Below are 143,075 nucleotides of genomic sequence, written 5' to 3'. Positions count from 1 at the left end.
TTGTCCATATTTCAGTGAGCACTGAAAACTACCACTGGTCACTGGTCAGATGACCAGTTTCAGCACAACAACCCCCTCCAACTCTACTTGGTACATGGCTGGCAGGTCTAGAAGCTGTGCTGCTGATTAAACTCCTTTGATTGAAGACTCAACCTGCTCAGTAGGAAGTGCTGAGATCTCCGTGCTGTGAAACTAGCCACCTTCCTCGAACATCTGGGAATTTTCATTTGAAATTGTGTTTGAAGACTGGCATGATCAATCAGCAGACTGGAGTCTTGAGGAAAAGTGAGGGACTAGATAGGAAATGGTGGAGGAATTGGTGTAGCTTACACTTGGGTTTTCCTTCCTAAACCCTCTCTCTGCAACCAAACTCCATCTACCAAAATGTAAATTAATTCTTCTGGATGCAGCAGTATTTGTCTTTGAGCTACTGCATGAGGTACACAAGCTTTAACTTACTGCTGATGGTCTTCTTGTAGCTGTTCAGGAATATGCTGAATAACTTCATAAACTGTATTAAGCATATCCTGCCCTGAGACAAAGTCCGAGCCAGGAACAGATTGACTTGAGACCTAGAAGCAGCAAAGTGTATTCCTAGTGTTAGTACAAATGGGAAAAGATTCCACAGAAAATAATTTGGTAATGTAACTTCTCACTGTTTTTAAACTTTTCCCTCTCAATGGATTTAACAGTTCACATCTGTTCATTTACATTTCATTTCGAGTAACTTTTCATCACATTTATAGTAAGGCAGGCAATGAAGATTTAGAATGCAGCTCTTGCATTTAACATAGCAAGTATTTTGTATTAGCATACCACAAGTCAAGGAGGGAACATTTAATAAAGAGAGAAGCAGGAGGAAATAGTAAAAAAAGGAGAAAATATTCAGGGAAACTCCCACCAGCATGTCAAAGAGAGAGAACTACAAGGAGCTTCCATAAATGAAGAAATAATTAAATTGTTCAATATATTAAGTATACAAATCTGCTTTGATGTCAACACACCACCTAGACTCCCCACCTGTAAGGAATTCTCAGTCTTTCTGCCTATATCCAACCTCAAGTTCTTCATTACCTCAATTTCCTTATTTTTCTCTTTTTCTGCAAACTGAAGCGAATCAGTGGATCAAATGCTGACTTCATCTGCAATGCCATAAATCTGAGTAACAGAATCTAAACCAGCAGAGCTTCTCCTGTTTCTTGACATTTTACTGGCAATTACAATAGATTTCATTGCTGATACATCCATTCAGTTGTCCTTGTCATCTCCCTGTCCCTTCCTCACCTACTGAGGCCCCGATTCTGTAACATTGTGACTTTGTGATATGATCAGCCTAAGGGATATTGCAGTGTGCCTAAGGCTCTGATGATTTGGGGTCCCACCTCTGTACTTAATAAGCCTCCACAAACTTTCACAGATGCACTTCAGCTCCTCTGTTTTCTAAAAGCCTTTTATTTCTGCTGCTCTGAAAGTCAGTCCTCTCCACGAACCTCTACAATTGTACTCTAGCCCTGGAAATGTCTATTTCAATCACCTAACCCCAGCAAAGGTTTTGTTAATCTATGACCGTTTATTGCCAATGCATGGTGTATTATGAGAACTAATCATAATAACGAAACAGGTGTGACAGCTGATGTGACCCTGTGTGATGATGTTTTAAGAGCTCTCCCTTACCTGACTGTGTTCTCTGAAGGTATGAGACTGTGTTGCCAGAAATTTTCCCTAGCAAAGGGAAAGTGCTTCTACTACTTCCTCACAGTTTCAGTTTGTTGTCCCTAAATTTTGTGGCCCCATTTCTCATTTTTTCTGTGTCCTTCTACACCCCATCAGAATGATCTCCAACTGCTATACAGTAATATCAGCAAAGGCACAATGCAGAGAAGTGGCATAAGTAATAGGGCTTTTTTTCTGCTAGTAGAATTCCTGTGCTTAAGTCCTCCTCAGCAATTCATGAAGATAATGAAATAATTCATGTGAAATACAGCTGAGATTTAGTTTACATATTTTTAGAAGGAAAACTTCACATACCCCCTGAGGCTTTTATGCACTGGCCAAGCTGTATGTTTCCTGAGCAGCAATATTAGGATGAAGAGAGAAAATGGCATCATGATAGTTAATTTGCTTGTGTGGCACAAGTGGCCCAGTGTGACCCACCAGCCCAACACTACCACTGTTCTTTTAGAACGGGGTAACCAAGCTGAGATCGTTCCCTCTAGAGCTTGTTTAGGTCCTTACCATGCCATGTTGGTACAAGTACTGAGCTAGTAACACAGTAAAAGAGTAAGTGCTGGGTAAACAACTGCTGTGAATTATGGTGTCATACAGACATCTGTAAGAAAGTCACAGAAGCAAACTGACAGAAGCATTCTAGCACAAATATGTAGTACACCTTAAGAAGTAGAGCAGAAACCACCATTTTATGATGTAAAATCACATACCCTAGAGCCACTGGCAAGATCAGGAATAGCAACAAATTCATATATTCCAAAATCATCCAAAGCACTTTCATGTCCTAAGGTTAGAACAAACAAACATGAAAACAGATGTCGAGGTGTAACACGAACCTGGAAAATAAGGACTGGAGAAGGAATTTGGCCTAATTTTTAAAACACCTGAATATCAGTTGTTTGATCAGCTTTAATTCACTTCCTGGCCAAGCTCCTACGCTGGTGTGGAGTGAGGCCGGGCAGCTGCACAGCTGGTGTGCACACTCCTTGGCTACGTCCCACACCTCGGACCATGGGAGGAGCCTCTGCAACGGTTTTGGTAGAGCCCTTGGGACTCTGCTGAGAGGCTAAACAGACCGATTTACTTTCATTTCCCATAGAACAGAGATCCAGGCCGTATGCTCAGCACACCTACACTGGAGTGAGGCGGCACCGCCTGGATCGGTTATAATGCCGAGAACAAAATAAGGGGAAATTATACTAATAGGTGCCACATTATTTAACTGGTTGACAAACTGTATCTTGGGCTTCAGATAAAACTTGTAGTTAGGGTGGGAGCCCCTTTCTCTACTGTTCCACTGGTCAGATCTGAGACTCTTGGTTGTCTCTTGGGCTTCACTCCACAGCAAAGGCTGCAGCACTAAAGCTGGTGTTGACACTCTGTTCTCCAACAACACTTCCTAGGGTGAAGGACCCACTATGCTCAGGTGACTTTTCCTTTCCTTCCTAAGCTTCATAGACTTCCCTGTTCTCTCACAAGTAGCAGCTTATGGCCTGCTCTGATGCTTTGGTAGAAAGGGATGGGAATAACGGTACTACTCTAACAAAGGATAGGGGTATCCAGTCTTTCCTGCCTATGATGATGTGGGAAGGACTGTGGAAGGAGAGAGGCAGTAAAAAAAAACATGCTGGATCCTGATGACACAGAGAAAGGTCATACAGAATATGGTAGAGGCTAAAATATATATACCCTAATGTCATCTTCACTTCTCATGTATTTGGTAGTGGATTGGTGCCATGATCATTGAGCAGTGTGATCCTCCCATGGTGTATCACCTCTCGCTGCTATCCCATAACACCATTGATTTATTTTATGTTGGTGGAACAAAGTCTAGGTGATTCTAGATCTGGGAATTCAAGCCAGTGGGTGCACACTGCTGTGAACTCCAGGCATGAGCTAAATCCCTACTGACCTGCTATTATTTAAGTGATCTAACACAGAGATAGGTGTGCAACCCAAGTTAAAAACACACTTCCCTTCCTTTCCTTCTTTCTTTTTGTATGTGGAGATGCAGGAATGGATTTTGACCTTATGCTCACATTTCATTCATTAGCATTACCTGAAAACGTCTGTGCCTTCCTGTAATCAGCCTCTGGCCTAGAAAACACAAATGTGATTCAGGTTGATGTCATAAGCCAAGGAAAGAAAACTAATATGATAAAATGCAATTATCTTGACAGAAAGGACTTCAAGACCTAAGAATGACTGATTTTTGTACCTGCTCTGCAGCTTCTGTTGTAGCACTGAAAAGAAGAAAAAAAGAACAATCATTCTTTTTGCTCTGATGGTCCAAAAGAAGATCTGGAGTGTGCTTAAGTTTTACATACCTTTGTGTGGCTGGTATCTTTTCCATATGAATAAAAAAGCCATGGCTAGGATCAAAAATAATGAAATTCCTGTTATTACTGCAAGAGATGACAAAGATTTTCCTTTCTGGGCCAGCTTTTCCAATCCTGTGACAAAAAAGATGAGTACTATATTTAGTCTCTTGTTCTGTATAATGTGCTATATGACACTGAAAAATGCCTCTTTTGAAATTCGCCTGAAACTAATAAACCTACACAGAGATATAAAATAGATACAGAATTTGGCTTCTTGTAAATTGGTAACATTTTCTCCCTGCCGCTCCCTCCCTCCCACCAGCCCGGATTTCTTGAACTGGAAAAGCAATGATATGCATCTCACAAGTGAGTCCAGAACCTGCAGCTAAATGAAGGTCACTAAACATAATCCACGATCTACAGCATCACAAAAAGTACATGCATTGTCTATTTTTAAAGAGAAATGCTGAACTGCCAAGAAATGAGGGGACAAGTAGGTGGGCAGTTTGTGCTAGAGGGGAGGGAAATCCTCCTGGCTGTAGGACCTGTGGAGTAGGAGGAACAGCTAAACTATTGTATTTTTTCTAAAGATTTTCAGGTCACTGACAGTCTGGTTGTTTTTCATAGAATCATAGAATCATTAAATGGTTTGGGTTGGAAGTGATCTCAAAGATCATCTAGTTCCAAACCCCTGCAGGGACACCCTCCACTACATCAGGTTGCCCAAAGCCCCATCCAACCTGGCCTTAAACATTTCCAGGGACAGGGCTTCTGCAAGCTCTCTGGGCAGCCTGTGCCAGGTCCTCACCACCCCCGGAGTAAAGAATTTCTTCCTAACATCTAATCTAAACCTACCCTCTTTCAGCTTGAAGCCGTTTCCCCTTCTCCTGTCACTACACACCCTGGTAAACAGTCCCTCTCCCACTTTCCTGTAGGACCCCTTCAAGTATTTGTAGCCTGTAATTAGGTCTCCCCAGAGCCTTCTCTGCTCCAGGCTGAACAAGTCCAACTCTCTCAGCCTGTCTTCATAGAAGTGCTCCAGCCCCCTGGTCATCTTCGTGGCCCTCCTCTGGACTCACTCCAACAGCTCTGTGTCTTCCCTGTACTGGGGACCCCAGAGCTGTATGCAGAACTCCAGGTGGGGTCTCATGAGAGCAGAGCAGAGGGGCAAAATCACCTCCCTTGACCGGTTGGCCATGCTGTTCTTGATGCAGCCCAGGACATGGTTGGCCTTCTGAGCTGCTAGCATATGCTGCCAGCTCATGTTGAGCTTGTCATCGATCAGCACCCCCAAGTCCTTCTCCTGAGGGCTGCTCTCAATCCCTCCTCCACCCAGCCTGTAGTTATGCTTGGAATCTCATCAGAAGCCAACAAATGATGTTTGTTTGTATTCACATCTAAATACATCCAAATATTTCTTTCCTTTCTTCAGATCTTTTGCTGAGATATGCATTTGCAGCAGTTTTCCAGCAGGAGTTACTGATACAACACAAATGCAGTATGTATACAATTACATTCACTTTTTAAACCATGTTTGAAACACTTGCATAGAATTTGCAAAGACAGGAGTACATAAGTTAGGAAACGCCAGAGGCAGCTGCTTATGCACCCTTAATTTCCTCCTTTTGATCTGGATTGTGCAGAATTCATGCAATTAAAGGCTGTGTCACAATCCATGCAGGGAAATTAATGCTGCATATTTGTCAGTGCCAGCTTTATGAGTGCAAATCAAATGTGTAGCATTTAGCTGAATGTCTTTCCAGTATGTCTACAAACTCCTGTGTGAAGAATGTTACTTGCATCTACCTCCACGTAACTCACTGGCAGTCTGCTGGCTGTGTGTGCAGTGGCCATCACAAAGACTCAGTACATGGATTCAAATGAGATGAATCCCGAAGATGTGGGAAAACCAATCACTGCAATTTTCACCATATTTCTTTCATACTCCTTCAAGGTACTCCTGTCCTCAGAAAAGAAACCCCAAATGCTGGAGAATCAGCTGAGTTCTTAAAAACATGCTTTAAAACAAGTAATTTCAGATTTCGACTCAATAAATCTTGTCTCCAGAGACATACCAGTGCAGACAACAGACGTTTAACACATTCAAGATGACCCAACTCAAGAACAGAGCAATGACTTGTATATGTAGTGAGATACATCCTCTTATTTCATTATTGAGTCTTGGCTAAAATGGTCTAACAAACAGCTTAGTGGAATGATTGATATATTGGTTACTTATTGATATAATTGTTTTCTTGATAACTTTTCTAGCATTAATGAGGCAGTTATTTATAGCACTAGATAGGTGACTTTTGATCCCTTAGGTGGGCAAGTTGTGTAAGGCTTTCTAAAACACCAAAGCTCCTGTTGCTGCTGGAAATGGGGTTTCCAGTATTTTGAAAGGCACAACCCAGACTCTGCATGTAGGATTGGATTATGGGCACCTGGAGAAGGGACGTAGAATAATATTCATGGTCTTTGGTTAGCATGTTGAATCAGTTCCAACCAGAATTTCGCCCAAGCAGGGTCTCCAAGGCTTAGCCTCCTGGGTGAGTTCATACTTCCCAGAGTCAGTCAGTGCTGCCTTGCAAAATGCAGGCTTGACATATGGATTTAGTGCTGTCTGACTAAATATCCACCCAGAAGAAAATGGCTACAGAGGGGGAAACTAATCTTTTAAAATTTTTAAATAAGCAGGATAAAACGTTTTTACAAGGTTTATTTGGTCAAAATATCAAATATGTTTTCTTCACACCGTGAGTAAAACCTGGATCCCACTGAGTGGCCAAAATCCCTTTTACTACATGTTTAGCAAGACCTCACTTCTGATATACGTCCTTTCACTAAGAATGACTTCCTTTTGCTGGGGCTGACACTCTTCTCAGATGTTATGGTTACAGCAGTGAATTCAGGTTCTTACCTACAGAAGTAATGACGACAGTGAAGTGAGTTTCATCTCGTCTGCCAGTCACGTTGTTGACAGCAAGGCACATGTAATCTATTGTCTTCTGGGCCACTTTATCAGATACAACTTCCAGATGGGGTCCGTATTTGATTACCTGAGTGGTATTGTCAGCCCTCTGAATCCACGAATACGTATTTGGTGGATTTGAATCCGCTGAGCAGTCGAACAGTATAACTTCCCCTACATCGACTGTAAACACTGCCCCTACATTCAGACCTTTATCTGATTTTACTCTAACTCCATAAGGTCCATCTGCATTGGGAAAAAAAAGAAAAAGAAAAAGAAAACAACCATGGAAAAATGGAAATCTAAGTGTATAATAAAACTTTAAATAGAAGCATAGCTCTAAACTTAGAATTTTTAAATTAGACTAGCCTGTAGAATGGCTGGCATTACATTCAATCGTTTGAATTAAAAGGCTTTCAGTTCAATAACTTGATCTGTACTATGTTTAGCTCAGACTACAGTCACTTAATGCTGATCTAATTGCTGTTTAGGGAAACAGCAGAGGTCTGTGCATTGTTCAGTATGATAAAAATAACCCTGAAAACTGCAAAAACCTGGAGAAGTTAAGAAGTAAAGGAGCAGGTCTTCTTCAGCAGCATATTTGACCCTTTTTAGTTACATGCCAAACTCACTGACAGAAATAATGTCTCTGCACATTTAAATGCAAAAAATTAGCCTTGAAATATATATAAACATTTGACAGGATGCTTTGCAATATGATAATTATTTTGGGAACGATCCTACAGGTAAAAAATATAGAGTGCCTTAGGCAACTTCAGAAAAACTCTTCCACAAACGACTGCTAAGAAACATCCCCTTCACCGGCGCTTGCCTGTTATTGGTATTTACTTCCCTTTTTTCATCTGGTAAAGGATGGGAATATACTGAACTTGGGCTATTTCATAAAAGAAAGCAAACCCCCTCATTGACTGTTTACAGGCAGCAACACAATTGTTTAACTCAGTTCTGCTTATCAAAGTCTTCCTTCTTTAAAAGCATTAGCTCTTACTTTCATTGGTAATAAAACCTTTGATATATGTAAATAAAAATTAATGGCAAAAACAGCTGGTTGGTCTCTGTGCCCCTCACTGTAGTGGGAGATTTGGCACAGTCTGCAAAGGGAATCAGAACTGGGGTCTGCTTTTTCATCAGTACCGTAAGACTGCAGCACTAACAGCAGCACTACACTTCTGTAAGAAAGCTGCAAATCAAGAGAAATCATCATAAAATCACCAATGGGCAGTAGGTGGGGAAATATATTTGAAAAAAAACAAAGAGCAGTTTTCCTAAGAAATATTCAAACCTTGGCCAGCTCTGAAGAGTGGCATTCCTTGATGAAATTGACACAAGGAAACCCTGCCACTTCATTCGGACAGTCATTCACCTCTCCATCATTGTGTTCCCTAGGCATTGGGCAGCTAAGCGATATAGACAGTTTCAAGGGTGCTTCCAAAAACCAAGTAATTAACCAGGACTACATACATTCTAGCTTCAGGAAATTCAAGCAAGGGAAAGAAATCCCACGTAATTTGTCAAATTCAACTCCTTTGCCATAGAACGGCAGTTTCTGCTCCAGCTCCATGGCAGCAGCTTCTTCCAGTCTTGAAATAATTGATTTTTGGGTCTTGCCACTGCAATAGCCATATTCTGGGGTGCATTATCATCGAAGGTAATGGCGAATTGGAATAATATTAATGAGAAATGAAGAAGAAAGCAAATGACTTTTGATTCTCAGTAACAAAGCACAATGACAGCCTTCATTGATCTCACAGCAATACTTCTCCTTTCCAGTATTGTTCTCAACAGAAACCTGCCTCTTGTCTCCATGAAGCCAGTTAACTAAATGACTTGTAAAATAATAAATCACCTGCTCTGAGTAACAATTTACTGCTCTGTGGGAATATTTCCAATCGCTCCTATCACCACGAGACTGTTGCAGTTTCCAAGCAGATGGCAGGTATTTACTGTGAGTGACCTTTTTTTTATCACCGCCGGTTAACTCCCCCGCAGCAATGACATATGGCGCGTAGGGATCCCGGGGCCTGTTCTGGATTGTTATTGACAACTGGGAGCTGGGAGACAGCCTAGCTCTGCGGGCTGGGGTTGGACCGAATGATGTGACTTTGTATAGCTCGGGGAGTAAGACCCCCAACTCCCATGGAGTATGGGGTATGGATAGTAGCGGGACTATCGCAGTCTTTTGGCATCACATTGTTTTGTCTTAACATTTTTTCCAGATTTTAAATTATGCACAAAGCAAACACTCACCTCTGATGAAATAAAAACTACATTCTGAATGTGCAAATGCTTAGAACAATACTTCCTCAGGGGGAGAAAAACTGAATCTCAAAGTTTTTGATATACAGATCTTTTAAGCTGTTTATCAAAAATCACTCAAAGAACAAAAGGTGCCAGAAACGTGGACACTGAAGTAACTTTGCCATTTTAAAGTTCTACAAAACCAGGTTTTCAGTTTAGAACTTGGAAAGACTTTTCAAATTTGCCAGAAAATACGTGCAGCTGAGTGAGAGAGAAGGGAGGAAGCAGTACCAGACCTGAGACTGAAGGGCACACACCTTGTTGGTGCCAGTGTCCCAGACACCCATCAGTGCACTAAAAGCTCTGGAACCTGGGACAGGCTGCCTAGGGGGGTTGTGGAGTCTCCGTCTCTGGAGACAGTCAAGACTCTGTGTGACCTGTCCTAAGGAACCTGCTTTGGCAGGGGGGTTGGACTTGGTGATCTCTTGAGGTCCTTTCCAACCCCTACGATTGTGTGATTCTGCAAGCCAACCCTGCATGCAACGGGTCAGGAATGCGGGCACGGAATGGGCTGTGCCACAAACGAACAGAGCAGTCCAAAAGCTAGCCAGAGTGGCAAGTATTTTTCTAGCCTGACCTGATTTTATAGCATTTTATGAAGGCTGTCAGGTTGTGCTCCATACAGTGTTCCCAAGTTTTGTACAGGTGTTCTCCCAAGTTTTGTATAGGTGTTCTAGGTGTGTTAGTAGCTCATTAAAGTGAGAAAAGCCATAGAAACATTGCATTCATATGCATACAGCTCTCATCCTTATCACTTTAAGCACTCAAGTGAGCTGAACTTGTGATTGGACAAAAGCAGGTATTTTAAAATGTACCATCTTGAGGAAGGGATATGATTTTTTTTTTTTTTTAAATGGTAATTATTAAGTTGAAACTCCATCAGTGCTGGTTATTTTCTTGTAAAGCATTTTATCATGATTCCTCTGTCTAATGTAATGGAAGCTCAATTTGTACTTGCCCTGGTTAGGACTCTTTGCAGCAGCATCATGTTCATATCTGCATTGCTTTCAATTTTATAAGCTGCACCTAAGGGATCAGCTCTCATCTAACAACAGCCTTGTTAGTCCTTGCTAATTTAGACAGCCTTTTTCTCTTCTCCTGGTGCAGTGTAGAGACTCTCACACACCCTTTAGATGCAAGATACTCCCTTATCCAATTCTTCCAAGTTATAATTAAAAATAAATAAGTAGATATAATGATTGTGGATTAAAGGAGGAGGACGATAACATTACATAGTAAGAGATGTGGCTTCTGGATACACTGGTAGTACAGTTGTAATAAGTCTAGGGCATGGGCTGTCCAGCAGATGCCAGATGACACAACCAAGCAAAAAGCAAGAGTGAGCACCAGTGCCTCGCTGGACAGGAATCCAGTTCCAGTCTGTGCCATCCACACTGGGCCACTGGGTAAACTGGTTCTATCTGAATAGGGCTCTCATCTGCGAAGGACAGTTCGACCCCTGGGGACTGGAGGATTACAGCATTTCAAGGTCACATATGTAGCATGTGCTGCTTGCAAATCTTGGAGGCACCGGGAGCTGGCATTACAGGAGGGATAAGGAACAAAATGTGTCCTTTCTAAGATTTCAAGTATAATTGTTGAATACCAAGCCAGTCTTTTGTTTCTTCCAGTTCGCTTCATTCATGAACTCAATCTATCTTCACAGGAATCTCAGGTGCTTTCATTTCCAGTCCAAATATATTGCTAGTTTATGGTTTATTCATCTGCCAACATTGGTCTTTATGCAAGTCTTCTTGTTCCCTCATGTTTCCCATTCCATGTGGGAAGCAAACACTCCTTTCAGCTCTGATTTTGCTATGCTAGACTGAGTTCTCTGAGGTTCTTCTCCATTCCTTTCTGTTCCCTTTCTTTTCAGTTTGAGGTCAGCGTTCTCGGATGTGCAGGGACTGCACAGACACACAAGGTCTAATCTTGTGTGTGCTATTAGTATTCCCCGTATTTCCTTGTTGGAATTACTTTGCTGACACACCCTAGAATTTCATATATCTTTCTCATGCCTGAATCACACTGCCAGTTCACAGACATTTTGTGATAGCTCAGTCACCTGGGCTTGCTGCCTCAATCTCCATCTTGCAATCAGTCTCCATCTTATGTGCAGAATTTAATGGGTTTTATTCTCTAAAAGTGCATATCCATTTATTTTTCATTAGCAAATTTCATACCAGTTCTAATACTCTGTCATTCAGTCCTCACAGTTTAATGTCACAGATGATCTCCATCAAGATACTCCCAGTCTTTATGCCAATGTCATTAATGGAAGTATTAAACAGGACTGCACTCAAAATGATTTTGAGGAAAACCACTAATACCAGTATTTCAGCTTGGTACTTCCAGTATTTATCTTTTTTGATACAGATTTCTGTCTCCATTTTATGCAGTATTTTCATGTATACCCATCTGATTATTTTTTTTCCTTGGACTCACATCTACTCCAGATCTGAAGATGTCTGTACTGTGGAATTCTTGAAGTTCCTATCTGAATTCTGCAGTTCAGACTTACTTTCCCAGCTACAGAACACTGAGTAACTTGCTATTACACTGCAGTAAGTTAGAGCTGCTATAAAGAAGCTCACCTACAATGTTGCCTCAACTGTTTTGTGCCTGTTTCCATAGTTAGAGGCACTTGTTCCAGCCAGATCATGTATACAAAGGTAATTATGAATATTTCATATACTCACAATATATGGTTGGTGCAATTATCTCACTTTCCATTGCACTGACAGGGTTAGATACCAGACAGCTGTAATTCCCAATATCTTCTTTTACAACAGGAACAATTAGAAGTGTAGCATTGTTTGATGAAAAGGTGTAATTAGGGCCAGGATGGAGAGGCTTCCCATTTTTCATCCACTGGTAAACTACCCTTGTACCTTTATTCACAGTACATTTTAAGGTAATGTTCCCTACATATTCCACTACTCCTGAAGATGGTTCAGTACGTACAATTGGCTTTGTGACAGGAACTGTAAAATAAAGAGATAAAAAGAGTTGTAAAAATGATGAGCCAGTATATTACAGTCTGTGTTGTCAAGCTGACACAAATAGCAGTCATAATCCTCTCTGGAAAGTACTCGGCTTTCAAATTTTATTTATTAAACGTGGTTAAAGATTGAAAAGAGAAGTCCATATTCTCAGCTGGTGACTGTAAGAATTGTTCTAATACTTGAATAAAACTAGACCACTCGCATTACTGGCAGTAGGACAAAGGTATACCATGGCTTCCAGCTCCAGCCTCACAAATACATCCCTGGGGCCATGGAAATGAAAAGAGTGCAAAGCATGGCATTGCCCCAGCCTGCCAGCTCCTCAGTATGGCTGCCCACAGCTCTGCTGACACTGGGCACCGCTGGAATATGCTGCTGATGTGGTCATGAGGATGGCTGCAAACTGGGATGGGTATGGGGGTTAAATGGCACTTACAAGTCTGTCATGTCACGATGTCATTTGTTTTGTTATTTCAGGCCCGGCAGTTGCAGGGCTCCCTCCATATAATCCACAAATTACAGTAGCCTCTTGTCATACTTTTACATTATTCTCTTCTGCTTCCTTTTAAAATTTTTCTAACCCCCTCTACCATCACAAAGAGGCAACTGCAGTACTCTAGGAATTCAGATCTGGGCTTCTTTTACAGGCACAGGGTCACTTGCAAAAGTCAGCAACTCTTCTTTGATAGTCACAGAAGTTGTGCAGGGAAAAAGACCATCTGAAAGTTTTTGCATCCTCATGATTGACAGCACAATGGAGCCTTATGAAAACTTTTTTTTTTTTAGCAATGTCTAATTTCACTTTAATTACTGGTTTCTATACCTCTTCCATTTTTTACTTATGATCTAGGTACATCAGTCAATAAATTAACTTTTTTTAAGATGACCTATTTTAGCATTCCCCCCATTAGCAGTAGAAAACAACATATTTGTTAGTATTTATTCATGTATCATTGCATTAAATGATACACTACTGTGTAATGAACTACTGCAATATTATATTCAAAATGAAGATACTGTATTTCACTAACTTACCATCAACAGCTACTTGAATCTTTTGACTGGCAGCTATTGTCCCATTTCCACGGACATTGACTTTCACAATGTAATTGCCCTCATCACTTGTATGCAATGGATTGATCATCAAAGATGCATTTGGTGGTATGAGGGTAAACTTGTGCTGGTATTCCAAGTCTGGAACTACTGTTTGATTTACAGAGCCAAGCAAGTATTTTGGATTACTCTGAGGCCTCTCAAAAAGCCAAATTATCTGGATTTCAGAAGCTGTTGCACTGAAATTGTAGTCAACAGTAAGATGGAGTGGTTGCCCCTCAATACCATGGATGGTATGAGATGGTACTGTCAACTTCAAGGCAGAACAAACACCTGCATAAAAATGAAAGAACAAACAAATAAACACAAATGGAAACCCTAGAAAACAACTGAGAAAACCTCACAGAGAAAAAATTCTCAAGGTTAAAGCTTACCCATTTTTGTATAGTTATAATTCAGATTTCAAGTAAGAAAGGGGCAAACACATACTGGCTTCAGTGAAATTGGGTCTAGCCACAGAGCTCCAGCTTTAAAATATATGAAAAGCCAAAGGAAAGGGATTTTCAGTTTCTGGCCAGAGGATCTTTCATTGTTTGACAAAATGAGAAAATGTTCATTTACCTTAACATTTTAAATATTTTCCTTTTAAAATATTCCCAATTTCTAACAGTCTGAGATTGCAAACTCAATTTTCAGGGGCTTTTTTTCTGGGTTGGTTTAGCTAGGGTGAAACTTCTTTGTCTGACTTTGCCAGTTATACTGAGAAACTGCAAATCTAAGGAGCAGCACTTCTATCTCTGATTAAAATTATATACAAGTTATTATGGCCAACTTCTCTGTACATGTGAGACTAAATCCAAGAAATATTACTAAGCCTGCAAAAGTCAAGCATTCTGATTTTAGGAGAGAGCAGAATTAAGGTTTGCTGTTGACATGCACAAAAGCAAAATTTTCAGTCATGATTCATCTGGTTCTCCAAGAATCCTGCCCATCTTGGGGTGCAAAAAGGGCACTCCTCAGCTAATCACCAGCTTTCCAGTATATTATTTTTGAAGCATTTTCCATTGTTTCAGCCTGAGACAGATTCATAGAACATCATTAAAACTTTACTTTTAGGACCAAGTGATCGATTTCCATGTGAGCTGTTCCACAGCACTTACAAGTACAGCAACGGTGTGAAGTGTTGACATTAATGGATTGATTTCACACCACCATTATAACCAATACAGCATTACAGATGAGGACTTTAAGCCCAGAGGGAATTAACAGACAAAACACCCACTTATTTTGGATGATCAGTTTGAAATATTAAGGACTGGATTTGTTAAAATACGTCTAAGCAGATTTTAGTGTATTCCAGATGTAACTCCTATTGATCTCAGTTGCAGGTTTGATGGCTCAGCTTTGAGTTCTCAGTGTTGCTGAAGAGCACAATTCAAGTGCTAAGTCAAAACCCTACAAAAAGTGCAACCTCATGTTAGTAAGAATATGGGGCAAAAAAAAGAGAAGTGTAGAAAAACTACGGAAAGGTTTAAGAGAAGGATAAACCAGACAGAGAAATTTACATGTTTAAGTTTTTCCAGGTGAAAAACCTGAAAGGCTGAAGCACATAAAATTGAAGTCTCCTCCCCACACCATTTTTAATAATATGTGGCCTGTTGTTCTTGCACTGTTTTCCAACAACTCCTAGGAACTTGCTAGACTCCGGTTGTTGGTTGTTGTGAACTCCCTCTGTGTGAACCTTACAATGAGTTTAACCGCTGTTGTCCATCCGAGTAAGAGAGTGTTAATTCCTCAGTAAAATCCTTCACAAAACATTTACTGTTGGAAATGTGTTTCATATGACCCATCAAATACATTTCAATTTTTAGATTTCCTTAAAAATATTTGTCAAACACTGGGAGATCTGAAAATGATAAATTCAAAGTTCCTCATTCTTTAGGCAAGACATAGCTCAGTTTTTGAGTCTGTGTAGCTGTCAGTAAGCAATTGTGCTGTAGGACAAGAAGCCAGTAACAGCTGCAGTCCAATGATAAAATATGTATAATGTCTCTCACAGATCTGTTTTGTGTGAAAATTAGCAAAATGCAAGCAAGCCTACTGAGCACCAGGATACCTGGAACCACCCTGTAGTACAACTATAATACAGTAGAGAGATAATTATACAGAGAACTGTGGCTGGAAAACCTAATTTCTTTTCCTTTAAAAATGTGGGAATAGAAGCTGTAAATTAACTTTGTTCCACATTATTCATGGGGAAAAGCAGCTTCATGTAACAGTCTGGAAAAACATTTTGATCTGCAGCTAAGGAAATTCTTTTAGCAAAGACCAGGTGAGGGCAGAACCCCCATTTTCTCCTGGAGCCCATTCAGGAGTGGCTTTGGGCTGCTGCCATTTTTGCTGCTCTCTCTGAGTCTGATGGGGTGATTTCATGGGGTGCCATCAGCATGGAGGAGCTCCTCCATGGCTGGCAGGGTGAGAGGCAAGGCAGGCTCAGGCTTGGAGATGTTAATAGATAGCAATGCTTTCAAAGGTGAGGGTTTTACAGGAGCAATGCTGGGAGACTTCTGGTTTTGAGAGAGATCGAATCTTTCACAGTCTGGAGTATGCTTCATCAAAAGGGTTGTCTTCTTAACCAGAAGGGTTGTCAACCACTGGACCAGGCTGCCCAGGGATGTGGCTGAGTCACCATCCCTGGAGGTATTAAGACGTCGTGTAGATGTGGTGCTTAGGGACACGGTTTACTCATGGACTTGGCAGTGTTAGGTTAATGGTTAAATTTGATGATCTTAAGGGTCTTTTACAAACAAAATGATTCTGTGACTCTATTCTATTAGACTAATGTTGATTTTTAGTTAAAACTGAAGACTGTTATGACTAATCCTTGAATTAATGTTAACACTGAAATCAGGCCCACGTAACAACTCTTACTTCATTCTCATCAGGCACAAATGCCATATATTTTAAGCCTACTTCTATATCTCTCTGAATATAATACATGTTTTTTCAGGGTGATGAAATTCCCCAAACTAGTTTTTGTATAATGTACCAAAATGACCTCCATTTGGAGCTCAGTGATCTGTGCTGTGCTTCCATCTCCCTTTCCTGTCACCAGTATTAGCAAGCACAACAGAATCTTTGTTGACATAAAACACGGGCTGCAGCTTTAGTTTAAATAAAAAACTATGACATAACTTTGAGTTTATGGCACAAACTGAAACCTGCTTAGCAAGGTTTTATCATTCTCTAAGTTTAACATGCACATCTCCTTGTCAAAATTAAGTTGGATCCATAACAACTTTTCACAAGTGTGTTCACTCAGCTGTTCCACTCTCAAAATCACTGAACTTGGGGTAAAATGTCATTAGATCAGTGGCAACAGTTTTTCCACATTTCACAAATACGTTAAATTATGAGAGGAAGAGATATAATGAACCCAGAAATCTGCAATTCCTATATCCTGCCTGCACTTACAGCAGGAGGGATTTAGGAATACTATTCTCCAGTCTGGGATTTTTGCTCAAGAACAAGTGTCTACTGGACACTTCCACTTAATGTTAGCTTCTGAGGCCAATGTTTTCAGTGGGCTTTGTGTCATGCCCCCAATACACCTGATTCTTGGCATTCTTTCCACAGTAGTAAGAGTAAGGGTATATGATGAGAATTCCTGGTGAACAAACCTGTACTTCAAAGCACTCTGCTTGCGCACCACTATCTCTTGTAGGATTTTAATTTAAAAATGTCCAACAAAGCAGTAATGTAGATAAAGCAGATATTCACTGTACTTTTCATCAAACAAGGTTTTCATTCTTTAAGAAATCTATTAAACTTCATAGAAAACTACACTGTTACGAAGCCAAAACTCCTGACAAAGTATTTAGCTCAAAATCAAGGAAACTAGATGACTGTAGATGAAGTTCCCAAAGTAAATACACGAAAAATTGTCCTTACACAAGTAAGGATGCATTACATTTGTAATATCATATATTTCCTCTGTTGATATTTACAAAAACAATTAAACATAGAATTATAAGAATTTGTAGAAGTATAAGTTTGTCTCACATTAGATCACCTGTCAAAGCACACAGAACATCGATTTTTTATCAACTGCATAAAAACTGTAGATCTCAAACAAACATACTATTAATGGGAAGACATTCTGAGAGCCTGATTTAGTTTTAATGCCAAGTGCATTTAAATATTATGTACAAATTTTCCGTGTTAAGTATAAGGCATCATAACAAACTGCAAAATAATGTATCACTAGCACTGCTTCAACATAATACATTTTAAAGACCTACACAATGGTTTCTGTATAAACCTTTGGTTCACAACCTGTCCAGCCTTACTTGTTAAAAAGAACATAAAATGAATATATACTATGCAATAAAAAGTCACAATATATATGTAATATACACATTATGTACAGCACTGTTTTTTGTCAGCTACTAAAAATCTATAGCTCCACTCCTAAAACAACGTCACTGATTAAGAGCTTTTAGGCTAATTTTTTGGAATAAAACATCCAACAATGCAACAGAACTATCTTCAATTTTATAAAGATTGATTCTGTAAGTTTTATAAAACCAAGTCACATTTCCACAATGACATCAAATACAATTCATATTGTTTCTTACCTACAAGCAGAACATATATTCTGCACTGCAAGTCCCAAAAGAAGTTTGCTAAAGGGCTCCATGAAAACATCCTGTCCCACACAAATGCCACCTTCTTCTCAGTGCTAAGCCAGGGCTTGGACCTGCAGCTGCTGGTTTATTTGCTAGGGAAATCAGCAATGAGTTAACAGGCCCTATCCTGTCCCCTGCCTTATGTGATTTGAATATGTGTATACAAAGAACAAAGGGAGTGGAGCACCTGTTAGATGAGCACTCATCTTCATTGCCTCTGACTTTATTGTAACCCTTCCCTGGCAGTCACAGCAAATACAACACAGAAAGTAATAAATGAGGCGCAGAATACAAAGTACATTCGATTAATAAAAATAAGTGAATGCACCCAATGTACATGTTATATAGCTATTAACATCCTTTAGTTGCCGTTTCATAAAAAATACGGTGCTGCTAGATGGTTCTCTTATTTCAAAAGTGGTGGTAATCAAAAGGTATTTTTTCACATCTTTTCCAGTGCCACACTCTCTTTCTCTCTTTTAAATATCGAGAGCAAGAACCTTGCTTAAATATTTTCCTAGAACTTTCTATCCCATAATTTTTATTTTTTTGTTAATATTAGTGTAATTTGGTGATGATTTAGCTCTCTTCCTCAGAACAACATCTAATATGATGTGTCTATCAGGCACCATCTAACACAGAATCCCATGGCTGGAGTGGACAGCTTACTACAGGTGTTGAGCTAGCTGCTGATTACTGTTTATTCTGCATTAACTTACATGGGTTTAATTAGTATTATCGTATGATTTGGATTTTGTCCAAGGCTGTCCCTCACTGCACAAAGCTAATCGGCAGTAAACCAGGTAACCCTCCCAACAGTTGCGTGTGCAGTAACAGTTTGTAACAGCAAATATTTGCATCTACTGGGATGGTTTATCCATATAGAAAAACACAGTATGTTTTCGCTATACAGCACTCAGGCAGACTATTATGGATTAACAAATATTAGGCTAGACTGTATCCTGCCTTGTGTGGGAGGGACTGGTGGCAAGGAATCACCTCCCCCTTACTGCAAGGGTCCTGCAAGGGGCCAAGCCCCCACCAGAAGGGCTGAACTGTCAATTGTTACTTACAGGAGGTGAAAATACCTAGAACCTTCCAGAATTCTTACCAGGTCTGTACAATCAAATGTAAGAAAAGTGAGGGTTATTTCAGGTTAACAAAAACATCAGCCCCTGGTATAAGCCAGGAGATGCAGAAGGTATTTTGCCCAAAGGCTCCACAGGCCCACTGTCCTGCCCTTCTTGAATACTGCTGTTTATAACCTCTTAATCCACTGTAGGCTAGATCAAATTGCAACCTTTTATAAAATCTGAGTTAGAAATTATGACGTACTTGGTTTCAACATGTAATAAAATATTGGTCACAGATTCCAATTAATTTCTATCCGAAATGATGGGAGCTTTCATATTAGGATAAAGCCCGTGTTGGCACTTTAAATGCCCTATGTGGGCAAATAAAATAATAATAATAATAATAATAATAATAATAATAATAATAATAATAATAATAATAATAATAATAATAATAATAATAATAATAGAACATATTAGCATAGTTAAGCTTTTCAAGTAAATGTGTCCCCTTATTCCCAAGCATTGGGATACAGTCCTGATGTCACTGATACTGTTAAGCTTTTACAGAGTTAGCTCACGCAAATGAAGTGGAGGCTAAAGATGTGCATTGTTTTTTCTGTAGAATTATAGCTTGTGCTGTTTGTTAAACAGCAATTAGACTTATTGCAAATCAAACCTCATTCCTTTCTAATAAAACCGAACTGCATAAAAGCAATTTTATTTGTGCAGTAACACTCTGAACTTTTCTGCCAGTTTTAGTTATTTTATTAACGAGAAGTGACTTTGTGTTTTGCTAAAGATAGAGGTTTTCCACAGAAATAACTACAGAAGATAACCCCAGTGGCAGGCAGAAGTAACGGATTCTTGCTGAAGAACAGAGGGGAGTGGCCCACCGGTCCTGACATTCACTTGGTCGCTGCTTTGGTCCAGGGAGCAGGATGCCCACTTCTACCTGACCTACCCTCCAACAACCTAGCAGCCAGCTGGGGGGCTAAATAATAACAGGCTTGGGAAAGGTGTGCTGTGCTGACCTACATGCAGACTCCAGTAAGCCCCGAAGGAAAGAGCACCTTTCCTTGCAGGCACTACTGTGCTGCAGTGGGTGTGTTGGTAGCCCTATTACAGAATGCCGTCCAGTTAAGTGAAGATTATGGGATACATTTTTCTTGTATTGGTATAAAATAGATTTTAAATGCTAACAGCTTTTAAGTTGAGTTACATACAACCAAATTACAGAGACACACCAGCTTCTTTTGGTAATGCAGAACTGCATCATCGGTGAACAGTCTGGACACCTTTGTGTGCAACACCTGAGACAACCCCAGGCAAACAGAATGGTGAGTGCTCAAGTGTATTTTCTAGTTAAGTCCATTTAGACAAAGTCTAGTTTTGTCTTCTCAGAGAACCGCTTTCAAAGTCTGAAGGAGCGAACCTCAGTGTTCAAGTACCCCAAATCCCAGAGAAACCCCAGGCCTGCCAGGGCGAGTTGAGGCATTGTGGATGCAAATGTGAGGAAGATGCCCAGGCAGAATCACAGAATCGCTAGGCTGGAAAAGGGATCATCGAGTCCAACCATACCCGTGCTCTACCAAACCATGTAACTGAGCTCTACCCGTCTTTTAAATACATCCGGGGCGGGGACCCAATCACCTCCCTGGGCAGCCTGTTCCAGTGCCTGACACATGGGACACGGGTCGAGCAGTGCTTTCGAACAGCACGCTGCCAAACTACGAGCTCCTCCATAGCTCCGGGTGGCTGCCAGAGCCGCACCGGAGCCACCGCCCTGCAGCAGACGCGCTCCTTCCTCCGCGGCGCAGTTCGGCGCCCTGGGCGGAACCGCTTCCGCAGCCACTGCGGCGGCTGGGTCTCCTCTTCCCGGGAACGGCCGGGGAGTCGCTTCGCGTCTCCTCACGGCGCCGGCACGCCTCGGGTCCGGGTCCCCCTCAGGGCTCCCCCTCGGTGCTTCCTCGGCCCGGCCACCCTTCCACCTCTCAGCCAAGCGCCGCCTGAGAGCTGCCGGCTTCAGCCCGGTGCGTTCTGACGGAAGGGACCGCCCCCGCACGCTCTCATGACAGGTCCCCGCCCTCCCCTTCGTGCTGACGGGAATTGTAGTTGGGCGCCGCCGCCCGAGGACTACCGGTCCCGGGGAGCAGCGGGCGGGCTCTGTCAGGTGGCGTCCAACATGGCTTCTCTGTCCCCGCCGGGTCCGGAGCCCGCAGCCGCGCAGAGCTGCTGAGCGCTTTCGGGGCGGCGGCGGTACCATCATGCAGAAGATCAAGTCGCTGATGACCCGCCAGGTGAGCGCCTCGGCCCGGGGGGGCATCGGGGGCCCGCCGTGGGGGGTCCCGGGCTCTCCTTCGGCGCGCCGGGCCTGGGCCGGGGAAGGCGTGTGCCGCCGTGCCCGGGCACCCTGATGGGCTTCCGGGCGCGGGCGTCTCCTTCAGCCCGGCTTGTGGGGATAGGGGAGGTTTAGCGTGTCTTAGCTCACGGTACGCGCGCATCCAGCTGTTTCTCTTCTCTCTACCAAGGAATGGAAACATGCTCAGGTGCCAGCACGTAGCTTGTGAGGTATCAGACAAAGTGACGCTCAGGTTGACATGACTGAGTCGGTTTTGGAGTGCTGGGCCGCGGTGCTGTACCATGGCTGTCTGGTGGCCAAGGCTTCTGATCAGAAGGCAGGCAGGGCTGTGGGGGTGCTGGGGGGGTGCCTGGGTGGGCACATATGGAATCTGTGTCTGTGAGCCTGCTGCCTTGTACCTGTTGTCTCCAAGATAATGCAGATCTAGGCTGTGTTTGGACCAGTATTACTAAGGTTGTGAGCCTTTCTAAAGGGGTGTATTAGAAGAGCATTCGAGTCATTCCTGTATACAAAATATCTATAAATTTGTTTGTCTGTTTGCCTGTGTGTCTAATTTTGAGGACTTGCAAAGATCACTTGAGTCACCCAGCACTTCAGACATCGTAGGTAGTTATAGGAAGTGATGGGAAAGGCAGAAGTTGAACTTTCTTGTTTTTCCAAACTATGTCCTCAGAGTTGTGATGCTTCAGGAGGCAGGGCTTAAAAATGGATACTGGCATGGGAGCTGAACTTGCAGAATAATGTTCTGCTCCCCTTCAATATAGTGCTAAATGGTTGATTTTCAGCTTGACTAAAAGGAGTCATGGGAAGCCTGCCCAGTGTTGAAATGTGGTCTGAAAATGATGCAACTTATGCAATTTTCAGCCTTTGGGAAGGATTACATTCCATATAGCATTTGATAAGTGAAACTTGTTACTGCTTTTGACAATAAGCTGCTAGTTCTGCAGGTATTTGAAAGGATGAGGAGAAGATTTCATGGGAAGTAGAAGCTGCAGCATTTGCTTTGGTTGTTTGTTACTCTGAATTTGCATTGCACTACGGTGAGTCACCTTTGGTGGTGGTAACTGGAAAGGGAGGATGTTTTGAAATGACGTGCAAGAAAATCTGGGAATCAAAACCATAATGAGGAGGTTTTGCATCCTAGGAAGGTGGAACAATAGTAAAATGTAGTAGTTATCACAAAAGTGATGAATTTGTAAAACACTTTACCAGTTTCAAAGGATAGGTATAAAATTTTTTCATCATAAAATCCCCCACCTTTTGTTTCGAAGGAAGTGTAGGTACCCAGGGCCTGAAAGGAGCTTGGAAACAGTACTGCTAGCATCAGCCACAAGAGTAGGAGGGAAATCTGCCTGAAAGTTGTGGCTCATGTGAACGCCCTGAAGTTTCAAGGGAAGCTGGTGTCAGAACCATGTCTGACACTTGAATGTTTACATTCACCTCTGACTAGGGAGTTGGCAGAAGATCAGCTAAGCATCACGTTCTGTGGTATTGCTTCATAACATTGTGAATATATTGGATATTGACAGGATAAGAGTCAATGGGTATAAACTTGAATATAGGACGTTCCACCTGAACATGAGGAGGAACTTCTCTACTGTGAGGGTGACAGAGCACTGGTACAGGCTGCCCAAAGAGGCTGTGGAGTCTCCATGTCTGGAGATACTAAAAACTGGCCTGGATGCTGTCTTGTGCAGCCTGCTCTAGGTGATCTTGCTTGGGCAGGGGGGTTGGACTGGATGGTCTCCAGAGGTCCTTTCCAACCCCTGTTATTCTGTGATTCTGCAAACAGTTTCACAGCTAGTTAATGGATTCTTCATGTACAAAGCTTCAGTCTACTACTACAGCATATTTGATTTATGTGGCGATATGTGTTTTAAAGAGTAATAATTACATAAAGCATCTTTTATGTGTTTTCTTTTCTTAGGTTAGTCGTGCATAAGGAAAATCTGAGCATTACATGGTAAATAGCCAAATGTGCCATCAAGCAAAACTAATATAATTTTGCTACAGAGTAGGTGGCACTTAGTCTGAATTTCATTATTTGATTCCATTAAGCCATTAAGTTAACTGAATAAAGTGTTATGTTTTTTGGACAAGGTAAGACTTGTGCAGCTTAATTGCAAGATAAATAATCAGTCTGAACTGACTATCCTAATTCTTTTAAAGGGTCTAAGGAGTCCTCAGGAGAGTGTTCATGACCTCAGTCCTATTGAAAGCTTTCGGATTCCTAGTAAGGTATGATACACAGTCCCCCCACTCCCATCATTTTTAGCTATTAATTTTTAATTTTAAATTCCAGGTTTGCTGTTGTTTTGCCTTTTTTTGACAGTTATTTCTTGCTGAAAATCTTTTAAAATATTTTTATGAAAGAATAAAGAGGTGTGAGGCAGAACAATTCACCAACTTAGAATGAACTTGCATTAAAATGTCTTTTCTGGAACTTTTGAGTTGTTACTGGACGCTGATCTTAGTATTATCTAGGTTTCCTGCTGGAATGAAGAAAAAAAACCCAGGAAAAAGAAAAGTGTCTTCCCCCCCTGCTTTTTCCTACCTTTTTTTCTTAACTATGTAAAGTAGATGCTGTATGGGTGATCTGTACAATTCTAGTCTTGATACTTAGTCCTTTCATGGTGCTGTAAGTTTATGTTGTAGCTTCATGGTTTTAATCTTCCGAATATATTATTAACTTAATGTTTTACTTTAAATGCTATACTTTTATAATAATAATGATAAGTTTTTTTAAAAATATTTTTTGGTCTTGCTACTTAAATGATGCCAGCCTACCCATGTCTCACAAAAATGCTGAATAATCTGGGTGTGAGGGAACAATTGTCACAGTATTTGATTGTTCCTTGTAGGTCGTGTTGATCTGAATGGATGATTCACAAGACTTGCTGTGGATGTTGTTTATTACTGTCTCCTAATTTAGACTTTTACCTTTAATCCACAAGATATTTAAGTTACTGACATGAATTTGGAAGCCTTATTTTACAATAGTTTAAAAAAAAATTCTGACAAAGAGCCCCTCATGTTTCTTTATCTCTATGCAAGTACTGTGCAATATGTTGCTTGTGCTGAGGCAGACCAGAAAATCAGCATGACTGCGTATTTACAAAAGTCAAGAAGCAGACTCTGAATTGATACATACAGAGGACAATACATTGATTTCAAACAGTGAAGGTATTCAGTTGCAGTGATGTTGAAAGAACTGTCTCTCTATGGCTTAGGTTTCAAAAGTGCAGATTCCTGCCACAAATTGAGCATCTGGTTTCAAAGTGGGGTTTTTTTTTGCCGTGTTGACTGTCCAGTGATCAGGAGATGTAAGGTATCTTGTCTGGATTTCCATTCTTTAATTGTTAGATGCTATGTGTCTGGTAAGCCTACACCTTATATCAATAGCAGTGGGAAAACAAATACCTGTCACTAATTTGTAATTTTTTCATACAATTATGTCAAACATTTGCAATGTGAAAACACTATCTGCAACTGACTGTTCTGCAGATAGTCTCATTGCAGTTATGATTTCTATGCCTGAAAAGAAAATACTACATCAACATTAGAGCATGTCACCTGATTATTTCTTTTAAAGCTGACAAAGTAGTATTCTCTTCTGTGCCACAGAATGAGAGTTTCATATTTTTCTGTTTTCTGATATGCTTTTTTTTCTCTCCCAAAATGTTTTAGGTGTGTAGTTCTCAAAATTCTGAGCTGCTGACATTAACTTTTTCCTTCTTGACAACTTGTATTGAGTGAAACTCTTAAAATTTCATGACTGTGATTAAAAGAAAGCATTTGATCACAAGAACCTTGAGTAAAAATTACTGTCTTCTGATCAGGTCAACTCCTGGCTGTGGTCCCAAGCCATTTGTCACGGTAACTTTACTTTCAGCCCTTTTCCTTTAGAGGAGGGATTTATACCGTCATGCCTCCTTAACTTCACTAAAACCTTGACTGTAGTAGTATTTTACTTTTTAAGTGATGAGGCATCAGATGAGGCATTGTAATGTGTCTCCTGTCACTGTGAGCAGAGATTCAGATACTTGAAAACAGGAGTTTTGTGGGATGGGAAGGGGGAGAGGTTGTGTTTGCGGTTTTAATACTTCACAGAAGTTGAATGTCGCTGAGGTTTTGCATATTGGCATTTGTTTGAACCAGGGCTATAGTCAGTGCAGCACCAGCATACTGACGTCAAAAATCAGAATGATGTTATTGGATCAAGCAGCTTTGCTGGATGTAAGCTAATGCCCCTCAGGAATTATTTTATAATAATGGACAAGTTTGGTAAAGGGAATTCACTTTTGAATGGAAAAGTAAAGACTAAAGATAAGGTGCAGATTTCTAAAGGCAGCGAGTAAAAGTGTGACTTCATACTGTTGCATAGTGCTGTTTGAAAGCTTATGTTGCTCTCTGCTGCCACGTTTTAATAACTGGTGTTTTTTATAGCACCAGCCAAATACTGTTTTGATGACAGAATGGTTATGATGTTGCACTTTCATCATCACACTGCCACATTCAAAGTGGTGTCTCTGGATTGATGTAGGTCAAGTTTTACTGAAAGTTCCAGAAGCTGAGATAAAGCTATTGAGGAGATACACAGAATGAAAGGCTAAAGCACAGCATGAATTATTGGAAAAGAGCACAAGCCATTGATAGATAATGCTATCTCTAGGGACAAAACCATGCTTTTGAAGTGGGGAAATTTCAAATGGGAAATATGGAGCATGGGAAGAAGAGTATGTTGGCATTGATGCAGTATTTTCCCTGAGGGGAAAAAGCAACATTCTTCTGGACCTTGGTACCTTCTTGTTGTTGATCTGTTGACTGGTGGCTTGCTGGCAAGCATGCTGAGGTGATGACTGTACTCAATTTTTTATTTTTAAGTGATGAAATAATTTGTTACCTGGATATTTTACAGAATACCTCAGAGTGTATGCATTCTCATTCACAAGTATTCCAGTAAGTTCTGCAGCTCAGCTCTCTTGAAAATTTTCAGTTTGCTTCTGTCATATGGAGACAAAACACCAGAAAACTAATTTTATAGAGACTCATACCACCAACTCGGTCACACAGCGGAATAAGTGTATAATAGTTTGTCTGTGATGTAGTCTGTAGATAAGGCAAATCAGAACTCCAAGGCAGGGATTCTAGAAGAGAAAATGTTCTGCAGAGAGTTCTCATATCTTTTTTTGATTGACATATTTTACTTTGTGTGCCCTGATCACCCTGGGGAACTGTAATTCTTCTTTTTAACCATCCTGTTATCATCAGCTTTGTTGTTTCCCAATCCAGCAACAGTTTTGTTTAGTAGATTCTGTCATGAAAGGTATTTTGTACACTGAATTCAAGTGTGTGGGGTTAATGAGTTGACTTTTAATTAGGTTAGGATTATCTTGATAATAATCAACTCATACAATATACAAATATTAGTTGACTTTGTGGCTTGTGGGTGTAAACAACACTGGAAGTTTATAGTTTGATGCTTTTCCTCTAGATACAGAAGTGTGGCTTTCTTAGTCTGTGTGGGTTTCTATTTCCCCAACAGCAGCTGAGTGCTTTTCAGGAGTGCATTAAGCGGTGGTGTGACTAATATCTGTTCTATGCATAAGGCTTTGTTGTTCTCTCCACCAGAATAGTTTTCACAGTGTCATGTTTGTTTTGGAAGAGTGAGAGCTTTTTAGTAAGTACTCTGTATGCATACTGAAAAAGGAAAGATCAAAAGAAGGTTCTGGGCATTTCATGTGAAAGATAAGGGACTACCTCAGACTTCGGCTGTGGTTTAGCTGGGGTGGGGGCAAGTAAAATAAAAAAAAATTGAGCTGAGCTTATAGATATAGTTGTACATACATAGTTAAGACATACATAATACAATGAATATCTTTTCATATAGATAAAATTAAAACGCGTGTGTGTATATATATATACATTACAGTACGATTTCATTGTGGTAGGATATTGCAATATAACTGCTGATTGAACCTGTTGAGCGGGGCCCTCCCCTCATCCTGGTATTTAGGATTAGCTTTTAACATAGGTTAAAACAGGAGCTTTAACATAGGTTAACAGGAGTTGGACTTGATCCTTAGGTGTCTCTTCCTAGTCAGTGCATTCTATGATTCTGTGGTGGGTGTTACCCAAGTTCAGAATGGAGGGATATAAATCAGCAGTGTGATCACTGGTGTGTTTCTGGCTCATGACAGAGAGAGGGAGGCAGTGTCCAAGTGAGTGCAGTGCAGACTTGGCCCCTGCCACTCCCTGTATACAGGAGTGCAGGCTATTGCTGACTTTCAGCTTCTGGTTAGATTAGGAAACTTTTTCAATTTTTTTTTTCTCCTCTGAGCAGTATCAGTTAACTCTTTTCAGTGTCTTCACCTCCCAAGTCTTTTGGCTGATATTGACTGGAATGCAGAAGCTGTTTGCTTCCACTCTGTACCAGTAATGCTTCATTCAGTGGAGCCATATTGGTTTTGGTGTTACAAGCACTGTAGAATAAAGGCAAGTGGGAGTATGATGCACTGGGAAAAGGCTGCATGGGTTATCTAAAACTTGCTGAACTGTGTTTCAGATGAGCCTGCAATGAAGTGACTCTTCTGAAGTATATTTCAAGGAATTGCCACCGGCTCCCAAAGCTGTAAACTTCTGTTTCGTAGAGCAGGAAGGCAAGTTGGTGTGAGAAGTAACCTGAAAGGAAGTATGTTTGACAGGATAAATTTTCTTTCCATGAAAGTAGGATACAAAGTACTGGTGAAAAACAACTGCACATTTATCACAACAAGTGATGCAAGTTTTATGCGGGAGGAGAAGTGTCATCCTGAGCAAAACTTTGGAAAAATGAGTAGCCTATGAAACAGCATCGTGGATGGCTCTGTTGGCCCATTATTCCTTGGAGAGTTCCTACTGCTGAATATGTTTATTAACCTGGGCAGGTGGCTTGAAATGAATACTGTGGTGTTCACCTTGCCAATGTGCTGCTTTTGCTAATATTTTCTGTATCTAATTGGTTCAGTTTACAATAGTGAAGTTCTCTGCATGATTATCATCGTATGATTCCATCTGTCCCAATTTTTTATAGTTTTTTCTGTTCCTAATAACACTTGAACTGCTGAATTTACACACTATTTACATAAATTTTACTGACAGGTGTGTTTTAGTGTTTACTTTTTTTTTCAAAGGCAGATATTTAGGTGGCATTAGTTGTAGAAGTGTCTTGAATGCTTTGAAAGAACTCTCTCTCCCTCAACAAAGTGTGTGGGTATGAGCTCCAGAGTACTGAATTTGGCCTTCCCTGAGGCCCCTGAAACTATGGGCTTCATATGTATATGGTAACTTTTTTCTAAATGAGGAAAATAATGAGGAATGAGGAGTATCAGCAAATAAACTTTAGGCAAGGACATTTGCTTCCTTCAGCAGTGAGTGAATAGATGGGCCTTGAGCATGTGATTTACTTGAGACTAGTGGAGCATGATGGACTGGAAGTTGCAGTTAATCATGGCATAAAGTCTGTTGATACAGAGTGTAATTTATATGGGAGCTTAAGTATATCCTGGAGAGGTTGTTCTTGCTAGACTGCTTTTCTTGAAAGAATGAACAAGATAAGGAAAAACCCTGTCCATTTAGTAAATGTTTTCCTAGGTAGCATTTTGGCAAGAAACACTGTGATTAATGATCTTTCTGAGACAGGATAAAATGGTTTCTTAGTAATTTTCCTAGACACATCACAGTCAGCTTTAATTTTTTGCTGAAAACCGTGGTTTTCTACAAAGACAAAAAGGTCATTGATTTCATTTCATTGTGTCATGGTTTGGCCCTGGCTGGAGGCCAGATGCCCACCGAAGTTGCTCTGTCACTCCCCTTTTCAGCTGGACAGGGGAGAAAATATATATTGAGAGGCCTAGGAGTTGAGATAACGACAGGGAGAGATCATTCTGCAATTAGCCTCACCCGTGAAAGAGACTCAACATGGAATAAAACCCACATCTATTACACTACACACACAGAGTGAAATTAGAACAACAACATTTCAATGGACAAATTAAACTGACCCTGATGCATGTCTTGGATAATTTTTAATTTTAGTTTCATATAGCTAAAACTCAATGTACTGTAAGATGGTATGCTAATTTATAGAGGGATGTACAGCATAAAGCTGACATTTGTTAGGGAGTCCAGGGGGAAGCAATTTTTTGTTTGTGTGTTTTAAAGAAATAAATTGAAATTCATATGGTTAGATAATAGATTTATTGCTTTATAAATTAAATAGTATGCCACTGAATATGAATATGTGTCCTCAGCCGATCCTTGTACCCTCATATGATGACAGTTCAAACCCATAGATGAAAAAGTAGGACACTCTAAAGGGGCTGTTTTTCAAGAATCTTTTCATTCTCATCTGTCATAACCTGCCCTCCTCTCATGTTCTTGAATTCTTAGTAAAGCTGAAGTGTGAAGTGGGTGCGTGTCATTGCTTGGTGAATTGTGTGGCTGGAGCTGCAGGGACAGGCCTGCTTGCAGGGGATCCTTCCTGCCTCTGGTGCAGGTGTGGTGCCACAGTCTCGGCCAGCTCCCTTCAAACTTGCGTTGGTGCCATGTCTGTCAGTGCCACAGAGCTAACCCAGCCTTTGCCCTTGTCTGAGCAAGGCGTTGTTGTGGCTTGTGGCCTTGTGAATGTGCGCTTCCTAAATACGGGGCCGTGCACAAATCCCATTTTTAGTAGTTTAGCAAAAGAATAGCATCATTTTGCTTTGTTATTGTTCATTCATTGTTGTAATACTGCTTTTTTGGTGTGGTACTTACTGCTTTTGCCCATGCCTCCCCTTGCACACAGCCTCTTGCAGGGTGGGTCTGTACTTGAGAAGTAGGTTGCTGCTTTCACCCCGCGGCGAGGCACGTTTCTCCACCTCGCTGCTGGGAAGCGCCGGTGGCAGTGACTGTGAATCAGGCGTTTGCAGACGCTCGGTCTGTGGAGCTCTGAGGGGAAGAAGGTGGCTCCTCGATGACTTTTCTCCGCGTTACCCTCTGCCCCATCTTGGCGCGAAGCCGCCTTCCAGCTGCAGCTTCGCCCGCGCTCCAGCGGGTGGCACCCGAGCACCGCCCGGCGGCAGCGGCCGGGCCCGGCCCGGCCCGGCCTGCGGCGGGGCGGGGGCCCGACCCCCTCTTCTTCCAACTCGCTTGTACCCGCTCGTGTCCCAGAGGGGACTCTGCTGCTTGGGGGCACGAAATCCGGTTGAAATCCGGTTTTCTCTGTATTGGAGCCATTGCTTTTTGCTCCGTGTTCGCCTTCACCGTCCCCCCCTCCTTGTTTTTTTTTTTAATGCAAGAGGTATTTCAAAGGGGCAGCGATTCCTTCTGGTGCTCTTCCTTTTGTGTAGAGAAACAGCACCTTGCCTTGTATTTAAAATGTCTCTTTGCCTCATAAAGAGTACGTGTTGACCTTATTTCAATTGTTTTACAAAATAAGCAGGTTAGTGGTTGTTTAGTCAATTAATCTATAATCTGATGCCTCTAAACTGGTGAAATAAGCCCTTGAACTCTTAGTGATGAAAATACCAGTACCTTGTTGCACTGTGACAAGTCTGTGTTATTGGGAGGCCTGGGGTCTTCAAGGGACACTTCAGTGTGTTGGGTTGCTTCACCAGGGTTAAACTTCTATGTCAAGCAATTTGATCCATTGAATCTTGACTTTTGGTGAAAGAATATCCTGGTACTTCTCTCCCTTTTGAATCTCTGATAGAGGATTTTAGTATTTTCATTGCTTTGATGGGAAGAGTCTCCAGGAGAGGGCTAATATTAGTTGAAATGTCCAGTACAGGAGGGGAAGAGAAGGTTCAGGCTCAGTCCTCTCCTTGTTGCAACCAGTGGAAGCAGCTGAGTTGTTGAGACTTTCCAGGGTCAGCAAAGAGAGGGATGCTCACCTCCCGAGTATTAACTTTCAGAAAGCTGACATCTCTGCTTGGACTACAGTGGTAGTTGGAGTAAAATCCAAAATCTGACAATTTTATTAAAGATAGCAGATCTGTTCTGGTAAAAAATATAAGGGTTTAATGGCATAGCTTTTATTACAGTGAATTCTAAGGGCTGTATTGAAAAGTTATACAATTGTAGTGACACTGTCTACCTTAAGCTTACAAAGATGATTGTTCTTGTTGAAAAAAATCAGGGTTTATTTGTTACATTTCTGTGAATATTTTTGCTTCTGGAGAAATAGCCTGCCAATTTATTTTTAGTTTATTATGAGAATTTCTGAAGTTCAGGAGGAAAAAACTGTGGACTTGACATCCATTTGTGCCATAAATGTATTGTCAAAGAAGTACCCAAGTGATCTGCAACACTGAAGTATGCACTATGTTCTTTGAAAAGTTTTTAATATCTTGCTGTTTGTAATGGGAAGAACAAGCTCCAGTGTACTGATCTTTCTGTTCTTTGTCATTGCTTCTTATACTAATGTTGTAAATGGCTTTTGAAAAGTATTTGTTTTGGTAAAACACTGTTCCAGCTAGCGTGTGATACTGTATCATGGAAATCCCTTTTTGTTTTGTGAAGGAGGAGCTTAGAGAACTACGCGAAGAACCAACTGATCCTCAAGCTCAGCAGGAAATAATTAACAGCATTGAAGAGGTTTATTTTTCCAATGATTCCTTTGATATTGTGAAGTATGAGTTAGAGGTAAGATGTCTTCTTAAAATACAAGACAGTCATATAACAAAAAATGTTGTATGTCAAAAGTATGCTTGTTCCAATGAACTATTTCTCATTTTGGTTTTTATAATCTGGCATTAGTACAAAACTCTACCCTCCTGCCTAATCTTGTGGTTGTGTGGAGGTTCTAGCATACAATATTGGTATGGAGTTTTTTCCTTTCATGTGGCAGAATTAATCTCAGTTGTGCTAGTGAAAAAGCCAAAATAGCTGGAGGGGGAAAAAATCCATTTTATATTGTGGGTAATGTTTTTAGCAAGTCGACTGAGGCATAATAATTTCAATTAATAGGGGAGTTGTATGTATACATATATGTCTAAAAATAAGGTAACTGTGAGGTAATTATGGTATTAGGGGATGTAATTATGATAATACTTTAACACTGATTTATTTCAGTATCCAACATTAAAAATAATAGATTAATTCTGCAAATTAGATTACAGAAGCAATGCAAATGTTTCTTTAATGGAATTGATTGATTAGTTAATCCTACACATGTATTTAAAATCCTTTAATTTCTCACAGAATTTAATTTGTTGTTTACATGCAGAGGCTTCCTCCAGTACTTAGTCTTCAAGAACTGGAAGAGTACAGAGACAAATTAAAACAACAGCAAGCTGCTGTAAGTAAAGTTGTTTCCTCTGTACCCTCAGGCAATTTGTTGCATTGTTTGTAAATCTAGCCAGAACTCTAACTGAAAAAGTTTTGGTTTCTTAAATGCATTGTATATTAAGCATTTTTTCTTTAATAGTATGTCGAGTGCTTTTATAATGGAAAATTATAGGAGTAAGTCATCAAATCCTATGAAATCATAAAAGTAAATGTTGGTGATAAGTAGAGTAACAGGGAGCAAATGTATGAACTGTTTCTTTAGAAACTTGATTTTCCGAATGTTCAGCATAATAGACAAAATATTTTAAAAACTATTTTCCTTTTCCTATTTTTCATTTGCCAATTTTTTAATTGCCTGCAAGGATTTCTAGTGAATACCGGTACAGAGTTATCACATAATTAAACAAAGAAAATATAACAATGAGTAATAACTATAAGTTATGGAGGGAAGTTGGAGTTGCAGCTTCTGAAAGGTACTTGTTACATTTCAGGCTTTTTATTTTCTATTCACACATTAATTATTGATTCGTTTGGTCTTCTAAAGATGAGTAATATGGTAGAGGAAATGGATGTTTCCATTGTGGCATTTGGAGAGTATTTGCAAGTAAGATCACAGTAATAATACTAACTCATGTCTTTAAATGAAGTAAATGTACAGAAAGAGAATATTTGATCGTTAACATGCACAGAGAACAAGTCCTTCTGCCTAAGATTGCTTTTCTCAGAATAAACCTGTGAGATTTTGTGAAGTATTACTGAGAAGTTGAGCAAATGAGTATTCTGTGTTTCTCACCAAGAGGTATAAGGAAAGAAGTTGGAAGTGGTTTTTGGTTTTGTGTTGTTTGGGTTTTTATAGAGCGTGGTTTTGGGTTTTTTCCCTTTTGTTTGGTTTTGTGGGTAGGTTTTTTTGTTGTTGTTGTTATTTGTTTTGTTTTTATAAGAGAACATCTAGTTTTGCAAGGAATACACTCAAGGCTTGGGCATAACTTCATTGAGATATGCTGCATAGACCTAATACATGTTATCAATGTCTTGGCCATTCTGTTGCAGTTAGGGGACGAGTTTCATTGCATGGTTGCTGCTGAACTATATGAACTGGAAAGTGCTTGCAGCTAATGGATAGTAGGGGTGAGAACTGAGCAGAAGTTTTCCAGTAAATATGGGCCATACATGTCTTTTTTTTAGAAAATAAACAAAACTTCTCAAAGCTAAAACTGACAAGAAACATGTGCCCAGTTCTTCCCCTGACATCCCTGTCCCTGTTAGTACTGGGCTTTTCTTGTGTCTTCCTTAATCTAGTCTCAGTGTGATTCTGCTATAGGAAGGAATTGTTGCTTGGGTTTGTTTTCCTCCCTGGGCATGTGCCAAGTTGCTAAAATTTATTGTATGCTGTATATCATGTGCCTTTGTGTCATATTTCCATGTGAAGCATCAGCCTGTTACATGTTTACTTCTGTCTCAGTTACTGTCCATTTATCTTTTAATATGGATTTAGGTTACTGTCTTAAAGAACATTAATGTTTTTCATGGAAGACAGTACTGCAGAATGTTGTATATTGTTAGTTCAGTCCTTAAAATATTTTAATGTCAATTATGAATTCTACTAGATAGAGGACTCAGTAAGTCTCTTACTTAACAGATCACACAATACCTCTGCTTTAGAAAAAATGCCAAGCGCCCCTTTCACTTCAGTGCGCATATCTATAGCTGACATAGGAATTTACAGTGCTGGTTTAGAGATAATTCCAACTTTCTGTAACACAAATGAGTATGAATTATAGGTAACAGCTCTGATCTTCCCCTTCCCACTGTCTGTTCCCATGTACTTTAGCTTAGCTGATCTTGGTCATGCATGTTTCCTTCAGGGTCACTACAGACTCCATCTTTCCTCTAGTTTTCCTGTTACAGTTTTCCATTCCACTGGATATATTCCAACTCATCCAAGACTTCTTTAATATGTGTATCATGACAGCTTTAATTTGTTTGATCATCTAGGTGCAAACAATTTGAATTACTAGAATGATATTCTCAGCTGTATCTTTTTCTATTTATATTTTTATTCCAGAAAATTGTTTCCAAAAACATAGTCTGGTCCCCTCAAAGAACACTGTAGTTTGTGTGCCTCGATAACTGCTGTCACATTCATTGCAGCAATTGCAATTCTGGACTCCAAAAGTTAAAGATTAAAAAAATAAATCAATACAATTGAATGGAAGATGCCAAAAGGTGTGGGGCAAATTGGAGATGAATGTAAATACCCTGGGATAGTATCACTCATCCAAAAGGAAGGAAAGAGAGTAGTTTGGAAGCTTGGAAAAGTAGTATCACTAATTGGGGCAAGAGAAATTAAATGGCTGTGACAGATACTTGACGTTGAGGTTGTTATTAGTCAAGGGTAAGTGAGAACCTGCAAAACAAGAAAAGGACTGTAAAAGCTGAAAATGAAACTCAGCTTTTATTATTACTTTATGTTGGAACTAGGTGATCTTTGAGGTCCCTTCCAGCCCAAAGCATCCTGTGGTTCTATGATTCATGTGCACTGCTTGACCAATCCCTTTAACAATGAAGAATCAAACCACAAAATTCATACTAGGGCAATGCATGGCTGGCAGGTATATCCCTGTTGTTAAGTTTTTACAGGTACAGGGATAGTGGGAAGAACAGGTGGGAAATGGGAAATGAAAATTTCACAGCGTGTAGACTGCAGCCAACAAAACTTGTGTAGAACCCCGAGGTCACATAGGCTTGTGTAGCTTTTGGACTAATAACATCCTTTCCTGTGTCCACCCTGTTCTGGAGTGGTTCTTCTGTCCTGCAGAAGAAAGCTGTATTATGTATAGAACAACTAAGAGGTTTCAAAATCATTTTGAGATTTTAGCCATTTTTTAATATGGAAGGAAAGAGTCCTTATGCATATTGCTAACTGATGATGTTGGAGTACTTCAAAGACCATTTGTATGCAGGTGCTCTTCCAGAGGATGGGAACTGGCCTAGTGGAGCCACAAGAATGCTCATTGAAGGTCTCAACTTTGTGCTATGTTTGACTAAGTGATCAAATACAAAAAAACCCCTCCTCTCTTTTTCCCAGTGGTGCATAGTGGGGTGGCTGACTGTCATAGCCAGTTTTATTTTGTTCCATTTCTGGAAGTATTGTTTCCCAAAAAGAATATAGAGCAATATTGAGAATTTCTGTTTCATGTTTGAACTGTTTCTTCTTAAATATTTTTAGTCCATGGTGAAAACCAAAACCAGACACACTGTTCTTGGGCTTGTGGTTATATGACTGCCACTGTGGATTTTTTTTAAGCTTGTGTGTTTGTGCACAAGAGTCTGATCAAGGTAGCAGTGCCCATTTTTAAATCCATTACAGACAGCATCTCTCAGTAGCAGTCTATTTACTGTTCGTTCAGAACAATGGAGAAAATTTTAAAATACTCATGTTCTGTGGGCTAAAGGGAGAGTATAATGTTCACAGGGTGGATGTTAATTTTTACAGGGATTTTATTTAATACAGCATTAGTCTGCAGAGTAGGTCTCCTTATGGCTTTCTTACATCTCCACGGTAAATGATTAATTTAAATTTGTAGTGTAATGGTAACCACAAGCAGAATGTAAGCAGTTAAGTCCTATATTATTTCTATTTCCTATTCTAGTGTGCACCTTAAAAAGCAGATAGGTAAGGGATTAATTTAAAAATGCTCACTAATTCCTAGATGGAACTTTGAATTGTTTTATTACCTTGCTCCTAAGGAAAACTGAGTTGACACTTTTAGAATTTTTTACCTTCTTGGGGCAAATTTGTTAGTAAATTGGAAAACTACAGAACTAAATGATACAGAATTGCAAGCTTGTAGAATGTTAGTGTTGGGATGGCCTACTTAATTGACACTGTTATACATCACATGTAATTTTTTTTTTAGGTATCAAAGAAAGTTGCAGACTTGATTCTTGAAAAACAGCCTGCATACGTTCAGGTAAGGCAACAGACAGTGACTTTTTAAGAGTAAACCATTCCATTTTGTGCTGTTACAATGCTGTACCTCCTTCTCTGGGGATTAAATCTAGCAGTTTATTAGTAGAGGTGGTAGTGTCTGGTTGGAACTGACTGTGTGTATCTGTAGAGTGGAAAGAGTCAAGCCTGTATTGAGCTAACGTCCCTTAGGATGATGATAAAGGCTTCAGCATGTAACCATTTTAAGAATGCTTTCTGGAAACATGATTTCACAGGCTTGACTTATACCTGTAATGGAGTTGAACAGGCACTTCTTTAGTGCCTGTGTTTAGGAATGGTTTCAGATCTTTTTCCATAAGAGAAAACAGCAATGCCCTGTCTCAAGAGCACTTAACCCAGAAACCTACCACAAGTCTCAGCCAGTCTTGAGAAGAAAGCATCTAAGAGGTGACCGAGCTGGGAAAAGCCCCTCAATATGTCAAAGATCTCCCAAGAGACAAACAAAGTAAAGCTGCTTTAGCTATTTGCAGTAGAATATTGCTGTGACTTCTCAGCTTGTCCCCAAAACATAGTTGGAACAGCTGTCATAATGATTCTTCAAAGAGAAAGTGGAGTTTTTACCCGTTTATTTTTAATACTGTCCCTATCTGTTGGGTCAGCTCTGCCTGATTTTATGCAGTCTTTCTAGGAAACAACAATGAGAATTCTGTGAAAGTGAAAACTTGGGGTTATTATAAAAGGAGTCTGAGAATTATCCCACTGTGGATAATTTTGTGTGTGTACAGGACCTTGCATAAGCCCCATCAGCCATAGTGGCAATTTGCATTTTTGTCAGGAAGCTGGGGAGAGCGTGGGAGGGCAATGATGTCTGCCTTTTATTTTTCCCTTTCTTTCTCTTGTTACTTCTTCTTCCTTGTTAACCTTCTTCCTTGCCTCCCGCTTCTCAGCTGATACACTTTTGCTGGAGGTTAGGGCTTGTGCCTCCTGGGTGTTAACCCATGGTAGATGTCATGGAGATGAAATTATTTTCCTCTTTGATACAGAGTACATGACTTCCTCTTCTGGTCACTTGCACTCATGACCCAAACAAGGAGACCTTTCAAGTCTCCTGTCTGTGCTCTGGCATTTACACAGTATAAGGAGGAGTATTGCTGTTTAAAGAGAAATGGTGGAGAGGGTGTGAGCATTGTCATCTCCTGCAATAGCTGTTGGAAGAAAAAGGCTGTAAGGATAATATTATTTCAGTTTTAGTTAAAGGAGTCATGTGGGAGGCTATTACAGAAGGAGGCTAAGTAAGTGTTATGGTGGTTGAGTTGAGGTGGGCAGAAAGGGTATAATGTACGGTTTTGCTGTTGTGTATGTTTGGAATTCATGTTGTTGAGCAAGTACTGCTCTTTCAGAATCCAGCAGCTTCACTTTGAAAACCCCCTTTCAGTGTATAGTATTACTGTGGACAATGTGCTTCTTGCACATTGCTGTGTAATGTTAATATTCTTATTCCAGCAGCATCTTAGGAAAGTGCACGTGTTTTATACCAAGAAGTTCTTTTAGACGTTCCAAAGAGACAGTTAAAAATTCATCATCCAGTAAGAATCTTTCAAAAAAAAAAAATTATCAAATGCCTAAGTCAGTAATCCTTCAGTGTTACTTATGGGCACAGGCTTGCACAGTGCTATTCTTGTCAGTAGACTTATCAGAGACTTCTGGTGGGAGTCACAGGACTCACCTTCCCACTGACTCATGAAGTGAATGTCCTGATGTGCTGTAGGTACTTTGTAATGTGCCAGTTCAGTGTCCAATTACAGTAAGACATCACCAGAAGAAGCAAAAATGCAGCTGCCTGTTTGCTTGGTTGTGTTGTTTCCACTGTGCAAAGGAAAGTGCAGTGAAGTCATGGTTTACACCCCATTCCTAGTATGAAGTACTGTTCTGTCGGGCACTACTATGGGCTGAGAGAGGCATGGCACAGGCACAAGGCAAGGGGTTTATAGTTTTCCCATCTCCTTGAAGGAAAGGCATGCTTTGAGAACCACCAACGGGTGGAAGATTGAGAAAAAAATGTATTCAGCCCTAAGTGCTGCAAGGAAGCCCCCACCTCTCTGGGGACTGTGAGGCTGCACCCTGTCCTTCTGCCTCTCATCCTGTCACATTAAAGGAGAGATTTTAAGGAATCTTTGCAAGAGGAAGGGCTAGAATGGAGTTACTCCTTATTGTATGTGCTTCCTCATGAAAAAGGGAACAACAGGCTTTTGAATAGCTCTAACATTTGTTAAGTATGCTTTTAGTAAGAAGTAGGGAACTGTGGACAGTAAGCTTTGGATTTGGTTTCTCAGGATAAGTACATCATCAACTAAGCAATCATCTTTGCAAAAGCTACATTGTTAATGTAAAGGTGATTTGTCACAATTACATGTGTCTTTGCAGACTGATCATAAATGGAACTAAACTTATTTTTGCTTGTCATATGTTTTGAAAGGATCAGTATTTTAAAAAAATATTTCTTTTTTTTAGCAAGTGAGAATGCTCACTTTTCTGCAGTGCAGTTCCTAACAAAAATCCTAATATGTCTATTAAAAAAAAAGTTGTGGGTTTTTGTGGGGTTTTTTTTGTTTGTTTTTTAGGATTTGAGATGTTGCTAGGAACTAAAGTCGAAATCCAGCTAAATTCAGGTCAGCTCTGCTGATGAGTTTTCAGCTGAAATTCAACAGGATACAGTCAATGTTCATTGTGAAGTGACATGTATCAAATTAATATAACACAAGTGCTTCTAAACAAGAAAATGCTCTGTGAAACAGTTTTTGATGTTGTTTTCTGCTCTGGCATATTAATGCAAATGAAACCCTGTGCTTCTGTCCCTGAAGCTTTGTTCATTCTGATATGGTGTGTTAATGGTGTAGAGGTTCTTAGATTAAATGTACAGTATATAAATGTAGAGGCCCATTGCAATGAAAATGGATTTTAAGTATCTTCAAAAGATAATTGCATTGTAAAAGGTATCTTATATTAATGCTACATTCCAGTGCTTAGCATATATACAATGTAAACCAATAATACATAATGTAACTGTAGGAACCTACTGATCAGTCTTTGCTGGCGTGTAGTATGACTTTAGCTTGTATATGTATTTAACCTGTTGTCTCTCTGCAGGAACTTGAACGTGTTACATCATTGCAGACTGGCCTTCAGTTAGCAGCTGTTATTTGCACAAATGGAAGAAGGTATCCTGCTTAAAAAATGGCAGAGATTGAAAGGGGGGGGGGGGAAGTACTTAAGAAATCTGTAAACCCAAGCAGTTTCCTTGCTGGTGATATTTCCTATTTATATGCTGAATAGAATCAGAATGCTTCCTCTCTTGCAGCTCTCACTTTTTTCAATGGGCAGTTCTCTTTAATACAGAAATTTTTTTGAGATACACTGTTGATCACAAAAATTCCACAGAAGAGAAAAGCATACCATTTAGTAGTCTGTTGGTATCATCTTAATTTCTGGGTTTCCCTAACAATGCCGACAGCCTTATTCTTTGGTACGTATTTTAAGGGATGTGATAGAATTTGTTAGAAATAAGTTTTACTTTACATACCATCAAAGATTATGTTCATTTTTAACTTTTGCAGACACCTGAATATAGCAAAGGAAGGATTCACACAAACTAGTTTGGGGCTTCTTGCAAATCAAAGGAAACGGCAGTTACTTATTGGGCTGCTGAAGTCTCTGAGAACAATAAAAACATTGGTATGTACAGTTGTTTTTGTTAAATGCCAAATATTTTCCTTTATTTCTGTGTACTTATCACTTTTCTTTTTTTAAATTATTTTTAGCAAAGAACTGATGTGCGTTTGAGTGAGATGTTGGAGGTAAGTCCCTGCCAGACTGCTGTAATTTGAAGCTATTCTAAGTTTGCATTTGCCAGTCATCTTAATTCTGTCCCTTCTTTCCTTCCTTTTGCAATCAGGTTGTGTGGGCAGGTGTGTGTGGTGAAATCATATTTTTGTTCTCTTTTTAGCTCTTGTGAGAAGTATTTCATGTCAGAGTATATGGCCTTTGTGCTTGGGGGAGAATATTTTCTGCCAGAGATTCAATCCTGCCTTAGATCTGGGTACTGAGGCTTGAGTTAGATCAGTAAGAGTGCTGTGGAGTCATCACCCCCCTCCCTACCCTCAACTTCTTTTCTGGCCTTACCTTGATATTTGGAAGCAAAAAGAAAGTGAGATTTAGCTCATTGTTGATATGCTGGATCTGGATAAAGTAGTTCAACTGATGTATTACTCTACAAATTTATAATGGGCTCCCTATTTGGTATTTGGAAATGCAGTAGCTTCTTTCCTTATTCATTGAGTTGGGATGCAGAGCATGCTACTGAAAATTCTACTGATACAGTGTAGGTACTTCCTAAAAATGCAGTAGACATTGCACAGAGCAAAATTAAGATCTTAAGATGATTAAATTGTATGAACAGCTTAAGGATTTTATTAACAACTATGTTTTAATCATCTAGTGTTAACATTTTTGTCTTGTTTAGTTTGCCAAATATTTAAAGCTAATAGAGGAAGGAAAGTCATTATTATATTCTGTAGTTACTAAATTTGGAAATCGAGTCATAATAATTGTAACCCTTAAGTTTCTTTGACTTTAATGCTCTTTTTGGTAATACACCTTGTCTCAGCACACTTCCTTATTTGGCAAGCAAGAATGTATTAATTTACAGGCTGCATAAATGTTGCCTTTTGCTCAGTGAGTCTTGCACCACAATTAGCTTTTCATTTCTGCGCTGTATTTTATTGCACAGAGAATCAGCTCTTCAGGGTCTACTGGTGACAGTTGTCTTGAGACAGAGGTGTGGATGTTGCATTCATACACAGACTCTAATGTCTTATTGTCATAGTTTTAAAATATTAAGGGTTGTAACTGCCCTTTCTGGCGAAGTGAAGTTTTAGAGCTCTGCTCAGCAACTGCTCCCAACATGGTATCCCAGATGTCAGCCAACTTACTGTCTTTACTTCAGGAAGTTATTGCCTTGGAATATGCGTGAGAGCTATTAGTAGCCATTCAAAGAAGAAGCATTTAGATAGGGTTCCCAGTTAAAAAAAAATCAGACACAAAACTATAGTAACTTACAGGGGTGAGCTGCATCTGGGATGTATTAGTAATATATGTTATGCAAGCAGGCTTTCTGATTTGAGCTTTGTGGCAGCAAGTAACAGGTTTCCAGCAAAGAGCTGTAAATGTAGGAATTGTTTTTGACCAATGTACTGTTCTGTTCTCATCTAATGGATAATGTGTGTGTGTGGGGTGTGTTTTTAGCTAAACTTGATCTGCATTAGAATGTTGCTGTTAAAACCAATTTCATTTCAGAAACTCCTTTATGAAATAGCTGAATATAAATTGCCCATGCATTTTTGCTCTTCAGTCAATGACTTTGAAATTCTAGTAGCAGCTTTGCATTTGAGCTCTCTGAAGCACATAATATAAGGCATGTAATTAGGATAAAAAAAGGGAAACTCTTAACTGTTAAAGAGGGTTTTCCTCCGTCCAAGAGCCTTCTGGGCTGATGTCTAATAGAATACAATAATAGTAGTTATACCCAAGGCACTGCCCACGTTGGTTAGCATGATCCTGGGGTTTTATGTTTTTCTGTGTATGTTTTTGTTTTAGTTTTGTGCTGGCATCTTATGTACTTCCTGACTGATCTATCTACCTATAGAATATTATTATTATAAATTAAGACAATATTTCCTTTAAAATATATTCCTTTTGTCCTGTGGCCTTGTGTGAGCTAGTCGTGTTTAAATTATTTTCTAATTAGCTATAGAATGTGTGAAATTAAGTAGTGTTTATTTGGGTATAATGTCGGAGTATCTCCCTTGTCTCTTTTTAGATTTTGTAAACTGTGGCAGCAACCTGCCAGTGATTGAGTTTACCTCTTTCCTTGCTCATGAATAGATCATATGGTATTAACAAAGGTTTGAAAGTTAACTGGGAAAACGTTAGTTGTTTTGCAATAAAAACTTTCCGATACATGTTGTATAAATGCATAAGTAAACAAACCAGCAAGTAATTTGCATAAGGTAATGTAATACAAAGTGCTTTCAGACGTTGCTAATGTTGTCAAATTCTAAACTCCATGCATATTAAGTTCTGCAAGAGACCCTCACACATTTCTTTCAATTTTATTGTACGGCCATAAAGGCAAAATATTTTGTTCTTATTGAGTATGCATAAGCATGCAGCCAAAAATGGTGTTGCAGAACTCACTTCAAAAGCCAAATTAGCTTTCCATTGTATTTTATCCTAAGGAAGAGGACTATCCAGGAGCTATTCAGCTGTGCTTGGAGTGCCAGAAGGCTGCAAGCACTTTCAAACACTACAGTTGCATAAGGTAAGTTGACATTGTGCAGATTTTAGCTTGTGTATGATTTATTTCTAAGTGATACAAACCAGTGATAACTAATTCTTATTTTCTAAAGCAGATTTGATTGAAATTTAGTTTTCTGCTTAGAAGAGTAAAATTGAGGCATTTGTTAAAGCATAAGCACCCTCAGTACTTTGTTCCCCCACCCCATGCCACTACTAACCAGTCTTCACAACCATAACGCTACATAATGTATGTTTGGACTATATTGTTGTTTCATAACTCTTGTAGAAGGTTGGCAGGTGAAGTTTCAACTACGACTGAATTATAACTGTGTGACAACCTGTAGCTTAGAGATACCAGAGCTAATTTTTTAGTAAGCAAGTTTATTTTCTGTGATTAATTTACATACAGCAAGATGGTTACCGGAGGGTAACTTGCCCTCATTCTTGGCAGCAAAATTAGCAAGTGCTCAGAGCTTCATGCTCTTGTGGAGAAACTGCTTTCAGAACCAGAACTAATTCATGCATTTGCTGTTCTTAGGTTGGAAAAACCTGGTATTTCCATTGCTTCTTAGAAAGAAATTAAAGAAAAATAAAAATTGGGTAAACATGAAGTTCAAAGTCATAATATGATAATAAAGGAGTAAAATTAAGTGAATTTTAATGTCTCATCTGCAAAGATCATTAGATTAAGTAGAATTTTTTTAAATTAGAACTTAAATTTTGTGGGTAGAATTCTGAGATTGTTTTATCTCTTGTCAGAATGCTCTCTGACTAAGAAGGACCAAAGTCTATAAAAATACATGCTTTGCCTTCCTTTGTCCTCTAAATGTATGCTTTTTTGCAAGATTAGAGTAATTACCCATAATCCTTGATTTCAAGTTAGGATCTGCTTTTGAGGTGTAATTGTTTCATTAGCTGAAGAGGAACCAAAGTTTGATTGGTATTAGAAAGTGTACCTGGAAATAAGCCCCTCTCTATTCTGAAGTCTCGTTTCAAAGCTGCTTCTTGCTTTCTTTTTAGTTTGGTAAAACTTATGTGTGGGTGTAAATTGACTGCACAGCCAACATTTACCTACCAGATACATTAACATTTTGAATCCCTTCCTTATATGGTAGTGAATGTAAATGATTTTTTATTTATTTTGAGGAAAAATTGCTGTGATTTCCCTTTGTCCTTGCAATTCAGTTGTTGAGAATCAAGTTGACTCCTGAACATCTTTTGCTCCGCTTGACTCTACCTTCTGTAGAGAGGAGATCTTCCAGCCTTCCTTACCTATGTCTCATCTATATTGTTCAGTAAGGTCCCCCTAGTATTTATTGCTCTTTCAGATTCTCTGTGGCTTCCAACATTAATCTGATGTCTCCTGCATGTTTTTTCTTTTTGAGAAGTTAGCAGCATCTCTTCAGCTTGAAAAGGCAGTTTCATTTCTTAGAATCTTAGAATGCTCACCTGGAAACCTTGCTCTTTCGAGATTTAGACAAAATTACATGGTTTCTTTGACTTAAATTCTGTTTTGTGTAAATGACACAAAAGTTTGTTTGATATTGCATCACATCAAACTTTTTATTGCAGCTTCAAAGTTTTATCTCCTCTACATAATGTCCAGTAATAGCAAAGTTTGCAACTTTGGAAGTTTGGAAATTCAAACTAGCAGTTCATGTTTTTGCCATTTGGAATCTTTAACTGCAAAAGTCATAGTGTAAATCTGATGGCCTACATGGCATATAGCTGTGAATTTCTTCATTGTTGCACTCAAAAGGACATCCTTACATCCAAGAAGTTTTTTGAAAGACAGCATGGTGACCAAAACCCTCATCACTGCTGCTTTATTCTGAGACAGTCATTTTTGTTAGCATTGTGAGACATTTTAGCTGTAAATCCCAGCCTAGTGCATACATTTCAGTCTCCACACACTGTTTACTTTCAGAAATCTGAGATTATGTATTGTATAGAATAATGTCTCACTAGTAGGGGATGGCAGTAAATGAATGAATAGATCTTTTGCATTTCTGTTTAGGACTGCAGCAAAAAACAGCTAGTCAAGAAAACAGATCTGTGCTAGCATTTATAATGTGCTATTTGGGGCATCACTTCTCTATCTTAACACGGAATTGTCACACTATCCCTTTGATTGTCTACTATCTGTATGACAAGAATTGGTGCCTTCCTTTGTACAGTGTCTACGTTTTTCTTGCTAGGTGGTGGTAGGAACCACCTGTAGCTCTTAAACAGTAGGGGATTTAAACCTTTCTATGAAGCATGTACTTTTTAAATTTTGGTGTGTGCATAAGCTGAAGAGTCCAGCAGTTCAGCTTCCTTGCTCACACTTCTTTGGTTTTAAGAGTGACGGCTCATCCGCCTTTGAAATGATAGGCTGGATGGTCCCTGAGCTGCCCAAGCCTCTGTTGTCACCAGGTGATAGCAAGCTGAGGCTTGCCAGGGGCTAAGAATAGTGGAAACAAGGCACTAGTTTTCATGATGGTATATGCTGGTATACAGATGAAATTAGTCAAACATGATCACCTGCAATAATGAAGAAATGCTTTCTGGAGCCCAAGAAGTTTTGTAGCCCTGCGTTTCAGTAGTTGAGCCAGTTCTTCATGTGTGTGGGCATGTGAGTTGCCTGGCTGAGGTGAAAAATCCATGTGTATTTTTAATTTAATTAGAAAAGGTAAAGAAATGGTAGGCAGCAGCAGCATGTTCATGACATTTGAAAGACCTCCTAGTCCTTTGTTTATATGGTACTTGCTCCCAGCAGGGGCTTTTCTGATTTTTGTAGGACTTAGATCAGTACAATGGTTTAATTTGCTCAGTCTGTGCAGAGACTGCTTATGCCTTGCACCATTAGCTAATGTCAGCAGCTTCTGTATTTTAGACTAATTTCAGTGTATAAGCCAACTATGTGTTTATACCCAGGGAGTGGTGGTCTCAGCTGTACCTGGTTCTAAAGATGGAAAGAAGGAATGATGCTCTGCACAGAACAAGGATCTTACTCTTATTCTAATGTCTTGCTGGCTAAAGAACCGACTAACAGGAAACTATCATAAACTCTAGCAGGAGATGTAGTAACATGAAATTGTTGTCAAGACTTCTCTGTTTGCAGGTGTTGCATGTGGAGAAACAACAAAGAAATACTGGGTACTTGATTTAATGTTTCATGACAGCTCTTTCTGATACAGTTTTTTTTTATTTAAACCTTTCTTTGGAGGATGTTGTACCCAGGTTATCCAACAGACCTACAAAAGGAGGGGTATTGGACATATTATTTAAGTGGAGAGAATTAGATAGGGAATGTAGAATCTCTCTTCTGATAATTAATGTAGGCCCCATAGAAGGTCCAGATTGCAGAAGTAATTTGTCTGAAACGAGGCATGGTGATTATCCCATGAAAATTCTGTGCTTTCCATGCTGAAGAGAATATCCCTTTGATTTCTTGGTTGCTTTGACCTTGCCAGACAAAACCAGAGTAATCATGTTTTGCACCTTAATTTTCTGGCTAGTGTTCTGACATTCTGAAAGCTGGTTGTTGGAAAGAAACAGTTGTGCCTATCTTTGTCCTCAACAGTTTCTATTATGGTAGCTTTTATTTTGTTAATCTTCCTATACCAGTTATAGATCAGAGGAGTGAAATTACGTTTTTTAAAAAAGATTTTCTGATAGTTGTGTAAGCTGAAGCTTCTTTCTTTCCTGTAGTGCTTCTATAACGGATTCCTGAGCAACAAGTAGAGGTTACGGTACTATAGTGTGCAAAGACTTGATAGCCCTGGCCTTTCTGGTCATGTTCTGCTGTAGACCAGAGTGCCAAATCAAAACATTTAGAACACAATTTTCTTGAGGGTTGGGAATGTCTTTGAATTCTTGGCTAAATTCTAGGAGGATGGGGTCTTGTCTAAAACTGTTGCGTTGTAAACCTAGGATAATGTGCTGCTGTAATAAATATTTTAATTTGAAGTGTTCAGAGATGTTAGCAAATGCCTGCAGTAAATGCCTTTCAGTAATAACAGTAGAGTGGTGATGTTGGTCTGATGCAGTAATGGTTAATAAATTATGGTAAATTACTATGTTGTGGCTCAGTGGCAAGCAAATAGTTTTTTTTGAAACATGAAACTTGGTGAAATGTTAATATGGTCAGTAGTTTGATATTAAACAGTTAATTTCTTTCTTTAATAGTGAGTTGAATTCAAAACTGCAAGACACCTTGGAACAAATAGAGGTAAGAATTTATATACTGGTGTTTAGTGTAAGTTAGTATTTAACCTCTACATACTAGAGATTTCTAATGCAGTCTTACAAGCATGCACATTTCTTTCAAATGCAGACTTTGAAATGCTCTAATCGTTGCCATTCACGCAGACTTTTGTGCTACAGTCAACTTAAATGCTCTGTAATATTTTATGAAACTTACGAGCCCAGCTCACTAATTGTGGCCACTTCAAGTGGTCAAGTGATCACATTAAATAGGCACATCACATTTCAAGTACTTGATCTAAGGTGTGCTCCCTGTATGCTGAAGATGCACAGTGTTTTTCAGTTAATGAACATCTGTGAATTCTTTAGGCTGCTCCTGAATAGTAAAAAAAAAAAAAAAAAAAAGTAAAAGCAGTATGCCAAAAGTTTTGTATAAGCTCCACAAGAGATCAGAGTTTCACTGGAGGTTTAAGAGGTCTACAAACTGAGGACAACTGGATAGGGCCAGTGCTAAGCCAGAGGAAGTAAGACTTAGAATATCTGGGAAAGATGTGACTAAGACAGAAGATGAGTTTAAGATGGTAGATACTATCACAGAAGCAGATTATTTTAAAGTGGCAAGGGTCTTGCTGGAAATTGGTGGGGGAAAAAGAAGTTCTTAAACAATAGGAATTCTTTTAACTCCATTACTGGGAAATTTCTAGCTGGACCTTGTCAAGCTTTGTGTAACAAGTCTAGTAGTGTAGGTGTGTATATGTAGTACATGCAATGCCTGCATGTGTAATGCATATAAGGAAAGGCAGGTAGTTGTCCTGGCAGCTCTCTACAACTCTGCCAAATTAGTGCATGTCTTATCATACCTCATTATTTAATTCCCTGTACAATTAGAACGTTCTTAAATTTCCTTCATTTATGCCTTTGCACTTCAGCTTTCTTGCAAAGCTTTCCTTTGTTCTTTTATGCTTTCACTGATCTATGCTCTATTCAGAGCATGACTGGTTCAAAAGAGCTGATGAAGAGTGAGTGTTTTCTTCTCACTCTCACATAGGCTAGTCATTAAACTCATCTTTTTTTCTTTCTTAAGATCACTCAGCTTTCATTCCTGTTGCCTTAATTTATGTGCCATTTATTCCTTCTGAGCAAACATTGAAGTTACTTAAAAGGAGACATGCATCTTTTCTTCCTTCCAGTAACAGCTTTGCAGAGAAAATTGTGCTGTTACTTACATCTGTTAATAATATGCCATGTTGGTTGGTGAAGTAGTTAGCTAGCTAAATAATCATACCCAAAGATTTTTATTTGCTGTGTATGAATTTATAGAAGTATTTTATTTCCCTCCTGTGAAAGTACCTTATTTTCTACTGGAATTATATCTATACATATGGGTGATTGTAAGTCATCCTGAGGTTTGAAAAGTGTGCCTGTAAAATACATGCTTTAAATAATAATCAAATGCTGATAATTAATATTTTATTAATTAGTCTTGATAGCTGAGTGCCTCTACTTGCATCTATTCATCTTTTTTGTTTTCTTGCAAATTAGATTTTAACACTGATATTACTTTTATGCTGTGTTGCAGATAAAATGCAAGGGGTCTGTAGTGGATGGAGTCATTGTCAAATGTAGCTGAAAAGATAAATGTGCTCTGTGTTTGAGAGGGCAGTCTGATATCCCTGTTTCTCTCTTTGTACAGCTATTCCTCATGATACAAGGGAAAAAAAAATCTGTATATGGCTGAAGTTGAAATTGCAGAGTAACCCTTCATAGAAGTTAAAGTTCTGAATCTTTAGGTTACTTGTCCTTTTACCGTTTTGCTTAAGAAAAAAATGCAGTATTTTGTTGTACTCTACACTCCTTTTTTGAGCTTAAAGAAAATCTTGATCTACTTAAAGAAACCCAACAGAATAAAACACACCCTTGCTCAAACCCAACAACAACAAAAAAGAAACAAACCACCAAATCGCTATGATTAAAATCCATAAATATTTTGTGGCAAATGAGTAATTAATGAAAATTTTCCAGTGGATCAAGTAAAAGTATATAGGGACTAAACAGTCTCCCGTGGTTTTTAATTGCAAGAGCAAGACTACATCCTTAAATAATAGGCATTGAAATGGCTTTAGTGATTAGCAAGGAGATAAAATACCTGCTAGCTGTGTATGTTTTAGTTTATTGATTCCTGTTTTCCTTTCTTGCATTGTTGGTTGAAAATAACTAGAGTTAGGCTGTCTGAGTATATTGCAGCATCTAAGTGAGAATTATGTTATTAAGCTACATGCTTGAATTCTTGGAAGCCTTATTACTCATTAAGTATGTGATCCTGTTTTAGTAGTTTTTTCATTCAGTGCACACAATAGATGAACTTCATTTATTGCAAAGCTGTTCTGTGTGCTCAGACACAGCCCTGATAGCAGAACTCATAATTGTGTGTGTGTGTGTTTTCTTCTCCTGTGGTACTGATCATACCACCACCCCTCCCCATGCTCCGCAGATAGAGGTTTTTCTTAGGGGTGAGGGTAAAACAAGTTAGAAATCCCAGCTCTCTTATATTGTGCTGCTAGACCTTCTCCACTCAAAGTAAACATCACTTTGAGTTTGACTTCAGTAAAATAGCATGCTTTGTACTGCACTAGTACTTGGAAATGGTGGGAACTGTTTGGTTGACAGAAATTTCATACCAAGCTGTTGCAGACTGCAAGAAGTAACACCTGAGCATCTCAAAATGGTCCAGTAGTGTTCAATCTTGGCTATTGTACAAGCATAATTATTGCATTGTTTAAATAAGCATCTTTTCTGCATTTGCTGTTAAGTAATATATTATCTTGCCTGGTTTTATTAAGTGTTTAACATGTTTTTTCCTTCATTCATATAGGAACAATTGGATGTAGCGCTCTCCAAAATATGCAAGAACTTTGATATGGGTCATTATACGAAGGTTCAGCAGGCTTACAGGCTGCTTGGAAAAACACAGGTTAGTACTCATCTTCTGAGTAAGTCACAAAGAACAGGAGTGGAACAATCTGAAGCTTTGAGTACTGCAAGGGGAATTTATTTTCCTAATGCTGATGAATCATGCTGAGTATAGAAATGCTCGTATAATTTAACAGTAATTGTTAAAAGAAAATTGTCTCTTACTGTGTGTAAGTTTTTGGACATGGTACAACTGTAACAGTTCCACATTTCAACCCTATTTATAGTGGTAGTAATTGCATTTGGGCTTGTGTATACTATTTTGCATTGCTAGGTCCCTGTTACTGCGCTGTATGCAGCCTGTACCATGTATGTGTGCTTCCCATTTTATATTGTAGTCAAAATGTGACAGGAGTGAAAACATGGGGAAGTATTTTCTTTGGGGCAACAAAACTACACAAACCGTGTCATACTTACACTGTGGTCATGTCCTCAGTGTTGAATCTCTGTGTGCCTAGATCCTTTTATATGTAAATAGGAGTAGGTCTGAATTCTCTGATTGGATATAGCTCTCTTCTGTTGGTGCATTGCCTTCAGGCTTAGGATGGTTTCTCTGGGAAGGCAGTGAACACGTTTCCTTCTGAAACAGATTCGATGTGTGGGATATGGTACCAAGCTCCTGGGAAGTAAAGGGGGGAAAGGAGTCATCCTGGAGGCATCTTTTGTCAGTGATCTGTGAGGCTAAATATGGTGCCAGTGCAGTGATGATTTTTGCTTAGATTTTTACCTGTAGTTGCTAAAAATCATATCAAAGTGTCTGCTTCTGTTAAGGAGGGGACGAGAGCCCCATTTGTTCTTTGTTATGCTTCGTGGGGGGCAGTGGTTTAATGTTGTTTCCCAGTATTCAGAAGCACAGCTGACATTGGAGTGCCTTTTTTGGAGTTTGTTTTTACAATTTTTGTTTGTTTTTTGTTTCTTTCTAATTAGAACTTTTCTGGCAAACTAGGGTGGTTCTTCTGTGGCTTGACTGTGGTGACAGTGTAGCTCTGCAATGGGGTAGAAACTCACTTCTCTTCCATACTTTGACAATGCAGAATTAAGAGTGGAGAAAGACTGCAACTAAAAATGAGGGGAGAAGATTAATTAGACTTGTATTATGACTTATGTTAGAAGTGTTATTTGCTGCAAGGTTTTCGCCTGCTTTATTCTAATGATAGACTTGGTTTTGACATTCTTTTTATTACTATTAAAGTATGTATTTTGAACTTGTTCTGGAAAGAACTTAGTTGCATCATTACTGAAATAACTCCGATTTTGACCTCTCCTCGTTAAACAAAATGACAGGAATATTAAGTATCTTTAGTACTTTTCATGTTTTCATTTGTCATTCTGTTTTCTTTGATTAATTCGAGTTGGGATGAGCTGCAGATTATTTGTGATGGGATTGGAGCAGAACTGTTGTTCATTTCTTAATTGTGTTCTCAGCTCTTGTCAGTAGCTGAGAATCTCAAGTAGCAAGTAGCAAAATGGACTATTTTCACATTTGCAGGAAATGATAACTTCATTCTGGCATATCAAATAATGTTTTAATAAATTATTATGTATCATATTTATCATGTATTAGCATATCTTGATACACTGAGAAAATTCATTGTGTCAAATAGACTAATGTTATGTACAGTTTATTAACAAAAGATTAGGGAAACAGCCTAACTTGAAATGATTACTTATATATGAATTTATATATTCATCACTGTTCAGTACATGTACTGATATCTTTTTTTCTGGAAAACGTAAGTGCCATATTTTGCTTTTATTGTGAAAGGGTTTTGTAAGAAATTTATTGATGTCATGTGCATGCCTTTCTGTAACACTTAATCCTGCTTTATATTCTTCAAGGAAGAACTCAGTTTGGGAAATTAATGGATTGAAGACTGTGGTTTAGTTTTACCAATTGCAAAGAAAAACATTTTATTTTTGTTGAAAGTGGGAAAAATAGGTCTGGTCTCAACTCGTCTAATTGCACATTCATCAGTAATTGGAAGGGTGAACGAATGATTAAAATTGTAATGAAATAGATACAGGTAAAATTCATATTTATGAGTAATAATGTCAAAAAACCCAGGTAAGCTATAGAAGGAGGATGGCAGGGGATTTTACCGGTAATGCCTGAACTCTTTTTTGTTACCATATTGCCAAGTCCGATATGCATTTTTGAAACAAAGATTGGAAGCCATGCTTACAGTCCTCTGTGTTCAGTACTAAAAAAGACTTACAGTGAGAGGCTCTGTTGTGTGACAAACTGAATTTTACAATTTGATGCTATGTTATTCCTTTTCTTTCAGACAGCAATGGACCAGTTACATATGCACTTTACTCAAGCCATTCATAACACTGTGTTTCAAGTGGTCCTTGGATACGTGGAGCTGTGCGCAGGAAACACAGACACCAAGTTTCAGAAGTTACAGTACAAAGACCTCTGCACGGTATGTAGTTCTTGCATATATGTATATTTTTTAATCTGAAATTTTCCACAGGTGTAAGTGTACCTTATGTAAATAGGGACTCATTATTAAGATAAGCCTGCAGCTACTAGAGTTTCTTAGTACAACTCAGAGGCTCGTTGAGAGATTGGTTATTCACAGCTTAATGCTGATTTTGATTGCGCTAAATCTTGGCACTTTGGAGTTAGTGCACACAGCACCTGAATAAATGTAAAGAATTGTAGGTTACAAACAGGAGGTGAAGACTTAAAAACTCCCATGTCTTCAGTGTAATGTGCTAGTTACTGGAATCACTGTTAGCTTTGAACTTTATTTCAGTGCATTTTGTCTGAGGTCACAATTTCTGTAATACTGCATTTTAGTAAGGATTCTTGCAAAGATGCTAACTTAATTGGAGTTTTCTCATTACCCTAATATTTTATCAGATTGATTGTACTTTTGGTATTAAGGTAATAAACAGCTGTAATACTGAGATGCAAAAGCCTGATGATGGGCAGATCGTGGACTGGGCATAAACCCATAAACTGGTATTTTCCTCCAGTACAGATTTTTATTGCAGTATCTTGCATGCATATGCTTTTTTTTTAACTATTAGGATTAATTCCTGTAATTTGAGTAGTATTTTTAGTTCACTCTTTAATTCTTTATCTTGTGATCTTACTGTTCCACCCTTCCCTGGCGGGGAGAAGGGAGTGTGAGATGTTTTAGGGGGTTGTAACCTTGATTTAAAACATGAAGTTATGTTTCCATCTTGACTTGTTCATTCGCTTGTTTCAGTCGAAGACTCATCATACCTCATCGACTCAGAGACCCATGCCACCAGTTGCAATTTATTAAATCAAAGTACAATCACAAGAAGATGAAAAGTCATACTGTGATCCACTCAGTGCTCTTTCGTTTCTCAGATCTCCTGAGATTGTGTAGCTTCAACTAGTAAACAACACATCTGTGTTGAAAACCATTTCATTGTGAAGAGTTGCCCCTTTGACTTAAAGGGCTTACATAATTTAGGAATCTTCATATGAATGAAAGTGGATTATGAAAACTCAATTTATTTTGAGTAATTTACATAACTATTAATGAAAGGAATGAGAGTGTATTTGCATTTCACTGAGATGAATTCTCATTGAGGACAGCCAGCATACCCTGATCTCTTTTCTAGACTGAAGCCTCCTCATACTTCTGCATTAAGCCTTCAATTTTGTGTCTTTGTATTCACTTTTTAGTTTCTAATGCACTTTTTTTCTGAGTGTTTTTCTTTAGATTTCTATATGCCCTTCAGTATTATTTCTCATTCTTTGATGATATTTGTGATACTAAGCTCCTTTATTTATGAACAGTACTGCTGAGGTCCTCCTGACATCTTCATTGTATGTGCTGTTACTCCTTACCCTTTACAGTGCAGAAGGCTCTTTCAAATCACTGGAAATACCATATTTTGTAATGCATGGAAAGAAAGTGGCTTTGACTCTGTGGTTACAAAATTACTGTCTCGTTACTTCTATTTGGTTTTCCTTCTGCAGAACCCTCCTGAGGTGCTTTAATTACGTGAGCTTGCAAATAGCTGGAATCTGTCAGTCTGTATGAAGGTGCCCAAACTCTAGGACTATAATGTACTATGAATACTGTAATAATTTCAGTGGATTTTTTTTTTTAATTTTTCTCTACTCTTTTGGTAAGAGGTATTTGGGGGACAGGCTGCAGATGGGAAATTTTGTTATCTGTTAAAAACTGTGCTGTTCAGTGTTGGTTGTTTCCATTTGTGAAAGTCAAAGTTGAATAAACTGGGCTGCTGTAGCAATTACATTTCTACCTTCCTCTAGAAAAAATACCAACAGATGATCATCTCTGGCATTCAGTTGTCAGAGAGTAAATTGTTTGAATACTAAAATATGTGTCTGGTTCCAATGAGAACCCTTTCAACCTGTCCACACTGTTAAGCCAGGATGCTCTTAACGTATTAAGTGGTTATGAAGTGCTTACTCTAATTAAACAATAGAAGTCATGCAAAAGTAGTCTTCCTTTTTGGGTAGATTTTCTGTTGTGTGTTTCCAAAAATCTTTCTAAATGAACTCATTTAGCTCATTTCCATTTTACATAGGTAGTGGGGGATTACAGTGGTTTTTTTCCTTTTTGTTTTAGTTTCTTTTGCTTCTTTCTTTTCTTGAAGTCAGATGCTGGATCTTATAATAACGTGGAGCTTTTTTAAAGGATAATGTTTTCAGTAATTCTTAGCCATGTATATAAGTTATGTGCCTGTGCACTCTGAGTCACTTTCCTTACTGAGAATTTCTTTTCCTAGTGATATGCCATCGTCCTCATCTTAGATCCCTTCTCCTATTGAATACTGCTGGAGCAGCGGACAGTTTGGCTGTTTCAGCTTCAAGTTTTGATTTTTCTTTATTCTAGCATAAATTCAGAGAAATTAAGCTCTTTATTTCCTTAGTAGGAAATGGAATTCTCTTGGTATATAGTAATCTGACCACTGGGAAGCCAGTGTGTCTTCAAATATAGTCATCTACACAAAGTTTAGATTTTATAGCTACTAAAGCCCTGAAATACAGTAACAGTTTCTGATGAGTTGGCAGAGGAAATTGCTGAAAGAGCTGTTGAAACAGTAGCACAACTTACTGTTTAAATGAGAAACTTCTTGTCCTATTCTGTTCCATCCTTAGCAAAGGTTAATAGTATCTGAGATTACTGACTGCACTATTGAGACACTTTAATATGTATCTACTCTCCAGTTAAAGGGCGTTTTAGAAAACAAGTAGTATTTTCGATTGTTGCATCCTTTATGCACCAAGAACTTGACATTTATTTGTTGATGTTTCCAGAATTTATATCCTTGAGCCATCCTGTTTTGATAGGGACCAGAACTAGAATAGTAATTGATTATAAAGACCTCCACAAACCCAAGAAATTGGCAAAGCATAATGATTAATGTGAGGCCTCCAGGTACTTTTACTAAGGTTTTTGTGAGTGCTTGATCATAAACAGAGCGTAGGAGAATGTCTTGGGTGGTGTGTGCTACTGCCAGGAGCGTCATCTAAACTTAGAAAGCAAGAGAACGTGATTAAATAGAAAGTAAGTAAAGACACGTAGTTTATAACTTAAAGCTGTAGCTTTTACTTTAAAGCTGAAAAATAGGAGGGGCATAAGTTACACATCTGCATTTGGAAGAAATTTGTCCAGTCCAGTGTTTACTGTCCAGAAAGTGTAATATTCAGGTATATCAAGGTTTTGTTGCAAGTCATTGCTCAGGAAGGACACTCAGTGTTTAGAAAGCCATGGTTACATCAGTGGGTGAGGATGCAATTCAGAGGGAACTGATTGCTTTGGTTAAGGGTTTGCTCTCTATAGAATCCGTGGTTGATTATTTTGGTGGTTATATTGACATCACTCTTGCAGAAGTTTTTACTAAAAGACTCCTCAAAAATCTGCATTGCTGTTCCATAAATACAAGAGCTGGTTAATATATGGGCCAATTGGAACAAAACCAAAAAAGTTGCTAACAAATAAACTTTACACTTTTAGACAGCATTTGATTAGTTGCCCAAAATCTGGCATTTGTCAGCTCTCAGATACTTTTGAAAATGAAACTTATCTACGTCAAGTACCTCAGCTGTATGACTATGGAGTTTCTGTATGGTTTGTTTTGCCTATGCAAAAAATGAACAAAAATTACAAGTTTCACAATGTTGTTTTGTTTTTTGTAGCATATTACATCAGACAGCTACATTCCATGCCTTGCTGATCTCTGCAAAGCCCTCTGGGAAGTCATGCTCAGTTACTACCGAACGATGCAGTGGCATGAGAATCATGACTCAGATGAGGCAGCAGCTGTGTCTTCTGGTAAGAAACTACTGGAAACTAAACTTCTGATAGCTGGAAATAACTTTGCTTTTGCTCAAGTTGTTAATTTGAGAGTTGGTACCTCTGTGGTCTTGAGTAAGTGCCTTCGGTTGCTTTTAGTGAGCAGTAAGGCCTTAAATGCTCACTGGATTTTTGTAGTCTTCTGTAGAAGTTTGGGTTTTTTTAAATTAATGGATATGTGTATGTGCCAGTATTACAGATATAAACAGTTTGATACTAAACAGTGCTGTTAAGTTGGAAGTCATCTGTGGTTGATGTCTAGAAAAGATTTTTCCCTAAAAATTTGAAATTTCAGATTTTTTGATCAATGTTGAAATTTTTCACTGCATGTTAAGCTTAGTAGATTGGATTGTGTACTATGAAATATGACTGGAACAATAGGGAATGAGTCTTTTGTAAATCTGTCATTAAAATTATCAGGAAATGCAATTTCCCTAATGTTCTGTGTCATCTGTACTAGTCAATCCATCATAAGACACGATTTCCTTGATGCCCTTAAAAGAAAAGGCAAAGAATTTAAAGTATAATTTTGGTTTTCTTTTATTGATGATCCAGTTTGGGTTTTTATGACAGAAGCACAAAACCTTTGCCTGTTGTCCATATAAGTCCCCTTAACTACATTTTCCTGGATGAACACTTAATGAATGTAAAGTGTCTGAAGACACTTTAATTTCCCACTAACTCAGGATATCTGTGTTTGGCAGTATTGGGGTTTATGCAAAACTTCTATTTATTTGCATCAGATAGGTTTGCTCTTTTCTTACTGAAAGTGAGGCTTCTGTTGAAGGACAAGGACTGTGGGTTATTCCTCCTTGGCTGATTTGCATAAAGCTTGTATCCTTTATGGTAGAGGATAAGAAGAAAGGGGAAAATTGAAATAGGAATAAGGAACAGATCTTGGAATACTATGCTTCTTAGAATGTGTCTGAAATCCTCTTACAATATATCAAAAATCCAACATTTTCTTCAAAAGACGGATTTATAACTGATTTTAAGTCTTAAAAAGAATGAAACATGCTAATTAGTCTTCCTCCTATAAATATGAAAAATTAATGAAATTCTGAGTGTCATTCCCATATTGTGTGAAATCTTAAAAAAAAAAAAAATTAAAATGTGGATTTGTTGAAACTGTTAATTTTGGCAGAAAGTGTTTATAAGTATATTAGAATTAAATTTCAGTGTTTCAATACTTAGTTTTGAGATGCACCATGGGAAGAAAAATTCTCAACTTTTGAGTTAATTGCCCATTTTCAATAATACTTACTTTAAATTATAAAATAACTTAAGATAATTACATTTCATCTATTGTTTTCATTTTGTTGTGAACACTGCATGTGTAAAATAAAGCAGGCATCATAATGAGTTTATTGCATGGAAGCATTATCACAGTAGACACTGTGCTCCACTCCAGATGTAATTTTAAAAATAGTTCTTGGTGTGGTTACTTGTGGTATCCTGAAGAAGGAAACTCATTTGCTCTGCAAAACCTTTTAAAGGTTTATACTAATAAAGTAGTATATTCAGTCACATGAGTAATTTTAAATACATTGCTTTTTAAATGCGTGCCAGAGTGTTTTGGTGTTTTGACTACTAATCCACTAAACCTTCTGTCACTCACTGTTCAGGTTTCTGGAGACGTTGTGGCTTAGCTGTAATGTACAGCTAGCATATATTTGAGCTACTGAATCACTTTTTCAAATACCACGGCAATGGTAAAGCACACACAAGGGAATTTTACAAGTATAATTTAATTTTAGAGGGACTATAAATATCTACCAAACAGCTGGGTTTTTTCTAGAAGTCGCTGCTCACACTATAGTAATTATTAAACCTGTACATGGAAGTCTCATTCTGTATTTATTGATTTAATGGCTGTGATATGTGCTGAAAGCAAAGAGTACAATTCCTGTAGGAAGCACAGGTATGTCAGAAGGGATCATTCGGATTGTGCTAAAATTGTTCCCTTGATTAAAGCCCACAGACTGGAGCAACAGAAGCAGTAGTCTTAACTGTTGTATGTGTGTCTGGCTGCTGTCATTTTGAGAACTCAATGCTGTCCAAGTATTTTTCTCTTGCTGTGCCTGTTTATGTCAGCAGTCTTGGAAAGCACCTTAAATCTGTTGAGGGACTCGTGATCTTAGGGCATGAGCCCAGCTGTAGAAGTGAGAAGCTGGACTTAGCAAACAAGAATTACATGAATAGCTCACTCTATTTTTGTTGTCACGTTTATCCAAAAGAAGTCCTGCATGGATTATGGAAAAGAGATTGCACTTCATCTAGATTGTGTGTCACACAAATGTGACTATTAACGCCCATTGCAGATGCTAAAATGTACTTTGCTTAATTTAACAGTAATTGTCCACCTGCATTTTTTGAGGAAGGAGTTGTGTCTACTTTATATAGTTAAATACTCTGTTTATTTGTTTTCAGAAAATTAATCTAGTTTGAGATAGAAAAGCAAAATAGAATACAAAATACTTTCACAATATGGTTTGTTTTTGTTTGGAACATGTGGAGTTTTTAATTTTTTTTACCTAGAATTGAGTTCAGAACTGAGCGTTGTTCTGTCAGTTACAGCGTGAACTGGTCTTTGATGGTTACTTTATTTAAGATGAATTAAAAAAAAAACCCATTACTTGGAATAAACTAAATGGAAGCTGATAACTATCTCTAGACATAAATGCTGTCCTAACAATTTTTAAAGCCTGAGACATTTTATTATTGTTCATGAAATAGGAAATACTAATGGGATTTAGTTTGCTGAAGTGTTATAACAGAGTAGTGGTAAATCATGGTGTGAGTTAGGGTTCTAGGAAAAGAATTAGCTGCCCTTGTCCATAGGGCTTTAAACTGGGTTCAAAGGGGGTTGGGGTTGTTGCTGGGTTCTCTCAGTGGGGGAGTGTTCTGGTAATAATGAGAACCAGAAGACCTCACACCCCTCCCAAAGGCAAAAATGGTGTACTTGGCTTGCTCCCTGAAATGCCTGTACACCAATGCACACAGTATGGGGAATAAACAGGAGGAGTTGGAAATCTGCATGCAGTCAAGGGGTCGTGATCTAGTTGCAATTACAGAGACTTGGTGGGACAACTCACATGACTGGAATGTGGCCATGGATGGCTATGTCCTTTTTAGGAGAGACAGGCCAACAAGGAAAGGAGGTGGAGTTGCTATTTATGTGAAAGTGCAACTAGAATGTATTGAGTTCTGTCCAGGGAACAGACAAAGAACAAGTTGAGAGTTTGTGGATGTGAATTGAAGGACAGGCTAGCATGGGTAATAATGTTGTGGGTGTCTAGTACAGGCCGCCTGATCAAGAGGAAGTTGATGAGGCCTTCTACAGGCAGCTGACAGTAACCTTGAAATTGCAGGCCCTGGTTCTTAGAGGGGATTTTAACTACCCAGATATTTGCTGGAAGGCTGGCACAGCCAGCTGCTCACAGGCCAGGAGGTTCCTCCAGTGCATTGATGATAACTTCCTGATGCAAATGGTGGATGAGCCTACTGGAGAGGAGTGCTGCTGGATCTTGTACTTACTAACAAGGAGGAACTGATTGAAAAGGTGAAGGTTGAGGGTAGACTGGGCTGCAGCAACCATGAGATACTGGAGTTCACGATCTTACGCAGTAGGAAGAGAATATCAAGTAGGACTGCAACCCTGGACTTCAGCAGGGCCAACTTTGGCCTCTTCAAGCAATTACTGGGGGAAATCCCATGGGACAGGGTACTGGAAGGAAAAGGGGCCTGAGACAGTTGGTCCATATTCAAGGACCACTTCTTCCAAGCTCAAGTCAGAGCATCCCAATGGGAAAGAAGTCAAGAAAGGGAGGTGGAGGACCTGTGTGGGTAAACAGGGGACTGCTGGGCAAACAAGTGGAAGAAGAAAGTCTACAGGTCATGGAAGGAGGGGATGGCCACTTGGGAGGAATATAAGACTGTTGTCAGGGCAGGTAGGGTAGAAACTAGGAAAGCTAAGGCCTCTGGAATTAAACGTTGCAAGGCACGCCAAGGACAATAAAAAAGGCTTCTTCAAATACACTGGAGACAAAACAAATGGTAGAGGCAATTTAGGCCCTCTGTTGAATGAGGTGGGTGCCGTGGTGACTGAGGATAGTAAGAAGACAGACTTACAGAATACTTTCTTCGCCTCTGTCTACACTGCTGGAGACTGTTTGCAAGAGCCCCAGACGGCTGAAGCCCTGGAGGAAGTCAGGATAAATGATGAGTCTGCCTTGATTGATGACGCTTGTGTCAGGGATGAATTAAGCTGTCTGGACATCCATAAATCCATGGGTCCAGACAGGCTGCACCTGAGGGTGCTGAGGGAGCTGGCAGAAGCCATTGCTAGGCCACTATCCATCATCTTTGCCAAATCCTGGGAAACAGAAGAGGTGCCTGAGGACTGGAGGGAAGCAAATGTTACTCCAGCCTTCAAAAAGGGCAGAAAGGAGGACCTGGGTAACTACAGACTGATCAGCCTCACTTCCATCCCTGGAAAGGTGATGGAAAGACTTACCCTGTGTCTCTAGGCACATTAAGGATAAGAGGGCTGTTAGGAGCAGTCAACATGGTTTTACCAAGGGGAAGTCATGTTTGACTAATCTAATAGCCTTTTATGAGGATGTAACCAGGTGGACAGATGATGGCAGAGCAGTAGATGTGGTCTATCTTGACCTCAGTAAAGCATTTGACACTGTCTCCCACAGCATCCTCATGGCTGAACTGTGGAAGTGTGGTCTGGAAGGTCAAGTAGTGGGGTGAATTGAGAGCTGATGGAAGGGAAGAAGCCAGTGAGTTTTGGTCAATGGGACAGAGTCTGGCTGGAGGCCTGTATGTAGTGGAGTCTCTCAGGGGTCAGCACAGGGACCTGTACTATTTAATGTATGCACTGATGACCTGGACGAAGGAATAGAATGTACAGTCAGCAGGTTTGCTGGTGACACAAAAATGGGAGGGGTGGCTGACACACCAGAGGGCTGTGCTGCCATTCAGCAAGGCTTTAGGCAGGCTGGAGCATTGGGTGGGGAGAACTTTAGTGAGATTTAACAAGAGCACGTGAAGGGACTTCCATGTAGGGAAGAACAACCCCAGGTACCAGTATAGGTCGGGGACTGGCCTGTTGGAGAGCAGCGTAAATGAGAGGGACCTGGGGGTCCTGGTGGACAGCAGGATGACCATGAGCCAGCAATGTGCCCTGGTGGGTAAGAAGGCCAATGGTATCCTGGGGTGTATTAGAAGGGGTGTGGTTAGTAGGTCAAGAGAAGCCCTTCTCCCCCTCTGCTCTGCCCTGATGAGATCACACCTGGAATATTGTGTCCAGCTCTGGGCTCCTCAGTTCAAGAAGGACATAGAACTCCTCAAAAGAGTCCAACGCAGGGCCACCAAGATGAAGAAGGGAGTGGAACACCTTCCTTATGAGGAGAGGCTGGGGGAGCTGGGCCTCTTTAGCTTGGAGATGAGGAGACTGAGAGGTCACCTTATTAATGTTTGTATTAATGTAAAGAGCAAGAATCAGGAGGATGGAGCCAGGCTCTTCTCAGTGATGGCCAGCGATAGGACAATGGGCATTGGGTGCAAGCTGGAGCATAGGAAGTTCTATGTGAATATAAGGAGAAACTTTTTCTGTGAGGGTGACAGAGCACTGGAACAGGCTGCCCAGAGAGGTTGTGGAATCTTTTTCTCTGGAGACATTCAAACCTACCTGAATGTGTTCCTGTGTGATTTTGTCTAGGTGATCCTGCTCTGGCAGGGCAGTTGGACTAGATGATCTTCTGAGATCCATTCTGACTCCTAACGTTCTTTGATTCTGTGAAATACATAGTATTGATAGTTCTATGAATCATCAATAACAACACATAAATCATTGCTCTATACGATACTGTTGGAAAGATAGAATTCAGTGTTCACATGTAGGCAGTTTAATCATACTGAATATAAATAGTGAACTATATAAACTCCACAGCATGAAATGAGTTGCATGTCATGTTTAATGAACTGCTACTTATTCTGTGATTTTGTTGTTCATGTAGTAAACAGCAAATTGCTGTGATAAAGGTTTTCATCCCTGAAAATAAACTCTTTACTGGCAAGTTTATCATTGCACTGTTGGTCAGGGTTAAACCATTGTTTGTGTTTATGATATAGAATCAAAGAAAAATGAGTTTTGAAGGGACCTGTATGGGTCATTTTGTGTCTTCCCTACTCAAAGCAAAGTGAACTTCAAAATTGTGTGGGTTTGTGCAGTCCCTGTCTGGTTCACCTGGATTTTCACAGACCATAAAAGTTACTGTGATGTTGATGCGATTCACATGTTTTCCTGAGGCACGAATTTGTCAGAAGAACGGAAACTGAGCAGCAAAATGGTGACTACAGCATTCAAACTTCTGATTTTGCACGTATAGTCCTAGTGGTAAGAGTTGGTAACAGCTGTAATAGCTGTAACAGATTCACTGTTCACTGAAAAGGAAGAAGAAAATGATGTGTGTGTATATATATATATATACACACACATACATATATGTACATATACATTTAATTTCAACCATTTTAATTTTTAAAGCACTCGGTTTATATTACTGTGTAAGTTCTGTTCAAGACCTGCTTGGCATTCAAAGAATGAAGCTAGAGGACACTGATTTGGTTATTTTTTCCTCTTTTCTCTTTTTCTCCCTGTCTGCCTAGCAAGGATTAAACAAAAACCTTTTGTTATGACTGAAGGCTGCCTTTATGAACTTTAAAGAAATCCTGAGAAACCTGAAAAATTACTGTATTTAAATCAGACAACTGGAAGAATAACTCCTGGCTGATTCTGATTCACATTTTTATGTGAAATTATGAATATTTATATATTTTGCTACCTGTTCCAAATTCTTTCAAGCAAAAATTGTAAATGCTTCTGAAGCTTTATCTAAACCTTGATTTTTCAGGGCAATCATTCTGAATTTAAACATATTTGCAGATATGAAATTAGCTGCACTATATTTCATTAAAAGACTGGAAACCAGACCACTTAGCATGCCTGGCCACAAAGCAGGAGATTGCAGAGAGAATATTCCATGGATTTTTATTGAACAATAGCATCCATGTGAACCTGTCCAACTATTCCCTCATAAATGGCAGTTTGTGAGCATGAGGGCGATGGTGTTAGTCTTGAGAATAGGTCAGAGATACTGATTCATTGTGGTTTTACCCCAGCCAGCAACCAAGCCCCATGCACCTGCTTGTTCACTACCCCCTGGCAGGATGGGGGAAAAGAATCAGAAGAGTCAAAATGAGAAAACTGGTGGGTTGATGTAAAGACAGTTTAACAGGGAAAGCAAAAGTTGTACATGGAAGCAAAGACAAGCAAGGAATTCATTCCCACCTTCCGTGGGCAGGCAGGTGTTCAGCCATCCCCAGGAAAGTAGAGCTCTGTCACGCATAATGGTGACTTGGAAGATAGGCACCATCACCCTGAATGTGTGTGTCTCCCCCATTCTTCTTCCCCCAGCTTTATAGGTTAGGCATGATGTCATATGGTATGTGATGGGATATCCCTTGGTCATTTGGGGTCAGCTGTCCTGTCTGTGTCCCCTCCCAACTCCTTGTGCGCCCCCAGCCCACTTGGTGGTGGGGTCATGTGAGAAGCAGAAAAGCCCTTGGCTCTGTGTAAGCACTGCTCAGCTACAAGAAACACATTTCTGTTATCATCACTGTTTCTAGGACCAGTCCAAAACAGAGACCTGTACGAATGGTGAAGAAAATTAACTCTATCTTAACCCAAACCAGCACACTTACTTGGGCTTGGCTTCACCCTGTGGAAGTGTAGAGGAGGTTGCAGAAGCTTCTGAAGAGTGTTCTGTGACTAAGATAGCTGGCTTTTTTTAATAATATAGTCAGATAAAGGATAAATCTGTTTAGTATTTCTCTAGCTGGGTTTTCTTTCTATTTATATTTTGTTTACTCTTCCATGATAAACCACTTTTGAAAATGCATTTGTCAGAATTATTGCTTTCGGGAGAAAGAGGAGCATACTTAGATACAGTTACTAAATTATAATTTATTTATGCAGTGCCTAATACTCGGTTTATGATTTTTCTTCCATAAGGAACATTTTCTTTGAGTGCCCTGCAACAGTATAGTATGAAATTGTGTCTGAGGTTTGTTTTCCCATCAAGCAGCCTTTTATCTCCTTATTTTGAAACTCTCGGTTCACCTGCAAAAGCAGTCTCAAGGACTTGAAACAGAAAGAAATTTTTGGAAGAAATGTATATAACCCCAAATTCCAGAATATATTTTATGTTTTTAGTTGTTAGGAGAAGTGCAATTGAAAGTACCAGAGCTTTTATATTTGGCTACATACAGTAGCCAGTAGTACTGGTTCTGTATCCTTGAGGTCCAGCCTCATGGGCAGACGAATTTGAAATTAATTGGCTTGAAAATTCCTTTTCATAGTGTTTATATGTTTGCCATTGTAATCCTGAGCTCACAGATGAAGCTCCCTCAGTGTTTGCTAAGGATTTTAGTTTAGTAATGTGCCCAGACACATCAAATAACTCCACTTGAAAGAAATTAAGCATGGCCAGCATCCTTCTCAGTAACTGTATTTCCCACATTTGCTTAATTTAAATGGAGCTACAGATGTGGAAGGTTTCGTATTATTTTTGTTGTTCCTATTATGCTTATATGAGTTCATATCATAGGTAATATATATTTAGAGTAAATTTTAATGTTTTATTGAGAGGGGAAATGCTAATACTTCTTTCTTGGAGAAGTGTACTCTGAAAAAGTCAAAGCAAAAACTAGGTCATTGATGGGGAGAATGAAAGTGCGCATCATGCTCTTTACTTAGAGAGATTCTGACCTAGGACTGGGAACATGAAACACTGCTAAGTGCTAATCATGATTAGTGATTGAGACAGAAGGAAACTGCTTGCTTGATGGGGAGCACCAGATGATCTAAAGAAAATATGGTCAGACATGGTCAGATTCTGCTGTGCTCTTTTGTATTTTGGTTTAATTGAATTGTCTGAAGTATCTGGTACCAGTCACAATGATTGTGTTCAGGGGATGACTCTTTCTTTCCTCCTCTTAAATGTGCAGTTGTCCAGACAATGCTGTGGAGGTATGTTCTGCACACCTCTGGAAAGGTTGATTTAAGCCTTGTATCTGACTTCCTATTCCTTACTGGGCTCATGAGTAAGGTGCTCATGGTATTTACCCAATATTAATCTAGACTCCATGGTCTGGATTCAGGGCATGGAATGACATGGTGAAGAGTGCTTTTGTTGTTGACAAAAAATTTCTTAGCACTGGCAAATGGAGGGTAGATATAGGTTCTTTATGGTTCTGGACTCTTCTTCAGTAGACAGCAAAATTAGACATGAGAAATTGCTACTGGCTCTAAGGAAGCTGAAATAAAGCCAGGAGGCTTTCTGGAGAAGAAACTATCAAGCCTACTGATGATGAACTGCAAAGGTCAGTCAGGATTAGCTCTCACTGTGGTCCTGTTAGCACCTTGCCATGTAAGGAATACTGTTGCAACAGGGATTCAGTATGCAGTTGGCATTTTTCTCATTACTAGATTTGAATGACCAGGTAAAATCCTGTCCCTGCCCTGATGAATTCAGCTCATGAATGAAAAGCTGCTGGAGCTGCACGTGGGCTGAGTGTGCTTCACAGGCTTAGCCCCGTCTACCAGAGTGGAAGCTGCATGTTATCCCAAGGAGACAGTTGGGTCCATGGCCTTGGATCTCTTCCAAATATCTTGCTGAAACTGGAAATTATTTCCTGCCTCTCCCAAAAAACGTGTTCTACAAGTTAGGGCTGCTGCTGCAAGTTGTTGATGAGCTGTTAATTGTTCTACTCTTTACCTTCCTTTTTACATTATCGCAGTGATGTATCTACTTGGTCTTGAAGTTCAACAGATTAAAAAGAAACCATTTTTCAAGAATGTAATCTAAGTCAAGGAAGTTAGGATGACCTAGTCTGTTAGACATGTCCTCTTACTCTCCAGGTAGGCCCAAAGACTGTCTTGCCCGTGATACTGTATGAAACTTTCATTTTATTTTTTACTTCCATTTCTGTCTCCAGGTTCCTGTAGGACTTGGGCTTTGCGCTGCCTGTTCCTGGGAAGCTTAGGCAGCAGGGATGAGACTGCCTGATGAACATGTGAAAGGGTAGCTTGGGGCTGGGTGGAGGTTTTTGAGAGGAAATGCTGGAATAAGTGAAAGAAATGGCTTTGAGTTTGGTGCCCATGTGTGGAGGTAGAGATGAGAGAGTCTGGGCCAGGAACAAGGGAGGGAGTAGTCTTCTCAGGTACTAAAAACTAGCTGGAGGTTGCAGAAAAGATGGAAAGACAGGTCTGAGGTGAATGGTGATGCTGGGGTACTACAGGCAATCTTAATTTTCTGTGTTCTCAACCTCTTGAATGATGGGCCAGAAGGAGGGCTGAACACTTCATAATGGTCCAGTGAATATTTAGGTGAATTTTTATTTTTCATGTCAAATCACTAACGGGTTTGGGCTAAAGGACGTGCAGAGTTTTCCTCCTTGTCAGGAACAGCAGAGTTTTCTTATCATGGGAAAAGTTTGTATGTATAGTCTGGCTAAAGGCGGAGCTTTCTGGGGTCAGTCATAGGCTGTGAAACAAACTGCATGACACTGTGCTATTACAGATTGCAACTGTAACCACAACTGTATGCTCAGAAACTACATACAAAATATTACCTACTATTTTTAAAAATGGAAATAAAATATGTTTCCTCCATGGGGAGAGAAGGGGCCACATACAAAGGAAGTATTTTGGAAAGTGATCCAGTGCTATGGGCATGAAGGTTTTAGTGATTTGAAAGAATTATTAGAATTTACATTATGTCATGCATAAGCTTAAATTAGTGGGCAGGGAGAAAGAAAAGCCCATGCTATGTTGTTTGCATAGTTTGTGGAGAAAGTTTCAGCTGCAGACAATTTACTCAGGCAGAAAGTTAAAATCTTGCTGTGAAATTAAGCTCATTATTCTTGTCTACGAAGGTAGAACATTTAGAGAATCTTTCAGAGGATAAGCAGTGCTCACTTCAGCATTAGACTTAATCTTTTATATTTGAAATATCAGTATCTGTTACTCTCATCTTTATTTTTATTGAATAGGGCATCGTGCTTACATCAAAGCAATTAGATGCTCTCCTAGTCTGCGTTAGCATATAATATTAATATGTGCTTTATTCATTTCTTTTCAAGAGTTTAGTGCAATGGAGCTCTCCTGGAGTTTGCATAATGGATAACATGATAATGACTAATACAGAAGTTTCATTATGGGTAGAAAAGTAGGATACATTTCAAAGCTTTTGGAAATGCCTACAATGCCTTTCACCTTCAGTTTCAGATGGCAGCAATGTGATTGGCACTGAGGAGAACAGTTTTGACCGCAGCTATGTAAAAAAGAAATTAGAACATGGGCTTTCACGAATATGGCAGGTATGGTTTTGGCTTTTTTCCTAAATATTTATCTCCTCCCTCTCCCAACCCCTCCCTGGTAATAATTGCAGTTATACTGAAGCCCTGGAGAGACTGAAGAGATTTGTTTTGAGCTAAAGATGTCAAAACCATGGAAATTTAATTTCTGTGACTCAGTGACTGTTTTGTCGCTATGCTGGCATAGTCAGGATACCAAAACACAGTAACATGACTTTCATCCTGATTCCACTTTTCCCAACCTGTGTGCTGCCACACAATCTATGTTTTTTTTATCTCTTATGCTTTTCTCTGATAGATTATGTTTCTGGAATAACGATAGCTATGGAAAACTTGAAGTGTTGTGAACCTGCCTGATTCTTGGTCTGACTGCAGGATTGGTTTGATGTGCAGTAAGACCCCAAATATGTGATGAAAAAGCTGTAAACTGTTTACATGACTGAATTCAGAGTTCTGTTTTTGCAGTGACAGTAAAGCATCTAGAATTGACCTTGTGTTAGAGCGTTTTAAAGAAACTGATTGTAATATTGTTTTAGAAAGTCAATGAGAAGTTATGTTACAGAAAATGGAGTTTTACTCTACATCTCAAAAAGAAGCTATAAGTGCAAACAAAGCAAGAAGTGTTAATGAATCAGGCACCTGAGCCTTCACCTTTTTGTATCCAGTGTATTAAGTATACAAAAACTTGTTTGTGTTTTGTAGGATGTTCAACTGAAAGTGAAAACATATCTTCTGGGAACAGATCTGTCTAATTTCAAATATGACGACTTCATATTTGTACTTGATGTTATCAGCAGGTATACTTATGTGGTCAGAGGAACGTGTAATGCATGTGCACAAACTTGAACTCTGATAAGATAGTGGAGTTAATTAAGGCTGTTATTCACATTCTGATGCCAACTTTGCTTATACCTACTGATAGTTTGAAGAGCACTTCTTTATGTGGGAGTTTATGAGGATGTACTTAGAATAGGTAGCATAGATTGCTGCTCAAGTATTGCTTAAGTGCAGTATGATTTCAGTGTTGTCCACTTCTAAGATTTCAGATTTGCAAATCTGATGATTTTCATGTTTCTTAAAGCTTTTAAAGGGACTCTTGATCAAGAGCAGTAAAATAGAGTGGTACTGCTAACCTGTACAGCATTATATCCTCCTGTTTTGTTAATAAAACAACAGATACAAACTCAGCTATACAGCTTGCCCTGCGTAATGGGATCTCAAAAGGACATTTATTTTGCTTGTGGCTCTTTGTGTATGGGATGTTATGATAGGATTTGGAGGGAAATGTGTTGTGGACTTGTGTGGAATGGGTGAAGTATTTGCCACTTAACATTGGTGCTCTGCTTTTATGGAGACACATGTATGCTCATGGTAATGACTTAGGCTTGTAATTGAAGTTGAAACAGCATTAACAAATAAATCCTTTAAAACTTTGTTTTATTATTATAGGTTGATGCAAGTTGGAGAAGAATTTTGTGGCAGTAAGTCTGAAGTTTTGCAAGAATCTATCAGAAGACAAAGTGTTAACTATTTCAAAACATACCACAGGTGAGACTATGAGCCAGCAGTGTGCCCTGGTGGTTAAGAGGGCCAATGGGATCCTGGGGTGCATCAAAAGGAGCGTGGCCAAGCCCCACCTGGAGTGTTGTATCCAGTTCTGGACTCCCTGGTATAAAAAAGTCAGGGGTCTCCTGGAGAGAGTCCAGCGAAGGGCCATGAAGATGATTAAAGGACTGGAGCAACTGCAAGTTGGAGCACAGGAAGTTCCGCACCAACATGCAGAAGAACTTTTTCACAGTGAGGGTGACAGAGCCCTGGGATAGGCTGCCCAGGGAGGTGGTGGAGTCTCCATCTCTGGAGATATTCAAGACCCATCTGGACGCCTATCTGTGCAGTATGAGCTGGGGAGCTGCTTTGGCAGGGGGGTTGGACCCGATGATCTCTCGAGGTCCCTTCCAACCCCTGCGATTCTGTGATTCCGTGAGACCACTGTATGTGAAGTGGATTAATCTGATGGCATGTATTTTAGTAAGGTTTAACTTTGATCATTTCCAAAAGAATTCCACTACATAATGTTCCTGCACTGACACTGACAGATAATGGAATATGTCTCATGATGAGAGTAGGTCTCTTTACCCTGGAGGAAGGGTGAGAGTGCAGAAGCCTTTGCTTCTGCTGTGGTTGTGGAAAACTGTAGTTCTGCAGCAGGCAAGCTGAGTAAAGATGAACTTTTTATTTAGAATTTCGTAAGCTGTCTCCTGGGATCCTGAGGTTGCATGCCTCCTGAAGTCCCTGCTTCCAAGAAAAAGTATTTCTTTTGCTATGCCATTAAATAAAAAGAGCTGATATGTGTGGCTATGAAATATTTTTTCAATGTGCAGTTTTGTCTTCTGTCAATTGAGATGTTTAGAACAGAGTCTGTCCTTTTGAGTCATATTTTTTTAGTATTTTCTTTTTATTGGCAGTATCTAATATTTTCAGTCAACTCTACAGCTAGTCACGTGGCTTACGCACAGGCAGTCTCTGGCCTCAGGTGCAATATATGGCTGTGACAGCTCCGGGACTTCTCTGTCTGTTTTAATTCTCTTGATTTCCCATATGTTTTGCTTTGGGTGATTGACAACTCTTCCATTCTAGTTACCTAGCATTTATCTTCTTTCTGGGTATGAAATGCTAGGAAGATAATGAGCAGAAATACAGCATTCTGTGTTATAAGAATCTCTTAACTTTACCAGTCTTGATCTGTTGTCCTCTGTTGCATGGGAGGTGTCATACAACTGATGCATCCAAACCTATTTTGTCTAAGGCTTTCTGCATAAGGTGTATCAAGTATGCAAATTATGACAGTAGAACATGAGACAGTGTCTAAATTCAGAAGCTGGAACTTGGTTTGTAATTTCTTCTACCTTTGGTAGTTTGTAGCTAGGGTCTCTTTCTGAACATTCAATGAAGACCTCAGTTCTAGTTGCCTGAAAAGCTTGAGCTTTCAGATGTATGTTATCTCTTGTCAGGAGATGAATGAAGATGCCAGGCCACCTGTCTTTATTTTTTGAAAGCATTCCTGAAGCCTGAACTGAATTTTGTGAACTGATGTGGAAACTGAACTTGCAACTCTGGGTTCAGAAGGGCTGCTTTGGTCTCCCTAGCCTCTTTTAGTACACCGATTTACCACATAATACCTTCTTTGTTTAAATAAATATCATTTTGACCATTGTGTTTTTGCTTATGCTTAAAGGAGCTATTTAACAGTTCAGGGAATCAGAGTGTAATTTTCTGAATTATCTTTTGTGTAAAACAAAGGTTAAGGGTCACTCATGGAATATGCGTAGGAATTTTTTTTTAAATAATGTGTGTGGTTTTTTAAGGTAATGCTTCTTGTAATTGTTGTGAAAATAAGAGGAAATGCTTGATAAGAGTCAAAATTTGGGACCTTTTTAATACTTTGTGTGTGTTTTATGCTGTGTGGCTATTGTGTAGATTATTTGGCCAATGCTTTCATCCTCAGAAGGAAAAAATACAAAAAAAGTCCCTTCTTTCCCAGCTATATCCCTCAGGTGGATTTATGTGAAAGTTTTAAGCATCTTGCCTTTTCAGATCAAGCTAATGTGGCTCTTGCTCCCCTTGTGTGTTTAATTGGAGGGGAGGGTGGGGAAGCAGCAGCTAGTGCTTTTAAGGATTCGTTAGAATATAAAAGCTCCATAGAGCTGAATTGCTCAGAGTCCAGGAGTAATGAGTTCTTTGATTGTGTAATTTGACAAATGTGGTCTCCTGGGCAGTGTGGTGTTGTAAAGAACTGCCAACATAAAGAAAGCATTCAAAGAAACGTCAAGTCATTCAAAAAGCATAGAAGAGCAGTGTAATACTACAGCATACATGAGGCCTTTTTTGGGTAAAGGTTGATTATCTTGAAAAATTAGAATGGGCTGTTGGCAGAGAGCATCAGTAAGGCAATTTTTGGGAATGCAGTTTCTTTTTTGTCCTGATAGCTTGTAAAAAGGTGTGTCTGATCACCAAAGCTTTTCAGAGAACAAATGCATCAGAACTTCTGCCTGTGCCACTTCCTAGACTTGTAAGTTGGCAAAAATGAAGAGCATTTGTTCAAGTTTGTTTGTTTGTCGGTGCCTTGATTTCACCTTTGAAATGATACAAAAACTGCTTCTGTGTGGCTTTTAGATATTTGCTTTTCTATCTCCTTAGTCTTCCTTTCAGAGAATTTTCGTCTGTAACACTGATTTTCACAGCATCTTTGTCTGTTGCCTCTGTCAGCTTCACTGCAAGGCAATGTGCAAGCTGTGGCTACTCGGTGCCTCAAAAATAGCACTTGAAGTCTGTTTGTATTTAGCTGGTGAATTTAAATAGAAACAGCAAACTGTAGTCATAATTCACACATTGCTCGTCTTACTGAGGCAAGAAAACTTTAATTGTAATGATTATAGTTCAGTGTTGAAATAGCAGTATTTCTGGAATATTTTACGGCATAATGAGTGCATAATTTACCAACTGCTACTTGTTAAACAAAACAATGTACTGTGAATTAAGAAGGAAAGATACAGCAATGTGACCTCACTAAGCACTCATGGTTGTCTTTTCCTCTGTGGGTTCCTGCTTCTGTGGCAAGAAGAGTTTCTTTATTAAAGATACTTCTGCTTATGGCTGAATAGAGGCTTTTTTATAATTAAAAGAGGCTTTTTTAATGATTAAAATCATAACAGAAGCAATATGGCTATGTAACAGCTTGGTACGTTTCCCTAGGAAGTTTTCTATGCTAGTGCCAAGGTGAAGTTAAACTATGAAGAAAAATATAACTGAGGAGATCAATGGCTGTTTAACTTTTTTCTCCTCTGAAAAGTTTAGATGTCTGTAGAGCATTATTTCTTTCCACTTGCTTTGATACCTGTTGGCTTCAGTGTGTTTGAAAGAAGCATCTGTCTTGTGTGAGCTCACAGAAGCTGTTGTACTGCTAGTAGAGTGTTTGTAGGTATTATACTGCTTCCTAGATTTTACATGGAGGAAAAAAGGTCTAATACTGCTGCCTATCATAGATGTTCCTTGAAGCTTTCTAATGGTTTTGACAAAAAAATGTTTCCAAATTTTGTAGGGTATCATTCTTTGAGAATTTTTCCAGAGGTGTCATAAAACATAAAATGTGTTAGTAGCTGCAGCTTTTAGTTTGTCTGTCAGCTGAAAGAATGAATTAAATACCCATTTTCAAGTGTGACTTTTTATACAGTTTTTGAAGGGGTTTTTCACTACATAAGTTAAATAATTGTCTGCTTCCTTATTTAGTCTTGCTGCCAACTAAGAGTGTTCATTCTTTGTATTTCAGAACCCGTCTTGAAGAATTAAGAATGTTTTTGGAGAATGAGACCTGGGAACTTTGTCCTGTTAAATCAAGCTTTAATATTCTGCAGCTCCATGTATGTTCTATGAATAACACATACAAACATGTTAATACTTGAATAGCTAAAAGGCCAGGTATATTGGGAATTAGTAAGATCCATCAACTGCTGTGCAGAAGTTTTCAGTGACTGCTAAGACACCCTAAATTTCACTTCATGATACTGGAAATTTAAGATTCAAATGCTTTTAAAACAGTAGTGTTCCTGCTTCAGGCAGGTAGAGGTTTACAGAGGATGCTTGAGTTGTAAGCATGATGTTAGCCTTTATTTTTAATGTTTTAATATGCTACTGCTATGTCATTAGTTAATTCTTCTGTGGTGATGTACAGCTGAAAGCAAGCAGTTGATGTCCTCACCTAAAGTGTTTTTTGTGAAGTTTAGCACATGGTGGGTGAATTTCACCTGTTTTGCCAATAGAATTGTGCGTGCAAAAATATCAGGCAAAAGACAATTTTGCAGCTTTGGTAGAGTTGAGAGTTTAAATAAGCAAGAGGCTATTAGGGCAGTAATAGAGAGGAAAAAGGAAGAAGGACCCTCAGTAGCATTCAGTAGCAATAGAAATAATAATTTCCATAGAGAAGTGGGAATATAAATCCATACATACTGCTCAAAGGAGTGGGGCAGCAGAAAAGGAAGAAAGAAACCTATTCATTTAAACAGAAATCTAACATTTCAGTTCTTCTCACTGCATACAGTTTGATCTTTAAACCTTTAGATAAATGCTAATGTATATTATGCCATTTATGAAGATCAATAGGTGGAGTTTAATAGATAAAAATGATGTGTCAACTGAGATAAGTTGAGGTTTTTAGAAAAAAAACTGTATAAAATCAGACCTTATGTGTTCTAATCGTTCCATATACTTGCAAAAGTCTGCGCTCGGGCAGTCCTTGGAAGATTCATATGCAACGTGTTTGAAAAGCAATCCCTTTTGAAATGAACTTTTAAAAAGAAAATATTACAAAATACCACCTTTAGTAAATTACTAGGTAACTTGCATTAAGAAACTAGAATTGTTAATAGAATTCAAGTCATGTTTTATCTCCTAATTTCTTTGAAATGAAAAATACATTTAGTTTTCACCTAGTTCTACATAGCAAATACTTTCAGGATGCGGGGGTTGTATTGCAAGTCACTGTAAACTGCTGCTGAATTTAGAAAGGTGAGCAGCGTAAGACTGCCAGCATGAAAAACATACTTAAATAAGCAGCAAGCTTTGTCTAAAAGTTTTCATATTGTGTTGATTGTTATTGTATTATGCTCTGTTTTTATGGAACTAGAATCATAATAATGCTGAAACTCTTTTATTCTCCAACTAAACTGTCCTTTATTTTTATTAATAGGAATTTAAGTTCATGGAGCAGTCACGTTCCCCATCTGTGTCACCTAGTAAGCAGCCTGCTTCAGCCATTTCAACAGCAGTGACATTATTTGAGCAGTACTGTAACGAAGGAAACCCCTTTGAAATTCAGGCCGACAGCAAAGATGATGAGACAGAAGATGTGTTAGCTTCCAATGGGGTATGGAGTGTTTTGGGGGGGTGGAGGGGAGCAAAGCAAATCTTGCTCTCAGTAAATGGTGATTTATTTTGCATATCAATGATGGCAAAATGTCTCAGTACAAGGGTCAGTTAGCTGCTGCACTGTGCAAAATCTCAAGGCACTCTACTGCTTTAATTAGGTTGGTTACTTTGCTTTTAACAGTGCCAAAAAGCCAGGCATCCTGTTGAAATTATAGTTTGTTTTGCAGGGGATCAGTACTTTTTCCACTGAAGTCAAGTGTTCTTGAAGGGCAAGCAAGTCATGTTCCACTTCAACCCCTGGAAAAATCCTAATATAAGTTAGCTTTCTTTGTGTAAGCAGTTTTGTCATTTTAGGACTTGATTTATGGCTTCTTAGGAAAGAATTATTCTGGGTTGCTCCTTCAGTAGTGTTTGTTCACACCCAAGTGATATGCCATGGATTATCTGGTGCTTGTTAGACAGTTTTTAATTGTAATTTAAATGCCCAGGAGACTTGCTTTGTCATGGGATCTACTGTAAACTGAACAATAACTTAATCTATTTTTTTCAGAATTTTGCCAAAATCTGGCAGTGATCAAATACATTTAACTTTAAAACTTTGCACCATTCTCTTAATTGCTATATTATGATATTTTTGCTAAGACCCTGACTTGTTTTTATCCCTTTGATTTCTTGGGCTGTATTTTTTTTTTTCTTTTTTTTTTGATAAGGTTAAATTTGTTGCCTTATTGCAACAGGGAGTCACTCAATCAACCATGCAATCATCTTAGGTAAAAATGTCTTTTTATTCTGAATTTGTACTGTTTTCATCATTGCTCCCTATTTTATGAAGATGTGTGAGGCTCAATTGCAGCCAGAGCTGAAGCTCCCTAGGACAGTAAGCATTAGTTCCTTACTGAAGGATCTCAGACTTTGCGTTTTGCTGTCTCTGCAAGTACTGTGGGAGAGATGGGGTTCTTGAACAATCTGCCAGGATACTGTGTGCCTTCTCTGGTGGGGCTGCTTTGGCAGCAGCAGGTTATGGTTTTGGTGAAACAGGCGAGAGGGAGTCGTTATCCTGCGTATTGCCAGTAGGCTGATGTGTTACATGTGTACTCCATGTTGGGGTTTCCCTATCTTTAAGTTTGAACAGTGCCCCATTTGTTTAGTGTACATGTTGTCAGGGATCTTAAAGGCTGGCTGCACTGTCCTCTTTTTTCCAACACTGTGTGCCAATTTAGCATTCTTTGTTAGTGAAAGCTTAATATGAAGTATATCTTTCATATTATAAAATAGTTGTTTCTAACCTTAGATTTATTTGATATTTGCAGAACTTAGGTATTGTGTATAGAACTAAATTTTTAAAATTAAAATGAATTAAATTAATTTTCATCTTGCTCAATGTAATTTAAAATTGGTTATGGAGGATGATGCTTTTGACTTTTCTTCCCTCTTCGTGGAAATCAGTTGTGATGAATATTTCCTTTGTTGGACATGTTTCTATCAGTGCTGGATATAAACAGTTTTATTTCATATGCTAACTTGAGTTTAGTGCATTTGAAAATGGGAATTAATTGCTTTTAATATTGATACTAAGTAAATCTGAAGAATAGTACTGAGGGTGCTAAGAAGGCACGGACTTGTTTTTTGTCAGTATATTTGGCTGCTAACTCAGTCACTGAAATTATAGAATCCTTTCAAAAATCTTTGAGCAAAAAAATTATTGTGCACATTTACATAGAGAGTTGAGGCACAGGATTGTTTAATTAACTTTGGTGGTTGTAGACATCTCATCTGGCTGGTAGGTATTAGAACCAAGGTTTCTTGTGACCCAACATACTCCATGTGACCATTGTACGTCCCTTTTTGCATTTTTTATTTCCTCTCTCCAATACCGTTTTTTCCAAAGTGCTGACACATAGCAAAAAACCTTATTTAAATTATATTTTGAAAAAAAAAAAGTGACACCTATTTGGTTATCTTTTATATTGAAACAGAACTAACTTCCTTAGGTAACATGGGATAAAATTTGTGCAGAGATCTTTCAGTTTCTTGGCTGACCAAGATGAGATGACTAAGGTGAGGCACATTTTAACACTTAAAATAGAAATTATTTCAGATGGAAGTTGCAAAACTTTGTTTCCAAAAAATGCAGACTTGTTTCTAGACATCTCGAGAAATGGCATGAGAAGGACATAAGCGATTGATTTACTTGTCAAATGATCTGTAGGTAAGAACAGGAAAGAACTGTCAGGATTTCGTTTGAGAATTTAACAGTCTTTTTTAACTGCTTAGTTGTTGCAGTTCTGGACAAATGGTCCTCTGGATCCAGTCACCTCAGCTCTGTATCTTGATCTTCAGTGGGATGCTTCATGTCCCCTTTCTGTGGCTCCCTAAAATACTGTGGTTGCAGTGTAGTCAACTTACAGTTTTGCAACAACTTTGAATCTTACCACTGTCCTACAGGTTTCTTTTGGCTGTTGCCTAAATAGTTGTGAACTGATGATTGCCACAGGATACCTGAACTCCTTTTAGGAGTTCAACATTTTAATTGCAGACTGTGCATATTCAAAAGGCATTTATAAAGTCTCTTCAGGTTGAGGTCACTGTTTAAAGGTTGTGATTTAATTCCTGCACACTTCAAACTGAAGATGTTTTTAGCTCATCAAATAACTTTTCCAGCTCATTAATATCATTAGCTTGAAGAGAGTAGATAAAGTATTTTTCCATGTTTAAAAAAATTTTCTTGTAATTTAGGGCAGTTAATGTGTCAACTGTCAGATACATCTATCAATAAGAATTGTAGTTAACAATTTTTAGGCAATTTATCATTTTACTATTCCTGGATTTTAATTGAATTGGCATGTCATTTATTATATATTAATGCATAATAAGTAGTTATAATTCTCCATGCTAATGTTCCAGCCAAGTTAGTTAAACTGTGAATTTCTTTGTCCTTAATGAAACCTGAACTCAGCTCATTTTTTAAATAAACCAAGCTGTTTTCATTATACTTTCCTTTGTCAGAAATGTTCATGAGGCAAAAATTTTGTCTGTGAATACTAATGATCAGAACATTTCTTTTTAGTCTCTGCCTCATACTACATCCTTTTTTTTTTTTTTTTAATTTTAGGTGGGTTTGCTTTGAATTTGTACTGTGGGCTTCTCTCTTCACTATACTGCTTTCATAGTGGTAGGCTTAAAAAACTTCCATGGCTTGGAGCCAGGGCCAGGGATTGACATGCATGATTGAAAAAAATGTATTTCTTAGTGTATTTTGGATGATTGAGAGATTGGCATTACCTTAGCTTATCTTCCTTGGGTTTTCTCCTCTGGAGAGCAGTTGCATCCCTCAAAGCCCTGCGGTTTCTTAAGGATCCTGGAATCAGAATGACTTGGATAAAACAGTTTTAGAGCAGTGTACATGTTAAGGAAAAGTTAAGAGGAAAAGTATTGTGGTCTCTTTTCAAGTGCAAGTGCATTCTGGAGCCAATGGCTAATGTGTAGGTGTTCAGGAAAAAGGGTTCTGCCATGGAGCATCAAGTCTTTGTTTTCCTCTAATCTGTTTGGGGTTAAGAAAGTCACCTTATGAAAAAATGATTTCATTATTTATGAAGAAGTGCCTAAAGCTCCTATAGTACAGAGCAACCTAGAACACTTGACAGACATTGACATTAAATAGTGATTTTGGGTGAAAAAAGATTGCAAATTTCAGGTGTTCTAAAAAAATAGTCAATTTTATTCAAAAGTCAAATTTTAATATATATGTGTAGCTTCATAATGGTAGAAAGTATTTATTATCTGTATTTGTGGCTAGTATTTCTCCACATTACTCATACTGTGGTGATAAAAACACATGCCTGCCATGGATATCCTGTTTTGCAGTATATATGCTGTACCCTGCATTGCTCATTTTTTCCCAGACATCACTTGTTAGGCTCAAACCTTCCATCCTTGAATTGAAAATAATTCTTTTGCGCTCTTTGAAATGCAGTTTAACATTTGAGATGCAATTCAACAATTGTACATACTGAAACAGATTCCAAAATTGAAAAATGCAGCGAAGCATTTGGAGGGAATAGTTGTCTGTAACTACTTAAGCTTCTTATTTTCTGAAAAATGCAATTAACATCAAATGTTCCTCAGGATAAGAAAGCACAGCATCTCAAGGCAGGAATACATGGTCAATTTAGCTATGCATTCACATTTTTCATAGGGTTATTCTGGAATAATTTTTTGCATTTGTGACAAATGAAGCAAATGGTTTGCGAGGCTTTCTTCCATCAAAGAAGAATTGTTTCATTGATAATTAGATAAATGCTCCAAATATAAGGATCTTGTGGCTATAACTAGATAAAGGATACTGTATGTTTTAAAGCAAAACCAAGAACGAGCACACAAAAATAAATTTGAGCGTGCCTCAGACACCTAATCAAGTTTTCTGAGAAAACAAGGGGGAAAAACAATGCTTTTAATCAAGCCCCCATTGATTTATTAGATATGGTTGAGTTATGTCATTAGAGTGTTTCTTTAGAATAATACATAGTGCTCTGTGGTTTTGGTTTTTGTTGTAGCTTTTATTTTCCTCTATGAGAAATTTAGTCAGTTTGGGTTGTTCCTTGCTTGCTCTGCAGTTTTTGGTTGTTCCACATACAGTGCAAGTTTTGTGTGTATAGAACCTACAGCTGTATACAAAGTAACTTTTCTTGCTGCTGATGTGGATAGAACAATGCACAGCTGAAGAAAATAAGTGCAGGAAAATTAGTGAGAACCCCACTCCCCACACATGGTAACAGTAACCATGAGAAATACCATGTTTATGTAGGAGCATTTGGCTGCTTATTGTTTGTTTGAAGTGTTTGTGCTTAGTCAAAATCACATCTGCCTCTAACAGGTTAAGTGGTTGAAAGACTCTAGTAGTAATGTCTTTCAGAATGTACTAAAACAACAATTTTAGAAATAACTGCAAATTGCTTTATGCTGTTTGTTTTTTAACATGTTCAATATAAATAAGTATTTTTGTGAAGCAATAGCTTATTCTTTCTTGCATTAATAACTAAGGGTTATGCAGTGCCAGGTTTTTCGGGGTTTTTGGTTTGTTGCAACCACACAGATAAATTTTGAGGTTGTATTACTGTCTTTTCAGATTGTAAAGCAAATAAAAGGCCAGATACTTGGGTATTTGATACAAGAAAGAAAAAGCTGGGAGAAACAGGGTGATGCACTTACAAATGCTTTGAATAATTTGTGTAATTTGGATGCTGCGTTTTTAGTCAACAGTGTCAGTGGCCTTTCAGCCTGCAAAGGTATTTGTATCCTGATTGAGGTAAAAACATAACAGTGACCAAAATAGGTTAAATGAGCGATGTTAGCATAAGGAAAATAATGCCAGTCAAATCCTTTTTCTTTTTTTTTAACAGTATGAATCGGATGAACAAGAAAAAAGTGGATATCAAGAGTATGATAGCGACAGTGATGTTCCTGAAGAGCTGAAAAGAGATTATGTGGATGAGCAGACAGGAGATGCCCCAGTGAAAAGGCAAGTAGATTGTGTGAGTCTTTGGTCTCATTTACATGCTTTTCATCTCAGTACTATAATTAGTTCATTTTCTGTTTAATCTTTACTCTATGACAATGGAATAATAATCAGATAATCTTTATGCTACCTGCACATTCAGAAAGGCTCAGCACTTAGATCTCCAAAATGGGGAGAAACATTAAACTACTCATCATTATTGCAGAAAGAAACTTTGGAAAACAAGGTTTTGAAGGAGGATAAAAGCTCTCTGAAGCAGGTAGTGGAAAACTGATTAGCAAACGTTAGATGTTAACTGAAGCTTTTCTCTACAACTGCTGTTGTGCATATGTGTAACTTGTGTTTGAAGCTTGGGCTTCTGCAGAAAAGAAGTGAATTTTTACAGGTGGAAATAATTTAATTCTTCTGCAGCTTGAAAGCAGTCATTTGGAATTTTAAAATACCCTCAATACACATACACACACAAATATATGAATACACATATAATATTTTTATCAATATGCATATAAATATGTCTATTCCTATTAACAAAGATCAACTCTGTAGCCTTTAAAAGGATCTGAAATACAAATCTCTGTCTATGACCACTGTACTACATAGATGGCCTTTCAGACTTTATTTGTATGTAGAAGGTTGCAGAAGAACTAGAAAGACTTCACTTGAGTCCAAGTAAAGGAATGTAGGTTTTTTTCCACAAAATAACTCTTTCAGATAAAATATTGGTAGTATGATTTGATAAGGTACATCATACAAGTGACCTCATTTCAAAGAAGTCGAGGAGATTTTGATAAAAATTACTTAATTGGAAGAAACTGCAGTCACTGTCCATGGCTTTGTTCTGTGAAATTGAAGCATTCTGAATTTTTTTGAAGAATATCATTTTGAGATATGGCAGCTGGCAGATGGTTTCTCTTACAGACTCATAGAATCTTGAGTTGGAAGGGGTCCATAAGGATCATCAAATACAACTCCTTGCTGCTTGCAGGAGTACAGTTTATGAAAAAAAAACTTGTGTGCCCTAGGATATAATAGTCACATTTGGTGTATTGTGTTTTGTTTTCTTTAAAGTGTTTCTCGAGAAACTCTGAGGACCAGGAAGAAATCAGATTATAACCTCAATAAAGTGAATGCACCGATCCTAACAAACACTACGTTGAATGTAATAAGGCTTGTTGGTACGTAGAACTGCTGTAGATTTTTATTAATTTTTTTTATTTTAATGCAAACCTATGGATTATAGCAAATACATCAAATGTATTTGATTTTTAAAAAATATACCTAGTTTGTCTCTACTTCCACTCTTTGAAAATGTTAATAATATAGAAATAAAGCACTAGACTGTAATATTTTTAATTAAATAGACAAATTTGGTTATATCTTATGAGCTGGTTTTACTTTTAGAATTAATCTTCATGCAAATATTGATTTTTAACCAATAATGGTTCATTATTTGTCTAAAATAGTGAATGTGTAAAAACAGTGGAGATAGAAAGGAAGTAGATTAACAGATTATGTTGTTACTGTGTCTTGGTGGATCAAATGCTTCATTTTAAAGTAGTAAAAGAACTTAAAGATTGGAGAGATTTTGCCCTTTCATTGCTCAAATTCTCACACCCACAATAACTATTTTTACTACTTGGTAGACAATGAGAAGTAAAGTGCCCTCCCATACTGGTAATTTCAGTAATTGAAATGCATCCTTGTAATCACCGAGGAGTTTAGGGAGCTCTGTCATTGGAGGTGATCAAAATGCAACTGTGCAAGCCACTGAGCAACCTCATCTCCTTAGGCAGCCTTGAGCAGGAGGTTGCACTAGACGACCTCTGCAGGTCCTTTCCCATTACTAACCAATTCTAGGTATAGTGGGATTGATTTTTCTCTGATCATGACCTGCATTTGATTATCTAGATAATTGTCTGGTAGCGATTTTCTGCCCCTGACTTTCATTTTATTTCTAAAGAATTTATAGATAAGTTTACCTGGTTAGGCAGGAAAGAGAATTCTTCATGTGTTATATTAATGAAGCTTGTCTTTGATTATGTGTTTGGAAATTATTGTGATACTTCAGAGTAACCTGTTTTTAAAAGAGACTACTCTGATGCCTGGTTAGTACCTGTTGCTGGCTTAGAGCAGAATATAAGTGAGAAAATAATTTTCTAAACCTCTTTTTGAATTTTTTTTTGTCCTCTGCAGTATAGACCTGAAAAAAGAATTGAGATCATCTGTCATAACTTTTCTGGTATTGAGCTGTGAGTTGGGCTAGAGAGACTGGCTTGCTGTCTTCTAGAATAAGGTTTTCTGTAAGAAAAGTTAGGGTTGAATCTACAAATCACACATGGCACTTTCATGCTGACCACTTCGTCTTCCCCCAGCCTCTGCCCTTGCCCCCGGCTCTCACACAGCGTAAGAGTAGGTGGAGCTGTAGTTCTTGTTTTCCAGTTTTACATAGATTGTATTTGTGGGTCCTGGCCATAATCCCAAATTTGAAACATAATTTGTAAATCTTATGTATGTTTCCTTGCCCCTTCTGGAATTATATTTAAATTCAATGTTTCTGTTATTGGGGATGTTTTATATTGTTTCTGTAATGACTGATAGTAGCATGTTTTGGAACATGAAACTGGAAAGCAACCTCTTGCAGCCCCTGCAACAGAGAGACATATCATTTAGTACTGCCTGCAAATATGATTTTTTTTAAGCTCTAGCTTAAGAATACTTCTGTTCCCACCATTCTAACATGAGTTCTATTCCAAAAGCCTCATCAACTTAATGATTAAAAAAAAGTTACCCACCTATTTTCTGCCCACTTGATCTTATGCCAAAGTAAAACTTTGGCTTTAAACAGATCATCTTGTTCTTTGATGCATATTGCCCTGATGTTTTTACAGAAAGCAGTCTTACTTATTCACAGCTTTGGATTTCCTAAACTAAATGTTCCAAGCTTTTTAGTGTCTTCTCTTTGTCTGCCAGAAGCTTAAATCCCCTACTTTCTTACCGGTTCTTTTTCTGCTCTTGTTATAGGCTTATCAAATTCACATGTAATCCTTGGATGAGATCTCACTGCATTGTGTTACTGTTTTATGGCAGCATCCTGGTTGCAAGTGGAGTTGCCTCCCTTCTGCACCTCTTTGGATTTTTCACAGCTTCCTTGTACTGGCAGCTCAGTCCATCTGTAATGAGCTTGTACTGCCAGCAGGTTCTTCACTTTTCCAGTTTTTTCCAAGGGATGAGCTGCTAGTTCATAGGAGAAAGATGCCTGGTTTTAATTAATTGGTCCCCAAGTGCGTGGCTTTACATTTTGTACTACTGAATTTCATCCAGTTTTTATTACAGCAGTCATCAAGGTCCTCTGGTTCCTCATGTACATTATGTCAATCCTTTTCTGTTTTGATGGTGCCTCCTTATTTTTTTCCATTATCACACTCGTATTTTTGTGCCAGAGGCATTCCTGAAAATATTAACAAAGACGCCAGTTGCTGGGAACTCCACTAGTAACTTTTCCAGATACCTCCCATTTGAACACACTTCATTCTGTCTTCTCTTTTATTAAACCCTTACTCATTTAAAACCTCTAGCTTTTCTTGTTTACTGTGCAATATTCTTAAATGGGTACTTTCACTAAATCCCAGACAGCTGAAAAGTACCGTGTCCTTTGTCTAGCAAATCATGTAGGTTCCCTAACAACAATATAGATCTTAGTCTGGTACAGTTTACTGCTGGTAGATCCAGGATTTATCTTAAATTTGCCTCCATTTCTGCTTCTGTCACTTCCATTCTTTTTTCAAAACTTTATCTGAAGTCTCACATCCTCCGAATTAAAGCAGTGGATCAGCTATTTTCCCTTCTTCTTGAATATGTTTTTATTTGCTGTTTTTCAGTCACAGCAGTACAGCCCTGCCTTGTCTGCTTATTGTATGCACAGGTAATTACAATGATTACCAGACTGGCGATTTCATAGACATTTTTCTATGATGTCCCAATTCCTTCGCTCCTGTAGCTCGACTGGTCTTTTCCTGTTCATTCTCAATGTGGCTGTTAGTCAACCTGTTCTTCTCACTTTTCTCACTGTCAGTGTAATTGTCCCTAATGAATATCAAGGCAAACTATTCATTCTCACTTTCCAGTGCTCTTGTTTGTCTACAGTTTTTGTCTTGCAACATCCCCCTGGTTTGGTTTTGTTATTGTTTTGTAACTGGAAAACTCCTTGTTTCTACCATCGTTGAAAACATTAGTTTTGGCAAGACTTCTGGTACTTCTAGTTCTTAATGTAACTTCTTGAGCAGATAGGTTTGTTTTTCCCCTTTGTCCTTGTCCTAGTCATTCTTTGCTTCTCGTTTTCTTTACAGTTTCTCCTGTCTCTAATATGCAACAACCCTGCCTCACTTATACCCTAATTTGTGTCTTCTTTGAGCAATGCCTACCATTTGATACCATAAATGAAACAGGGTTTTTTTGTGCCATGTTCCTGTTAGACATGAACTGCATATTACAGCTCCATCACGGAAGCTGAAAATGCCTTCATCATGTGTCAGAAATTTTGGTCTTGGCATACAGATATTTACTTCATTTCCTCCGTGCAGCATCCACAGGGACGTCAGATACCATTTTTTAACTAATGGTTAATGACCATGAAACCAAGAAACACATACTATAGCAAGCACTGTTTAGCCAGATTATTGGATTTATTGGTTTTTTCCTCCTTTTTTGTCTCCCCTCTTGTCTCTTGAATCATCCCTGTTGAACAGGAAGATAAGCATGTTGTGGCCTGGCAGATTTGGCTGGGTGTGGTGCTGCATTGTAGGAGATTTAGGTACGATCCAGTCCCTTGGATTTTCCCTCAGCAGACAGGAATGCTGTGGAACATGCCCATCTTTTAACAGTGGTCTCGGCTGATGCCATGGAAGGCTCCAGTTTGTCTCACACTGTCTCAGATTTTTGGCTAGGAAAATGCCTTACTACTTTAACATGAATTTCAAGGACTAGAACTAGCTGGTTGTCTAGGATCCCTTTGTTATCAGTGGACAACTGTAGGTAGCTCCAGAAGATGATAGAGGTTCTTGGCTCTCTTGGATGGCTTTCGCTGTATGGCATTGCATAGATACCTTAGTACTTGGCTTCTGGACCTGCTTGCCTTCTGCACAGGAGATCATGGCAGCCAGTGTGAGAAAGGTCTGGTTTCTAGATCAGGTTGGAGAAAGTGAATTGCATGTGCAAGACCAGCAATGTGGTGCTTCAGAAAATAAGCAGGGGCCTAATATGGTGCAGGGGACACTGTAGATGGGTTCTATGTTCCTTGAAAAGAAATGTGTCTTTTAACAGAAAATTGTTTTGGTGGCAGTGATGTGAGTACTTAAGCTTTTGTTTTGTCCCTGCTACATTTTGCCACTGATACTCCTGCCTCTTTTACGTTGCACTAGCATGATTTTTGGTAGATCTAGATCAGCTCCCTGCTTGTAGTCAAAAACAAATCATAAAGGAAACTAGGTTTAAAAAGGGAAGTCTGGAGTGAGATGAAGATGCAGATTTAATTTGCCCAATCAAGTAAAAGAAATTACTCCCTCATGTTTTAAGAGGGCTGTTATGCAAGTAGTAGTACTCACTGAATGAGTGTAATAGTGCTCATAACCCATTTTGAACTATTTTTGGGTTGTATGCTTTGTATGGAGGCTAGATAAATAAAACAATGTAGCTTAATATTATATAAACTGCATAAATGAGTTGCAGCATATAACAGAAGTGGAAACTGCTAGAACTTCATTTAATTTGGATTTCAAGTGAACAGTTCAGTTCTATTTTTTCCCTTCAAACTAATAAACCAGGTAACTGTTCCACTGTGTCCAGTATGAAGGAACTACTAGATTTATTTATAAGGTTAACTTTTTCCTGTCAAGTCATAGTGTGTTGACTTAAAATACAAGGAATGAATGAACCTTTGTTAAATTTGTATCAAATGTTTTGATCTAGGTTTTATACATCAACAAGAATCATTTATGACTATGCCATAGTATAGTCATGTTCATGTATATATGGTGATTAGGTGATTTCTTAATTTAATTAATAGCATTCTAATTTAAGAAGTACCTATTAAGCTATTTCTTAGGTTGAGGTTTTTTAATGCTCCTTTTTGCCTTATTTTTGCCTTTGTTGTGAATGGGTTTTTTGGGAGAAGAAAGTCTTTGATTTTGCTTGTTTTAAAACCCATTAACTTTTAAGAAAATAATAATAGCAATGACAGTTCTCATAGCAGAGATCATGTAGCTGAAGGATGTGGTAGGTCACATAGTAAAGAATTTCATGGGACTTAAAAACAACCCTAAATCACAGTCTTTCAAAATAAAACAATTAAAATGAGCTTTTTCACTCTTTCCTTCAAAGTGGCATCTTAGCTCCTATGTATATTGTAGGAATGTTTGGAATTGGGAGAGTCCCTAGGAAACTGTTTTGCTGATGACCCACAGATACACTAAAAGTCAAACATACGTTATTCAGGAGGTTGTTTTCCTTTCTGGTTTTAGTGATCAGCTTTGTATAGGTTAGTCGGGTAGGCAGTAAGCTCTGCAGTTACCGTCTTTAATGGAGAAAGTAGTGCTGCAAACAATACTTCAGAAGAAACTTGGAAAATGTTCAGCAGTTTTAGCTCTTAACAGAGAGCCTCCAGTAAGTTAAGCTACTTTGTGTTGCTGAACTCAAGTGGTGTTTCCAAGTGTTTCTGGAAGTTTCTGTCATGGCTTGGATTTGAACTGTTAATGGAAATGTTCTCCTGTACCTCCTTTTCACCCAAAATAGGAACTTCAGCGCAACTAGGTAACAATGCATAGAAGTTAAAAGTTGGCATCCTGCTAGAGGGAGCAACTAGGAGGAAATGTTCTTGGAACACTTGTTGTGTCAAGATGCAGAGTGATCTAGTAATAAAGAAATGTTCTTGGCACCAGAAGATTTCTTTTATAGGGACAATACTTGGGCAGTGTACAGTGCATAGGCCTTTGGAAAAGCCTAAGACACTGCCCGAGAGATTACCTTGAATATTCATGTTAGCTGCACAGATACTTGGAAATGTGATTGTGACAGAATGTGACACATCACCCTCAGATTGTGTGTGGGTTGCAGGTGAGTTTAAAAATGTGTTTTTCGGAGTACATGGGAGAAAATCAGCCTCTGTCAATACAGAAAGAATATTCAGATAGCACATATGAAGGTGACAGCTGTTTTGATTACAGTACTGTGTTTTCCCAAACATCCCAAAATTTTCACGTTGGGCTATGCTGGAATTGGCTGCATTTGGTGTTCCCTTTTGGAAGACAAATAGATTTTTTTAAGTCTGTTTTTCGGCTTGTTTGTAATGCTGTGGGTCTCAACATTAATAATTAAGCATAGAATTAACAATTGTGCTAAACTGCCAGATACTGAATATTGCAGCCTATGTCAAATCTCAGGAAAATAACCAAACATATGCTTGCATGTGTTAGCAAACTGGCACACAGGTGTGTGGTGCTCAAGAAGGGCGTCTACATGGAAACCTGTAAAGTAGCAGTGTCAGGGTATTGCTTGATTCTACTGTAGCCCTGTATCATCTTACTACATATGTAGCTGTATCATGTAGAAGTCAAATGAATGTTATCTTTAGTGACCTACACAAGTAATTGCTTAAAAAAATTTAAGTAAGTTGCTACACTGAAAGCTAATTTTGTATCTTTGTTACTCAGTTTCTCCACTTAAAACAATATTTTCTGTATCAATATGTAGTGAAATGCTTTGCTCGGCACATCATTAACTTGAAAAACAGTGTTGTTGACTACAGGTAAAAGAAATTATTTTAGAACCCACTCTCACGTACGTTTTTCCAACCTGTCATGTCAAAACATGTCTCATGTCTGGAATGTGACAATTTGTTAAATGCTCTGCTATATCCTACATGCTGGGTAGGCTGCACTTACTTTTTGGTTCAAAAATTGCTGTCTGTCATTACATTAACACCAAACTTCTATATTCTTTATGTTTTTAAGACTCTAATAGGGCAAGTAGTATTGTCATTTTTGAGCTAGCCAGCAGGAAATGCAGAGTCTCTGCAGTATCAGATTTTATACTAAATATGATTCTTGCATGACCCTGTCAAAGAGCAATGTCCTGTGCTGGAAAGCAAAAATCTGCAGGGCCTGTGAACTAGACCTGCAGGGAAAAATTTCTCTCAGCAAACCTATAGGTGAAGGTGCTGAGTTACTTGGCATTTATTTTGTTTCTGGGCTGTTTTTTTTTTTTTAATTTTGAAATTTTTATTTTCATGAGGCCATTGTGCAACACCATGGAACAGAAGGGAAGAGAAGGCAGGATTCTGCTCCCTGGATGTGCCATGGTCCTGGCATCCTCCTTTTCTGTCGCTCTGTCCCTCTAGAAGCATTTCAAACTTACATCTTAAACCTATTTGGGTTTCTTACCCCAGGATAAGAAGGAAGCAGAGCAGAAATGATCTGTTGCTGAGTATTCCTAGGGTTGTTGGGTGAAATCTAATCTTGGGCATATCATTTTTGTGCTGTGCTTTTCTGTTGCTTGAAAAATATCCGTATGTGCATATTTAAACACATTAATACATAAAATCTTGAGTTACTCTATATATCATAATTTACTAGAGATTTCTTTAGGCATTATTGGTTTTTTGCTAAAGGGAGCTGAAACTTACAGACGATCTAGAAGGTTGTGTATTTTGAATTTGGTACCAGAAATCCATGAATGGTTCAAGATATTTTGATATGGGTTAACATCCGCATTTGGAGAAGTCTTGAGGCATTTGTGGTGTCTTAGTTATGATACTTAGCTTTGTTTTTGAATTGCCCAAGTAGTTCCTAACCGTTATTCAGGGCTAAATAATGAACTTTGTAAAGCTGTTTTTGAATTTGTCAAACTCAGCGCTCTTTGTAGCACTTGTGCTGAGGAAACTGATCTTCTGTATTTAATTTTTTAAGGCAAGTACATGCAGATGATGAATATTCTGAAACCAATTGCATTTGATGTGATCCACTTCATGTCCCAGCTCTTCGATTACTATCTGTATGCTGTCTATACGTTTTTTGGCCGAAATGATGCGGTAGGTAGAAACATTATTCATTTCCAAGTATCACTGCACACACAGGATGAGAATACAGAGGAGATCTCTCTACTTAAAATGCTGCCTAATATGTAATCCCCAGGAAAATGTAGTGGCAACAGAATGGATTTGAATGTGGGAGTAAGGAAAGACTGATTAGATCAGCAATAAGGAGAATAAGTACTGGGAGCAGCATTATCACAGGAACATGAATCCTATTACATTTTGAATAGGTTCTGTACTCTTCTCTTTTCTTCCCCTCCCCCCACCGCCCTGCCATCCCCCACTGTTCCCCAGCAGTGTTTTGAAAGGGAAGAAAGACAACGTGAAATACCCAAAAGTGGTGGGAGAACATGGGGAGCAAAGGAGCAGTCTGCAGAAGGAGGGTGGTAGTTTGGAAACTAGGGAGTATAAGGTGATTTCATTTTCCTGTGTGTATTTCCCTAACTTAGATAAGAATAGCGAAAGGAAGAGGAGAAGGGGACCGTAAAAGTTAAGTAGCAGCTCATGTTTAAGAGGTTCAAAATAAACTTTTACAGAGCCAGTATTCTTCTGTCAAACTAATTGCATTAACAAAACCGAGGGGTTTGTTGAGTGATCTTGTAGCTGAAATAAATGCTTGCTGGCAATGCCTGCACATAACATTGATCAACTTTCATCAGAATTGTCTTTAAGCATTTATAAAAAGCTGCGTGTAAAAACAATCTTCTCCTCTTTTGGCCCCTAAATTACTCCACAAGTAATAATAACATGGGGTTCCAAATTAATCATCCTCTGTTGGCAAATTGTAATGGATTTTCAGACTTAACATATGGTTCTAAATGGTTTTGAGCTGTTCTCTTTGGCAGCACAAATGTATTTGCAATTTGCTTGTGTTTTGGAGATGGCTGGTTTTGGGGTGTGGGTTTTTGGTTTGTTTTTTTAAGATAATTGATTTCCATTGGCTTAGCTGCTCTGGTATTTGTATTGTGTTGCATTTATTTTTATGTTTTTTGCACCTCCTGTTTTGTGTTTTTAAAGCCCAAACCGAGTTCCTCACTCTCTAACAGAGAACAGCACAGTGCTAGGCAGGTAAACTTACAGCAGATGTGTGGTGTAATTGTGATGTTTTTATAGTGTGCCTAATTTTTGTTTTGACAGATGATTTTCCATGGGAAACATAATGTTTACAAAGGGTCTATGAATGTAATAAACCCTCTTGCAGTGCTTCTTAAATGTCCCTGCTCCCCATAGTGTTTATAAACCTTGAGAAATTTGAGATGGGTAATGGTATGTGATTTAGACCACTAGGAATGTTCCTGTTGCGTTTTTATTTATGAAATTGCATCAAATGAGATTCTTAAAAGTATGCTGGTAATACAGCTTCCATAAATGGTTGAAATGTTTTGTGGATATTGCACTTGTGTTGTATGTGTGAGTTAATACACATGTAAGGACACAGTGCTTAATTGTACAGAATTCATTGCCAGTTCAGTGAAAACCAAGGATTGAAAATAGTCATTTTGGCTTCTAAATCCAGTCGTGATGCTAAGGCATCTCTTTAGAATGATTATCCTATGCATTCAGTATTTGGTTTCCTTCATTGCCAAAGTTGCACATCATTGTAACCAGAACTGCTTTTTCAAAACCTTCTTAATTTCTGGGATGCTAGTTAAGGCTGTCTTTCCTTATCTCAAATTATGGAGCAACCTAAAATGAAATGAAAAGAAATTGCCTATATTTAATATCTACTCAGTAAAGTGTAAGACATTCATAAACATGCCACATGATAGCCTTCCTTAGCAGAATAAATTTGATGACATTATAATAGTTCATAAACTATTGGCCATTCTTATAGAAAACAATTTTTTTTAGTAATTATAAGGGGTTATGTAGACTTAGTGATGGGTAAAATTATTCTGTAAATTGTTTAATGCTCTGCTTACCGACCTTACCATGTCATAATTTGTGGAATGTAGATATCTACCATATTGTACATAACAATAGGAAAAACTTCCATGAAGCATGACAATTTTACTGGTGAGTGACATGTTCTGTGTGAAGCCACAAGGTTCTGTCCTTGTGGAAAAATGCTGAGCAACAATCTTCTTTGGTTTTGTTGTTTTTTTGTTTCCATTCCCCCCTCATACATGTGGATGCAGAATTCTGTCTTCGGGCTGTAACCGGTTGTCTCATAAATACGGAGTTACCACAGAACACTGCCGGGGAGGGGGCAGCTACAGCTTCTCTGGGCAGCCTGTGCCAGCGCCTCACCGCCCTCACAGGCAAAAATTCTATCCTAACGTCTAATCCAAATCTACCCTCTTTGAGTTTAAACCCATTATCCTGTCACTCCATGCCCTTGTAAACAGGCCCTCCCCAGCTTTCCTGTAAGCCCCTTCAGGTACTAGAAGGTTGCTCTAGGTCTCCCCAGAGCCTTCTCTACTCCAGGCTGAACAACCCCAAATTTCTCAGCCTGGCTTCTTAAGAGAGGTGCACCAGCCCTCTCATCATCTTTGTGGTCCTCCTCTGGACTCGCTCCAACAGGTCCACGTCTATCTTCTAGTGGGGACCCCAGAGCTGATCACAGTGCTCCACGTGGGGTCTCACAAGAACAGAGTAGAGAGGCAGAATCACCTCCCTCAACCTACTGGCCATGCTTCTTTTGATTCAGCCCAGGATACATTTGGCTTTTTGGGCTGCAAGCGTGCACTGCCGGATCATGCTGAGCTTTTCCTCAGCCAGCTACCCCAAATCCTTCTCAGGGCTGCTCTCAATCCGTTCTCCTCCCAGACTGTAGTTGTGCTTGGGATTGCCCTGGCTCATGTGCAGGACCTTGCACTTGGCCTTGTTGAACTTCCTGTGGTTTGCACAGCCCCATCTCTCAAACCTGTCAGCATCCCCTCTAGTATGTTGACACCTTGTTTTTGTTTGGAGGCTTACTTCTTGACATGTAATGTTTCATGCAAACTACATTCCTTTTCCTTCGTATGTGTTTCAAATGTGAAATTGCCATTTTTTTTTGGAAGAAATACATTGTTACAGAAAGAGTAAATGAAAATTACTTCATAGTAATTGAAAGGCAGAGGGATCAAGGATTAGTGGCAGATGGTGTTGTGTGCAGTTTTGATGGTTCAGGTGTAAATTTCTGAAAATTATTTTTAATGGCTGAAACTTGCAGATATATTTTAAAATGTATGTATTTTTGCTTTAAGCAGGATGTTCTTTCTGTTTGTTTTTACCTTAATGGGGAGAATAACCAGTTTAAATTTGCAGTCATAGAATCATAGAATGGTTAGGGTTGGAAGTGACCTTCCACCCCCTCTGCCATGGGCAGGGACACCTCTCATGAGACCAGGCTGCTCAAGGGCCCATCCAACCTGGCCTTGAACACTGCCAGGGAGGGGGAAACCACCACCTCCCTATGCAACCTGTTCCAGTGTCTCGCTACCCCCGTAGTGAAGGATTTCTTTCTAATATCCAATCTAAATATACCCCCTTCCAATTTAAAACCATTCCCCATTGTCCTGTCACTTCATGCCCTTCTAAAAAGTCCCTTATCTCCCTTGTAGGCCCCCTTCAGGTGCTGGAAAGCTTCTGTAAGGTCTCCCCGGAGCCTCCTCTAGCCTGAACAGCCCCAACTGTCTCAGCCTGTCTTCACAGGAGAGGTGCACCAGCCCTCCATGTCCTTCTTATGTTGGGGACTCCAGAACTGGACACAGGGCTCCAGGTTGGGTCTCATGAGGGTGGAGTAGAGGGCCATATCTAGAAAAACTGCTATATGATGTTCAGGAGGAAAATTTGGAGAGTTAATTTTCACTCATATACTTCCAAAATCAGTATCAAAACTGATACTTCTACAGTAAAAATGTGAAGAAAAATACAAATTATTTTTGTAGAAAAACTTCATTCACCTGCAACAACACAAAGGCATAAACACTTTTTATCAACCGTGGATAGTAGAATAGTGGTTTATGTCTCCTGGAGCAGGATCTAGATTTCAGCAGAATGTGCTTCCAGCAGGAATTCAGCTCAGATGTAAATTTTCACTGAATGTATAGGAGTGTAGAGGCAGATGGACATCTTAGTGAGAAATGTTAGATGCAGTAAATGGGGACTTAAACGACACATTTTTGTATTTAAAGGAGTGGATGGGATCACATGAATGTGAACACTTTCTTCCCTGATTTAGTACATTGAAAGGCATAGTAATATGGTGTACAGCAGTGCTCTAAATATTGTTCAGTAAATTGTCTTTTGGTGTGAATCACATACCAGCACTCTATTCAAATACTTCCAGATTCTTGACATAAATGTGTGTTTCTTAGCTGTCCCATTTCCACTTCCCTTGTTGTGTTAGTTTGTTCTTTGTTGGTTTTGGGTTTTTTTTTAATTGGAAGTAGAAGGTAAATAGCTACATTAGTTACACATGTTGGATCAGACCCTCAGCTGGTATAATTACGTTTAATCAGTGTAGCTATATTGATTTATGCTAGCTGATCATCTGCCCTGTAATACTTCAGAGCTGTGAACATGAAGATGGCACACTTCTTAGGTAGATCTTTATATGTGTTAAGTAATAATAAATGTTTTATAAAGGTCAATAAATATAATTTTACTTAGGTGAATTAGGTTTTTAATACGGAATTGCAAAAAATTCCTCGAGAGAGCAAGTCAAGACTATTTGACTTGGGCAGAATATGCATGCAAGTCTTGGTGGGGGCATTGTGGCACACCATTCTGGGCTTATCTTCCAAATGCGGAAGCCTAGAGTCCCACACCCATATTATATTAACACTATATTGTAATAATAGAGGATACTGGTTGTTTATCAGTACGAATGGTAAGCTGTCGTCTTCATAACAGGTACTGGGGTCATTCTTCACAGCAGTGCAGTCTCGAGTGCCACAACCTCAGTTGTTTTTCTTTGCATTTTATATGCTGACTAAAACTTTAAGTAAGTTCTTGCTAGTGTTCACAACATGACGTTTTGCTGTATCACCGCAGAGTCTAAGCCACTGTGTTTTCCTTTCCCAATTTAAAAAGAATCTGTTTCTTCCAGTTTGAATCAGCAGGACTGGGCCTCAGTAGCAGCAGATTACGCACCACACTGAACAGAATCCAGGAGAGTCTGATTGATCTGGTAAGTGCCTGGATTTTGTTAATGCTCAGTGGAAGAGATTAAGGAATTATATTTCATTGTGGCTTTCTATCCTGCTTCATACTCAGTGTAATGAGAAAAGTTTTGTTCCATGGTGTGTCATGATGTAGATCTCAGGATTGTATGGAATCACTCGTTTCTAATATACAACAACACAGTTTTAATCGCTTTTGCAAGATGTAACAATAAAATTATCTATTTAAATCTTATAATGTATTACACTTTGTGTAATAGAGACAAACATTCAATATTATCCTTACTAAATAAAATGTTTTTCTGAAAAAAAACACCTACATTGTAACACCACAACGGATGGATCCTTTTTCTTCAGTAAAAGACCAGCATAACAGTAAGCCGTCCTGAAGTTCATTCACCTTACAAGATAGTAGAAATAGTATACTAAATCATAGAATCACAGAACAGTTTGGCTTCGAACAGACCTCAAAGATCATCCATTGCTAACCCCCTGACATGGGCAGGGGCGTCCTCTACGACACCAGGCTGCCCAAAGCCCCATCCAGCCTGGCCTTGAACACTGGCAAGGAGGGTGCAGCCACCACTTCTCTGAATAACCTGTTCCAGTGCCTCACCACCATCACAAGGGAAGAATTTCTTCTAATATCTGGTGCCCAGTGTACGCTAATGCCATCGAATCATGAAGGGGCAGAACCTGTTGGTATTTCCAGAGTGACAGGAGGATCCCAACAATTGACTGTGTTAGAGGCTGAGGTGAGCCTAACTGGGAAGGGCTGGGAGAAACACCCCATTGAGACTGGCCCAGAAGCTCTGTGCATTTTAGGTATAGATTATCTCCATAGAGGGTATTTTAAAGACCCAAAAGGGTACCAGTGGGCTTTTTAATTCCTTGAAGTATTCCATCGAATCTTAAACTGTTCTTTCAGAGAAGCTTCTTAAAGGGTTTTGGGGCCATTTCTTGCAGAGTCAGTAGAGGGAGCATAAGATAACTAATAACCCCAGGCCCCTATAAAACAGGAAAAGATTAGTCATATTGATATTCATCTCAAAGGCAGTGTGTTCAGAAAGAAAATATAATTCTAGGCAGATCTTGCAAACAAATCAGTTAAAAGATTATAGAAAAATGAAAGTTATGGCATGAGTTTTTCAAACTTGCTCTGTAGTCACAGTTCCCAATGGTGCTTTATAGACTTGAATTTTTTTTTTATCAGTCAATGTAATTTAAAAAAAAATAATAATTTCTGTGAGTAAATTGGAAAAATAACAGCACTTCTTTTTCTTCCTCAGTCATTTAATAGTGCTGTTAACAGATGGTAGTGTCAATTGAAATTTAATAGCCATATTCCAAGCAAGGTATGAATGGAGGAAGAAAACTTAAAGGCATCCCATGAGGTTTATTAATATCTTACAAACTTATGCTGGTCTTATGCTGTAAGTGGAAATTTTTCACTTCTTGTCTCATGAGGAAGAAAAATTCTGGGTATTTTTTATTGCCTGCTGATTATTAAGGGCTTGTGAAAGTCAAGATTAATCTTTACCATGTCATAAAATGGATATTTCTCATGATTGTATGAACTGTTCAGGGCTGCTGTTGGAATTCTCATCTCTTCGGTTATTGTAAATTGCTTTCTGAAAATACTCATGTTTGTGTTGTGGGGTTCAGTCTTACAGCCTGCTGGGAATTTCTTTTTTTTTTTTTTTTGCATTGTCTTCTATTCATGCTAACTTTATTAAGGGCTATTACTTCTGTTGCATTCCAGTTTCTGATGGCAGCATCTTTCAGTATTTTATTTTATTTTCATAAAGATAGCCTGAATCTGATAGTGCTGAATCTGTGACTAAGGCTCAGCCAAAACTGCCTGTAGATCAGAATAGTTCCCCTAATCTGTCAGTGACTGTGAAGGTTGAGCTCTGTGGTCTATGTCAAGACTGTTTAGACTGGACCATTCCTACCTTGCTCTTGGACTTTGACGATTCCTCCTTTGAAATACCACGTGGATGAAGGCCTATGTACTCTATATTTGTTGTGAGGAGTTAGGGGAATACTTTGAGGGTTTAGAGGACATCCTTGCCACCTTTTTCTTAGAATCATAGAATGCTTTGTGTTGGAAAGGACCTCAGGATCATCTGGTTCCAACTCTTCTGCCATGGGCAGGGACACCTTCTACTAATCAGGTTGCCCAGAGCCCAATCTAACCTGACTTTAAACACTTCCAGGGACTGGGACTTCCACAGCCTCTCAGGGCAACCTGTGCCAGTGCCTCACCGTTCTCAGAGTAAAGAATTTCTTCCTAACATCTAACCTAAACCTTCGCTCTTTCAGCTTGAATCCGTTGCCCCTTGTCTTATCACTATTGGTGAACAGTCCCTCTCCCACTTTCCCACAGGACCCCTTTTTATAGACTTTCTGTAGTTTCTGTTTGGGATTAAAGTAATGCTATCTGGTTTATATCAGATACATTTTTAGGATACAACTTTTATTATTATTCAGCTGCATTTTAAGCTTCCTCACACCCTTCTCCTGCTCCAGCGTGGGATCCCATCCACAGGAGACAGTCTTCCATGAACTTCTCCAGTGTGAGTCCTTTCCCACAGGGCTTCAGCTCTTCACCAGCTGCCCCAGTGTGGGTCATTTCTGTGGGGTGCAGTCATAAATCATAGAATGTCTCTCAGTCTCTCAGGCCCAGACTGCTCCAACCTGGTCCTCCACAAAGGCACAAGCTTCCCCCAGCAAACCTGCTCTGTGTGGGTCTCTCACTCTTACATGTTCGATCTCCTGCTCTCTTTCTGTCTCTCTCCACGGGCTGCATGTCCTGCCAGGGGCTTGCTCCAATGTGAGTCACAGTGTCTTCCATATGTCTCCACCCAGTCCAGCACAGGGCCTCTCCACAGGCTGCCGGTGGAGTCTCTGCTCCCCATCATCTTCACTGACCTTGGTGTCTGCAGTTTCTTACATCACCTTAACTCCCTGATCTGGTGACAAAACCAGCAGCTGTTTGCACTTTTTTTCTCCTAAATGTGATTCCCTGAGGGGCTGTGACCATCACTGATGGGCTTGGCCTTGGTCAGCAGAGGGTCCAGCCTTCAGCCTGGCTGGTGTTTACTCTGTCGGGCCTAGGGGAAGCTTCTAGGTGCTTCTTGCAGAAGCCACCACCACCCCACCCTGCCAACACCAGAACCCTGCCACACAAAACCACAACAAGCATCTTCAGGATGAAGATTACAGATGTCAGTTGGAGGCATTCCCTGTAGCTCCTTACGGAGCCACTCTAGACTAAGTTTATACTTCCCTATTATTACAGTCCAAGAAGTGTCTGTCCTTTAATATGTACTGTACTTAGAGTATACTGACCATATTTGAGAGATAAGTACTATTCTGGTTTTCATCTGGACCACTGAGAGACAGAGAGTTTGGTTTCTTATGGCCACTAAGCAGCTATTAAATAGCTATTAAACCGCAGCTATGAAACCACTTCCTCTCCTTTTCCCTGCATGCCTCCTCATGCATCCATCGCTTACCCTCTGCTTCTGCTGGAAGGTCCTTGTCCTCTCTAAGCTTTACTCAGCCGCCGTAGCTGAGTCACGTATTCACTGTTTTGCAGTCTAATAACTCATAGCAAAGCCAACTGTCTTTTATGAACTGCAGCAAGTCCACCTGCAGTTTAGATTAATGTTTTAGACTGTGAGCAGGAAACAGCTGAGATATGAACATGTGTTGAGTTGTGTTAACTTCACCGCAGGGCAATAATGTGACACCTCAGCTGTGATACATATTATTGGCTGTGATAGGTGTTGTTCACTGTCTGTATGCTGCTCCTGATAATAATAAACTGACATAATAAACATTAGAGTAAACAAAAAAACCCCAAGCAATAACCACCAAACCTCACCACTTTGGTTGGAAGTAAAAGTGTCTCTCCTCCTCCTATTTATGATTTAAAAATATGTTTGTAATTTGGATGTTTTTAAATTTGGATGTTTTGCATGATGTAGTCAAAATGGCAATGATAAAGGGACTTAAATCTTTACAAGATTGAGTAAGCACGTTCTTCAGGCACTACTGCTTTACATATGTTTCTACTTGGAACTGTTACAAATATACCAATAATGAGATTTCATCAGGCTGTGGCTTTTATTAATCTGCACACTGCTAATATTGATACTGATTTTAGTATGGTCAGAAATGTCTTTTGATAGATAAATGAAATAGGTTTAATTAAAAATAAACATAAAGGGTTCTACCATCATTGAAACTGTGTTTGCTTTCTTCTAGTATAAGGTATGTGGGAGTGTGTTGGAGCTTACAGTGATTGAGTTTCCTGTGTCTAAGCTACTTGTCTTTCTGTAAGGAATTACTTGTAGACTATCAAAAGTATAAAAAATGCAAGCCCTTTTTTATGTTTTTTTAAGTAGATTAGGATGCAGTTTCATTCCTGAGAGGTAAGAGAACAACAGACTTTCAAAAATACGTTTAGGTACCGTGTGCTGAACTTCATGTGTGTACCTGAACTTCATAGTCAGGCCTTTCCACAGCTAGTGTAAAATAGCTTCAGGGCTGATTTCTACTGTGCAGCAGCTTCAGAGGCAATAATTTGGATCCTCCAGAAATAGCATTCTACACGCTGTGTTTCATTCATACCAGCAGGATGCATTAAAAGGAAAACACAGAAAGAGAAGAGGGAGTAGGGGAGGAAGAAGTGCTATTGTTTCAGCATCTCTGTAATGCTAAGGTGCTGTTTTGATTAGACCAATACACTGAAACAGGTGCCTGTTTCTGAGATGCCTATGTCTCCCCACTGACAGTTCCCAAGTGGGATGCGTGGAGATGCCTACACACATTTGATCCTTGTGTTTGTCATTGCTGAGAGAAGCGTGTGTTTGCAACAGTATTGATGTTCATACTAGTCCACTGAGACTAGTAAGGCCTCAAGTAGGTTCAAGGCATCAATCTAATTGATGTGATCTATGATAATTGGTGATTTGGAAATTTCTACTTCTGGTTCCTTGCTTTATCTGTCTCTAAGCAGCTTTCTTATGTATCTTTGCAAAATGTAACTTGGTCATGGTACTGCCATTACCTACATGTTTGTAACTGTCCCGTGCATGCAGCTATCTGCCTTGAGTGATACTGCTGCTTCCAAAAGTGAGATTTTGGGGGTAAATAGCCATGGAATATTCCTAAATATTTTAATACAAACTGTCTTCTTTAAGTGAAAGTGAGATTTAGAATTAAGCTTGTTAGGCTTACTCAATTGTTCTCTTAGTTTGCGGAGGACACTAAGCTGGGAGGAAGTGTTGATCTGCCAGAGGGTAGGGAGGCCCTTCAGAGGGATATGGAGAGGCCAAACCGATGGGCTGAGACCAATGGGATGAAGAGTAACAACTCCACGTGCAGAGTCCTGCACTTTGGACATAACATCCCCATGCAGTGCTATGGGCTTGGGGAAGAGTGGCTAGAGAGCTGCCTGGTGGAGAAGGACCTGGGGGTGTTGGTTGACTGCTGACTGAATATGGGCCAGCAGTGTGCCCAGGTGGCCAAGAAGGCTAATGACATCTTGGCTTGTTTCAGAAATAGTGTGGCCAGCAGGTCCAGGGAAGTGATTGTGCCCCTGTACCTGGCATCGGTGGGGCTGCATCTTGAGTACTGTGTTCAGTTTTGGGCCCCTCACTACAAGAGGACATCAAGGTCCTGGAGGATGTTCAGAGAAGGGCAACAAGGCTTGTGAAGGGCCTGGAGAGCAAACCTTACAAGGAGTGGCTAAGGGAACTGGGGTTGTTTAGCCTGGAGAAGAGGAGGCTGAGGGGAGACCTTATCACTGTCTACAGTTACCTGAAAGGAGGTTGTAGCCAGGTAGGTGTTGGTCTCTTTGCCCAAGGGACAGGTGATAGGATGAGGAGGAATGGGCTCAAGCTGCACCAGGGCAGGTTCAGATTAGACATTAGGAAAAAAATCTCTGAAAGGGTTATCGGGCATTGGAACAGGCTGCCCAGGGAGGTGGTTGAGTCACTGACCCTGGATGTATTTGAAAGACGGGTAGACAAGGTGCTCAGGGATAGTAGAGGATGGGTATGGTTGGACTCAGTCTCAGAGGTCTTTTCCAACCTAGTGATTCTGTGAAATCTCTGCAGTAAAGTACATATGTATTGCAATGCAATGTATAGAAGAGTAGATGGAAGGAATCACTAGTATAAAGAACTGTTGGTTGGTGTATTTTAGATTCTGTCCTTTAGCTTTTGGGCTCTTTCCCCATATAGTACCGATCTTTTGTCAGAGACAGTAGGATGGACCTTGACTGTGCAAAGATGGAAAATGTAGATTTTTCAGCTGTAGAAATAAGATAAGGAATAATGGGAGGAACAATTTCCAGCACATCTTGTCTGACCCTTTGATGCTGTGGAACAGTTTGGTTCACTGATGTTAATATATTTGGATATATTTTGGAGATATACAGCTATTAGGAAAAATTTCTTCACTAAAAGAGGGGAGAAGCAGTGGAACTGGCTACCCAGGGAGGTGTCAGAATCACAGTCCCTGGAGCTATTAAAAAATGGGTAGACATGGTGCTCCGGGGCATGGTTTAGAGGTGAGGGGGGTGTAGGGCTGATGGTTGGATTTGATGATCTTGAAGGTCTTTTCCAACATTGATGATTTTAATCCCAGATCGGGAAACAAGCAATTCAGTTTCACTGAAAAGGTCACAGCATAATCCTGCATTAGGTAGTGTGGTCATGCACCCTGTTAGGTCCTGCTTTGGCATACTGGTGAGCTCTGGAGAGTCAAGACTGTGAAATGTGTTACTTGAAGTGGCAATGCCTGGTATAGGATACTGCTCACTGAAGTGGTAGCTGTTGTTTGGCTGAAGGTAATTTTTTGCAACTTCTACAATCCCTGCTTGGTCTCCCGCCCCTTCACAGAAAAATAAACCTGAATTTAAAAAAAAAAGAAATTATAATTTGTGGGGTTTTTTTCCTCTTTCTGAGAAGATTTGTACAATGTAGATAATGACAGTGTTTAAGGTGGTGTGTGAATTGCTTGTCAAGGGAGGAGAACTCTGTATGCAAAAGAAAGTTCTGACATGACAAGCACTTGGAAAATCTGCTAGGACTTCTGCAGCTGTTCTGCTTCCTCACATTCACTTAGAGCTCTTCACACAACTTTTTTTTGTTTGTTTGACTGTATTACCCAAGTAGACCAGAATGTTCTATTGAAGTTTTCTAGCTTATTTCTTTGAATATATATCTGGGTTTTGAAAATGGCTTTATCTCTCTTTGGGCAGTCACTGAGCCATCTTATTTTAGTCACTTCAGACTCTTTGCTGGGCGCCCAAAACTTGGGCTGCTTCCTCATCCCAGAGGAGTGAAGGTGTCCTCAGATTCACTGCTGAGCACCTGGGAACTGGCATCTGCTCCTCCTGAAAAAAATCTTTCTTTGGATAAGAAAAATGCAGCAATAAAAATGTGTTTGAGCAGACCAGATGGGCTGCCTTGTGTTTTGGAAGGTTGTGGCAATGGACATGTTTTTCTGGGAAAGCTCAAGTGAGATTTCATAGAACCATGGAATGGTTACATTTATGTTTTAAAGCATAATTAATGGCTCATTTCCTTAGTCCTGCATTGGCACGCAGGGATTCCTGGTGTTTGTTAGATTGGTTCAGAAAAGGTAGAACATCAGCTTGCTAACTTGTGGTAATTTTTTAATGTAAATAGTCTGCCATTTAACTTTAAACACAAAGAAATAAATGAAATGCAAAGATCCCAGAAGTTTCTATGCAAATCTTACTGAAGTCTGTTACTGAAGTCAGCGGGACAGGTCCCGCTGAGGTTTGGGACATTCTTGTTTTGTGACAAAGAGCACGGAGGAGCCACACTGTTGAAATCGAAAACCTCATGCCTACCAGAGGGCATGATCAGCTTGGCCCTGGGGCCATTGTAAGCACTGGAAAGCTTGGGGATCCCTTACATGGCACTTCCTAATGCTGTAAAGGTATCACTTGCCTTCAGAGTACTGTAAATAAGTAGAAAATTAAAAGCATGGTTTCTCAGGAGGGTTTGTTGGGTTTTTAATGATCTGCTCTCTTACGGTGTGTTGAGTGGTGATCATGGTAATAGATTGTAGTGTTTATATTTGGTTTAGTTTCTGAAAGATTTGAGTCAAGATTAACCACTTGGTAAGGATTGTGCCCCTCAGCAAGAAAATACTGATTTTTCAACTTAAAACATAGTAGGAGTATTGAAAACTTATTTTTTTAAGCTATAGCATCACATTCAAAGGGCAGTTACCCTTGAATGCAGTGTGCTCTTACTTAATTGGCTTTACCTGTCATTTTCAGCATCAAGTTTCACGAACTTACTCAAGGGATGTCTTAAGGGGGAGGGAAAAAAGCTGAGGTGTTGCTTTCAATACATTTCTTCTAATAAAAAAATTGGGGGTATTAAGCAATTCCTTGGAGTCAGTGGAGCTGTTTTCAGACAGCCTTTGAATACAATAAGGGGTAATGCTTTCTTTGATCAGTGCTTGTTTTCTTGTACTCAATGCTCGTGATATTTCAGAAACTATCAATTACAGTTTCCTGAAGAGGGATGATGGAGCATGTATCTGGGGTCAATCTGCTTTTCCTTCTCCCTTAGCACACATCCGGTTCTTGGTAACAGTGTCGGTATGTCAGAGCTGCTGTAGACAGTTTGACTGCCATTAGCTTTTCAGCTAGTCTGACTTTTTTCCATGCCTTTCAAACACCACTTATTCCTCTAAGATCACAATTTCTTCAGTAGCATTTAGAGGTATTGGCAGTTGCTCGCAGCAGAATCAAAACTAAAATTGTGTATGCATATTAAATCAAAACAAATCTTCATTGGAAGTCTTATGCAAAATGTATTAGGTCAGGAGAAGTCCCGTTTTGAAAGATTATTATTAGTGTGATCTGCAGCACTTTGTGTGTAGGGACAAGTTGTGTGCTTTACTGGCTTTTGTTTAAAGTTGGTGAAAGTAGATGATTATAATTAACTATCAATCATCTACACCATAAATGGCAGATGATCAGCTATTTTGATCATAGTTCTGTTGGATAAGTGAAATAAATACATGTTTCTGAGCTCATGATGAGATCAGGCTCTGTAAAAATATGTCTCTTGCAAATTGCATGTCAAACTTCTGCATTAGATAATTAGCTTATGTAGTTTATACTCCTGGTTTAGATAATTAGTTTATAGTCTCTTCTTCCCACTAAGACAGAAGGCTTAATAGAAGCTTGCCACTGGGTTCAGCCAAACTATTGAAATTAACATGTTCTCTTGTTACAGAAGATATTTTTTAGAGGAAGAGATTGAATAAGATGCTTCTTCCTTCCACAGACTTACTCTTTTTTTCCCTTTCTATTGATTACAGAATTTCTTCCTGGGAGTAAACAATTAAATGCTAAAATAAAATACCCAACAATTAATAAACTATATCATGCTTACACTTATTTGATACTTGTTATTTGCTAATACAGGCCCTCCTGCTGTAAAAACATGTTCCAGATGAAATCAAATTTCAGTAATAGCTGTCACATAAAGGTACTTCCCAAAGCACACACTATAGCTCATACTGCTGTTACTAGCAACCCTTAAACAGGTAAAGCAGTCATGAGCCTGCTTTAGCATTTCTATATCCTGGTACTTTCAGGCTTTTATAAATAATCGCTGTTTGTCTATACCAGTTATTTTTAGCTTTAGAAAGCTCAAGTCTTTTTGTATCTCAAGCCTTAGCCTAAGTTATACCTGCTGTAAGGTGTAGGTCTGTATGGAATGCTGGTTAGCCTGCACTTCTGTACCTGCTACAGTTGATTTGGTTATTGTTCAGATAATTTTGGTGCTTTTGATGAATTTATTCTTTTAAAAAAATTGCTTTGGCTTTTTCCTGTTTGGTAGAAGGATGAAGTATCATTTTGTTTGCAGCAGTTCCACATGTAAATTGAAATTATTTTATCAAATCTGTATTTTGTCCAGTTTTCTCACAAAGATGTTATGTGGGCTGTAATATGTTTTACATATAGGATTATTCTGCTCTATCAGCAAGACCTACTCTGGCACAGAGGAAAGCTAAGCAAGTTTGTTGTGCTCTGCTGTTGGTGTCTGAGAGCTTGATACTGAGTGCTACAATATGTTCTCAGTATAACTTGACATTTCTTGAAATTAAAGTTGGGCTGGCTGCTATTTAATTTCCTGGCTTCTACTCCCCTGCTTTGCTACACTCCCTTCCAGTTTTAGGTGACATTACCTGTTCTGCATGGGTACTCAAAGGGAATCTCTTGCATCAGAGATTGTCTGGCAGATTTTTAAATTACTGGATGGGTTAACTTGAACAAGTCCAGTCCATTGCAAAACATCTGATTTCTTTAAATAATCTGTAGCCTTTTTTCCTGTTCCAGCCTGAATGTTTTGCCCCTTTATTGCTGCTTTCAATCATTTGATCATTTCTGTTAATGAAGGCTAGTGGAACAAACACACGCACCACTGAAACCCTTTCAGAATGATCCTGTGCTTAACTTGGGGATTGGCACGCCGGCTGTTTTCTTGGGCTTCCTGTCTGCTGTCAACATGCTTTTGCAATGCCTGCTTTTTAGAGCAAGTCAGGAGAGTGAAATGCTCATACTGTGTTTGGCCAATACATTTGAACTGGAGTTTGACTCCCTGGTTTGATTTAGCCAGTTGTCCTGTGCACATTTTGTGTCTTCAGGTGCAATACAATTTTGTCATTTAGACATTTCACAGGAGAGTTACCTTCATGGGAAGCAAGCAGGTAGAAAAAAATTGTTTAAAATACATCTCAGTACTGAAGAAAGATGCAATTTTGAAGTGTGTTAAACAGAAAATATGGTATTTATGATATTTGGGTTTTTTTTCATAATTTGTAATTAGCTGTTGAAGGAAACAAAAAGGACTAAATCTTTACAACTCTTCCCCCAGCTCTGTGGCTCCTAAGAATAGAGAAATGTTTGGATGGGCTGTGCGTTTGGGTTTTTATCAGGTGTGAACTGTTCAAAGCTTCTAATTGTTTTTGTTTAGGTTGGGTTTTTTTTGAGAATGACACACACTAAACAAGAAAAAGAGAAGGCAGATAAAGAGTGGATTTTGATAGTTAATCAGTGGTGTCTTTTGACTCAGTTAATATTTTTGAAGAATTGACTATTATGCCTAGATGATCAGGTGTTATTGCCTGTGTGAACTGTACTTGTGGATGTACCAGGTGGGGATCTTCAGAGCTTTCTGAAAGAGGTTACATGAGTTTTAGCCTGTTTACAATTCTGATGGACTCACAGAATGCAAACTTCATGGTACTGTGAAGCGCCTGGCCAGTTTGATTGCAAATTTAGCTAGCTGAATGTGAACACAGATCAGAGCAAAGAAAGTTAATTTTTCCAACACAGTGCGGTGGCTAACCTTTATAATCATTCTCATGTTCAGTGCAACTGTGTCTGAGAGCATTTAACATAAGCTTCTTTTAAAAGTTTTATCTTCTGCTCATTGATATATTTCTGTGAGATCTTTTAGCGCTACAAATGATGTGCTGATGGCATTGCTCAGTCAGCAGCCTTTGTAATGTCAGAATTTCTGTGGGGACCCTTCAAGGCTTCCTGTTTTATCTACTTTCTGCTTCTGTAACCAACTACAGAATATTTTTGGAAGTCTGAAGACACTTTATTCACCCTGGAAAGTGAGAACTCCTCTTTCCCAATCTGTGCTTTGTTCTGTCTGCTGTAGCCCATATCTGTGTTTGTGTTTGACATCTTCGGGAGATGCAGAGCTGGAAAAGCCTTTCTGAGTTAGCAAATCTTGCTCCCTGTTGCCTTGGGCTGTCACAGTGCAGGATACAACTGTCAACCAGAATCCAAGATAGTTAAATTGGAACTTGTGATGTTTTTGTTTCTCCACACCTGAAACCATTTTTAACAGCTTAGACATGATTACCTTCCTGCTTGTCTTATATTCTTACTGTCACTTTTGGCATCTTTTACAGCAGTCTGAGAATTACACTGATTTGTTGTTTGAGTCCAACCATAAATGTCAGGTCTTAGTGGTTGTGTGTTCACAGGTTGCTTTGCAGCAGGGCATGCAGTGCATCTGATCTTGCTTTTGAAGAAATTTATTTTTACCACTACCTTGTTACTGTGTTACTGCTCAAATTTATTTTCATTCTATAGAAAGAGGCTGATTTGTTGTAGCACCTGTTTGGCCATAGAGTTTCCATCCCAACGTCGTAGATGGCTCTAAGGAAGTCAGTGTCATATCAGGCCTACCTTCTTTATCTGCTCTGGGTTCTATGTCACGTGTTTCTCATCTTTTTATAGCCTGTGTGTACGCAGTAAACAGTATGTGAGTAATTAATCCAAAACCAGAATTAGGTTTATGGTTTTATGTTATGATACAGCTTTGGCAAATAGCTATGCTTCAGAGGGTCCATTTATAGACCTATTCAGATCCATATGATAGCTCTGGGAATTTATTCCTTCTGTGATTCATCTTCCAGCTGTAATTTAGCCTTACATTCCTCAAATGTAGAGGTGGGGGTTTTCTCACTTTGCCCCCCCACCCCCCGCATTTTTCTGTCCACTACATCTTCTTCTCTCCCCCATTTTTTCTTTGTTCTTTCCCCCCTTCCCACTCCCCCCTTCCTTATTTGGCTGCTGTCAGATTGAGGAGACACTCTTTGAGGGTGAGAAGTCAGTCTCCCTGTAGGCAGTTGGGCTGAAGCCTATATGGGCATTAAGGTGTAGTAAGAAGTTTGTTGTCTTGTCTTTTTTTTTTCTTTTTCTTCCCCTGAGATAGATATTGATCTACACAATGTGATGTTTTTCACCTGGTTGAACACCATGCTGTTCAAATAGAAAACTCTATGCTTGCCTTTTGATTCAGTCTTGATTTAAATTACACCTTAGAATTACAAACATTCCTTCATCTTACCTGTCATCTGAAACTGCTCAGCTGGAGCCTTTCTTGCTGTTTTCCTGTTTTTTCAGTTGTTTAATTCTTTGTTTTAGGAGGTCTCTGCTGATGCTGCAGGAACTCTCACAGCTGCTGAAGAGAGAAAGGAGAAGGTGCCAAGCCCACATCTCAGTCATCTTGTAGTTTTGACATCTGGCAATTCGCTCTATGGTTTGGCAGAGAGAGTGGTAGCCACGGAATCCTTGTAGGTTATTTACTGTACACTGCATTTTGTGGTCACTGGAAGCTATGGATTGTTTAAGGCCAAAACCTTCTTGAGAGGTCAAAAATTCCTACTTCTCAATGTGATTTTTAAATATGAGTGATAGAAGTAATTTCTTAATTACAGGTAGTGGGACCTAACCATCTGGTCTAACCACCTGCCAGCACATGCTGTGAAACTTTACTGCAGCTGGTCCAGTAATTCATGACAGTGCAAGGCCAAATCTAAAAGGAAAAATCTTTAACTTTAAAAAGGCTAATGGGAATATTTAATCTATATGGTTCGTTTAAACATTATATTAAAGACTCATGCTGATGGCTGAGACTCAAAACTGCTTAGTTCATAATGGTTTGGCTTGAATTGCAATGTTCTTTGTCTACCTGTAAGAAGAGATTATAACAAGTGAGTAACACTAAACTCTTACAGAGTGGTTAAAGTAATACTGAGAGTCAGATGGGGAGGGTTTGTTCACCTCACAAAAGATGACGCTTAAAAATTAGAATTTTTAAAATGTATTTTCAGAGGAGCTTCTTTGGATTTGCATTCATTTATGCTTAGTTAGAAAACATACAATTGTATTTTAAAAATTGTCAGAACTGAGAATACTTGTTGATACGCTGGCATGAAACTGGTATGGTTCTTCTCAGGAGTAAATTTCCCAAGGTTGCATCTCATTATTGCCAAGTATGTCAGCTGTAGAGTAAACGTTGTAGAGAGACATGCCAAATGGTGCATTTAGTTCATAGTAAATTTTCTTTGCTTTCAAAGGGTATTTCTGGCTGAGCAGTTTGAGTTTCTTCAGCCTCATCTCGATGCGGTGATGCCAGCTGCCAAGAAGCCTTTTCTTCAGCAGTTCTATTCGCAGGTCAGAATTGTGTAATTCGTTGCTGATATTTAATTAGAAGATTTGAAACTTGTACAATATGGTGCAAATACTTGTGTGTCATAATTACGTATCGCTCTCACTAGCCAGAAATGTAATGAACTGAATTTGATTTCTGTTCCATTTCAGACAGTGTCAACTGCTAGTGAACTACGTAAACCGGTTTATTGGATTGTTGCTGCTAAAGCCATTGATTATGAACAAATGCTGCTTCTCATGGCTAATGTGAAATGGGATGTGAAGGAGATCATGTCACAGCACAATATATATGTAGATGCTCTTTTAAAGGTAAATACTTTCTCGGAAATGGTGTACTAGAGTTTACAAGCATTCAATTAGAGTAATACTTCATTAAAACTGTTAAAGTAGCATGGTTAGAGCAATAGAGCACCCTGTGACACCTGGCAAGTGTGAGGAGGTCTGCCCAGAATGTTCATTATTCTTGCTGCTTGCAGATTTTTTTCAGTGATGGTTTTTTGACTATAGGGTGGGTGAAAATGAACACAGAATTTTAGTGAGTTTCACAGCTAGGTCTTGAATAGTAGATAAATATGTAGTAAGCAGAGTAGTGTGGAAGAACATCTAGTGGCCTGAGATAGTGTTTGTTTTTTTTTCATTTTCTCTTATAACAGCTATTTGATGTTCTCCATAATTCTACTGGTTGTCTTTGAGTTGTTTGTAGTGGCTGTAGGTCAAACCAGCACCAATAATGGTCATGCACTGTCTAATTCACGTTGCTATATTTAGAAGTAGGCATTTGAAAAGGAAAGTGGAAAGGAAGTTGTTCACCCAACTTCTCAGTTACATTCAATAGAAGTAGTTATACAATTGCTGTGTCTTAGGGTATACAGAACCAGCTCTTGGGAGGATCTCTCTCTCATTTTTATATATGCTTCAATTATGTTTCTAGGTCTTTTGAAGGAAGTTCTGGCAGTGGTATAATTAAGCTAATTCTTACAGAGAAAGTGAAAATTTTATTTTAAAGATACATGAGGTACCACAGAAAAAGTTATGCATCTGTGTTGAGTAACAGTTTTGATTACACCTTTGTACTTTGTAGCTGTATTTAAAAAATTCAGTGCAAAGAAGGGAGAATCTGATGGAGGATGATATATCATTGTGCTGAATTTGACTGGATCTTTGTGATTACCCTTCTTTATGCCGCCGTAGCTTTTTGAATTCAGTTTGTAGTCACATTTCATCTCTGCAATAAAACTTATTCTGAGTGTGCAACTTCTGATGAATTTGCTTCAGGACACTCGGGGCTAATACAATTTTAAATTACTTCTGGCCTTTACATTATATAATTAATAATAGTTGCTACAGAAGCTTTTAGATTACTGCTAAGCAATTGGTGATGTGCTCTGTACCCTGGAACTCCAGGAGTATTGGCTGTAAGCACGGTGGTTAATGTAATAACCAACTACTTTTAGCCATATGCACACATATGCAAAATTCTACTCAGCCATACTATGTATGGAAGTGGGGAAAAAACAATGTTCATGAAATTCATTAACACAGAGTGTTAGCCATCCTCATCCTCGAAAGAATGAGTTGCATGCTGGTTCAAGTGTGACAGTGTGGTACCCTGCTTCCTCCTGCCAAAGCTGGTTACTGAGATCCCCTTCTGATTTTCTTCACTTACGGAATTTTTGATGGTGGGTGGAAAAAAAGGAGGAGAGGAGAAGAGAAAAAAAAAAGAGAAAAGGAGGACACCCCCCCCCCACACACACACACACATTAACAGTTTAATGAATGCACTTCATTGGACAAGTACAGTTGTAATAGGCTGCAGCACAAACTGCTTTTGCAGGTTACACAGCACAGTTCATTATGAGTCTACTTTATATTTAAGTCATCTGATATTTTTTTTAAATGAGAGGTGTTAGTCACTGGCAGCAGACTTCTGTTTCACTTTATCAGTCACAAAATCATTGTAGCAGTAATTACTTTAAGTTATGACAAGATTGTCACTCATGGTAACAGCTTAAATCCATGCAGGCCATTGATGTTTCAGGTGGAAACATGCCTTCCCTCAACCTGTATCTAGAGTCACAGTATGCTCCTCAACTGTTGGATTGGGACTCTTTTTCAGTGGGTGCACTCAGCTCCTTTTAAAGCAGCAGCCAACTGTCTAATGGGAAAGATTGAAGAACATGAAGTGATTACAGTATTTCTGAGCTTCTGTTTGAAAGCTGATGTGGAGTGCATTTAGGGGGATAGAGAGATCATCACTGGGTTTTCTTCAGTGGCTGCATATTTACTTTTAGAAGTTAAAGATGATTTTAGGGAGCAAGGCAATGAAAATGACATTTGAAGGTTTAGCTACTTGGTAAATTTTCAGAGGTGTCAGTTTGACAGAGAACTACACCTATTGGGAACTGAGAAGTATTTCCTTTTTTAAAAGAAATCAGTGAGGTAATGTTGTGAATGATACAGTAGAAAGCGGATTGCTTTCTCCTTCATATGTTAAGCTTGTCTCTGCAGTCTGTGTCTGAGTAGCTTCTCTGCTTTCCTCTGTTTTTTTAGTGTTCTCTTTCATGTCCATTTCTAATTCTTTGTTGTTGCTAGGGATGTGTAGAGTCTGATCCTTTTACACTAAAGCAATAACGATCTCTCGTGTTTCATCAGGAATTTGAAGAATTTAACGGAAGGTTGAACGAGGTGTCTAAGAGAGTCCGTATTCCACTGCCGGTCTCAAACATCCTTTGGGAGCACTGCATACGACTGGCCAATAGAACTCTCGTGGAAGGGTAAGTAGTTCAGAAAAGTCTTCCTTGTGGGCAGACACATCTAAAATGACACCATCTAATGTTCTCGTTTTCTGCTTTTGGGGAGCCTAAAAAATAGCAAGGCTAAACATAGTCCTTAGCAGTTATTTCACAGTCTGGTACAGCATTAAGTCTAAAGGGGATGGTCTTATTCCTAGATACTGCTGAAGAATGGTATTGAGTGTTTTATTGAAACATTCAAACCAACATAATTCTTTTTCAAAGAAACTTCTATCTGAAAATGATCATTTTTTCAACAGAGCAAAAGAAACTTGAAGTCTAATTGTCAGCATCTCTGTGGTGATACCATTTCTCTTTGCCAGCTTCTTCTGCATTATAGAATATGTGCAGTCTTCCACTCCTCCACCATAAACTTCCATATTTCTTTCCTGGTTATCTTTACCCTATGCATTTTCTCTACTACTTATTTTACTTCTTTCCAACCCACTCTCCTGCTGTCTACTCTAAATTAGAACCTCTACAGCATCCTCTCCAAGTGTTAGCTGCCTATTGAGGATCATCCGCTTCCACTGCTTCCATCAAGCCATTGTTTTTAAACCCGTGCCCGTTTTTTCCATAGGCTCACAGAAACATTTTGTTTGGAAAATAGGATCAAGTCCAACTGTTAAGCTAATACTGCCGAGTCCAACCACTTAAACCCAAAGCACCACACCTATATGTCTTTTAAATACCTCCAGGGATGGTGACTCAACCAATTCCCTGGGCAGCCTGTTCCAATGACTGATAACCCTTTTGGGGAAGAAATTTTTCCTAATATCTAAACCTTCCCTGGCACAACTTGAGGCTGTTTCCTCTTGTACAGCTTGCTATTTGGGAGAAGAGACCAACAGCCACCTGGCTAGAGCCTCCTTTTAGAGAGTTGTGAAAAGCGGAAAGTTTTCCCCTCAGCCTCCTTTTCTCCAGGCTGAACAACCCCAGGTCCTTCAAACATCCCTCCTAAGACTTTTGCTCTAGACTCTTGACTGGCTTCATTGCCCTTCTTTGGATGCACTCCAGCACCTCAGTGTCTTTCTCATAGCGAGGGGCTCTAAAACTGAACACAGTACTTCAGATGTGGCCTCACCAGTGCCTAGTACTGATAGAAGTCAGGATGCTGCTTGGCCTTCTTAGCCATGTAGACATCGTGTTGGCTCATATTCATCTGGCAATCAAGCAATACCCCCAAGTCCTTTCCACTGAACTGTCATCCTTTTGCAGTCTCTTGAGAGATCAATGTCATCTTCAGGAAGGCTAAATCCTCCCTCTGATTTGTCAATTTTTTCATATGACATGTAACCAATACAAGTTTTTTTTTTTTAAATTTTCCTTACCATGCTCCAAATCCAAATAAGTAGAACACAAACATTTTCTCCTCCCCCTTATTTCCAGTGAATAACACCATCAGTCACTATCCACCTCCTCTGCTTCGGTCCTTCTGCCTGTTTTGGCCTTGCTGCTTTTTCTTATTTCACAATCTTACTCATCTTTGTGACTTCAGTGTTCATGAACCACTGAAGGTCATCACTCCTATCTTTCTCCATGCTGCAGTTTTTGATCATACTTGTGACTTTACCATTAAACTTTCACCTAAGTATTTCACTGGCTGGTCAGAGTGGACTGGGAATATCTTGCTGATATGATTTGTCCTGTGCCCTTTCTCATTATCACTCCTCCCAAATATCTGCCTGTATTTTGTCATTCTTGCTCAGTTTTTTTTTTCTTACATATCTCATAGTTTCTTTTTCCAGTGGGGAAAGAGAAGGAAGCTATTCTGAATACCTTCATAACTTCTTTCATCTCTGACTTCCATGATAGTATGGGATTAAAAGCCATGAAGGGGGAGTTTCTTTTCTAGTCAGCCAGCCAACCGAAATTGCTGTCGTCACACTCTTTGAGTGAGGAATCATCTCCAATGCAGTCAGCTATATTTTCCTTTAATTTAGAGGCTTTAACCACTTGGCTTGCTTAATTTTTGCCTTATCTTCTAGTTCTGTGTTCTCCTGTTTCCCATTTGGCTTCTTGAAGCACATCAGTATGTCCTATTAAGAGTCATGGACCAATCGCCTACGGAGCTCCAGAGGATTTGTGCCTTGGTCCCCTCTCTTTTTACTTCTCTTATTTCTGCGTTGTGCAGATTCTTTCTGCATACTAAATGTAAGGGTGGAGTTTCTCATTCTTTACCTGACCTCGCTCTATATCCAGTTTCTAGCTGCATGTTTCAGCTGCCTCCTTTGCATCATCTAGGAACTATATAATAATTAGGATCAACTTCATGAACCAGTGGAAGACTGAGCTTGCTTTGAATTTGGTGCAACTGCTAAGGACGTCAATAGGTCATTGCCTGTGATCTTGACAAAGGCAATTTCTTATCCCTCTGAAAAATGGAAAAGATCATTTTCCTCATTTGTTGCCTGTCTCCCTGCTGTAATCCTTCCTGGTATTACCCTGCCCTAAGCTCAGCTACTGTCTCTCCTTTGAACCAAAACCTGTCACAGGTTGTCAGTCTACTCCCATTAAAATATTAACCTCTCACAGAGATGGGCAGTGCTGTCACCCTTTCTCCTCTGGTTGTTGCGGGTGTTTTTGAACAAACGGGTTTATGCCTTTCACTTTGGTGCCATCACTGGTTGCACAAGCTCCAGGTGACCATCCCTAAAGCTGCCACGTTACCTTTCAGACTTCATCAGTCATGATCACTTGACTAAAGCCACTGTCTAGTGTGCTGATCAGCATTGGTTTCATTTCCTTCAACACTCTTCTAGTTAGTTGTTCAGTGTAGGAATTCTTTTTGAGGGGATGGTGTTTTTCTAAGTTTCACTAAGTACAGCAGGATTCTGCTCTATGAGATGGGCTAAAACATACCGTAATAAATAAAACTCTGCATTAGGCATCCTAAGAGGAGTTCTTGTCTGCTTTTAACGTAAATCCATAATTATGTCCCTCCTCAAGGTTCAAAGGACTAAAGTTCAACAACTTTGAGAAGTAAGATTCATTTCTATTTGCTTTTAAGTTTGACTTTCCATTGTGTTTCTCTTTTCAGTTACGCCAACGTAAAGAAGTGCAGCAATGAGGGACGTGCCTTGATGCAACTGGACTTTCAGCAGTTCTTAATGAAACTAGAAAAGCTAACAGACATTAGGCCTATTCCAGATAAAGAATTTGTGGAGACATACATTAAAGCCTACTACCTAACAGAAAATGACATGGAACGCTGGATAAAAGAGCATAGGGTAAGAGTTTCTATTCCTCTACTGCCTATCTGAAAAATTCATCATGCTCACAACTTTAAATGTATTAAAATTCTATGCATTCAAAATTACTATGTGCCTCTCTATGTATATATTCATTTAGTATAACAAAACTGGTATGGGAAGCAGTATAAATATAGATGTGTACATGCATTTTATTCATCGTATGAGGTTAGTATGTGTTTGTACTGATTGAACATCTGATGACTGGGAACGATGAATAAGCCACATCTACCTGTTGTATCAGAAAAAAGAACTAGAGTGAAGGGAGGTCAAAACCAGTTGTGTTCTGGTCACAATATGCCAGAGTGCACAAGCGGGTCATCGAGAAGTATGATTTGAAATCAGACTTTGCCTTTAGGAGTAGATTGCTTAAACTCAGTTCTAAGACATAATGGGTAAGGGTCCTTGTTTTTTCTTCGTTTTCTAGTACTGACTCAGGACCAACGTTGCTCTCTGAGATAAGTCTTCGTTTGTATTTTGAAAGCACTTAGCATGCTTTTGTGGTAGCATAACTTAACAGTTATAGCAGGACTGTGTAAGTAATAGTGACTGGAGCTGCCCATTGTTGAAGTGCAGAGTCTTTTAAAATGGAGCAATTTAAAATCTGTATTTTGGGATTACTGTAAATCCCACTAGAAAAGGATGAAAGAAATATGTGCTCAGTATCGTTTCCCTTGTTATACCTGGAGCTATGAGAAGCATTGTGAGCTGCTGTTTGGTGACCTACATGGAAAAACTCTTGTTTAAGCCTGCTGGTGGAAGCTATATTTTGGATAGTATTTAAGTGTAAAGGTAATACTGACCCATGTGGTGTTTTGGCAGGTGTTAAGAATTCTTGTCTCAACATTTTTGACATTTTTTCTTCCTTCATCCTGTACCGAAGTGAACATTGTCCTGTAGACAAAAGTATTTAGAAGCTTATTGGAAATGAAAAGGCAAAATAAAATCAATTGTCACAATTTATTTAGAAGTTGTTTTTTTTGTTAAAAAGCTTATCTTATTTGCATATATATTTCCCACCACATCTCCCAAAGAATGGAAAATACATTAAACATCAGCGTAGGTACATATGTATCATGGAATTACTTTCTATGAACTCAGTCCATCGATACCAAAGTCATAAGCATTTTCCGTTTGTGTTTGCCATGTAGCAAAATACAGTTTTCTCCTCTGCCTCAACTATGACAACTATCTAGACCTGACTTAACTGCTGCTTTAAATCTGCCTTGTGTACTGACTGCTCTGTCAGTTGAAAAGTCCACAGTGAGTGTGTCTGTGTTTGTAAATGTTCTATCTTTGTCTGGTGTTCTGTTCTGCCGTAACAAGACCTGCTTTTTTTTGCCAGGAATATTCCACTAAGCAGTTGACCAATCTGGTGAATGTTTGTCTGGGCTCCCACATCAACAAAAAGGCAAGACAGAAGCTCCTAGCTGCTATTGATGACATAGACAGGCCTAAAAGATAACTGGAGAAAGCTGCTTTCCTCATGACTTGTACCTTCTTCTCTTCATGTGAAGCACGTGGACAAATCTGTCATGGACTAATGACAACATTCTCTGAAAAACATTGTGCATGACCTTTCTTACCAGCACTGGAAACACTCTGAAGTGGCATAATGTTCTAAGATAGACTTTTCTAATCTGTAGAATTCATTTCTGTTGTATTTCTTGCCTCGTTTTTTTTTTGTTGTTGTTGTTATTTGTCCTCAGTAAAGGGCCACTGTTTGTGTATCATTGATGAGCTGTATATTTTGCAGAAATGTATACTGTGAGTAAAATCAGAGAAACACGTTGGCTTAATATATAACTGATGCTCTTTTTAAATAAAGGGGCTAATTGAACGTACGGATTCGCTCCTCTGGTTTCATGCATTGTTACGGGCCAGTGTACAGTGAAAGGAGCTGTACAATATGTGATCGCTGTACCTTGCATGTGGATTAAGAGTGCAGATCAACTAAATACCCTCATGCTAAAGCCTCTCATCTTCATATGCATTTAAAAATGTCTGTTTATTTCAGAATTAATTTAGTCATATCAAAATGATTTACTTCAGATAAATGGAAGGTAATAAACACTGTACACTAATGTGATTTCTTTGAGAGACTTTTCTTTTCCTAACTCAACAATGCGAAGTGTCATTTGCAATACAAATTAGTATTTTCTTGTGATGTGTTGACCCTGGCTGGAGGCCAGATGCCCCTCAAAGCTGCTCTGTCAATGCTCTCAGCTGGACCAGAGAGAAAACACAATGAACAGCTCGTGGGTTGAGATAAGGACAGGGAGAGATCATTCAGCAATTACTGTGACAGGCAAAGCAGACTCAACTAGGAAAAAGTTACTCTAATTTATTACCCAATCACAACAGAGTAGAATAATGAAAAATAAAACCAGATCTTAAAACACCTTCACTCTATCTTTCCCTTCTTCTCAGGCTCAACTTTATTCTCAATTTCTCTGCATTTTCCCCCTGAGTGCACAAGGGAATGGGGACTGCAGTCAGTTCATCATGGGTTGTGTCTCCCACTCCTTCCTCCTCAAGGGGGGGGACTCCTCACACTCTTCTCCTGCTCTGGCCTGGAGTTCCCTCGGTGGTAAACTCTCAGTTTCAGGTTCCTACTTGCCATTATACTTTGAATTCAGCCATGGAAGAACCAGGACTTACACAGTACCTAGTGACAGAAAAACGCTCTCTAGAATCACAGGAATTGCTCTTTTCTGTAGCTGGATTTCCCCGTCAGAAGTGGACTGGGTGTCATTGTGTGAGTCCAGTGACAGCCTGTAGACAGTTTTAGAAGAACGATAGAATTTACATTTTAAATATTGACTCTGCAGTATTCGGCTGCTTTGTTCTGTATTTTAAAGGAAGTAAGATTTAAAACAAAGTTTAACTCCATTCTTTATTGACCATGCTGTCATGCTGAGTTCCATTTAAAACTTGTTTAGCAGTGTGTCAATATGTGTGGAAGCTGAGTTGCTTTTATCCTCATTAAAAAGGTGGTTCAAAAGAAAAAGCAAAGCCTAGTTCATTTTGAAAGTGAACTTTTGCGTCAGTGTAGCTGCCCTGAAGGCAGAGCCTGAAACAAAAGCTCTTGGAAGAAATAGAAATGTGTCAGTGACAATTAGTATAAAATATGTTACAATTTTCTTCTCATGGATGAGATAAGAAATGTAGATATCTTGAGCAGAGCTCTAGGGAGCTGAATACATGGTTAATTCCTTCTGAACTACTTAGGTTGCTGTAATTAGATCGCTTACCAAAAGGCAGGAGGTTGGTGGAAGGTTGAGGAAGGAGGTGAGTGACTGCATGAATTCTTGTCTGGAGTCATTTTTTGTGGTGCATTTTTAGTCCGATTTGTTAATTTTAAGTAAGACCCAAATAACAGAATGTGTGAGAAGCATTGTTAAGCCAGTGCAACAACTGTTTGATCTTCATTCATAAATGCCACCCAAGGTAGTGTATTTTCCAGAGGAACCTCTGCTCACTACCCAGGATTGATGCTTAGACAGAAGCTATGCAGCTTACTGGTTTACATACTTAGACACATGATTTAACTTTCAGGTTGCCCTTTATGCTGTCAAGAGTTGGACTCAGTGATCCTTGTGGGTTCCTTCTGACTCAGGGTATCACAGAATCACAGAATCGTAGGGGTTGGAAATGACCCCAAGAGATCATCAGGTCCAACCCCCCTGCCAAAGATATTCTATGTAACTTGGTCTCAAGAGATTAATGAAGCCAGGTTTTGGCTGAATGTTGAATTACTAACTTAGTATGTCTTGTGCTACCAACGAAAGAGATTATTAAACATGAAACTGTGGATGTGGATTGTGCTCTTGTCCTCCTATCATGGAACACACACAGTGATACATCCCCCTCTTCTTCCCGTGCAAGTGATATATTTGGGGGGGGTTCTCTTTGACACCTTGCTTAGGGTTAATGTTTATGAAACTTTTGCATTTGTAACTTGAACTTTGAATAAAGCCAGTGCTTAAAATAAATCCACCAACAAAGCCAAAAAAAACCTCATCCCAACCCCCCCCAAACCTCTCCACCCTGATTAAAGTGATAAATAGCGCTGTCTCCTGACAAAATCCTCAAAAGGCCAAATGTCAGCAGGCACCTGCTGTATCATAAAGGCTGCAAACAGAGATGGACGAGAAGAATTGCAGATTTATTGTGTGTGAGTGATGCTATCTCTCTTATTTATAACCGTGGCTTGAGACTGCAAAGCGTGAAGACTAAACACTGCACCAGACACCAGGATTGTGGTACAAGTATGGAAATAACACAGTCTGCAAACAGCAAAGATTCCATGCTCGCTGCCTATTTAAGGGTATTTGTGAGCGTGGTGTTTTTGCAACTCTGGAGCTGTTTTTCATCACAGAGGCGACTTGCTTTTTGAGCACCTCCTGCTATTCCATGAGATCCCAGAGTGATGTGGAGCAGCATCTTTATACCAAAGACTTCACAAATATCTGAGTTTTGTGTATGTTTATTGATTATTTTAATAACTGTTAAGTCAATAACATGCAATATGTTAAAGTACATGCCTGAGAGATTAATGAGAAGATGAATAACATCTTTTTTTGTGTAGTGGATCCATCGCTGTATTTTTTTTTTTTAATATTGTGTCTAGTCCCAGGGAGTTTATGAATATAAACTGAACTAAGAATTATTGGATGTGACCTATACTTGAATCTGCTTGGCTGTCCTGTTAAAGGAAATCCCAGCAGTGCCCCTCAGCTCTGCTGGATCGGTCTGAAACTTCTGATCTTGATATACACATAAGAGAAAAACAACTTTCAGAGCGGAGATGTGTAGATCTGTGCATCACATTTGAGGATTGTCTTGCACAGTTTTCAGTGTGGTCAGATTTAAAACTGGTAAACAGATGTCTAAGCCTGTGTGTATCTTGGAAAAGCAAAATACATGAGGAAGCGGAAGATGTAGGAGAGATGCAGTGAAGTGCCTCTCTACTCTAAGCACAAGATGAGTGGATGATGAGATGTGCAAAAGCACTGCAGGCATTTCTGAGGATATTTTACAGGTAAATCCCAGGTTTCTACTTCTATGTGCTCCCTGCCCTGTAGCTCTTGTAACTTTATCAGCTCTGTTGATAAATAAAGAGTCAACCCATTCATTGTAAAGAACAAAACTGAAATGTCACCTCAGACTTTTTTTAAGCAAACAGGTTGGACACAGTTGGTGGAGCATGATGTTCCTGCCCCAAGCAGAGATCGTGGATGGCCATGTCTGCTGTCCAGGCTGCCCAGGAGATGCCTCCTTCCCTCCTCCAAACGCACACTGCTTGGGAGTCTGAGGGTGGGCAGAAGCAGGCTGAAAGGCAGCTGTGCGTCAGCATGGTGAATGCTGAGCTCACTCTGGGACAGCTTGCACTTCTCTTAACGCCTCGATAAATAGGGGAATTGTGGTTGCCTGATGCAGTTGTTAGCACAGCACTGAGCACCTCTCAGTCTTCAGGACTGTTTAATTCTCCAAGTGCTGGAAAATGTCACCAATGTAAATGAGTTTGACCGGGGACTGCTTCCTGGCCCTGAGCTGCCAACATCTGTCTCCTCCAGAGCAGTCAGAATATTTAAGCAGCCAAATGCTCCGACCAGCTGAGCATTCATGGGCAGTTGATAATGTGCTACATTTCAACTAGACAAAGTTGTTGGCATGAATAGTAATGCCATTAGCTCTTCCTTCCCCCCTCCCACGCTGGCCCGGTGGTGTTCTGGTGTCTGCTGTTTGACAGGGTGCTTCCTTCTGAGAGGTTGCAGAGTCTTGGTGCTGGGGAGGAGAGGTCTGTGTGCTTCTAGTGAGATTTTTACTGCTGCTTTCTGTCACTCCAAATCTCTGCGGTATGATTCTGGGCGATGGGGGTGGGGGTGTTTGCCTGCATGCACTAACAGAGCTGTTGCTTCTCATGGATGCCCTGGCCCAGGGGGGAAGGAACTCCCCATCTGGCACGTTTGGTAACGCTTCAGAGATGCTGCATACCACAACGTGCGTGTCACAGACCCATCCCAAGCTTTGATTTAGGTTCTGCTCTGCCTTGGTACTCAGTGTAGGGAAGTTTGTTTTATTTTTCTGTACTTTTCCTAGCTATAAAAAGAATGATGTTATCTACTATGGTTTATAAAGTGCTATCAGGACATGGTTACGCAGGCATGAGCTGTGCTTTCTAGTGGGAATCAGAGACTTAACCCCAGGAAAGCTAAAGCATCAAATCTTCACAGAGAAGAAAACACGAAAGGAAACTACCTTCCCTGTGTCCCAGGTGTTTTAGGTCCTGTTTCCTTTGCATTAGGACATGAGCCAGTAATCTCACGTGTGCCGTTCCTTCCAGCGCTGTGCTTCATCTATCTGCCCCAACAGTATGGTAGCCTGTGCAGACCAGGACCTGGCTATGGTCCAGAAAATGTGGGCTGAGCTATAGATGGGACAAAATTGAAGTGAGATTTACATTTTCTAAAAATGAAAGTATGTAAAGATATTAAAAATGCATACTGTCCTTCAATAAACCATCAATAAAAGCTCATGCCCTCTGTGTGAATTGAGAGAATAGTTAGATACTAAGAAGAGAAGTAGCCTGGGGATACCATATAGATGTAAACTGAGAAGGTTTATTGGGACAGATAGTCTTCCAAAGAGACACAAGCCGTAAGACACTTGCAGATCTCACCTTTATTGTGATGTTCAATGTGATTTCAAGGTAAAGGAAAATATTTGCACCAGTTCCTCTCCCTTCTCATTTGTGTGTACCTGGCTCCCATATTTTCTTCCCTACATGTCCAAACATTATTTTTCCTGAGGCACTGAGTTATACCTAAATGACAGAATCAATACCCAAAGGAGACAGACCAGGAGGAACCAGGAAAATATTAATGAGACTTAAGATCTTGTTTGCTCACAAAAAAACTAGAACACACAATTCTTGAGCATATGTTTTCATTACAAATAATGTCTTTTTGTAAAGCTCAAATCTGAGACTCTCAAATCAAATATTCAGGTAGAGAGGTCAGGGAAGAGGTCTACCCAATGCCTACCCATGCTTTCTTCAAGATCATCAAGTCCAACCATAAACTGAACACTGCAAAGTCTACCACTAAACAATGTTCCTGAACACCAAGTCTACATGTCTTATAAATACCTCCAAAGATGGTGACTTCCTTGGGCAGCTTGTTCCAGCGTTTGACAACCCTTTTAGGGAAGAAATTTTTCCTCATCTCCAGTCCTAACCTTCCCTAATGGGAAATGATGGGGTAATAACACTGGGGGTTTGGTTTGGGTTTTTTTGTAGGCACTAAAAGATTATCTTCAGTTGGGTGGGTGGGTGGGTGGGTGGGTGTTCAGACTCTAAGCTGGTAGGCTCTTTTTAAGATTCTGGGTGATTCTCATGAACTTCTGTGCTCTTATCTCACGTCTTAGGGTTGAGAGATACAATACAGACTAATTTCTGCTTTAAATTTCAATTTTATACATTTGGCATGAGTGAATTATATGAATAATTAAACCACTTTTATTAACTTCTAATGAATGATCGGTAAGGCTGGGAATTGGATGGGGGGGGAAGTTTTGAAGCCTACTCTGCAGGAATAAGAAAAAAAAATGTCTTGAATTTGATTAAGTAAAATTTTCTGGAGGTCAGTATGTGCCTAGATTGCAACCTGAAAAATACAAGTACAGTCTTCTACAGTACCTGTAGCTCTTGCTGTTTCATGAGTTCAGTGAAAGATTTTCAGCTTGAACTTTTTTCTATATGTACCCTTTCCTGAAAACCAGTCAGTGATCAAGCTGGTGGTGTTTGCAAACATTATATTTGGGGTGTTTTAGAAAAAGTAAATTTTTAAAAATGCAGAAGACTGTGGGTTTCTTTAAATATTTTATTAATATGTTCACCTTGCTTTACTTTTTACAGTATGGCGTAGAAGCAGCAGAATAGAGAATAAAGCATTAGCTGCTTTTACAGAAAGCTGGCAGATTGATTTTAGGCATTTTCTTTCATTTGTATTCTACAGCACACTGTAAACAAAAAAGAAGATATTAATGGTCAGTGGCAGCTTGTGAGGGGAACCCCAGTTGTTGGTGTTGCTTCGGATTTAGGAGTATTGTAACAGCACTTGGGTACTTCAGTCATAGACAACATCATCACCGTGAGGAGCTTCAGTAAAAAATAGGGAATGAAATGTATTTTGTTGCCTCAGTAGAAGCAGAATCCAGTCCCACGGGCTGTGCCTCTGTGGGATCTTCTTGACCTTTTGCATTGTGCCACCCATTGTGGCTGTGGTGAGCTTCCAAGGACGCAGTGGGAATGGCAAACTGGTGTAGGAACTTGAGCTCCAGATGCAGTAGTGTTCCCAACCAGCCCTGGAGCAAGGTTGATTGATGGTATTAGTGGGTCTGGGATGCCAAATGGCAGAGCAGCTGGACCATGGGCCGAACAGGGTTACCAATATTTCCAATATGTTCCTGGGCTGGAGAGGGGCAAAGGATTTGGGAACAAGTAGTAAAAATCCTGCTACAAAATGGAAAACTTCTTATGTTCACTTAATAGTTTTGTGGTGATGAGGCTTAGGACTAGTGCAGGGAAGGACCAGGAAAAGGGGAAACGGTTTCTGTGTTTGATAGGATCTCCCGTGATCTGTTCCAGTGTAAGGAGAGGAGGAGGCCACCTGAGCAAAGTGCTCTCTTTTCCCTGCCATGGAGAAGGAACAATAACCTTCCTGGTTCCTCTCCTTCATGCCAGTAAATCAACCTAATACCTAGTTTTTTGGCATTCATCTTGAATCACTATTTGTTAGTTAAGCCTGTAAAATGGAAACTGTTCAACATATTGAACATGGGTTTTTTTGAAAGTACAGAAAACATTAAGTTGATGTAAGCAGTCATTCTTCACTGTGCATTATATACTTGCCTGGATATCAGTGAAAAATCATCTGCACAATGGGTATATGTGTATTGTCTGTGGTTTAGAATGCCTATTTTTTTGTCAAAATTATGCTAGTCCAAATGATTAGGTGTAATGGAGAAGGAGTAGACAGATGCTACAAAGCGCTATGAGAAGACTGAATGTGCTCTGAAGGAAGACTTAAGTTTTCTTTAGTCCCATTACAGTCTCTAGGAGCAAAGTAACCTGAAAAGGAAAGGCACAAATCACCTTTCTTTTGCTTCCTATAATAACTCCTGGACAAAAGACAGATTAGTCTTCCGATGCATTGTGTCAGATAATTCCTCCTCTGAGTCAGCCACCCTCCCCCAACCCGAACCTGCCTGAAACAGCAGTTTGGTTGTGCACACATACATCCCACTGGCTTTGCAAACAGAGTGCTGTGTGCCTCAAGGTTCCCTACAGCACCACAGTCTGTATTTTCCCGATGAACCATAAAGGTCCCAAATGGTCCTGGTGTGTACGGGGGGAGAGGTGAGACCGGGCAAGTGTCGCTGCCCTTGCAACCAGCAGCAATTAGGCCACTGCCAGTGTCCCCTCATGGGTCAATCTTGTGCCTTTTCCTGCAGGAGGTGAGAAAGAAACCTGAGCAAGGTCTAACAGGCCTGGAAATGGGATCTTTACTGAACATTGGGGGATTTATTCCAATACAGAAGTTCACAGTTCTTACCAGGAGCTAAAGCCAGCCTGCTTGGAAGATTAATTCCCATTGTAAGGGATTCAGTGACCCACAGATAGGGAGGAGACCAGAGAGTCCCTGTTTCCTGAAATCTTGCAAACAGGTCATTGGGTTTTCTTAAAGATGTTTCTTGTAACGTTAACCATCTGCTGTGATGTGATAGGACATAACTTCTGTGTCACTGCCCTGTTTCAGGTCAGTAAGGAATATGACTGAAACTTTCAGTTTCTCAAAGTTAACTTTGAAGACATGGAGAGATAAATCTCAAAATGCAGAGGAGACCATTGCAACTGACAATAAAGAGGACTGAGTCAGTGACAGTCCAGAACTCTTTCTCAAAAACCACCAACAGAGCACAGAAAACGCCCACCTTCAGCCAACACAAAGGCAGTGAGGAAAAAGCTGACTTTGAAGCAAGGATTTGGAGAGAAAAACCCCGAGCAAAATATTGACTTCCAACCTTCCATCAATATATGCCTTGAAACCGTAAATCCAGTGACTGAATTCCTGTTGCATGCAACAGACTGTGAAACAAACCTTTGAGATGAAACCATTACTGAGGTAGGAAGGAAATGTTTTTCTCCATACAAAGTCAAATTTAGTTTTTAGTCCCTAGAAATACACGTGTGTTCATGGCCAGTGCTATACGTGAACTCTGCCTGAAACACGTTTGTCCATCCTGATGCATTTACAAATTGAGACAAAGAAGCACCAATTAACCTCAGGTCATTAATTTCAAATAAACTATCCCTTTTCTTTCTTTTTTCTTTGCTTTTCTTTTCTTTAATTGTGTAATAGCCTGTGGGGAGAAAAAAAAAACCCAAAAACTTGCTTTGGTTCTTTTCTGAATGTATCAGTATCAGTGCTCAGATTACCGCTTGCCCTTTGAGCTGCTGAAGACATTTCTATGTCTTTAGTTTTTGTCTCCATCTTCTACTTCCCCAGCTGAGATGTTTTACCATGGAAGATTAGTCTCAGCTCTTATCTCAGCTGAGAACATGAGTCTACTTTTTCAGTGTTTTGGGGAGAGAAGGAGCAAGAGTTCAGGATCTAGAAATGCAAGTATCTGCTTTTGTTTCTTTAGTTTCACAGGTTTGTTTTAATTTAATTTTAATTATTGGAAAGATGTTTTTTATATTTTTAGGTCTTCAGTTTTTATTCTCAATTTTTTTTCTTTGTTTTAATTGATGACTAAAAAGACTAAGGTATTTGTTAGGTTTTATAATGTGCCAAGAGACCCTCTGCTGTGAGCTACTTAGATGCTTGGTAGTGTTTCTTGGTCTACATATACCATTTGTTATACAATATAGAGCTCCTCCTAGGGTTTTAATTTAATGGGGAGCTACACTGAGAACAATCAGTCGGACTCATGACCACCCCTGTGACGAAACTGTCAGGAATAAGTAGTGCTGAGTGGAGCAGGGACCCCTCATCAGCACCTCTTTTTTCTGAATACAATCAGATTTCTCTGCCGTAGTGGGGAATACCTGGAAGTTTTGGGCATGGCTAAGTTTGCTCTGGAGCTGGGGGACTTCATGAGGCTGGTCCCTCTGTTCAGTCTATTTTAGGTCATATTTAACAGCATTTTTAATAGTGCCATAGGGATTGCTGAGTATTATGGGAAACTATGCAATTCTTCAATTAGGCAGGACCTGTTTGTAACCTCAAGGAGACCCATCCAGTGGCTTGCTAGCTGCTTGGCTCAGTTGTGTATGTGACTTGCACCATAAGGAGCTTCACTATGCAGCTCCTAAGGACGGTCAGATGTAGGCTCTAATGACCTAAGCGCTGCCCCGGAATGGATTCTTCTGCTCATGAAAGGAGTGTTATAATGTCATGTCAGCTCATTTTACTCATTTTCTTATCAGCTATTTAAAAAACCCAATTGCTTAAATCTTAAAGTTAACCACAACAAAAATAGGCAGACAACTAAAAACACAAAGCCCCCATAAAAGAAATAAAATCCACAGTTTAATTCTGATTTTTTTCCACAAGCAATTTAGAAGTATAAATCATCAGGGAAGTCACATCTGATTTCACCGAAGAGTGGTTTGAGAATTGAAACATTTTATACCTAGGTAGGTGGGGGTTAAAATGATTAAATGTTTGAACAGAGAGAACAGAATCAATAGAGCTTTCTCTCACACCAGACAGGGCCAGTGACTTGTTGAAATATGACAGCGAAGCTCTGCAGAAGAACTATCTGGACATAAATTCTCTTCATCATCTGTCCCTTGGGTTATGTTCAACATGAGCAGCCACAGTATTTTCTAGTGCAAATATTGCAGCTCAGTGAATTGCAATATCTGCTGCTGGCAACCTGGACTCCATCAGAAGAGGTGGGGCCAGCAGGGACAGGGAGGTGATTGTCCCTCTACTTTGCCCTTGTCATGCCCCATCTGGAGTACTGTGTCCAGATCTGGGGCCCCCAATACAAGAAAGATGTAGAACTGTTGGAGAGGGTTCAGCAAAGGGCCATGAAGATGATTAGAGGGCTTGGAGCACCTCCCCTATGAAGAGAGGCTGGGGAAGCTGGGCTTGTTCAGCCTGGAGAAGAGAAGGCTGCGGAGGGACCTCATTGCAGCTTTCCAGTACCTGAAGGGAACATACAAACAGGAGGGGAATCAACTTTTTGAAAGAGTAGTGTAAGGTACTGGAAATACACCTTACCAATCGCCAACAGAACCGTGCCCCCTCTTCTTCTCCTCTCACCTAATCAAACCTCATTCCTAACACACCACATCACCACCACCTGCTCAAGCTTCCAAGGACCTAATTCAATGAGCCACCCAAAAGATATACATCTGGAGCCATTCACACACCAGGGGATCAGGAGAAGTTATTCACACATCAGGAGAGCATTCCACTATCAGGAGAAACATCAGGAGCCATTCACACGTCAGACATTCCATCATCCACCCTGAACCATTCCCACAAGCCAGGTGGAAGCTTCTGGGGATACGAAGGATGACTACAAAAAGAGAGCACTCTGCCATGGAAAAGAAGGGGAACACATTGAGGGACAAACAAGGGAACGCTCTCCCCTTGGACCTGGAGATACTCTGACATTGGATGGAACGCCGCAGCCTCGTGGTGGTAGATATAGCCCCCCCACTTCCTCTTTCCACTCTATCCATCTCTGTATCTCTCTTTTCCACCTCGTTCTTCCCCCCCCCACCCCTTTTCTTGTACGTTTGTTGTGGGCCAAATAAAGCAACCTTAACCTTGACTCCGTTTTGAGTATTAATTCTGTTCTCTGAGAACTGAAGAACTTATCACGATAAAACACCTTGTAACTGGGCATCACTCAGGGGTTAAGCCCAGCCACCCCCAGCCACCCAGAGCCATCTGAGGTTTGGTTGAACACAAGGGGGCTTAACCTCTGCCAGACTGTCTTGGCTTGGTTGTGGATCGTGACAGGTAGAAAATGGCAGGACAAGGGGGAATGGACTAACACTAAAGGAGGGAAGGTTTAGATTAGATATTAGGGGGAAGTTCTTTACAGAGAGAGTGGTGAGGTGCCAGAATGGATTGCCCAGAGACATGGTGGATGCCCCGTTCCTGGAGGTGTTCAAGGCCAGGCTGGGTGGGCCCTGGGCAACCAATCTAGATCATGCCTGGAGGTTGGTGGCAGGGGATTGGAGCTCAGCAATAACAAAAACATCTCTGTGTTATCAGCACTGTTACAGCAACAGTCCAAAGCAGAGCCCCATACCAGCTGCTATGAAGAAAATTATCTCTATTCCAGCCAAAACCAGGAAAAAAGTGACTGCACCAAGCATGAATTTGAGGTCCTAAGGTTCTTGAAGGTGTTTGACTTAGCATGCACCTCATGTAGATATACATGCCTGCATGGGGCCATTGATACCGCTGTGTAAATCAGAATGACTGTGAGTTAAACTACATGCTATGCTTCAGTGACCCTTCCGTGACTGCGAGAGAGAGTTGGCTCAGAGCTGTCATCCTGACACACACACTTTCTGAGAGCATCAGTGAAACTTCTGGATGACCAAGAATGTGAACTTGTTTCTAAATTGATTTATCTTAGTTAAGAGAACATATGGCATAGATCTGCCCTTTCATTTAGGAGCTTGCAGAGCTGTTTCTCAGAAATGTATCTTTCTTAGAACCTGCGACAGGAAGGATTTCTGCTTGTAATATTTCATGGCATTACAGCTTGTATAATTCCAAACTTACATGAAGAGCTGTAGCACATTGTTTTAACTATCTGTTAAAACAATTCTGAATAAAATTAGTCTGTCAATACTTTGAAATAAACTTTATTTTCTAAAAGCAATACCTTCTATATGTATATTCTGTACTACCTGTTTATAATTAACCCCCTTAACTTTTATGTGGGGTGTTTTTTGCGTGTTTATTCATATTAATTCATATTATTTAGTTTTCAGTTGCTTGGTAACTGTTGAGAGGCTTGTCCTTGTCATATCCATAAAGAACGTGGAACATACAACACACACATGAATCAGTTGTAACACTGTCTACTCAAAACCTGCACTCCAGAGCAATTCTTTACGCTGTTCTAGTCTACTTTTCTATTTTGCTGTATCCTATGCTCTTCTCTGGAACCTGGTCACAAACTCCTGGTCCTCTCCTCTTTCTCCCTCCCACTTCACTGCCTCCTTCACCAGGAAAAAACCCCTCCAAACCTCCTGAAATTCCCAGGAATTTCAATTGCACTCAGCTCCTACATGGGTAATGACTAATTCTTAACTCTGATTTTTATTCCTGTGTGTCAAAAGCTCCACTTGCCCTGTGACTGCCAACAAGCACCTTTGGCTTTCCTGAGACATTTGCTATGCAACACAATGAGTCATTTGCTGCAATACAGTGGTATTTGAGAGCCTGAGACAACACAGAATTGATCCAGTCTAATAACAGAGTAACTATTCATAAGAGATACGTGTAATTGATCTGGGTTGGAAGATCAGCAGGGTCAGCAGCCACGTGGGGTGGCCAGGAGGGAAACATTTAGGAGGACTTTACTCTTATACCTAAATTCTCTTCAAGGGTGAAAGGGAAAGCAAAACTTTGTATGTGAAGACAAAAATTTGTTGTTGATCTAATGAAAAGTTTTGAGAGTAAGATAAAGTCAGAATAATTGTGTGGTTACAATACTATATATTCATGTTCCATATATCTAATTCAAATTAATACTGGAAATTCTTGGTAATAGAGTTTAAAATGTTATAAAAGAAAATATCCTTCCTAGTGCATTTGTTGTGCTCACCCTTGCATTGTTCCTACAGCTGCCCGTCTGACAGTTTCAATGAATGTGCCTGTGAGGGGTTCTGAAGAGCTGCCAGCAGCCTGCAGCACTCACTGGAAAGAGAATCACAGACTGATAAAAGATGGAAGGGACCTTGAAAGATCACTGCCAGAGCAGGGTCACCTTGAGTAGGTCACACAAGAACATTGTCCAGGTGGGTTTTGAATGTCTCCAGAGAGGGAGATTCCACAACCTCTCTGGGCAGCCTGGGAGAAAGACATTTGGTCTTCTGCCTCTTTGCCACGAGAAATGTAATGGTAAGTTTTCTTACTCCACTACCTTGGGATACATTGGGGCTTATTTTGTTTGGGTTTTTACATCACAATTTGCTTCTCTGCTCTGTTCACTGGTTCCCAGTTATTCAGCTTTTCTGGTACCGCTAGAGCTGGATTTACCAGAGCAGTGCAAGTTTGTACTCCTACAGGGACTGCTGACTCGATGAGCACGATTTCTGTTAAAATCTGTGGCCTCCAGTATCACCCTGCACCTGCCATCTTTCACACCAATTTCACTCCAGGCAGTGCACAGGCACTTTGGTTCACACGGCAGAGCTACTCGTTAAACTACAAACAGCAACTCAACCAAAACAAGCTTCAGAGGGTAGATGGCTGCTGTGAAAGTTAAACAGCTAAAATCAGCTCTGTCCAAGGTAGTGCCTCAGGTTATGCAATTTCAGGCCAATAGAAAGCCTGTGAGTAGTAGTGGCAAAAATCTCAATACTGGCCTATGTTATCTGGACTCATGTTGCATCTTAGTGTAGTACTTTGGCTTTGAAAGACTTAGAGACATCCAGCTTACCTTCAGGCAGACCACAATAAATAGGCAGGCTGGTTTTTATAGATGTCAAGTGGTGGGGTTTTTTTTAATTGTGTAGGATATATTGAAGGATAATTAGTTGTCAGATGGATAAGGATGGCATGTTCTGGAGTCTATTCAACCATCTCCATACTCATCAGATATGGCAAGCAGTCCCTTTTAGCAGAGAAAAATCAATCAATCAGGTCCAGGCACATAAATGCCAGATTTTGCATTCAAAATATACCATAAAAATGGTGTTGCATTTTTGCTAGCTTCTAGCAACATTTAGATGAATGATGTGTTCCATACACGTTAACTATCCCCAGTGATTTCTGAGACAAATAGCAATGCTTTTTATTGAGGCCATTCTTCTCACACCACCATCAGTGTGCTCTGAATGTTCTGGTGGTTGGGGCTGTGTGAAGAAAGGGGTCTTGAGGTATCCCAGTTTTCACATCTTGGTTGATTCCTCAGTGTGGAATTCAGACAAGGAGCAAATTTGATGATTAGCCAAAATTTGTTGCCAGTGCCACTGGAAACTGTGACATTACCATGTCAAGTTTATTAAGTTTCCACTTTGCTCCTTTTTTTGATCACAGGGTGTTCAAGTTTGGAGTAGGTTGGTATGAAGCTATTTTCTAGGAGTATAGTGTGACCTCCACACCTAGCTGGTATTTGCCTATTTTGTTTGCAGATTTTTGTCCTCTTTCAGGCAGTTAGACAATATCCATTCTCTTGTCATTTAATTCCAAGTCAGTCTGAAATCTGAGGGTAAAGTTGTATGTGTGTAGTAGATGATTGCATAGTTCTGTGGGCTACTATTGCATTTCTTTCAAAGATGACTATTTATATGTGTAAGTTGAATGGTAGCTATTTAAATGGATCCAGTCTTGTGAGTACATAGTATGATTAATTCTTTGTGTCTCTTGTGTTTTAGATAATTATTGCTGATTGGTTGATCCTAGTCAGTGGAGAGATCCTCAGAGCTTTTGCTTTTTACTGTAGGAGCAAGGCTCTGCGTGCTGTTTCACTGAAGGGAGTAACATGAGGGGTTTATACAATGGAATAGCAAAAGGAGCAGCCCAAGCTCTTGAGAATATTGTTACCTTACAGCTGGTTCTTATTTCCCCCTCTGCTATTGCAGTTGCTGTTGTGATGTGCAAAGGGATACTTACCCTTTTGGTTCCATCTCCCTGATAAGTGGTTTGGGTGTTTTGTGTATTTTCATTGAGAAGAAACAAATTGGGATGAGACAGACCATAGGATGTTTTATGTTTCTGGTAGCGATGCAGCTCTTGTTGGGTTGCAGACTGGACCCTCCCTTGGAGCTCTGGAGGCAGAAACCAATGCCGGGACCCCAGGCATGGAAAAAGTATAAAACAAACCCAAAAGTAGTGGATTTGTAGGGATATAACCCCCCGCCCCCCAAAAACCTTCCTTATATTAAAGTCTAAGCTAGCTTCATACTGTTTATTTCTCAAATAAAAATATGGTTTCTTCTAAGAAAAATATTCAGAAGTATAAAGTGGTTTTGAACTGTTGTTGATGTCTTGTATAGAAGTACTCTCAGTACATAAGTTCCTATAGAATTTGAATGTCTCGTGTCATGATGTTTCCCTGACATATTACTATAGAGGTATTTTTTCCCTGTTTGCATTTCATGAAAAATAAAAGCTGGATGTAAAAAGGAGTAGCTCTGATGTCCACCAGCAGAAAAGCAGCACTTGTGAAATTCATTTGCACTTAACCACAAAGCACTGAAGTGTATACTTCAAAGCCTTCGGTTTTGTGCTGAAAGAACCAGGACCATCCAATCAATTCACTTTGGATGTTTGTTTAGGCACTCTGCTGAATCGGGGTGCAGTTTAAGTGAGAAAACATTCTCTAACGATTGATCTTCAGGACACTTCACTGTAAAACAGACTGACACTGTAAAGCATTACTATATTAAACACAGGTACAACGGTGAACTAGCGTGTCACAAGGCAAAACTGAGCAAGAGCAGAGGTCATGGCCCAGATCGTGGGCACTGCTCAGCAGAACGGCTTCCCTAATCCTGGTGTTTATCTGTAATGCCACATAGTGCATATAGGACCCCTCAGAGCCCCAGAGGGCTAGGCCAGGCAGGAGCGAAATGTCCTGGAAAAGGGCAGGACTCAGACTGTAAACCCTGGGGCCAGCCTGTGCTGCTCTTTGCTTCTTATGGCTGTGGACCTCTCCTGGTCTCCTGCACCAAATCCCAGTTTTTCCATTCATGAAGGACAAGTGTAAGTGTGCATTGCTTGTATTACAGGACTCCAATAGGAAAATGCATTCTATACAGAAGCTGAATAACAGGTAGTAGTTCCCTGGTCAGGTGAGAGCAAGTCCCTGTTCAAACTGCTTCAAACCAGAAGGTGCACGTGCTGCTGCTGGAGCCTGGCTGGCAGACAGGGTTCCTCATGCAGAAGTAGGAGGTGATATATAGGGAAACACCTGACTGAAGTAATCAAGGGTAAAAACTGGGTGTAGATACAACCCATGAAGCCACAACGAGAGCAAGTCGTGTCGGAGTTCTCTGATAGTAGCTTCCATTAAAGTGCTTACTATGGGGAATGGACTCACACTTTGATAACAATTTTCTAAGGCCATTTCCCAGGCATAGAAATGTAACCTTTTTCAATTTAGCTAGAAGTTAGAGAGCTAATTTCTGCAAAACATGCCCATCTTCCATCTCAACCTGCATATCCAGTGCGTCCTTCCCCTTACATTGCTCGTTGTCATTCACAGTCTGCCATTCACGGACACTGTTGAAAGTTTTTCATTTCACATCTGGAAGCTGAAGCTGTCTTAAAACTTTCCTCATACATTTTATCAGTCAACAAAAAGAACGAGGCCCTGGGACCTCTGAGTGTAATTATGGGTGAGATTAGCCCAGCAAATGAAACACCTGCGTGTTCCTTCTGTAAACTTGCACTGTTTTCTGTGGCAACTTGGATCATAATTTCAGTTATGAACCCACCGTCGTTTAACTGGAGTGTGGTTTGTTGTGCGGTGCATCTCTTCATCTTCAAGGAGATTTGGAATGTTGTTTTGTGGAGGTGTCTAATACCTGGTTTTCACTTGGTTTTGCTCAAATAGCAGTTGTCAAATTACAGACCAGAGTTTAGTTACATTTTAGATAAAACCGAAGATTAATGGCATCACTCTGAACAATCTAAATATAGTAAAAGCCATCTAGTTCTGAAGCACTAGCTACAGACTCAGCACAAAAGTAAAGTGAACTTGTCCAGATCACTCATACATAGTCAGCCCATGACCCATGTTGAGGAATTAGCAAAGACCAGGCCCAAAGCTTGAATAAGTTGACAGCAGTTTTTCCTTTGTCTTTGACAGGCTTTGAGCCCAGAGTTCTTCTGGCCCTGCTAAAATCAGTGTCAGAAACCCCACTGACATCAGTGATGCAGAAACTGGTGGCAGAGGTCGTATTTCAAAGTTAAGCAAAAAAATTTCATGTAATTTCAATTGGAATAAAATATCCAGAACTAGATGGGCAATGAGGATGTAAGATCATGACCACAGCTGTTAACTGTTAGAGGTCCTTCTGCCCTATATAATTCACTGCCCTAAAATGTCAGGAAAGTTGGCTATTTTAGCTACTAGTTTGCTGTGCACATTACTACTTCAAGAAATTTAAGCTCTTAAGGTCATTTACTCCCAAAAATATGGCATGTAGTCATGACACATCTTCAGGAACAGATGTGTTTTCAGGTCTGCACTTTGAACTCAGTTGATTAAAATGCAGCTCAAAGAACTGCAGCATGTTTTATAACTGATGCTTTCTTTTCTTAGTCAAAGTAATAATAATACTATATTCCTTACTTATTTCATATTTTATTATGGCTGAAGAAATGCTAATGTCTTGTCACTTAAAAAGTTGCAATATGTGTTTACCTAGAACACAACATTTCTCACCATTTTGCAGATACCAAGATTGATATCGTAAATAGAAATACTTCTGCCATTCTATCAAGACAATTACATTTTAAACCTACTGCAATAAAAAGAATTGAAATTTTTTTATGAGTAGCTATAGTGCTGTAAATTGTAATGAAAAAAAATGGAGTGAATAAACTACATGAGTGTTAGAAGTTGTAACTCATATCAGACTTAATTTCAGTAGTCACTATAAACTCAGTCTTTTATGGAACCACAGGCTTTGCCTGCTCTATTCCGGGATGCTTTTGCCAGTATTAGGAATATTGTAGCACTGCTCTGGGGCCATTCTCTGTGGACATAAATTATTTTGTCTCAGACCTGAAGCTGTTAACAACTGATTAACAAAATTACGTATCTAAGGGCTTCTGTTGTTGGAGCCCAGGCTCTCCTTGGGATGAAATCTGCACAGAGATTTGGGTTGAGTTTGCAGGTTTCTGTGCCTTTGAAAATGGTCTTATGCTATGAGTATGAAAAATGAACCAGTGAGGCTGAAAGAAGAAACATCTTGAAAGTGCAGTCAAATTTTGACTCAAACCACTGTCAAAAGCCGAGAGCAATGGGAGACATAGATATTTCTCACTGTAGAACTGAGGACAGAGAAAATTAATGTAGCTTCTGGATGAGACAAAGGGGTGTCTGCTGTTTTTGGGACACTTCCAGAGAAGTTTTGCGGTTGCTTTCCATGTCCAGGAGCTGTTAAAAAAAATAAAAGATGTCCCCAAATCAAGAAAAAGGGTCACAGTGCCTGACGTGAAATGGCAATATAGGCATTGTTTTCCTGATGTGGAATGAAGGGTGTTTGTTCAGACTCATATAGGTCAATTCACTCTTACCCTATTTCTGAGACGAGCGAGTACCTCATCCTCATGTTTCCCTATGTGGATGTGAGTAACGTTCACTGATTTAGTTTTTCTGTGAAACTACCAAAACTCTGATACTGTATTATCTCTGTAAATCCACCATTATTTATGCTTTTGTTGCTTATTTTTGGCCTCAGTATGGCAACTATTCCCAAAGTTTTGATCAAATAAATGCAGAAAAAAGTTCTTTTGAATGGGTTTGGATATGCTGCCTTTTGATGCTCTTGCATCTTCAGACAAGAAGAATGAAAGTTCTGGTAGTTTTTCTGTTGCTCGGCATCCTAAATATTTACATCAGACATCTCTTCAGTGATCCCTTTTCCAACTACAAATTTCCATACTATCTTTCCTTCTCAGGAGGAGGAATTAATTCTTGTTCTCTCAGTTCCAAGGAGAAAACTCAGGTCTATAAATCCTGCAAAAAGCAAGGCCAGGCTCAGCTTCAGGACAGTCAGCCTGCAGGGCAGGTGTACCTTCAGAAGAGAGCTCATACGGGTGGTGGGTGAAAGGGATAAAGTGCCCACAACAGTTGTTTGCTTAGACAAGACTGTGCCAACTGCTTCCCAGTACCCAACATTACTTTCTCTGCCGGTGTTATTCATGCTTTGAATCACTTTGTAAGCACCATATGCCTTCCATTAAGACTGATGATACCCACATTTAGTGGTTAATGCGGGCATTTTAAGACTCTCTTGAATACTTCGACTCCTTCAGAGTTCTTGGTGATGTACTAATCTCTCTGAAGAAAATACAGAAGGGGAAGAGTAGGCCCAGCAGGAACATGTCTCTGGTAAAACTTCATCCACCCTCTCAAAAGTGTTCCCTGAAACCCCTCATTATTGCACAGGCCAACAGAGTCTTCCATCGTTCTGCATCCAACATATTTACACCATTCCTTTGATGTTCATACTTGTTGTTTTCTCTGGGAAACCCATTTTAGTTTTTCCAGTTTCCCTTTAAAATGTTACTTGTTAAAAATGAATGCGTATTTTTAGTAGAATTTTTATGCCTACTTGTAGAAGTACAAGACCTCTGAGTGAATGAGTAAGCTTCTGGGTAGAATTAAGGACTACCAATTATACACAACTTTCACAAAACTGCCCTTGAGGTGTTAGAATAAAAAGCCTGATAGGTATGTATTTAGCTACTCTGAAAATATCCAAAGAGGAGAAGTACCTTTTCCAAGAGTTTTGAATGCTTTTGAAACCTCAGGGCTAGCTTATAATTAAATATTGGGGGGGGGGGGAAATACTTTTAGCAAACTTCTACATAAATCACTGTGGTATGAAAGCTGGCAAGGACTGCTGGCTCTCAGGCACTGTGTTAGCCTCCGGCTCCCTACCTTACCCAAGACAGCTTTGGATTCACTCCAGTTGTACACTGTGTTTCTATAGGTTACTGCTATGTTTCTCTGACAGTAAATCGCCTTAGCAGTGAGCACTAACCTAGTGTGAAAGCTAGTACATGTGGATATGTCCCAGGGAATACTTATCACAACATGCAGCCTACAACTGGGCTGCCAGTGCAGTGTGTAACCATGCTAACCTGTGTCGAAACACGTCAGCAGTGGGTTTTTTCATGCAATCTGTTTTTCCTTTTAAGAAAGTTCTCCAGGAAAAATTGTCTGCCCCATCTCTTCTGTAAGGCATGTCCTCGCTGAAGACCAGTCAGGGTAGCTACATGAGTCGGGACAGAATATGTGCAAAATGAGACCCACTTAGCAGTCCTGGGCAATACCTCTGGTATCAACAGGTATAAATGCCATGGGCTACATGGATGGTCTGCAGGGAGCAGGCAACTTTGCTCTCTTAATCCTTTGCAGCTCCCCAGTCCTCTATATAATCAAATCTGAATTGCCTGTCTTCCCTCTGAGCCCAAAAAGTTCACCATGGTCTATACTCTACCCATAATGCCAGATGTCCTCCCCATATTGACTGATTTTTTAAATGACCATCTTTGTGCTTTCTCCTGTTCTGTGCCTCATGTCCAGGGAAAAAAGAATTACCAGTAACATCCTCCTGACCCCGCTGCTCTTCTGCAAATCACTCCTTAAAATTCTTTCCTTTGCTTTGACATTTTTAAAACCTTGGCGCCTGTAAACTTCTCTGTGTGCCAAGACTCGAGTCTGCCACGGTGACCAGTGCTATCTCCCTGGTTTCCTGAGCTCCCTGGCTGTCTACATATGTCTTTCTACAGTGCTGAGAACAGTGACTTTTCGTGACATCCTTACAGCAGCATAACACTGAAACAGGAACAGCTTTGTTTTCATGGCTCTCATACTGGTGAAAACAGGGACTGCCTTTGGGGAATTTTAAATACAACATTTTTATTTGAATATGCATTAAAACACCGATAAAATGCCCAGTCACATGATCACAAACAAGGGCACATTTACTGTGAGAGAGTAGCAGCCAGTTTTGCATACAGAGGAGTGACTCTCAGCCAGTACAATTTATTTCTGTGAAGACAGTAGATTGAATTTGCCAGGTCTTACTGTGAGATGCTCACTAACCTGTTGACCTGCACCCTGGGTCATGCTGCTTCACACTGCCACAGATAGGTGGCCAGATAAAGCTGGGGCCAGGGAAACTGTTCGCAAGGAGGACACAGCACCTGAGTGACCAAGTTGAGTCACACCTTGGTCCCAAACTCTTGCTGCCTTCACAAACTGGACTGCCACTGGTTTAGTCATGGCTTATTGTAAGGGGACAAAATTTTATTTCGTAGCTGATGCAGGGATGTGGGAATCCCATGTCAGCCCTGAGAGGCAGGGAATAACATGGACACCTACTTACTTTCCTGTGTTGATGTACAAGCACAGGAATGAGCTCACTGCATTAGAGAAACCAACCTAGAGTGGGTCTCCTGTTCAGTGGTGGCCTTCAGGAGGAGAGAGTTATAAGCAAATAACTAAGATCTTCAGGATGTTCTCAGTAAGTGATTGAATCAATTAGAGGAAGAGTGATCTAATGGAAAATTAGAAAATACATTACTTGGTCCTGAGACAGAGGGAACAGTGAGAGATTTCTTATAAATTAGAACCACCTGAGATTTCTTTCTTCTAAATTTTAAAATCAGTTATTTCTTCCAAGCCTTTCAAAATATGGTCAGAGGATGATATTAGTAAATATTGCATTTGACATGAATTTTCATCCTTTCACAGAATGGTAGGGGTTGGAAGAGATCATCGGGTCCAACCCCCCTGCCAAAGCAGGTTCCCTAGAACAGGTTGCACAAGTAGGTGTCCAGATGGGTCTTGATTATCTCCAGAGAAGGAGACTCCACCACCTCCCTGGGCAGCCTGTCACCCTCACTGTGAAAAAGTTCTTCTGCATGTTGGTGTGGAACTTCCTATGCTCCAACTTGCAGCCATTGCCCCTTGTCCTGTCTCCACAGACCATTGAAAAGACGCTGGCCATTTCCCCCTGTATCCTGCACTTCAGAAGAACTGAATGGGATGGGTTTTCAAAGGAAGAACTACAATTTTTGGAGTCTTTTTCATCCGCTAACCATTCCTTAGGTAAATAACATTTGTTATTTAGCTTAAGGATTGTAGCTGTGCCGTTTTTCCTTAGAGAGACAGAGTCCTGCTGCACGAAGGATGTGGTGGTTTGACCCTTGCTGGAGACCAGAAGCCCACCAAAGCCACTCTTATCACTCCCCCTTTCAGCTGGATAGGGGAGAAAATATATATTGAGAGGCTTGGGAGTCAAGATAAGGACAAGGAGAGATCATTCTGCAATCAGCGTCATGGGCAAAACAGACTCAACACAGAATAAAGGAAAGAAAACTCTCTAATTCGTTACATTGCACTGCACACCCAGTGAGACCAGAATCCGGTAATGAGAAGCGTGACTAGATCTTAAAGCTCCTCCCTTCTTAGCAGACTTCACTTTGGTCATGATTTCGCTCCCTTCTCCCCCACACACTAGCCCCCTCCCCCCTCACTGTGGCACAAAGAGGGGCAGGGAATGGGGTTTCCGTCAGTTCCTCAAAAGTTGTTTTCCTTCTTAGCTGGGGGGCATTCCTCACACCCTTCCCCTGCTGCACTGTGGGGTCCCACCCATGGGAGACAGTCCAGCTTCTCCAGAACTTCTCCAATGAGTCCTTTCCCACGGGGCTTCAGCTCTTCACCAGCTGCCCCAGCATGGGTCACTGCTATGGGGTGCAGTCAAAAATCATAGAATGTCTCTCAGGCCCAGACTTTTCCAACCTGGTCCTCCACTGCGTCACAAGCCCCCCCAGCAAACCATCTCTAGCGTGGGTGTCTCTCTGTCGCTCATCTCTCTCTCTCTCCGCTGGCTGCAAGTGCTGGCAGGGGCTTGCTCCAACATGGGTCACAGAGTCTTCCACATGTCTCCACATGCTCCAGCGTGGGGCCTCTCCATGGGCTGCAGCCCCCCCGCCCCCTCCACCAGAACCCAGCCACGCAACACTACAACCAGGGAAAAGTCTTCACAGGGTTTAAGCAGCTCAAGAAGCTGGAAGATATCCACTTGTGCTGTTTGTTGCTAGAGCCATCAATCTTGACCTGACCTGGCAAACATACCAGGCCTTTGTACAACTGTCTGAAATAATACTCTTCGCTGACTGAGTAACACAGCCATTTGGGAAAATTTCTCCGAGACAAAATCAACAGCTTTTTCTCCTCGGCCCATTAATTAAAATTGCCACATTCTGACTGTCAGTATGTTCTTTGAAGGCAAAAGAAAATGGACAGCTGATTTTTGCCTAAGGACGTACCAGATCCAAAAGCAATGTAGTTCTGCACTTGCAGACTGTTTTGGTCCCAAGGGTCTGTCCATTTGGCTCACTGCAGAGTCTGAAAACTGAAACATTTTTCCTACACCTTGTCATCAAGTTTATCTATAAATGATCTGAAGACAGTAAAGTTTCCCTATTCTCGGTAACTTTTGAGAGGGGTATCAAATTTGCAACGCTTCAGGGAAAACCATACCTTGTCCTTAAAATGCCCTTCTGTTTTCATTTATCCTGCTGGTTACGGAATATTGATTAAGGCTGCTTGTCGTGGTGTGGTCTGCTTCTCACGCAGGCACCAGAAGAAACATTATATTGGTGCAAGTTATAAAGGAACAGGAATGCAACGGGCCATTGAATATGAAGTGGAAATAAAAAGGAATCTTATTTTTATCCCCTTTTGCTAGGGTCCTCCCGACTCGGTCCCTTCAATTCTTCCACCCTGGTGCCCCTGCTCCTGCACCTCTTTGCTTAAAGGTAACCCAATGGTTGTGACTACAACTAGGGGTGTAAATGGCCAAATTACTTGCAAGTACATCACTGGTCAGAGGAAAACAGCAAGGGATGCTGCTACAGAAGTAGCCAGACCAGGGACCACACTGCTGGTGAACCTCATGGTGTCTGGTGTTTTAGTTACAGTTACCGCTCTGGAAATGAAAAGGGAAAGCAGGAGCTTCATTAATAAAAAGCAGGGAACTCTTGTGATTTTTCTGATACTAACACCTGGTGCTGAACTTTCTGGATCTTTGAAGTCAAGTGTGTTGCAAGGAGAAGGAGTGGTTCCACTTCATAAGACATCACCATTTACATCACTTTTAAGCCCTCTCAGTGTCTGGCTGAATGCAACCTCCAAAAGAGGAGGTTCTCTTTGCCCAGTCATTCACCTGTATTCTGTCTGTCTTGAGGGATTATTTGTTCCTCTGTCTTGAAGGCAGGGAAAAATTTGTCAAGATTTTCTTAAGAATAACTGAGATCTCAAAGTAATGTTAAATAGCCTCTGAATATTTTTCTGGGGCAGAAGTGCTGATTCTCTGATAAAAAGAAAATCAGACAATTATAAAAGCAGATTTAAACCTGTTTTGCTCAAGACAGGGTAGTGTATACTCCACAGCAGCAGCCACATGTGGGTGTCGTTGCTGCATCTGCAACAGAAACCTGTGTTGACAATTTGATCATCTCATCCATCTGGTTTTCTACTCACACTGCTGCATCAAATGTTCTCTGTGTTGCTGGCTCCAAAAGCCCTGTCAGGTTTACGAGGAGTTATTTGTCCGAGGTGTCTCCAGGAGATCTCTGGAGATATCAAGAAAACCCACTGAAACCCTGTGGGGACATTATACCTCACAGATGTCTCTTATCTGCTGTCAGACAACAGATGGTATGTGTTTCTCAAATAAAGCTGCAAAGAGCTATGACAGTGGGATGAGATTTGAAGTACTAAGTATTGTTTAATGAATCCAGAGAGCCCATTAGTTTATTATTTACTCCTTGAAAGCTTAAATTTTAAGCACCTTTGCTCAGGTGCCACAATGATCTTCCAGATCTCGCTAACTCCCTATTGGGGACTTCCTTGCTCTGCAGAGTGTCGTAGCCTATAGCATAAAGGACCAAATGGTTTCCTACTCTTCTGTCAGCCCTGTCTCTGGAACAGGAGATGTTGGGGCCTAGGGAGATGGTGTCAGGCTCTGCCTCCCTGCCCATCTTAGCAGCAGCTGCCAAACCTCTGCGGACTGCGGAGGAGCTGGGGCCAAGGGCTGGAGGCCACCACTGGCTGTTTTATGTGCCTGTGTGGCACAGTGTGGCTCCCTTGCAGCAATCAGGCTCTGAGTCTGAGCAAAGTTGATTTACCTCACTTTTCCTGCCCCTTCCTGTCTGTACCACTGATTTTTAGACTCCCTCTTTTGTTACAGGGACTAGCTGGCACTGTACACCCATGTATGGTTCAACAGGGATGGGAACAACTGCTGTCATGAAAAAAGAAATGGTCTTGTTCATCTATCACAACCTTAATTCTTGCTTGAGCTGATGGGAGTTACCTGTATGACCAGAAAGAAGTTTTGATGAGTTGACATGTGTCTCCAGCTCTGCACCCAGCTCTGATCTAACTCCTGCCAGTTGTCTGCACTGCACTTAGGTGGTGTGCATTAGCCCAGCCTTCCTGCAGCTATGGTGCTCCATGCTCTAAAGTGCATTTGAATGAATCAGAAATCTGCTCACTCAGCAGATTAATCAAGATTTGAGTTTGAGAGATGTGCCTTTGAACTCAGGTGCAGTGCTGCTACCCAAGCCTCTTCACCGTACTCAGCACACTGCAGTACAGCTGTGGAGCTTGGATCCAAACCTAACCATCTCCAGTATGTGGAACATGCACTTACTGTGTCCTGGTTTGGCTCATTGGGAACAGGAGTCCAAGCAAAGAATTTAATCTCCAAAGGCCCAGGTGGATATGGGCAAGGGGAAGGTGGCTTGGATGCCATGCTTCTCTTCATGTGTTTGAAGTGGATTACTTTGCTGTGAACAATTTATTCCAGATTGTTTTACAACACATCTGCATCCTGTATGTCAATTTGCCACTTTGATGCTGTGCCCATGAAATAAAAGACTTTAATTTTTATGTGTGCTTTTGTTTCCTCTCAAGAACTTCAATGCAGTGTGGTTTTTCCCTTCCCTGATCTCATTTGTATCACTGGTGCTTTTCCCTGATGGCAACCAGAAGCCTTACATAAGGCAGCAAAACCCTCCAGGGTTCAGGAACCAAACCGAAGTGCTGGCGCCTATTCCCGTCTGCTGGGGAATGACATGGAAGCTGCTCACAGACATGTTTGCCGGCGTGTGCAGCACAGCAAGCATTCAAGCACAGAGCTGCTGCTAATACTGGCAGCTCACTGCCTGGGAAGCAGGGCTCGAGGAACCATGGCTCTGCCTAATTTTGCCCGGTTTAAGAGCTCCTGGGTTTCTGATGGAAATCCTGATTCTCAACTCTC

The 143,075-nt window shown here is 39.7% G+C and overlaps 2 protein-coding genes across 5 annotated transcripts in view; one reads left to right on the top strand and one right to left on the bottom strand.

Moving 5' to 3' along the window:
* HEPACAM2 (HEPACAM family member 2) overlaps window positions 1-18,104 on the bottom strand; it is a gene marked incomplete at both ends in the record, with an annotated part of 19,652 nt that extends 1,548 nt beyond the window's left edge. Inside the window, 9 exons of the mRNA XM_084260158.1 lie at window positions 460-572; window positions 2,439-2,512; window positions 3,788-3,825; window positions 3,947-3,971; window positions 4,056-4,181; window positions 6,970-7,266; window positions 12,039-12,323; window positions 13,380-13,730; window positions 18,035-18,104. Of these exons, the coding sequence (XP_084116284.1) occupies window positions 460-572; window positions 2,439-2,512; window positions 3,788-3,825; window positions 3,947-3,971; window positions 4,056-4,181; window positions 6,970-7,266; window positions 12,039-12,323; window positions 13,380-13,730; window positions 18,035-18,104 (1,379 nt within the window). The remainder of the gene's footprint in view (window positions 1-459; window positions 573-2,438; window positions 2,513-3,787; window positions 3,826-3,946; window positions 3,972-4,055; window positions 4,182-6,969; window positions 7,267-12,038; window positions 12,324-13,379; window positions 13,731-18,034) is intronic.
* A 3,321-nt stretch (window positions 18,105-21,425) lies between these two features.
* VPS50 (VPS50 subunit of EARP/GARPII complex) lies at window positions 21,426-116,859 on the top strand (the record flags this gene model as incomplete). 4 transcript variants are annotated; one of them, XM_084260153.1, is made up of 29 exons in its annotated part: window positions 21,426-21,458; window positions 23,690-23,758; window positions 32,060-32,182; window positions 32,766-32,837; window positions 36,748-36,801; window positions 39,927-39,997; window positions 40,394-40,511; window positions 40,598-40,633; window positions 43,073-43,155; window positions 47,304-47,346; window positions 50,194-50,292; window positions 52,577-52,717; window positions 56,452-56,587; window positions 67,965-68,062; window positions 68,762-68,856; window positions 69,509-69,607; window positions 73,386-73,476; window positions 74,802-74,978; window positions 80,380-80,498; window positions 81,564-81,670; window positions 89,453-89,574; window positions 90,595-90,645; window positions 94,616-94,696; window positions 107,710-107,858; window positions 108,645-108,741; window positions 108,889-109,047; window positions 111,391-111,512; window positions 114,571-114,760; window positions 116,127-116,859. In XM_084260153.1, 29 exons carry the CDS (start codon window positions 21,426-21,428, stop codon window positions 116,244-116,246), a joined length of 2,955 nt encoding a protein of 984 aa, XP_084116279.1. In that variant the 3' UTR covers window positions 116,247-116,859. The 4 variants fall into 4 exon arrangements, with proteins under 4 accessions (XP_084116279.1, XP_084116281.1, XP_084116280.1 ...); XM_084260155.1 differs by lacking the exon at window positions 90,595-90,645; XM_084260154.1 differs by lacking the exon at window positions 90,595-90,645 and having other exon boundaries at window positions 68,762-68,880.
* Window positions 116,860-143,075: the final 26,216 nt, after the last annotated feature.

The sequence above is a fragment of the Gallinula chloropus genome, assembly GCF_964237585.1.
Source record: "Gallinula chloropus genome assembly, chromosome: 2".
NCBI classification, from domain to species: Eukaryota; Metazoa; Chordata; class Aves; order Gruiformes; family Rallidae; genus Gallinula; species Gallinula chloropus.
The sequence above is the reverse complement of the archived record's forward strand: the minus strand, read 5'-3'. Positions and strand labels throughout refer to the sequence as shown.